Source organism: Centroberyx affinis, unplaced genomic scaffold (genome assembly GCF_046629955.1).
Source record: "Centroberyx affinis isolate AG114_WGS23_722 - 3 ecotype Tasmania unplaced genomic scaffold, CSIRO-AGI_Caff_v1 ptg006085l_1, whole genome shotgun sequence".
NCBI lineage: Eukaryota > Metazoa > Chordata > Actinopteri > Beryciformes > Berycidae > Centroberyx > Centroberyx affinis.
In genome coordinates, this window is record NW_027283096.1 from 1 (window position 1) to 131,080 (window position 131,080).

A 131,080-nucleotide genomic window follows, 5' to 3' on the forward strand; every position below is an offset into this window, starting at 1 on the left:
TTCATGTTAAATTTAATAGTTTATAAAGATGACTATTAAATAATGTGTAAATAAATACCTTGGTTAACATGAACACCATTAGTAAATGATTACCAGACACATTAGTTAACTGTTAATTAAGGGTTAGTTAATGCTTCTTGTAAAGTGTTACCTGTGAGTGTGTGTGTGTGTGTGTGTGTGTGTGTGTGTGTTAGTGTTAGGGGTTGCACTGTAAACCAACCAGTAAGACCAGTAGGCAGTGTCTTGGGATTTGCTGACTAATTGCCTACACAGTAACAAAGAAAATATGTGGAAATCTAATATTTTGCATTAGATTTTATACAAAAAAAATAACTGCATTTCTCAAAATTAACACATTTCCCATAAACCCCAATGCTTCCTGTCACAAAGGGAATGTTGCTGCTTGTCTCCCTCCCTCCCTGGCGTCGTTCAGTTTGTTATGAAGAGCAAGGAGAAGGATGAGAGGCGATAACAGCCTTGATAACAGACAATATGCATTCTGACCAGGTAAGTTAACATCAAGCTGAAGCTATGCAGTTCAACTTAAATGAAGAACAGCACCCTCTTCCTCTTTGTGCTGCAAGGAGTCTCCCCTTGTGCCATAAAGCAGTGGAGCAGATTTCTTGCTAAATCTGACCCGTTGGCACAAGATGGAAAATACAGTATACAAGCTTCTCAGAGATGGTCTTGTTTGTTTATGGTAATTATACCAGTGTCTCAAAATGATACACGTAGCACCTTTAAGTGGACTGAACAGTCAGTTAAGAACAGAGAAGACAAGAGAAGCAGACGTTCCTATGACCTAAAGCGTTAATATTGATCTCAACAACCAAAATGCCAATGTATTGAATGGCTGCTGTAGGAGCAGTTGTGGGTTTTGAGATATTTCTCCAAATCTCAAAGAAGGCAACGGTGAAGAAATCAATCATGTGTTTTAAATCTATACTACAGTCTTCTGGTGCAACAAATCATACTTCCAACCATGTTGCAAATGAAAGATTGGTCAACTTTTATTCAGATACGTGAGTGGTGAAAATCAGCGGTCATGCAAGCCCTAGTGTGTGTACGCATGTGTGTTACAACTTCATATGCTGTAGTGCGGCTATCCAGACAGTGATGTGTCTGTCATTGGTCCTGGCCTCCAACAGGTTCATACTGTGATGAATGTCTATACAGACAGTAGTGCTGAACCATGAAGAGGACGTCAAACACTACGGAGAACAAACCCAGGCCAAACTTAGTAGTCACCAAATATCAACTTCCATTCATCTGTATAGAAAGAGAGAGAGAGAGTGTGAGAGTGAGAGTGAGAGAGAGAGAGAGAGAGAGAGAGAGAGAGAGAGAGAGAGAGAGAGAGAGAGAGAGAGAGAGAGAGAGAGAGAGAGAGAGAGAGAGAGAGAGAGATATGTGGTCAGCAGGGGACTTAAGGACTATGAGAGAGCCTTGCACTTTTCTTACTTGCGTTTTCCAGTCACATTAACCAGGAAATGCGCAAATATACCACATTTTCCTTGGGAAATGTATACATGAATATACTGTATACATTTTGTTATGTGCTACACCAGTGGTTCTCAACGTGAGGTCCGGGGACCACCAGGGGTCCTTGAGGGGGTTCCAGGGGGTCCCCAGCAAACTAATGAATTGTTCAAATTCACCATTATTTCATTTACAAGAAGTTAACACAATTATAGCATGTAGAAGAATGACTTTGATCATAGTTTCTCTGTTATCTATCTGCAACACAGACAGTCATGGAATTCTGAACAAAATCATATCCAACAAAAAAAAAAATGTTCTCAGATTTGGGTTCAAGAGACAAAATAAAATCTCATCAAATTGGGGTCCGTGGCTGTAATGTGGACTGAATTAGGGTCCTTGATATGAAAAAGGTTGAGAATCACTGTGCTACACCGCCAAAATTCTCTCTCAAAGGTCTCTCAGACCCAAATCTGAGAATATTTTTATTGTTAGATATGATTTTGTCCAGAATTCCACAACTATCTGTATAGCAGGTAGAGATAACAGTGAAACTATGACTCAAATAGTCATTCCTCTAATTCAGACATTCTCTAATTGTGTTAACTTGTTGTAAATGAAATAATGGAGAAGTTTAACAATTCATCAAGATGCTGGGGACCCCCTGGAACTCCCTCAAGGACCCCTGGTGGTCCTCGGACCCCGCGTTGAGAACCACTGTAGTAGATGTTTAATTGAAACTGAAATTGGAACTGATCATTTCATCATTGATACATCTGATTGATTTTGTATTTAGGATAATGTCAGCTTGTTAGCTAGCTAACCATAGTATCTGGTCAGCTAACCATCACCATGTTACCACATCTGATTTACACAGTAGCTAAAGTATCTAGTAGAAGCTAGCGTTAGTAGTGGCTAGTAGTTGCATGTTAACATTAACTTTGGTTGCTTCGGTAAATTAGCTAGTTAAGTTTGTTCAGGTTAACTGAGCTGACTCTTAAGCTACAACTCAGAGTGTTTTGGAGTAGAGAGTAGGGTAACCTACAGTTGGACATAGTAACCTACATTTGGAAACAAATCTAACTTGTCGGACTATTCACTTTTACTAATGTTACTGAATGGACCTACAGCCACACCACAACAATCTTTTTCAGGCACCTCTCTTTTTCTACCCTGGTTGTTATGTATTTAGACATTATTAACTCAAAGCCAAGTCTCCAATGGACCTCTATGATTGAGCCAGATCTGCTTGATGAGAGATTTGTGACACAAAACCTCTATTGACATTTTATCACATGAAAAATGCCCTTCAAATTCTGAAAAATCTTGAATTACACAGAGATTCATGGCTTTTTCCCCATGAGTGAATCGAGTAAAATACAGTATTAGTCAATGTGTTGTTACCGTTGTTGTAAGACTGTAGGAGCATCTGCAGAATGCTGAGGATTCCCCCAGTGAAGTCCAGCAACACGTTGCCAATACTCCAACCTTCAGTGCTCTGTCTTCTGTAGTTCATATAGACCTAGACAACACATACACACCATTCAATTACTGATACTGTAAGCTTCTGATGTTGGTAATTCATATGGTCAAGAACACACAAATGCACAATATAATAAAATACAACATTTAACTCTGAAGTGAACTAGCTGCTAGTGTTAAACCCATATGATACTAATAACAACAACAACAACAACAACTACTAATAATGATAATAATGCATATTGATACTTGTGTAATCAGATCAAAATGTCTCATTAGATTTGGGTTAAAGGCTTCCCATAGACAACCAGTGTAGTCTTGATCATTTCTACAGTGAATATGGAATCAATCTAATTGCATTATTTCTGATTAACTATATAATTATGATTTATATTTAATCTGTGTGACAGTGTATTCTGTATGTGTGTGTATTGCCTACCTGTGGTACATATTTGACCAGAGTGACTGCTAGTTTAATGTAGGAGAAATAGTAGAGGTAATCCAACCAGGTGATCTTATTGGCTACCGCTACAAATAGGCTGACCAACGCAAATGTCCAGCCAATCAGCAACAAGACCATGGCCATCCGGGAAACCTTCTGACCTCCCCTCTGGACAAGAAAGGAGAGAGAGCATTACACACACACACACACACACACACACACACACACACACACACACACACACACACACACACACACATTCACGGATACCGTCTCACATGCACTGGGCATGTGCATTCACATACAAAAACACACAATAGGATTACATACTCACACGTGTACAACTTTAAATGTATGCAACACAAAAGAGTTGGTTGAAAATATGCTGATGATATTTATGCCCTATTGGCAAAGATGGAAGTAACAAATTACATTTACTCTCATTACTGTAATCGAGTAGCTTTTTGAATAGGGACAGATCCATAGATCCATCCATCCACATTTAAAAAAAAAAAAAAAAAATAGTATGATGTCACATAACATTTATAGCCTCAGCTAATTTGCAATTTTTGTCCCTAGATGGGTATGACAAAAAATCTTCAAAAAAGCCATTTGTAGGCTCCACAGGGGTGTCGAGAGTTAAATGGAAAAGTTGAAAAGTACATAAATTAAAATTAGCTCTGATATCATGACACAGTTCCACCATTGCGCACACTTCCACTAATCAGGAAATCACAGAAGTATTTTTTTCTGCCGCAGCATGGACTGCTGTGGGGTAAGAGGCGGTGTGATCTAGTTTTTTGCGGATGGTCAGGTCAGATTGCAAACAACTGCACATGGAGCCAGGTACAGTTTGGTAGAAGACCACTCCACTGAGTGAAAATGGTGCGGTGCTGCTGCTTTCTGGGCCGTGGATATAAATACATTGGTTGTCACCATACTGTTTTCACAGACTGTTTTTTTTTTAATATATATATATTTTGACATACCCCATTAGCAACAGGAGCTCGCTGTTTTAACCGTTAGCTGACTCAGGAAACAATCTTGTCTGTGGGTCCAAGTATTACAGGTATGTAAGAGGCAAATTATATATAGGTCCAAAATCACCAAACTAGATGCTGTGTAAACATTCACCCTCTCAAAACCTTTCCTACTTCACACTTGCACACATTTACCACTTACGGCTTAGCTACACCGGTTGCGTTTCTGTTCCGTCCGTTTGGGTCGCAAGGGTCAGATCAGATACGCAGCCAGTGACTTCAATGCAACCTGCTGCACTGGCTGTGTATGCAGCACCTTGACGGATCTGCTGACGGAGCCGGATCGGAGCCACAACTCTGGAGATACGCACAAATTCTATTTTTGACAGACTACGCATCCGTCTGTTCCCTATTTTAGCCATATAAATGTATACAAATGCTAGGGCTGGGCGATATGGACCAAAAATCATATCTCAGTATTTTTAGGCTGAATGGCGATACACAATATATATCTCGGTATTTTCTACGAAGTGGGCTAAATGTTCAGTTGGAAGTAGGGCTGGGCGATATGGACAAAATCAAATATCACAATATTTTTGACCAAATACCTCGATATCGATATTGCGACAATATTGTAGGGATGACTATTGATGCTTTCACAAAATATTTACACAATGAGATTTTTGATAAATAATCATAAGTAATGTGGATATAATGACTAAGTGGGTAAAGGCAAATAATAGAACAGCTAGAACAGTCTGGTTCAGAAGTTCAGAAAATGACATCACTTTATTGTAATGCAGCCTTTAAAACCAGGAGAAGACAACACTTATGCCATATCACGATATTACGATATCCAAAATCTAAGATGATATCTAGTCTCATATCACGATATCGATATAATATCGATATATTGCCCAGCCCTAACAAATACCAATATTTTGTTTATTGTAGTCATTTATCACCATGCCAGTTAACAAAATAGAGGATACATGAATCAATGTTGCTTAAATAAATGTTGGTTATCCACGGATAGCCGCTGAGAAGCTTCCTACACTCTACACTCTATTCAACAGTGATTTCTCGATCAGAAAAATGATTGGGCCAATCAGCGCCTTTATGGGTGGGACTAAAGTCTGAACCGTTCGTGCAACGGTTTTTCATTGGCGTTTCGGCAGAATAATATTTGTTATAATATTATTATTATTACATTTTTTGTCAAAAACGACCAATATTCTTGGTAAAGTTAGTAAATACGCCCAGCATCAGTGTACCTGAAAAATAACATCAGTAACGTCAGTCAGTAGTGATTGGTTCCGGGAAAATCAACAACCCCCCACACAGAAAACGGCTAACATGGAGGCAATGTCAGCCTGAATAATGGAATGGAAACGAAATGGCCATTCAGTCTGAATATCAGGCTATCACTCTCAAAAAAAGTGACATAAGTATTCCAATATGGTACATTAATGTTCCTCAGGGTACAACTTGAGTTGTTTATGGAACAATAAGCAAGACTAGATAACTGTGTTCACTCACCCGTAGGTAAAACCCTAGATACGTGGAACACAACGGGCAGACCACGGACGGAACAATAACGAAGCTGGTGTAGCAGCTTAACAACTTCTGCAACAAGTTCAGATAAGCAAACGGAAAGCATGCTGTGTAGTTCTGGGGTTACACACACACACACACACACACACACACGCACCTCGTATATAGCAGCCTGACAAATGTAGACCAAACAGAGTAGAACAGCATGGAGACTGAAGAAGACATCATTGGCGTTGACAGGGTTAACTCCATTAGGGTTTCTCTTCAGAAACTCCTCCTACAGGACAAACACAGAACACAACACCTTAATAGAGAACCACATTAGAGCTGCAACGATTAATCGATTAGTTGTTAACTATTAAATTAATCGCCAACTATTTTGATAATCGATTAATCGATTTTAAGAAAAAGAAGTCAAAATTCTCTGATTCCAGCTTCTTAAATGTGAATATTTTCTGGTTTCTTTACTCCTCTATGACAGTAAACTGAATATCTTTGGGTTGTGGACAAAACAAGACATTTGAGGACGTCATCTTGGGCTTTGGGAAACACTGATCCACATTTTTCACCATTTTCTGACATTTTATAGACCAAACAACTAATCGATTAATCGAGAAAATAATCGACAGATTAATCGACAATGAAAATAATCGTTAGTTGCAGCCCTAAACCACATAGAGAACAGAACCAATTTCCTGTCTTCTGGAGGCTGCTGCTGTTTTACTAAAAACCTGACTATAGTGAGGCAATGTAAAATGAGCTATTCTGCCATTTGGTGTTTAGCCCAAAATCCCTTTTAAAATATGAATGGGATTTACAAGAAAAATGCCAAAAATGTTCTACAGAGAGCCTTACTAGCTATACTGTGTTTTGTTCCATTAAATAAAATACAACAACTAACATCACCTTTGTGAATTGGTTGTCATTCAATTACCTGTTACAGCAAATGTTGCTAGCAAAATGCTAATCGTTTGGGAAAGGGGACTACAACAGTCAATATTAAGAGAAACTAAAAACATCAAAATGCACAAAGTCAATGCTAGTGGATGTGTTTTAACCCCTGGAATAAAATCTAGTATATCTTGCGGGTATCCGTTCACAAGTGTTTGGCATTTTTCAAAAACCCCTCTCACATTTTCCATAGGCATTGAACTACACACCAAATGGTTGATAGGCTAAATCTATGGCATACAAAATGACGCAAAATGACTTCTTCCACTTACGACCTATTAATAATAACAATAACAGTTATCTTATCTGTTCTCAATGTTCCCCTCTTTTAAAATTGCAATTTCCATTTACGTTTTTTGCAATGGCTCAAATTAAAATGTTGAGGGCATCCAACTCTGCATACAGTATATAACAATTTGGTGCTTTTATGCAAATCTAAATGATTCATGTCAATTTTGTCTGGACCGTAATATAACGACCTAGAAGAGCCCTTTTGTGTAGCCATCAACTAATATGGTTATGTGTGACTGAGTTGATTATGGCATCAAGTTACCTTTATATAAGGCACCCAGAACAGCCCTATATTGAAGACACTGTAGGCGATGAAGCCAGTTAAATTCAGAGCCAGGAAGTCAAAGTTCAGACCTACAACACTGCAAAAAACACAACATGTTAGTAAGTAAAGTAATTTGTGTGAGTCCAAATCTGATTTTGTCATTTTCATCATTATAATGGAGAGCAAAAATCAAGCAGAAATCACCAGAAACTTATTTCAAAGTCATTATCTAAAAAGATAAATCCCACTAGGGAGCAATTAGGACCACTGTTCCCTCTTAACTGATTGTTTGACCTACAAGAGTTTACAGCCATTATGAACCTTAAGACTGTAATTCTACATAACTGTGTATCTAAGTCCAATATTCTTTGATGAGTTCAGTTATGAATTTGCCCTTTCCCGTGATGCAGTGATCATGTGTTGGTCTGATGACTGGCATGACAGAAGAACTGAGCTCAGCAGTCATTAGTACCTTCCATCTTTACAGCAGTCTTAAATGGAGCTAGTAAATGTTGCTCCAGATCCAGTACAGGTTGTTAATGTGCAGTGGCCCCCTCAAGAGGATCAGGGCCCAGCAAACTGCGAGAGCTACCTGTCATAGATATCTATAGCAGTGGTTCTCAAAGGTTTCCATGTCACAGACCCACATATAGACCCACATTAGACTACAGACCCCTATTTGATCAGATTTACTCCCAGGGACTCCTAAGGGAAGATTTTAGTTTAGTTGATTAGGTACCAAGGTCAGAAATTAACGAGGGCTCAGGAAAAAATGCCCTTGAAAGTTCATAAAATGCCCATGATATATGACATATAGCATAAGTCAATCCATCGATCAGTCCCAAATATTTGATTATGTGATTTTTCGCTGGGTTTTTAGGCTGTGCCTTTTTTTTTCCACTGGGTTCAATTGCTTTGTAGCTTAGTTTTATCTGTCTTGCCAGCTGTGTGCCTATAAATGAATATATATCCTAAAGTAACATTTTTATTGCGATTATTGCCATGAGTTCAGGATCCTCATTGAAGCCACAGACTGAAACGAAAACATGTGATGTGACCACCGCACCTTCTCAAAGCGCCAAGCTGGTCGCAGCCTATTAAAAAATAAGTGCTTGTTGATCAAAAAACAACAGAGTATGCAGCCTGAAGCAATTGAAAATGTTGGCACCATGCAGCCAGCAGCAGAGGAAAATGCCAACCAAAACACAAACCATTGCATCAATAAAAATTAAAACTCAGTGGAGGGTGGAAGATGGACTGGTTGGGGACCAGTCCAAGGGGAGGAAAAAACAGCACCATCCTCTTCTGTAAGGACTGCCGGCAGTTCCCAGCAGTGGGAAAGAAGTTAAAACAAATCTTAGTTGTACCAATTTGAGTGTTTATTTGCCAATGACTTAAAAAAAGGTGATTTTCTTAGCCAGTTTATTATTGAATTGGTGTGTTCCTATAAACAGTATAGAACTATCTACACTTTATCAGGTGAGAGATAAACCTGTTATTAGAATAGTCATTCTTATGCATTCTCTAACTGGGATTATTTCTAGTGAATTATAGTGAAATTAAACTAGTTCCCATTTTGCTACAGAACCCCTAGAACCCTCCAAGGACCCCTGGAACCCCCTCAAGGACCCATGGAAACCCACTTTGAGAACCACTGATCTAGAATGTGATAAATGACCATCATGAACCTTAAAAAGCTCTGAGATCCAAAATCATTGGATGGAAATGTCAGAGTTACGACTTCCCATCAAGGCAGGGTGTCTTTTGCTGAAGTTTGATGTCAAAACTCCCATCTGCAGCCATTTTGCATTTGTCTTAGTTAACAGTTCTATTTAGTTCAATTGGACATGCAAAAATGCAAACGAAAAAACAACTTAGAGTGAAAGCATTGACGGACAGACAGACAGACAGGTCAACTACCTTTTCCTTCTCCAGTTTTCCCAGGCTTGTGGATAGAAGGAGATCGACCAGGCCACAAAGTAAATCCATCCAATCACTTGATTGATTACTGACAGAGCGTTGCTATGGATAACCATGAAGCGGATCCTGGTGGTCAGACTGGAGGAGAGAGAGGTTAAGTACCATGGACAGAAAGAGTTTATCCTGCTTGTACTATAGGCACTATATTGCTGCCCCAGGTAGCTGCAACATCATATGTAAGGGCGGGCCATATGATGATGGTAACTAGTGAAAATTTCTCCACCATCTGCAATTACAAAGAGATCATAAGAATCATGCTCTATTCTAACGCAATCCAAGTATATCTTGCAATGCATTCATTAATTATTGTTGTGCTGATACTCACACATCACTAGGGCTGTGCCAAAAAATCGATACAGCTGAGTATTGCAATATTTTTTTCCATTATACTGTATCGATTTTCCAGCCCCTCGTATCGATACATTAAAAAAATTATTCATGTTTTAAACAGATTTAAAATGTCCTTAAATTTCCCTCAAATCCCTTCGAATTAAATAGTTTTGACTCAATTTATCCACTGAGTTATCAATATAATGTGATGTACATATTAGACTACCCAGGTGGTACACAGCAAGTTGTACTTTCAGCTCTATTTTTAAATTTTCAGTAAATTATGTAGAGTATTGCAATGTATCGCAATATGTATCGTATCGCAATGTATCATGATACAATTGTATCGTGACCCATGTATTGTGATACGTATGGTATCGTGAGGTCCTTGCCACTACCCAGCCATACACATCACTGGGAGAGAGTAGGGCTGGGCGATAATTCAATATGATAGTTTATCGTCTTGCAATGGAATCATATTGTGACAATATGGTGATTCTGGGATACCATGACAAAACACGCTGTCTAAACTGATAAGCAAATTTTATTTAAAAACTCGAGGTATGATAGGAATATTATTTGAAAATTTCAGTTTTGTTTGACATCACACGTAACATTACCATTCAGTTCAATGGGATGAACGTTGATTTGACTAATTAACGTGATTTTGTATAAGTGAGCCATATCATGATATATATCAATATTGTAAAAAATCCTTATGATTATCGTGATATTGATTTCAATCATATCGCCCAGCCCTAGGAGAGAATGACGACATCCCGCCTCCTCAGCCGGTTTCTGATCCCCCCTCTAGAACCTTGTTTCCTCGCAGCGAGAGTTGATTGGGTGCCATGTAGGGCTGGGCGATATATCAATATTATATCGATATCGTGATATGAGACTAGATATCGTCTTAGATTTTGGATATCGTAATATCGTGATATGGCATAAGTGTTGTCTTTTCCTGGTTCAACTGAACATTTAGCCCACGTCGTAGAAAATACCGAGATATATATCGTGTATCGCCATTCAGCCTAAAAATACCGAGATATGATTTTTGGTCCATATCGCCCAGCCCTAGTGCCATGTAGCCGATACCCATCAGTCAAAATACGTCTTGGTCGGGTCAGATTCCGATCTTTGATATTGACTTGGGACATCCCAAGTATATGTAGACTGATAGGTATAGTACTTTTTCTGCTTGCCAGAAGACCCAGCATGTCCATGTGCTGATGTGTGTAAGAGCCTCTAGTATTTCCATTAGGTCCTTATTGAACTACCATGTCTGAAATGGCTGTGGTAGTAACCTTTATAGGCCAGCTGATGGACTGTAAGTTACTGCTCCTGCTGACGCTAGTTTTTACTGCAGTTGTATTGGCAGATTCCTTTTTCCATTTCACATTTCTCTACAATTCAAAAGGGGTCGTGGATTCATTTCGAGTTCCTTGGTTTCCTGATAAGCTAGGTTGTGTTATTTTACAACATTAGACAGTTTACTTAATGATTCATAAAGTAATTCTTATTCGGAAGCTGGATGGATGGAAGGAGGGAGGGGTGGATGGACAGAGGAATGGATGAATGAATGAATGGGAAAAAGTGCTGAAAAGATAAATGGAGAATGGAGCTACAGGTGACCAGACATACCAACCGACAAAAGGCATCAGTGCCGTTTCTATACTGACAACCTACCTGTCGATGTCTGTGTTGTTGCTAGACAGGTAAGTGGTCACCTGACCGACATGGTGGGCCGCCACCTCGAAACTGACAGAGTTCGCCTCTGCTGGCAACAACACCTGAAGAACACACACCCAAGATTTGCAGTCACATTTTAGTCATTAAAAAGGAACACAACAAGTTTTTGTTAAACTTTCCCATTTCTGACTTAATCATCCAACTTTGGAAGACGTAAAATTTAAAAGGTAGGAAATAGATTTTTCCGATTTGTCCGAGCAAATGAATGCACGAATACATACTAAAATCATCCATGTGTCCCCAGTATATCATTGGCTCTGGTGCTCCATGCTAACACTTAAGCATACACAATGACTGATAGTAGGCTTCATGCTAATTCTAGCATACAGTATGTTGAGAGATGATAGGAGACTCCTTGCCAACACTTTAGCATACTCCATGTTGATTGATAGCAGACATGTTTTGAACTTGCAGGAATACTTTCTTGGAGCTTGACTTGTTTTGTTTAAACAGGAAGTTCAGATGGTGGGTGATGGGAGACTGTGTACAGCTAAAACTCACTGCACAGCAGATGAACACATGGTTGCTCACCTGAAATAGTTCCAAAAATAAACCTGGCAACATCAGCTATATTAATATTTACCGACAGACCGACAATACCATCCATAGAGCCCCTGCTGTTGCAGGACTAAAAACCAATTGCAACTTTAAAACAATTTCTTATTGAGGATAATGCTAGTGACCTAGTGATCACTCAACATAGTGTATGCTAAAGTGTTATCATGGAGCCAACTATCACTCAACATAGTGTATGCTTAAAGGAATAGTTCACCCAAAAATGAAAATTCTGTCATCATCTACTCACCCTCATGCCAAATGAAACAGGTGAAATTTGTTAGTCCATATAACACACAGGGAGGTTGCCAGCACAACTTGGTAGCAGCCTTCTCCAAAACAACTGAAGTAAATGGGGACCAGTTCTTTAGAGTTCCAAAACAAAAACAGCCAAACAATCACACTGTGAATAGAAAGACCTATACACCATTATTTGTTGCAAATCAATCAGCTGTAGTTAAGATTTGCACTAAATGATGGTGTAAATATACTGTAGGTCTTTTTGGAACTCTGAAGAACTGGTCCCCACTGACTTCAGTTGTTTTGGAGAAGGCTGCTATGGAGTTGTGCTGGCAACCTCCCTGTGTGTTATATGGACAAACTTCACCTGTGTTTCAACTGGCATGAGGGTGAGGAGATGATGACAGAATTTTCATTTTTGGGTGAACTATTCCTTTAAAGTGGAGATGAAGCACTCAATAGCCCCTTTCCACTGAGAGCCAAACCTGGTGCTTGAACTTAGTTCCAGAGTTCCTGACCCCTTTCCACTGGGTTGGCCTAGGCCAAAACAGGGCTAGTCCAGGAACTCAAGCCCCATTATTTGGCCCTTCCAAATCCTCAGGGCCAAAGCTGTTAGCCCTGGTGCTTATACATCATCACATTCTATATTTTTTCAAATAGGGGTGTTGCTTAGTGACGTCTGCAGCTGAGTGCAGCCATTCCTAATGAGCATCTACCTGTTAGAAACTAGGTATGTTAATTCTTAAATCTGCATTACTTTCAGCTGCTATCTTAGAAAAAATAAATAAATAAAAAGTAAAAAGTAAAAAACATCTTGCTACACATAGAAAAATAAGATGTTACGAGTTGGAAACTTTTTAGCCTGATACCGTATATTAAAACCAACACTGGCCTTATTTAGCCGTCTAGAAAATACCCCAGTTACTATCACTCGCTTTCCAAGTTTGACACACAGTAGTAAAGGACTAATGTTAAATGGAACAAACAATAAAGTAAAAAAAAATTCAGAAAAACTTCAGAAAAAAATATGGTTTTTTTTTATCTTTAACGTCAGACTATGATAAAGAATATAACTCGTGAATGCGTTTCCTAGCTTTTATTGGATATTATTCAACTGTCCCACAATGTCCTGCAAAATCAACATGCCTGTCCTGCAATTTGGTCATTTGGATTTGGTCACCCTATACTTTCCACATGGGTTGGCATCGGGAAAGCCCTACTACCTATTATTTCTAATGCACGGACTATAATGTTAAAGTTCAGTCATCCCTTACTAGTGCATGTCTTCTAACAGCATTTGGCATTGGATTTCTGACTTGGTCTGTGGGTCTTTCAATCTCATCAGAAGTTTCAAAATCCAACACTCAATTAGTCTGAATTCCAGTACTGCACTCACACTTCCTAGTAATCAATTATTCACGTAAGTGCTGACAAAACAAAACAAAACAAAGATGGTGGCACGCTGGTTTGCAAATGTAGCGTAAAAGGCAATAACATGGCCAATAACGTGAGCCAAAATCAATTTCTCCTACCTCAATTAATGGTAGCCTAAGTCAACATTAGCTATCTTACATGATAGCGAAAGCAAAGAGGATAAACGTTGCCAATTTAACATTAAACGTTAACAAATGGGTAGGTTATCTAGTACAAAGTATTAGAATTAATTCGTAGTTTCTCTCATAGCCACTTCAGCCACAGACATAAATCTATATACTGTATAGAACTAGCTGTAACTAATACAGACAATACAATAGTGACATCAAATAGTGTAACCCTTAATTTCAACAGGGTAAAAGCTACTGTAGTAGTTTGTGTAGTTGGGCTATTCCACCACTAATAGGGTGGAAGAACCTTATTTATTTTATATCTAGCTAAAATTGTAGTTTGGTTCTTTATGAGTTCAGTGATCTAATTTCAGGTTTCCAATGTAAACCACACTGTACTTGTTCATCTGGGTCGTCCAGCAAATTCTCCTATCTATCAGATTGATGCCATGCAAACAGCTATTTCACCGAGACTTTACACCTAGTCGGAGGTAGGAGTAGGTTTTAAGTTGTAACATGGCTATGTTGGAACCATTTCAGTTGGTGCAACCTTTTACATTTTAATAAGGCAACTCTGCCTTTGTGAATGACTGCAACTAGCCTATATCTGAAATCAAGTTTAACTGGTGCAACAGGCTTCAGGGGTTTTGTTCTTATCGGACCTGATGGAGCAGTGTGTTACCTGCTGAGGCACTGTGATGATAGACGTGTAGTTTGACTTGGAGCTGTAGGTCACATTGAACTGGATTACAGATGATTGGTTGACAGGGGAACTGGAGAAAAACAGAAATTATCCATTCAGAATAAACAGACATCCTGACAGCCCAATTAGCCGCAAGCTATAGGAATGTATACAGCCACCAGGATCTATTTTTACTTCAAATCCTTGATTTATGGAGGGAAGACTTGCTGAGCATATTTACTCTTTATCAGTCCTGCCCTACTTCACATTCATACACACATATACACAGGGAGCTGCCTAGTGCAACCACAGTCTTCTACTGTTGTCCATTGGTTGATCAACCAGTGCTTGATGACCTGTCCAATCACCTTCTACAACAAAGTTTTTTTTTTTTTCTTATTTAAACACACAAATAAAAGTTAAATAAAGTTTCATCTTATCACCATCACCAATTATCACTCAGCCTGAGAGGAAAATCTGGACGTTATGGCCTGTCCATTAAGCTCCTCTGCATTAGCAGGCAGTGCTCAGTAGATGCATGGGGGAACATACTGACACATAAGTAGAAGTGTATGAATGAAAATATGAAGGTGTGAAAAGGTAACAGCAGTAGAACATATGCTAAAAACATAAGCTAAAAATGAATGAAAATACACCAAAAATTAAAGTGGAAATCAACAAATGACAAAGAAAAGACAAGATTTTAAGTCTTGCAAACTGATTTTCATTATGTAAAGCTTGTGTTTAAATGTTTAAATGTTTAAATGGACTTGCTCCTCAGCCTTTCCGTAAATATATCAAGAGACTACAGAGCTGCAGCAGATCCACCAGAGCAGCTTCAAGTGGCAATTGTAAAGTTTCATTCTGCAAAACATCTTTTGCTCAGACAGCTTTTTCTGTGAAAGGAGCAAAGTCCTGGAACTCGCTACCTGATCTGAAATCTGCTGCAAACTTCACCACTTTTAAGAGAGTTACCAAATCCTGGTTAATTCAGCAACAAAGTACAGTTTTCTGTAGTTATGTTACTACTAAATGTGTGTTTTATGGTATCTTGTTGTACTCAGTTCACCTTTTTTTTTTCCTCCTTCCTTTCCTTTTTTTTTTTTTTTACCTTGTGCTCTATTGTATCTTGCTGTACTCGGTTTACCTTCTTTTTACCTCACTGTTTTAATCTCTTATTTTCACAAAAGCCCTTCTAGGGACGGCTGTTGCAAATTAGCATCCGCTATAAACACTATGATACTTGCATCGGATAGCTGTTCTCAGTTTGTCTATGTATATTGTATCTGTCCCTATCAAATAAACCATAAATAAATAAATAAATAAATGAATAAATAAATAAATAAGAGAATATAAAGAAGAGAATTTGGTGGTTACCTGGAAGTGATGGTGAGGCTGGTTTTAGAGTTTTCCTCCAGGGTGACTGCAGCAGGAGCGAGCAGAGACACTCTGGACCCTGGTGGATAGAGACAGAAAGAGAAAATCACATCACACATCACACAACGCTCAGACCAAACACATAGGAAGTATCTCATAATGTTAGCTATTCAGGCAACTATTAGTAACTAATAGTTGACACCCGCTACCTCACCAATAACTAACTTTTAACAGTGTTCTGTGTGTTTTAGGGTGGATTTTTCCTTCTAGAAGTGATTCAAGATGCTACAGATTTGGCAACCTCAGGCCAGTTTTGTAGTACTCAAATCCTGATCCTGAAAATTTTCATCTGCTTGGACTTGTATATTGATGACTCAGACTTGGACTCACACTTGCACACCGAGGACTTGAACTCAAACTTGGGACTTGATTACTTTAGACAGAGGCTACAAATCGTTTCAGCGTTATCCTGAAGTTGTACCTGATCATCTGGTTGGTTAACAATATCAGCCTACATGTAGACTTATTTATTTACATGTAGACTATTTAATATGCATCTTACAACAGAACAACTGATGGGGAGGACGTAACATATTGGTGAGTGCATGCTGCCTGGGAGTGGGAACGTTACTAGTCAAGTGTTAGATGAAGATGCCTCCACCACATATTATCACACAGATTTTACATCAATTGGCATAAAAAGTAGTGCCAAGTGTAAAATATGCAAAAGGACAATTGAGGAAAAGACTGGGACAACTTCAAATGCCAACCAGACTCGGGCAGGTCAATCTAAAGTCTAGGAGCTCTGATGGTAAAGACTCGGTCAGAGAGGCATCAGAAGGCCTGCTAGTAGCCGGCTCTCTACAGTCAGGTATTTATTTCAAGTGAAATGTCCGGTGTAAGAGTCAGTCAGTCACCAGAGGTGTTGCTCAGCATCCAGAGAAGCAGCAGCAGCCTGGCCAGTATCCGTTTCTCCACCATGCCCAGTCCTGCCAGCTCCAAAGAGGACAACAGAATGATGGATACTGCTGACTTGGAGGACATAGAAACACATAGCATCTGAACATATAGACAGAGCAATTCCATTCAAATTAACATTGTGTAATTACCATATTGATGGCACAGCTGCTTCTGGAGAGAGGAGAGCTGAACAGAGAACTACAATAAGAGAACTGCTATAAAGAGCCTGTCCATCCATAGGTAATAATAATAACAACAATAATACCGTTATTTGTATAGCACTTATCAAAACATAGTTACAAAGTGCTTCACAGAAATAAAAGACAGAGGTATAACAAAAAGATAAATACAAAATAATGAGGCACATTAGGCATAAAATAAGATAATCAACATATACAAATAAATAATGAACATAGTATGGGAGTAACATTACAGAGGAAGTTAAAAAGTCAGAAAATCAAAGTAAAAGCAAGTCTAAAAAGAGAGTTTTTAAGAGAGACTTAAGAGGACACAGCTGGCTAGCCTGATCTCTTCAGGCTCATAAGGGTTTAAAAGCTCTGTTATATAGCTGGGTACAAACAGATTCTAATTAAGGAAGTCTTAAACTATGTGTGTTATAAACCTGAAGTGATTTCACAGCAACATTTTGGAGAATTTCACTAAAAAGCAACTGCATTGCTCTGAATTATTTGGTAAAATTTTAAAACGGTTCATATAAAAAAATATTTACAATAATTAGTTGACAAATCCAATGGAATCCTTTTCTTTACCTCCATTTCTGTGCTCCCTTGTCATATGAAGACATTTTACTGTTCCACTCTAGACAAGAAAAATGTTGAGGAAACTCAAACAAATAGGACTGCAAGCAGTCATTGACGGGGCCGGCCAGATGTAGCGTAAGATGAAAAAGAAAGTAACAACAAAGAAAGCATGTTTATTCTGCAGCACCCAGGACTCAAACTCATAACATTTGACACCAACAGCAAGTCATGAACTTGTTGGGCAATCTGAGAAGTGGTTTGAAGAGAGGAGGCGTCACACTATGACTCAGGCAAACACCAGAGTGCATGATAAGATCTGTCCATCCATACAAAGGCAGATTTCAAAGTGTCAAATTGTCAACCTTTGTGTACTTTATCTAGACAAAGAGATGTCTGTAATTTATTTTTACAAGGGTTGAATACTCCATGAGTGACAAACTGATGTTTAGAGATGCTCCATTTCCATTGACTGAAATAGTTTAGATGACAAAATTCAAATAATTAAAAAAAAAAGTTACATTTTTGAGATACAAATTTTACACACTTCTACCATGACTGCACAATTTTGTGATTTATTTTCATGAACATTGGAGATTTATTTAGTGAGAATTTGCAGTAGCTGTTTACAGTACAATTTACAGTAAAACATTTTGATGCACTATGGGCTCAATTTTTGATATTTCAACAATCTGTGTGGATCATTTGTCAGGGACAGTCTGAAGATGCCGTGTAGCAAGTTTGGTGTTAATAGATTACAAAATGTGGGAGGAGATTTAACTGGTTTTACAGTTTTGAGAAAAACAGTGTTGGACTTCATAATTTCTGCCAGCTTGAAGTGTGTGACTGTTTCTTCTCACACCAACAGCAAGTCATGAACTTGTTGAGCAATCTGAGAAGTGGTTTGAAGAGAGGAGGCGTCACACTAGGGTTGGGCAGTATCCAATTTTTGACACCGTTAAACCTTCCCCAAATTTTCCCGCGGTATACGGTATTACCGTCTGATTAAAAATCACATTGTAGGGCTTGGAGGGAGCTGCCAATTCCAAATGATGAATTTATGTAGTCGCTGCTATACCGTTTCCCGCCACAAGGTGGCTGCAGTGCACTTCAACTGTGATTATCACACAACGACAAACGTGATGCATGTTCCAGTTTTATTCTCTGAACATCAGAAACGGAACAGCAAACGTTACATATTTACAACATATTTGTAGTGGATGGTCCTGCTTGGGCAGCAGCAGCAGCAGGGGGCTTTGAACTGGACGAGATGTTCATCCTCGCAGCTGTTAGCGGGTGATTGATTCTGAGATGGGCACGTAAAACAAGAGAAGGACCGGTTCGGGGCTATTTAGCCAGACTAGGTAGCTGGCTTAGCTTGCTAGCTCTATGCTAACGTCCGCCTAGCTTGCTAGTTAGCCTGGCTAGCTAATGTCAATATGGCTAGCCTAGTTCGCACCGTCTGTGCAGGTGGGGGGGGGGGGGGGGGGGGGTTGATCTTCGAAGAATTGTCGAATAGTTCCCAGTGAATATCGAATAGTATTTTTGCTTGAAATGCCCGTCCCTAGTCGGAACCTGAAATGCTGCCAAATTGCAGCAGTTGCATTCTTTTTAGGGACCAACTCGCTTGCGCTCGCCATCTTTTTTTCTAATTCTCCCTTTTGAGGAGAAGCTGTCACATGACGCGCGATTATGAACGCTTCTAACTAGTTAGTCTTTTTTGACAGGTTATTTATTTGACAAATTACATTGTTTACAAAAAGTTCTGTCATCACTTTCATAGCATCTTCAACCACACAGACAGTGGTGCTGGATAAACACTCTTAAGGCATTTATTATATATATGCACACATTGGGCAGCAGAATTTTTTTTATGACGGTAATGAAACGGACACCGTTGCTATTTTCAAATACCCCGGGATACCGTATTACCGTATTACCGCCCAACCCTACGTCACACTCAGGCAACCACCAGAGTGCATGATAAGATCTGTCCATCCATACAAAGGCAGATTTCAAAGTAGTGTCAAATATTCAGTTTTCAAGATACAATTCTGAGACTTTGTGTACTTTATCTAGACAACAAAGACATGTCTGTAATGTATTTTTACAAGGGTTGAATACTCCATGAGTGACAAACTGATGTTTAGAGATGCTCCATTTTTTTTAGCTTAAAGTGTGTGACTGTTTCTTCTCACTTGGGCCTACATTTTGATGGAAGTTGCAAAGCCATAGCATGTACGGCTAATTTTTTATGAAGATGGATGGATGGATGGATGGATGGATAGATGGATAGATAGATGGATAGCTTTATTTATCCCCAAAGGGAAATTACAGTGTTGAAGCAGCAATTCACATAAATGACACAATGAAGTAGGTAAAAAGTCAGAACACGGAATTACAATATATATATATATATATATATATATATATATACATACATATACATACATATACATACATATACACACACACAAAAACTACACTACAACTACTATAAACTATACAACTACAACTACTATACTACACTACACTACTATACTAGATAAAAATAAATAGAATAAAAAGTTAGTAATAGATAAAATAGCGCCACTATCAGGACTATTGACTCCAAATGTTGAGGAAGTTGGCGTGCAAAGTTTTGTGCATTTTCATGCAATTTCATGGGAAGGCAGTTTTCCTCTGAGGAAGAAGAAGAAGAAATTGGCAAATACAAGAGGGACCGGCGTCTTGCAGGTTTTCCTCTTCGAAAGGGGCGTGGAGTAACATAACCTTTGAAACAGTGAAGCTAAATATCAAAACAAATGCTAAAAGTTTTAATTTCAACTAGGGCTGAACAATTAATCGAAATTTTATCAAAATCGCAATATGGCCTACTGCAATTTTCAAATCGCAGGAGGCGCAATATTTGTTAAAAGGTGAAATGTGTGTCAAAATACCATTTTAAATTAAATATTGTGGTGCTGCAGAGATGTCCTGGCCTACACATCATATTCTACAGATTTAAGAAAACATCTTTGTTTGGTACAGATCCCCGCAAAAATCACACCATAATCATTTGAATACGTTTTTCAATGAAAATGAGAATAATGATGTAAAAATGATCATTCCCTCTAATATCGCAACTCATATCGCAATTGCAATATCAGTCAAAATAATCGCAATTAGATATTTCTTCAAAATCGTTCAGCCCTAATTTCAGCAACAATTGGCGCATTGTGCTTTGTGAAATTACACGTAGCCTACCTCTCATGTGTACCACAGAGATAGAAGCAAGCAACTTCCCTTGAGTGTATTTATTTAATGCAATCATTTTTCATAATGTTAGCTGGGGGACATTGTAAATCAATAAGGATGACGTAGGTAAGTGAAATGTTAGCATGTGGCAACAGGGGAAAATTAGCTAACGCTTGCAGTGAAGAGGTGGAGGATACTGCTGCCCAACAGCAACACCCTGAAGGAGAAAAAACGAATATAGTCTTTGTAGGTGGCATATTACTTTCAGCTATGTACACCATAAACATGAAGTTTCATCTTTATACGAAAGAGTTCTGCCAGCTCAATCTAGTTGTAAATAAAACATTCACCGGAAAAAATCATTTTTGTCAGCATAGATTAGTCTGTACGGTTAGAAACACCTAGGACGAGCTAGATTCACTCTGTATTAGAGAGAGAGCGCTACATCTGGGCAAACTTGATAAATTCCAAACCTTTTACACAAACCACAGGCCTGCTAGCTCAGTCTAGTTATTACTGAAATATTCGCCGGCAAAATAACTATTTTTTTACACATAGGTTAGCTACTATACTGTATCTGTATAACCAACAAAATTATCTGTATCTGTATTCGGATAGAAGACCGGAAGTGGGCGTGGTTTATACTGGAAGTCACGTTAAATCGGGCAAATGTTGTATTTTCTAACCTAATATTCATTGGCAATGCAATTTTTGTGCCTTCAAAGCTCTCTCTCTCTCTCTCTCTCTCTCTCTAATGATAAAGTCCTTTATTTACATGTCAATCATGGCTTTTTTTCCCCCCAAATAATAACGAGCAACTTCGGGTAGAAGAAATATCTGTTTCCATCACATTATTTGTGCTTTCCCGAATAACGTATTCGGATACATCCCTATTAGTTACCACAGTGTCAAAGCCATAGCTACAGTAGCTACCAGTTGACTGACCTGAATGTGGCTCCTTCCTGATGAACAGGTCTTGTGCAGTGGGAAAAACGCTGCAGTTTGGAGGACAGACATGCCTAGACTTTGCTTTGATTGACAGGCAGGGCTTCCTTGTGGAAGAGTGGTCCTGATTGGTTGTTAATGCCTGAGATTTTTTTGGGCTGATTACAGGACCTGGGACGGCCACACAGACTGGATGTTTTCTTTTTTTTTCTCAGAGAATTTGATTTATTGATAGCTGTCAGGATGTAAAGAGAATTGCAACAAATATAACCAAAATGCCTCTAAAATAAATTGCCTACCCTAGCTTTAAAAGCCATGCAAGGGGTTCAGTAGTGCAATGCTTGAAAATACCGAAATGAAGTCACTTCAGGTTTAACATGCACATAGTTAGTGTAAGACTTCCTGAAGAAAACTTGTTAGATTTCCTAACCGCCATCTAATTTACAACAAACCGACTGGGCTGCTTGAGCTTGTATCTCCTATGGGGAGCTTGAAGAGACTGAAAGCTAAAAGTGTTTTTGTCCCGCCTGTTCTGAATCATTCTGTTGCAACATTTTGTAGGCTGGTTGAGCAAGAGGTTGCTTCTCTCGTTCATACTAACAGTAAAAAAAAAGACTCCATTCCAATATCGACTTGCAAGAAAGGACACAGCAATATTGATACGTAATGCAGATAAGGGGGACGCAGTGGTTGTGCAAAAAAAGAAGCATATAGAACAGAAATATTAAGACAACTGAGTAACAGCAAGTTCTATACACCTTGAAGTTGTGACCCTCCAGTGAGGTTTCTCCAAGAGGTTAAGTCTTTTTTGAGTACAGCTGTGAATGATCTATTGATCTGCCAAGATTACAATTTCACATTTGGCAGACGCTTTTATCCAAAGCGACTTACACATGAGATTGTTTTGTAGGCGAGCATCAAGGACTTGAACTTGATGCGGGCAGCAACTGGGAGCCAGTGGAGGGATATGAATAGCTGAGTGACATGTGCTCTTTTGGGCCGGTTGAAGACCAGACGCACCGCCGCGTTCTGGATCACCTGCAGAGGTTTGAAAGTACAGGCCGGGAGCCCTGCCAGTAAGGAGTTGCAGTAGTCAAGGCGTGATATTACAAGAGCCTGTACCAGGAGTTGTGCTGCATGCTCAGACAGGTAGGGTCTGATCTTCCTGATATTGTACAGAGCAAATCGGCATGACCGAGCAACAGAAGCCACATGCTCCTTGAAGGTTAGTTGGTCATCAATCATGACACCCAAGTTTCTGGCAGACTTTGTGGGCATGAGCTGAGTTGATTCGAGCTGGATACTGAACTGTTGTTGTACAGAGGGACTGGCTGGGATGACAAGGAGCTCAGTCTTCGACAAGTTAAGCTGAAGGTGGTGTTCCTTCATCCAAGCCGAGATGTCGGCGAGGCATGCCGATATCCATGCCGAGACTGTGGGGTCGTCTGGCGGGAACGATAGGAGGAGCTGGGTGTCGTCAGCATATGAATGGTATGAGAAGCCATGTGAGCGGATCACTGCACCCAGTGAGGTGGTGTATATTGAAAAGAGAAGGGGTCCAAGCACTGACCCTTGAGGTATCCCTGTGGACAAGCAGTGGGATTTAGACACTTCCCCTCTCCAAGACACTCTGAAGGATCTCCCTGAGAGGTAGGACTCAAACCAGCAGAGAGCAGATCCTGAGAAGCCAAGCTCAGCGAGTGTGGAGAGGAGGATTTGGTGGTTAACCGTGTCAAAGGCGGCCGATAGGTCAAGTAGCAGTAGGACAGAGGACTGACCGGCAGCTCTAGCTGATTGCAGTGTTTCCACTACAGACAAGAGCGCAGTCTCGGTAGAGTGTCCGCGTTTGAAGCCAGACTGGTTAGGATCATACAGGCGGTTCTCAGAAAGGAATTTAGAGACTTGATTAAAGACCGCACGCTCAAGTGTTTTGGAAAGGAAGGTGTGTAGTGAAACCGGCCTGTAATTATCAACCTGAGATGGGCTGAGTGTAGGTTTCTTTAGCAGCGGGCTAACCCGCGCTTGCTGATGAATATGCTTTTATGATTCAAGAACACCCGGTACGCCCTATTTTTTTTTTACACACTTTTGAAGATTCACAAGAGCTGTGTGGAGCCTGTGCCTGGGCGCCCTATAGTGGCAGGAACACAGTCTCTGACTGAACCTATCTCAGTATATTGACTTACACATCAAAACATGAGTGTCTCAGCTCCCATCATACTTGAAAGATACTACTGACTTCTTGAATTAAATAGATTCTTCCAGAACATTCAGGATAGTGACTCTGTTTGTACTCTGGACGTCACACTAGTTTATACACCAATGTACCCCATACAGAGGGTCTAGAGACTATGACCTACTAGTTGAATAAGAGACAAAACCCTACTCCCTCTACCAAATTTTTGATGGATATGGCTAAATTGATTCTCAACAGGAACCATTTTCAGTTTGAAGACTCGTATTATTTACAGAGCCAGAGTGTAAGTATGGGAAGTCCATGTTCTCCTAACTATTAAGGCTGGGTATTGGCAAGGACCTCACGATACGATACGTATCACGATACATGAGTCACGATACGATTGTATCACAATACATTGTGATACGATACATATTGCGATACATTGCAATACTCTACATAATTTACTGAAAATTTAAAAATAGAGCTGAAATTACAACTTGCTGTGTACCACCTGGGTAGTCTAATATGTACATCACATTATATTGATAACTCAGCGGACAAATTGAGTCAAAACTATTTAATTCAAAGGGATTTGAGGGAAATTTAAGGACATTTTAAATCCGTTTAAAACATCAATAATTTTTTTTAATGTATCGATACGAGGTGCTGGAAAATCGATACAGTATCATGGAAAGAAATACTGCATTACGCAGCTATATCAATTTTTTTGCACAGCCCTACTAACTATGCCAAGTTATTTATGGGCAAATTTGAAGAAGAGTTTGTGTACCACAATAATCCTTTCTTCTCTTTGTTGAAATGCTGGTTCCGCTTTATTGATGATGTCTTCTTTATTTTTACGGGTACATTTAACTCTAGAATGCCTTCTATAAAATTTTCATTAGAGTATATAGTCAGGAATCTGTGGCTTTTCTAGATGTACTTGTAAACAAAACAGAACAGTTAAAGACCAGGATATACAGAAAGAAAACTGATGGCAACAGTTTTTTTTTATTAAGATAGTTATCACCCCCCTGGTCTTAAGAACGGATTGCCCTATAGTCAGTTGCTGAGAATTAAGAGAATTTGTAGTACTGACAATGCATTTGAGGAACAAGCTGCTGAGTTATGTACACCCTTTGGGTCTAAGGGTTATGACAACAGAGATTGTCTACAGAGAGTAAAAATGTAAAAATGAAATACTGACAGAAGGAACCTTTTAACTCATAAACCCTCCCCCTCAGGGGACTACAATATTGTGTGTGCTGCTACTAGGGCTGAACAATTCATAGAAATTTTATCGAGATCGCAGGGATGAGAAGTCCTCAGTAGCTAGACACTTTAATTCAGCAGGCCATGACGTGTGTTAACTGACATTGGCATTTGTGTGGACTGCATTCAATTTCGTAATTCTTACATTATATTCTAATTGTACTGTGGTGTTTAGCCTTTTTTTCTTTCTTTCCTCCTCCTATATGTATATGTTGGTCTCTGTATGTTTCCTTTGTCATTTGGTGGTCTGTAATTATTAGAAATTGTGGGGGAAAAAAAATAAAAATAAAAAAAGACTAAAGGAAACAGGCACAGCCTCCCACTTACACTATGTTGATCAAAGATGTTATGCAACACCTTAAACTGGAAAAACTCAGATTCACTTTACAAGGTTCCATTGAGAAATTCCATAAGACTTGGCAACCCTTCATTGATTATGTAGAGGCTAGGCAATAAACATCCTCTAACTCTTTGCTACAATAACTAGGTTATACCTGATGTGAGATGTCAATAATCACCATGTAAAGCAGCTTGGTACCTTGATTGATATTTATACTGTATACTTACTGTATATGTTCTGCACGTGTCTTATTGTTTTTTATGTGTGTCTGTGTATGCAAATTCTGTACTGTTTTTGTAATATTTTATATAATTTGTATACACTGCTTACTGTTTGTTTGTTCATTAAAATAGCAATAAACAGATGTTAAAAAAGAAAGAAAAAGGTCTTCATTTGTCATGTAGCAGCACGCAGAAATGTATGTAGCCTATTCAAAAGTATTCCATTGGATTTCTGAACTATTATTGAAAATATTTTTCTCATCAACCGGGCAAAATTGGGAAATTGAACCAAGTATTATACAGCCATGCTGGGACTATTAATGAAACTTTCTAAAATGCTGAAGTGAAACTATTTGAAGGCTATTGTAGACATAATTACGCATAGTTTGAGACTTCGTGGAAAGTCGGGAAGTTCAAAAGGAAACGGTGCCGTTAGTGAGTTCTCGAGGAGGTTTTACGGTTTTATGTGCAAACATTTTGCACCGTAGCAAAACGGTACAAACTTTGAACCATATGTGCCCCATATGCTTCACAACAGGCGGCTCACTCGACAGCATCATGATAACCAAACTTATACTGACTAGCTGGCAAACCATCCGAAATTCGCGCTCAGAAGCATTAACATCACTATGTAAACATACAATACAGTGTCGACAAATGCCTTGATATGAAACGGTAACAAAATAAAAAAAAATTAACCTGTCTCCTTACCGCAGCTGGGTTTGTTTTCACTGCTTCCGCATGACAAACTGCATCAAATCAGCTGCAGATCAGCTGTCTTCTTGTTCCTGTTCCTCCTCTTCTTCGTCTTCTTCTTCTCGTCTTTTAACGGCCGCTGGCAACCAGCGTCATAAGTGCACTACCGCCACCTTCTGCTTGGGAGTGTGGACCAGAGACTAAATTCTACCTTTTAATCCTGTTTGACTAATAAAATCAAAGAAAATTCTGCAACATGTGCCAGTTGATAAATTCATTATTGTCTTCAGTGCGGCTTTCTGGATCCTTCTTTCATTTGTTCTCTTTTCTCTCTATTCTCCACACTGCATAATCACATGGACTGACTCTTCAGCCTCACATAGACCAGTTGGATGGTTTCCTCTTATCTTGAGTGTTTTATTCAAGTTACAATGACCCAGCCTTATTTGATTGATTATGACTTCCTCTCTTCTGCGCCTACCTGCATTTCTAAATGTTTCATTGTTTTGAAAATTATGCAAAAACCTTCCTCTTAACTAACTGCCCCACTGGTCTTGCCATCTATCCACTGCACTCAAGATCATTCCTTTGAATTCAGGGTTATATCAAACTCAATTGCTTCTCTTTGCAGTGCTTGTTTTTCTAATACATTCATGTCTTAATTTCCCTTTGCCTGATGTTCTGGATCCTTGGATCTATCTGGATAAACCTGTATAGGAACTGAGAGTAGTTCTTTAACATGATTTGCAAAAGCTAATACCAAGTCTACTTGACCTCTCTCAGTCCTCTTATGTTCTACCAAGTACATGTCGGTCAGTGGAGATGCTAGCAGCCATGGCTCAACATCTGGGATGATTACTCTGGGGGTCAATCTCAAATTCAATACACCCATCTCCTCAGCATATCAGTTTCCAACCCACACAAAACCTGATTCCTTTACTTTGAGTAACCAAATTCCCCTCCTTCCCGTCTTTCTCGGAGAACACACACATTTCATTTACCACACTCTTAACAGAAAATGTATTTGTATACCCACATAGCCTTACCCATCTTTTTAAACCTGCAATAAGTGATATCAGACTTTATAACAAATCCTGAAACTAATGTGTGCTATGTGGAGATTTCATTGAGACATATAATAGTGATATAAACCAATATCCACGGTGCTTTGCTAGGTTTGTCATGAGGGCCCCCCAGTAGTGCAGTAGCTTTACTGCGCTTTATTTACCAATGTGTTGCGGTTTCTGTCACCCTCTAGTGGCCGGACAATCGCTTATTGCAACTTTAAAACCGTTAAAAATGTTCTGACCATTAGAGGGCGACATAAACTGCAACACATTTGTAACCAAGCTCAGAACAAAGCCACTCACCCACCGCACTACGGGGGCCTATCAAGGACAAACCGTGGAAAGCACTGTGCATAAAGGCTAATAGCTAAGCTAAGTGTACTTACCAGTCTCTCATTGCCAGGCCTTTCTCCCGCTGAAGTTTACGTGTGCCACAAACAACGAGAAGTGAAGAGGTAGGTAACAAGTTTCCTACTTTACCAAGTTTACTCACTCGCTTCATCGAGGCCGCTATTACGAAACAAATTCTGGAATGGGAAGGTCCGCTTGTTTTAAATAGGAAGGGACAACATGATATCACAGAAATACATGAAATGAACATGAACTCTGAAACACCAATGGACACGTATTATGTGGAAATTACGTTTCTCCACCACAAACTGAATTCCATTTGCCCGCCACAAATTGAAATATGTTCCTCCGCCACAACTATAAACACGTTCCTCTGCTACAAACTGAATTATGTTCCAAAGGTTGGCTAACGGTTAACTTTAGGCAAGTAAGACGACTTTGGTTAAGGTTAGGATTAAGGTTATTGTTAAGTTTAGGCAACTAAAAGAACTCGGTTATGGTTAGGGAAAGGGTTTGGTCATGGTTAAATAAGAAAAACGGTCGCTAAAAATGAAAATGTGACTTACAGAAGAAATGTCCTTTGTAAACACTGGGAATTGAACCATGGTCACCGGCATCAAAGGTAAACACATACGTCTCATCACCCTGACCACAATACCCTTACTTTCCACCGTGCCACTTCAATGTGACACTACTTCCTGTTTATAGCTGTGTGTCCTTCACGGAACCGTTTCGTGCTGGCAATACATAACACTTTACGTGCCACCAACATGTAATTTGGTGTTAACAAGTCGTGTTCATTTCACATTTTTCTGTAAGGTCAGGTTGGCGAGGGAGGTGCCAAGGTAATTTAAAAAAAACATGTATAGCTCCTGGATGCCCCGGGAGGAGCTTTATTCCGGACCAGAATTTGACAACAAGCTTTAGAAAAGAGGTGAAAACAGCAACACAGCTGGCCCATTTGTGTGGATATTGATTTATATCATCATCCGAACTTTGTTTGTCTTATTATTGAATTTATAAAGCAATTCTAAACTCAAACCAGACATCAGAAGTCAGGAAATAATTTTTCATTGGCCGCAAATTCTGGCGAAAATCAACTGGCTAGCCTTCTATTTCCATTCTTAAATGAGCAGATAGAAAATAGATGAAGAGGTAGGGGTGTGTGTGTGTGTGTGTGTGCGCGTGTGCGTGTGCATGTCCATGCACATCAGTGCCCAAAAAGTTCTAATGATTTAATGGGAAAAAGTATCATTGAACTGGCAGATTCACTGCACAAAATGTATTCAGTATTCAGAGAAATAGTGAATTTTCAGAAACTGAGGTCAAATAGGGTGAGCTTCATCTTATCTGTCTACTTGTGAAATTCATAGTGATGTGGCATAAAAAGTAAAAAAGGGAAATATTCATAATGAAAGAAGTAGGATAGGTCTGTGAAATGTTTTCTTTTTGATACAGAATAAGGCAGATCACCAAGCAGTAGATTTAAGAATAGATCAGATATCTCACTCAGAGATTCTCTATGAAACAGGCCCAGTGTTCTAAACACAATATTCAACAAGCAGAACTCATATGATTTATTTTAAATTGTATCACCTTGGCAGAATTAGAGTGAGAAAAAAGCAGTTGACTAATCTAGTAGGCTATACATCACAGGTGCACACATTACATTGCTCATATTGATTGTCTGGATGATGATACTGTGGACCTCGGAGTCGGGTCCCCCAGTAAAATCTGGCCATTTCCAGCACTGGATATCGCTTATTGCAGGTTTAACTGAATCTTGTCTAGTTTCTCTAAGGTAGATGTAGCTGCTCACCCATATGCATCCATAATCCATAAGCCATCGAATAATGGCTTGATACATCATTATCATGGTCTCCCTTTCAGCTTCCCATTCACTTCCAGCTAAGCAGTGAAGAATCTTAATTTTGTTTTTTGCATTTCTGAACCATTTTCTATGTGCACCCTCCAAGTGAGTCTTTCATCTAGCCAAATTCCCCTGTTTAACTCTCTATAAGAATCCCTACATCATGTATCTTTTTCTTGAACCCAAAAATCATACACTGATTGTAACACTGACAGTTAGGACTCAAGTGCAGATAAGACGAGCAGGCAGGCTAAATAGCAGTTGACTGGTCATTTATTGATTAAAGCTACACTAAGTGATTTTTTCTGACCACTAGAGAGTGACAGAAAGTGCAACACATTTTGTAAACACACACAGCAAAGCTACTGGACGGAAGCCCCAAAGGACATTATTGCAGGTTTAAGCAAAAATAAACAGAGGGAAAAAGCCAACAAGGCTCTACAACTAATGCTGACCTTACACTAGACGATATTGGAAGCGATTTCACACTTTGACAAATTTCGGAATAAAGTCGGAATAAAATCACGGCAGTTGCTGCGCGCTCCCTTCACCACAATCTTGACCGTTACGACAAAATCAAACATGTTTAATATTATCTTAAGTCTTTAGTCTTGGCTCAAAAGGTGTGCGATGGTCAATGGCCCATGATGTATAATGCTACACCATTAACAGCCAATAGGCTCCACAAACAGATCGGAGTAGTAAACTCGCAAGTCCTGGTTCCGTTGGACCATCAAACTGGAGGAGAAACTGGTGGAGCTGTGGAGAGAACGACAGTAGCGACCTAGCTACATTTGTCTCTTTATCTCTCTCTCTGGAAAATCCTGCTGGAGTCTTTTAATGTGTGATGCTGCATGATTCTCAGTCTTCCCAGGTGGAGGCAATACCCATTAACGCCTTCTTCCCAAACTGCATTGAACAATGATAGCATCTCATCTAACACCTGGCCATTTAAATGCTTAAAAAAACTCAAGTCCATCTCTTCCTGGTGCAGTACTAGCTCCAACCCGAATTGCATCTTTTTATATTCTTTCAAAGTAAAAAACAAATTCAATGGATTACTATTCAACATTCTTTTACTCAATTTCCATTGAGTAAGAAGAGATTCCATTCTTCTCTTAAAAATGGATTCCTCTTTATTATTCCCTCCTCTCCTATATTTCCTGATGCATGAATTGCTTGAAATACCTTCACACACATATTGGATTTTTCCTCTTTAATGGCTTCCTTTTGATCATCATATACAACTTGCATACTAACTCTCTTCTGAGGCTTTGAGAAGTGTTGAAGATGTTGGAGTGGTTGATCCGAGTGCATGGAAAATATCAAAGGAGTAAAAGTGGTCAAGGCTTTATGGTTCCAAACTATGAGGACTTGAGAGAAAACTGAAACCACAACAGTGTTACTGACTTTTGAGGAAGAGATTTTGCCTCAGATTTTGCCCCATTTGGGATGTTTGGCATTTCCTGTAAAGGAATATGAGTGTCCTCCCTTACATTGTTTTAAATGTCAGCGATTCGGGCATGTGGGAGCTTCTTGCAGAGGAACACATATTTGTGGGAAGTGTGGAGGCGATCATGGATTTGATGAATGCAAAAAAAACAGCTTGAAATAAATTGTGGGGGCGATCATACGGCAGCCTTTAAAGGATGTGAATACTTTGTTCATGCTCAACAGATTAAAAAAATAAGAGATTAAAATAAAATGTCTTATGCTGAGGCAATGAGAAGACTACGAGATACAAATAGGCCTACACATTCTACAAGTAACAGTCAGGGGGCGGTGGTTCAAATACCTAAATCAGACAATTCAGTGTGTCCTCAGGAGTCATTTTAGATCAAAAAAGAAAAGTTTCTGGCTTTCATGTCTGGTGTATTGTTGGCAACAAAGGCAGTGGTCAGACGATCTAATATGCATCACACATTAAAAGACTCCAGCAGGATTTTTCAGAGATTTGGTAGTAGTTTCTCTCAGTGCATGTGAAAGTTTATACAGGCTCAAAAAAAAGAAGTACACCAAACTGCTGTAAATAAAAAAAAAATAAAGTTTACTGTAGAAAATGACAGGTTTTTATTGCATTTTTTACAGTAATTGTCAAAGGACAAATACTGTAAAATAGTGTTATTATGCATTACAATAAACTCTTGTAATTAAATTACAGGATTTACCTGCCAACTCAAGTTGCCAATGAAATACTGTTAAAAAAAAGTGCTGTGCAATTATGTGCTGTAAAATTACAGTTAATTACGTTTTTTGGGGGGGTTTTTTACATATGAAGATAAAAACTAAATGTTTTGTGTAGTATTGCTAACATGCTGGAGTGTAATTCAAAAATCAAGAAAGAGTCTCTTGTGTCTGCAGGATCCTTTCAGTGGCATTGAGCCACAGACAAAACCCTAGGTTGTTCAGTTGGCATGTGTTTAGTTTCCATGAAGCAGATGGAGATCACCTCCATGTCACCTGGTAAATTCAGTCCTTCAGGTAAAAATCAAACCCCAGCCAAGCTGAGCCAGCGATCCTAAGGTGAGAAAGGTTGGAGAGCAGATCAGGTGGTTCCCAGTATCAAAGGCTGCCAAAGTGATAGTATGAGCTTGATCAGGACGGATGACAGGACAGCTACAGTCTCTGTGGAACGTGCCATGTTGACTGGTCTGCTCCGGGTCTAGAGGTTGTCCTGGATAGGAAAAGAGATAATCAGATGTACATGTGACACTCAAGGCTTTTGGATAGGCTTGTCACTGTGTTCTATTTCCAGTTGGCATAGGGTCCTAAGATCAACACCAGTGTTATTTCCTCCACACGGTCAATACCATTAGTTTGAAATACAATAAAACAGTAAATTGAATGCCAACATAAATGACTGAAATGTAAAATGCTTACCACTGATCAATAACAGCGTAAAAGGGTTTGTGTCAGAAGTGGTATCCAATTACAGGGCAGGCCCTACCTATATCCAGTTTGGCTTCATATCAAATGCTGGCTGCCCACCCAAGCCCATCTGTGTCATCTGCCAGGTTTGTCTGAGTAACAAAGCAATGAAAGCATTGAAAATGCGCAGACATCTGGAGACAAAGCACGCACATCTCAGGGATATGCCTGAGGATTTTTTCAAAAGAAAGAGAGACGAAATGGCCAACCAAACAAAAGTTATGCAAAGTAACCTGACTGACAACAAAAGTTTAGTGAAATGATCTTACCTTCTATCTCATCACATTTCCAAGTTCAAGGCTCCCTTCACTATGGGTGAAAAGCTAGTTATGCCTTCAGTTGTGGATGCATGCCGTGAGGTTTTGGGTCCAGCTGCTGCTGCTAAGGTTAGTGAAAGCCCCCTGTCTAATGACACAGTCTCACGGAGAATCCAGGAAATGGCAGCTGATATCAAGTGTTGGACAGGGTCGGTGCATCAAAGTTTTTTGCCCTTCAATTAGATGAGAGCACTGACATATGCAACGCAGCAATGCTACTTGTCTATATCTGCTATGTGCATGATAGATGTTTTAATGATGATTTCTTGTTTTGTAAATCACTGCCCCAGAACACTTACCTTGCGAGGCAGCTGGATTCGTGAGATCACGATCATGCGAGAATCCATCTTGCCAGGCTTTAAGTTATGCGTTTGTGGCCGAACCACAGGGGTGCGGACCAATCAGCGTCCTATGAGGACAGCTACGGGCGTGGTTTAGGTGTGACGACAGCGAGAAGTGACTGTTCGTTCACAACAATGGCGGCTCCTAAAGAGGCTAGCGTAGATGCTGCTATAATGTCAGTTATTTCTGAACTGGAGAGTAAGAGTGCCCTTTATGCGCAAATTTTCCTTACAAAGATGGCAAGAATCGTCTATCGACATGCTAACTACATAGGTTGTTGTTGTCTTTCCTTTTCGGCACTGTCCTACTACGTCATATGGTTCGTTGATCTGATTGGTTGAAGTTAGCCTGTGATAGTCGGTGATAGACAGATGGTTCATCCAATCACCTGTCAAGTATTTTTTGAAAGTGCCTGCCCTTTTCCAAACAGTTTCCAAGGACGACTTCCCACATGGTTCTGTGTAACAAACCATCTGGCACGTCAGGTTACCAGAACACCACCTCTGCAGATATTTTGTGTAATGAATGATTACATGACTGTTCACGGGCTAATTTGGGAAAAGTGCACTGGGATCTGCCCAGTGTCGTAGCTAAAGTGCGAGAAGTGTCTCCCTCCATTCAGGCCATACACTGTGTCATTCACCGCAGGGTCCTTGCATAAAAACGTCTGTCCCCTGACTTGAATGAGGTCCTGACCACTGTGGTTAAAATGGTCAACTTCATAAAGGCCAACACTACCAACTCCCGCATACTTGAGGTCCTGTGCGAAGAAATGGGGGCTGACCACTGCCACCTGCTTCTGCATGCTGATGTCTGCTGGCTGTCAAAGTGGAAGGTTATTAACAGGGTTTATGAGCTCAGGCACAAGATTGGTGCTTTTTTGATCCAAAAGAAATCCAAACTGGCTGTGTACCTGCATGACAAGGTTTGGATTGGTATAGGTGGCATACCTTGCAGATGTACTGGATTGCTTCAACCAACTTGTCATTACAGGGAAAATCATGTGATATTTTCCTGGCTACAGATAAGATCACTGCCTTCAAAAAGAAGCTCTCTGTCTGGAAAGAACGTGTTAAGACAGGTGTTTTTGACATGTTCCCACTGTTTTCAACTTTGGCAAATGAGAGCGAGGCGGACTTCGGTCATTATGGGGGCACACTTGAGCCAAAGGTTGGGTTGGTTTGAGGATTTTTTTCCATTTCAATCTGATTTACGCGCTGGAAAACAATGGATTCGCAATCCGTTCATCACCGACACCAACTGCGCTCTGCCACCAAACCTGGAAGACACCCTGGAGTTGTCGTGCGATGGGGGCTTGCACTCAGGTTTCAATAAGATGCCACTGTCTGAGTTCTGGCTGGCCTGCAGTGACAACTTTGCTCCCCTTCTATTCCACCTATCTATGTGAGACAGGCTTTTCTCCTCTGACTGCAACTAAGGACAAATACAGAAACCTACTGGCTGCTGAAAACACAATGCGTGTTTCCCTCTCCTCCTTCCCTCCAAGAATTGACTGACCGGTTGCATCCAAGCAGGCGCATCCCTCTCATTAGGTAATTCATTTCCCTCTCTCTCTCAAACGCACACACACACCATTAGATTTGATCACATGATAGTAATGGTATGCCATAATATTATTTGAATGAATGTAACTCATGCATTAACATTAAGATGGAGACAATAATTCAGTCAATAAAGGTAATCCATCACTGTGAACGAGAGGCTGCCAATCGCGTTTTGCTAAATTGCTTCAGAACGATAATATCAGGCTATAAACTTTTACATTTTTAAAGAAGTTCCGTTCACGGTTTCATATTAGTGTCCAGGAACTCTGCAAGAGCTAAGACGAGACAGTTTTCTGTTTGTAAACAAATATACTGCTTCCGGGTCATTACATGTCCGATTTCTGCATTTTCCACTCCAAAATAAAACTTTTAACCACTAGAACACAACAACTGTGCTCAGTGGTATTTTACTATCTGTCTCCTCTGAGTTGAAAGCTCTTTGATTTTCCACAGAGTGATGGATGACATACGGATTTTACATGTGTGCAACCTCATATTTTGACCCCAGTGAAACAGGAAATGATGAAAGCAATACAGCTTCTGGATTCTGAGATCGATAAAAAAAAATAGAATTTTATTTATTTTATACAATACATTTTGCTCATTTTCATGAAGGGTGACAATAATTCTGGAGTTGACTGTATATGTATCATGCAATTCCTGTATGATAATTTCTATATTTTACAATCAATCATCATCATCAATTAACAGTAAATGAAAAAAAAAATTGACTGACATGGACTGATTGCAATGCAACACTGAATTTATTTTTTGCAGTGGGAATTCAGTCCCTCTCTGTTTCCTTGGCAGTTTTCCTCGGTGTTTGGAACAGCCGACGGAAGAAGCACCAGACTCTATTCTTCTTCTTCTTGGTCTTTTTGATCTCTGAAAAATAAAAGAGGACAATCAATGCCTCAGTTCATCTTGATGGAAGTAGACATGAGCTACAGTGTGAGCGGACCTGATGAAGAACTCCTACCTGATGTGGTGTCAGAGGATTGTTGCACCTCCTCCTTCTCCTCAGTGCCAACCAGGCTGCTGGTCAAGCCTTCCTGGACTGGAGTAATGGCAGGAGCTTCAGTAGGGCTGGTCAGAGGAACCAGAGGAGCTTCAGTAGGGAGGCTCACAGGAACCAGAGGAGCTTCAGTAGGGAGGCTCAGAGGAACCAGAGGAGCTTCAGTAGGGAGGCTCAGAGGAACCAGAGGAGCTTCAGTAGTGAGGCTCAAAGGAACCAGAGGAGCTTCAGTTGCGAGGGTCAGAGGAATCAGAGGAGCTTCAGTTGCGAGGGTCAGAGGAACCACAGGAGCTTCAGTAGGGAGGCTCAGAGGAACCACAGGAAATTCAGTAGTGAGGCTCACAGGAACCACAGGAGCTTCAGTAGGGAGGCTCAGAGGAACCACAGGAAATTCAGTAGCGAGGCTCAGAGGAACCAGAGGAGCTTCAGTTGGGAAGCTCACAGGAACCAGAGGAGCTTCAGTAGGGAGGCTCAGAGGAACCAGAGGAGCTTCAGTAGCGAGGCTCAGAGGAACCAGAGGAGCTTCAGTTGGGAAGCTCACAGGAACCAGAGGAGCTTCAGTTGTGAGGGTCAGAGGAACCAGAGGAGCTTCAGTAGGGAGGCTCAGAGGAACCAGAGGAGCTTCAGTTGCGAGGGTCAGAGGAACCAGAGGAGCTTCAGTAGGGAGGCTCAGAGGAACCACAGGAAATTCAGTAGCGAGGCTCACAGGAACCAGAGGAGCTTCAGTAGCGAGGCTCAGAGGAACCAGAGGAGCTTCAGTTGCGAGGGTCAGAGGAAACAGAGGAGCTTCAGTAGGGAGGCTCAGAGGAACCAGAGGAGCTTCAGTTGGGAAGCTCACAGGAACCAGAGGAGCTTCAGTAGGGAGGATCAGAGGAACCAGAGGAGCTTCAGTTTGGAGGCTCAGAGGAACCACAGGAGCTTCGGTAGGGAGGCTCACGGGAACCAGAGGAGCTTCAGTAGCGAGGGTCAGAGGAACCAGAGGAGCTTCAGTAGGGAGGCTCACAGGAACGAGAGGAGCTTCAGTAGGGAGGCTCACAGGAACCACAGGAGCTTCAGTAGGGAGGCTCAGAGGAACCACAGGAAATTCAGTAGCGAGGCTCACAGGAACCAGGGGAGCTTCAGTAGCGAGGCTCAGAGGAACCAGAGGAGCTTCGGTAGGGAGGCTCACAGGAACCAGAGGAGCTTCAGTTGCGAGGGTCAGAGGAACCAGAGGAGCTTCAGTAGGGAGGCTCACAGGAACGAGAGGAGCTTCAGTAGGGAGGCTCACAGGAACCACAGGAGCTTCAGTAGGGAGGCTCAGAGGAACCACAGGAAATTCAGTAGCGAGGCTCACAGGAACCAGGGGAGCTTCAGTAGCGAGGCTCAGAGGAACCAGAGGAGCTTCAGTTGCGAGGGTCAGAGGAAACAGAGGAGCTTCAGTAGGGAGGCTCACAGGAACCAGAGGAGCTTCAGTTGGGAAGCTCACAGGAACCAGAGGAGCTTCAGTAGGGAGGATCAGAGGAACCAGAGGAGCTTCCGTTTGGAGGCTCAGAGGAACCACAGGAGCTTCGGTAGGGAGGCTCACAGGAACCAGAGGAGCTTCAGTAGGGAGAGTCAGAGGAACCAGAGCAGCTGAACCAACAGAAGAGTCCATTTCTGGGCTTGGTGTTGTGTCCTCTTCCAGGCTGGGCTCTTCGCTCAAATCTCCATCAAGGGGGGTGGAGTTCACAGCTCCATCCACTACAGCTAGCTGGGTGGAATCATCTAATTCCACCTAAAGAGGGAGAGAAGCCATTTGAATTTTAGAAAAAAAAAAATCTTTTTTACTATACAGTATCTTCAGTATCCAGCTACTCGATCATACATCTGCGCAGGTCTTCTTACCTCTTTGGTGGTCAGCACTTCAGACATTTCCATGTGTTTCTGTGGCTCGAACATCACACAGATTTCCCCTACTGTGACGTCAACAATCCTGGTCAGCAGCTCTGGCCCAAAGCGCTTCAGCTCCTCCATTAGGACGTCTGGAGTGTATTTCTCTCTGACCTTGTTCTGGATAGAAAGGACCTTCTCATCCCGGATGGAGCGGGAGAAGGAGGCCTGGCGGTCCGTGAAGGTCAGAGAGGCGGAGAGCTTATCCTCAACGGCCTTCGTGAGTCCGAAGGCCAAGTCGCTGAGCTGCAGCGGGGGTACGGACAAGAGGGTCGCCGGATTAATCCAGAAGCCCTGCAGGACCTTGGGCACAATCCGCATCACCACCTCCTGGGGGCCGAGGAGGCTGGAGCTGGGCTGCTGCCTCTCCATCAGGCTCCTGATGGCTTTGTCAGCCAGACGGATGATCTGAGGGTCTCTGTCGATGAGAGTCGCTCAAAATGACTTGAAATACAAATTTTCGGAAAAGACACAATTTCCCCACAGAAATCATTCAAGTTTCATCTTATCTCATAAATGTGACTTACTGAAAACAAGGACTGTTGGCTTCAGATGAGTTGAGCACAATTCGGGCTAAAAACTCAATAACCATCAGTTTCATGCTGATGTTCACCTCCCACATCTGAAACAAGAAATGGGATGCACCATCAAGATTTGACATATTTACAGGATCAATCTAGTGTTATGTGATAATTTACTCTAAACTGAGTTTTCATGATCTTGGTCTTACCAGCGTGAGGAGAGGCTGGACACTCTCATCAAAACTCTGGAGATCAAACCTCCACAATCTTCAAATGGAAAGAAAACAGAAGGTTCATCTTAACTGTTGCTCTATTTTCTTCTCACAGACTAGCTTAAAGGACTAGTTCACCCAAAAATGAAAATTCAGTCATTATCTACTCACCCCCATATCAGTAGAAAATCGATAGGTAAGACTAGCTCGAATTACCAGAAACAAGACTTCCGGTTTGGCTGTTTAGCCTTCCAAATAAAAGCGTGAGATTTTAAAATAGAAATACTGTTTTAAAGCAATTACTTTGTATTTAACTGTCAAATTAAACTATAAGCGCTGCATGTATTACACTGTGCAAAGTGGACATCAAACATTAAACCAATTTTCTACTAGCATGGGGGTGAGTAGATAATGACTGAATTTTCATTTTGGGGTGAAATATTTCTTTAACATTAGCAGAGTTGATGATAGATTGAGTGGTGGACTGGCTGTATGTGTCTCAGTAAGTCTCACCGCTCCCTGAGAGATTTCCTGCCCTGCTCCACCAGCCAGTCAGTCATGTCCTCAGCTGTCAGCTCAGATGGGACCTGCTTTTGTTGCTGACGCCTCAAAAACTGCACCATCATTTTTTTCTACAAGACAATAGAAAACATCAGATGTTCTCATGTGTAATCATAGGAGATACTTAACCAGAATTTGTCAGGTGTTTTATTTTGTGCGGGCCTGAAACAAAAGTGGTTCTTACTTGTACTTCATAGTACTTCCACTCCCAGCAGAGCTGTACAGTGTCTCTGTACACTGGTACATTGAACAGTACCTTTGAAGGAAATGAGATAATGTCACTCAAAAGCCTCTTATGCTACATACATACATACATCAGCTCAAAATCTTTACAATTAATTGCAATAAACAATGCTCACATACCTTGATGGGTCTATAGATGACCCTTTCTCCTTCAATCCAGTCCATGGATGTTTTGCTACTGGATGACAAATCAACAGTGCAGAAACAATGACACAATAAAACCAACTACCAAACTCACAACTACGGAACAGATGTAAAAGCACTCAAACACAGTTGATACTGGTGGCTGAAATGAACTGAGGGTGTTCAGGGAGAAAGTTTCTGTGGGAGACGGAATGGACTTATTGTTGAGTCACTGGGAGTAGAATTCTGCTCTTAACAACAGACAGATTCTGTTTTGGTTCAACTGTTCAGGCAGAGATGACCAGGGAAAATACATGTCTGGGCAAATATGATGATCAAGATCGATCAATAAGTTGCCTTTACATTTTTTATTTAATCACACAGGGATGTCTTTTTGCACACACTTGAACACTTGAATAGATGTTAATCCTGTGTTTTGACTTGGTTAGTTGGTTGGTAGTGGGAGTGTAGCCTACATTGCCCTAAAAAACTGCCAGGTGTATCAGCACTTTTAAATCCTTGATACATACACTGTGTAACATTTTGGTCAACATTGCATAGCCCAAGCAGATGGATAAACACTCTCACATTGTCTACATGGCAACTTCAAATGCTTTGGTATTATGTTGCAAGTCTGACTTCAATTCCTGTTGACCGACACGTTGTCTTGTCATCTTCTCCAAGATTTACATGTGTGCCATTAAAATTATTGTTAATTAATTGTTAATTAATTGTGAATTAGCCAGCGTTAGAGCTGACACAGGTTCTCATTTACTCACTTTTAGGATAACGCTAGTCGCCTATAGTTACTTAACATACTGTATGATAAAGCATTAGCATGTGCACCAGACAGAGCTATCTACCGGAGGCACATAGATGACTTTGGTGCTAATAGGCTACTCTCGTCATTTGCATATTGCAAGGGCACCAACTCACCTGAGAACTGCTGGTCAGGGATTATGGCTGAAACTGGTGCTTCTAGATATACATAGACACTCAAATCATGCATGAGTTCCTGGTAGTTTGCCACTTTAGCATGCACTAGTGATAGAGTGATAGTAGGCTCCTATTAACGCTACCAAGGCCAAGCCACCGTCAATGAACTTAGAAGTTTTAAAACTGAAATCTCTCAGCTTTCTAAATGTGTTGCTAGACTTTCAAAATCATGTAAGGATTTTTTTTTTATTGGCTGATGTGTTTATTTGAGTGTCCTGCACCATTTATGGTGCCCAGCCCATATGGGCTTACAAGACACTAGACAAAAACAACAGCCAGGATGGCCATGACAAATCATAATATACAGTTCCACAAATTCAAAAGGAAAACATTTCAAAAACATTCAATTTCCATGACAGAAATGTCCTATTTGGATACAGTGCTCTCTGTCCTAGTTGCCATGCATTTTCTATAAATCTTTCTAAGACAAAAATCTCCTCATTAAATAGCCAACTCTTCATATCACCTTCAGACAACCAAAACAAATCAGGGTTCTTCAACTGATTTTTTTCAAATAAATGATTCCTCAAATCACTGTACATGGGGCAGTGAAACACAAAATGAAATTCATCCTCAACAAGACCAAGATCACAAAAAACACATGAAGGAAATAGTGGTTATGCTTTCAGTTGACAGGTAGTTTTACATCGAAAACATGGCAAACATGGCAAAAACATTTAGAAATTGTACATATGTAATAATCATTATGGCACTGTGTAAAACTATTCTAAATTGTAAGGCTGATATACAGTATTTTCACAGGAACACCATTTCTATATTACGTGAGACTGTAGAATAAAATCTAGGGGTTGTGTGAAATGAATGTGACTCATGTTGCAGCTAGCCAGCTGTCCATCTCCTCCAGCCCAGATCATGTTCTTGGTGACCAGGCTGCCCCAGGAGTCAGGCCTGGTGCAGTGGGAGTGGCTGACCAGAGGCAGGAGGGCCTGCTGCAGGATGTCAGCGATGGGACCTCCAGCTGTGGAAAAGAACAAGGCATTCAAATTTAGCACTGTAGTCAAGACTACCTTAATCGAGTCCAAGTCAATTCTAAGACCAGGTCCAGTTGAGTTCAAGTCAAGACCAGGTCCAAAGGGCGTTAAGACCAAGTCAAAGCCAATACCAAAATAGACAATAAACAGTGTACATGTCTTTCCAAATGTAAAAATAAAGCTTAAGGAGTTTCTTATGGATCAACAGAGATGATAGCTCTGGACTATTCCCTTCAACAGCCAACTAATTCAAGTATTTTTAACGGCATTTGGCCCATGGGGCAAGACCAGCCTCAGAGCCAGGAAAAATAATCGATTGCAAAGGATTACCCAATCAGCAAATAGATCCCGCCCCATTCACTTCGATTGACAGACGGCTGAGACATTATGAAATGAAAAGGGTTATGAAATAAAAAGAGGAGCAATGAAAAAAGAAAAAGGGAAATAAAAGAACCACTTTGAAAAATGTAATTCTGAATAATATCATGTAATTGAAATTAAAAGCCATTTGAAAAATAAAAAAAGTTTTTTATGAAATAATATACAACTAAATATAGTCATGTTATTATGAAAACAATTATTATGAAATAATATTATTTATTTATTTTAAATTAAAGAATAAAACCAATCAATTATTAATTTAGTATTATTATATGATATTATATATTTCTGTATTTATTTATGTAATTATTTATTTTACTGACATATTTATTTATTTAATTATGACTAATATGGTCCTCCATACTCATAAAGTATCAAAAATATTTATATTCAGATTGCTGATGAAAGACTTTTGCTAGGACATTTGCAATACAAAGTGAATGCTGAGTGTCAATGTCTGTTGATTATTATCTTTGTGTACAGGTAAAACGTGGGTCTTCCATATATACTGTATCTGTTTTATGTACTTAACTGTTTCAGTTTGTTTTATCATTGTTCCCATTTTTGCCCTTGTGTTTGAAACAAGTAGACCTTCAGAATTTTCCATGACAGAAAGTGTTTAGAGAATGTCAAAAGGAAGATGTACTTCACATGTTTCATCTCCAGGTTTTCATCTCCATTTGTTGTTCTGATAATAATCAAAGAGCAAAAACCTGCATGGTGATTTGCCACAGATTTTGAACACAAGTCTTTTTTTCCACTTTTTTGAAACAGGAATCCTAAACACCTAATGAAATGTATTTGGCCTTAGAATGGGTATCTAGGTGAATGTGACGTTGACCCTTGCACTCCCATATTGTGTAAATTCCGAAGAAAGAAAAACAAGTGCCAATTGCGGGGTCCAAGCACAATTTGAAAAGACAGACAGGCAAAATATTACAAACAGTAGACGGACACACACACACACACACACAACAGACAAGTTGTGAAGTTCGGACACGCAGTCTATTAGTTATGAATAATTTTGTGTTGGCCTGTGATTTCTGTCATGTTTATCGTTTCATTGCAACCACATTGTTGAAGTTATTCACAATGGCCAAACTTACTATTGGAAAAATATGCCCCTTATTGACGGTTTAAGACTTCTGCAAGGACAAACCTGTATTTGAACCCACAATTTTCCACATGAGAGGCTGATGCTTTACCTACTGACCCAAACTGGTGTTACAGTTTTATAGAGGAGAAACTAAAGGCTTGGATATGCTTTGAACATTATGATATGTAGGAGGTGCTGCAGGCTGTCCGTCAAACAAGGGGGCGGGGTAGTAAACAGGAACTAGTCATAGGTCAGAGGTGAATGTGTTTGTTTCCTGTTGTCTCTTCAAACAAAATGGCGGGACGCTTGTTTCCCATGTCATAGGTTTATTTGTGGCACACCGCCACAATATCCTCACGAGCCACCAAAAAATCAAGCTGGTAGTATATAGAAATTGATCTAAAGTGATCTGTAATGCTGCATGTCAGGTTATGTTCTCTGTCACACCAGAGACTGATGTCACTGGCGCTTACACAGCTGCTGCATGTAAACTCACCACACACACACACACACACACACACGCCTTTCTTCCCCATCCGCTTGTGTGAGAAACACCAGCAGACCTGTAGCTTTGCACTCAATCTGACAGTGAAAACTACAGTGAACTTAATCTGCTCCAAATGCGCCTGAGATTTGTAGACTGTAACACGTCTTCTGCTGCCCTACAAACTTTAACGGTAGGTAACGTTATTATCTTGTGGTATTTAAGTAACGTTGTGGGCCTGTACAGGATCTGTACTTGTTTAGCTTTGTTGAGCTTGTCACATAAACCCAGTGTTTCCCCTATATTTATATATATTCTACTATGGCCGGCCGCCACGGTAAGATCATGACATGCCATGCTAAAAGTATTTTTTAAATAATTTTATTTCTGGCTGAAATGGTCTTGCTTGGTAGGCTAAGTTGCTGCACATTGAGGACTGTTAGAACCAGTGTTTCTAGTCGCCACTGCTGAAAATGCGGCAGATTTTAAAAAAAAAATCAAATGTAGCCTATTTCTGCCGAGAGAACCTTCATGATCAAAGTGACAAATAGCAACTTGTGGTCGTGGACAGAGACACACTGCTGCCTACAGTGTTTTTATAATCATTCAGTCATTTCCTATAGTAACTGCTATAGTGTTTGCTATGTGCTATTAGCGGATCCAGCTGATTCCCAGCCCCCTTCACACTTCATTACATCTGGCCAGTCGTTGTGGAGGGGGGCGGTGTGTTCGGACGTTTCTGTTTCGGAGAGTCACATTTTCAAATTGCATTGCCCCCCCCCCCCCCCCAAACAGAAGCTCCCTCTGACCTTCAGAACATGAAACCCCGTCTGAAACCCTCTCAGAACGGAGTATAAAACAAGCTTTAAATCAATTAGACCTCAACTTGATACAAATGTGGAGTACCACCTCTGGAAATTTGCTTCTTCACTACCAGAATGCATTGCACAGAACATAGAAACATAGAATATAGAAAATGAATGGGAAGCGCAGAAATTACGGAATTGGTGAAAATGTACCTTGACATAGGTTCAGTGGAGGTGCTTCTCCAGCATATTGTGCTATAAAAAAAACATTACTAAAAAGAGAAAATGCAGAAAACAGACGAATGTGACAACACAATACTTCAAAGTTACATTCAGTAAAAAACGGTATTTGTAAAAATGAAGGAGAGATTCAATAAATTACAGATGGTGTCGCCATCTGTAATATGGATAGCTGCTGAGTTCAGTATCAAAATAGCAGTTGAGTATTAGCTTGATAAAGTTTGGTTTAGGTTTACACTCTCACTATTTTATGTTATGTATATGAAATATAAGTAAACTGATCTATGATTTGGCTGGATCTAGCCTACATTACCTCCCTTAAAGTAGCCTACAAAAGCACATAATGTCCTTCCAGATACAAGATACAGGGTAATATTACATACAATCATTAAAATGTTCCACAATATGGGCATTGACAAAATAGCTATTTCTATTATACTCTGAGTTTCTAATGTCTATTACATCAAATAGAAGGGAAGAAGTGAGGAGGAAAGTAGTAATGTCTAGTTGACTCCTCGGTGGAACCAATGCGTCGTGTGTAGTTTCAGTGGGACATTTAATATGTGAACGCCAGTGTTTGACCTTCTACGTTCCGCCAGGATCGTGTTCGATTCAATGAGACCATAACGGTTAACTTACAGGATTTATTTTTTTTATTTTTCCTTCCTCATCGCGAACATGTCCTTAATGAAGTGTTGGGCTCCGCAGAGTCTATTTTCACGGTAATGTTCACAGAATGATGTTTGGAGAAGCATGCTAGTTAAGCCAAGAATTAGCAATTAAAGTTAGCTTGCCGCTACCCCTGACATGTCCCGTGTTATGGAGAGAACGCCACGCCAAATGCATTACAAAAATCTGTCAGTTTAACGCGGCTTTACATATCGGGAAACATACATACCTGGTAAATATGCTTTAAGAGCATTTACGAGTCTATAGCACTTTTAAATTCGCCAAACATCAATGACACCAAGCAGCGTTTTGAATGGAGTTTGGTGGGGCGTTCTGTCAGTGCTGTACTGTATATTCGGTGTATGACCCACAGTGATAACAAACGGAGTGTAACGTTACATGTGATAGCCAGCTCTTGTAAAGATTTGCGTTTTAGTTTCAAACTAAATGGAATGAATAAGTGCAACTGAGTTTTTAAAGGAATAGTTCGGTATTTTGAACCCTGAGCCCAAATAACATGTTTTCCGTCATGAGCCCTATTAGTAGAAACCATAACTTCGCTAGGGAAATACGCTACAGTCTTTGAAAACTATGATAAACGTTGTTTTGCAGAACACCACGCTCACATTAAAATCATACCGGTGTCAGTATGTTATCTTGAAAAAAACCGAGCTTTCTGTCAGCAGTTATTTTTGGATTCTTCTGGCTCTCGTGGACGCTTACACCGGTTTAGAGGGTAGTGCGTCTTTGAGAAAAAATAGTTCCTATCCAAATAGAACACAACTAGGGCTGGGCGATATGGTTGAAATCAATATCATGATAATCATAAGGATTTTTCTCGATATCAATATATATCACCATATGGTTCATGTATGCAAAATCACGTTAAATATTAAAATTAATGTTCATCTCATTGAACCGAATGGTAATAGCGAATGGAGTCAAGCAAAACTGAAATTTTCAAATAATATTCCTACCATACCTCATTTTCTGAGTTTTTTTAAGTAAAATTTGCTTGTCATCATCAATTTAGACAGCAGAAATGTGTGTCACGATATCAAAATATCTTCATATCATCACGATATGATTCCACTGAAAGCCGATAAACGATAATATTGAATTATCGCCCAGCCCTAAACACAACTATTGACAGAAAGCTTGGTTATTTGGGCCCAGGGTTCAAAATACCGAACTATTCCTTTAATTCTGCTGAGAAGGTAACACATGGCCCGAACTCAATATTCTCACATAATGTAATTAATTCTCTCATTCTACACACAGTAAAGGAAAACACACAGTAAAACCAATGTGAAACGAACCTGCCACATTCCCTTCAGTATCTTGTCTTGACATAGACTTATTTTTGGCTGGTTTTGCGAGTGATAGATTACAATATTCTCTCTTTTTTTTGGTGTAAATGTTTACTGTGTGTACAGATGTGTTCGCCATGCGGTCGGCCGGGCTGCTTGCCTCCCGGTGTTGTCTGTCCTCACACACGCTCCATGGCCGGTCCGGGGGCCACAGCTCCACACACACGCTCCTCAGCTGAACTCCAACAGGGTGTCGGTGGTCCGCTGTGGCCGGCAGAAATACGCGCGACTCTACCCTGTCCTGCTGGTCCGGCCCGACGGATCCACCATTAACATCAGATACAAAGAACCAAGACGCATCCTGATGGTTAGTATGTCTTCTGCTTCACTCTGTTCTGTTCTGTCTCATATCAAGGACCCCTAATTTAGTCCACATTAGGGCCACGGACCCCCCATTTGATGAGGTTTTGTCTTTCTAACCCATTTCTGAGAATATTAGTGTTGCTAGATATGATTTTGTCCAGAATTCCATGACTGTCTGTGTTGTAGGTAGAGGGATAACAGTGGAACTATGATCAAAACAGTAATTCAGTAAGAACCCAATTAGAGAATGTAGAAGAATGACTGTTTTGATCATAGTTTCACTGTTATCTCTCTACCTACAATACAGATAGTCATGGAATTCTGGACGAAAGCATATCTGACTATAAAAATATTCTCAGATTCGGGTTCAAGAGACAAAATCTCATCAAATGGGGATCCATGGCCCAAATGTGTACTAAATTAGAGGTCCTTGATATGAAAAAGGTTGAGAATCACTGATATAGAATACATGCTTTTCTTTGCAGGACCAAAAGAAACATGAAAATTACGATGAATTTTCTTTTAGAAAATGCTTTCCCTGTTCTTTGTGTTGTAACAATTAATTACTGCATAATAATCATGAAACCGTGATTTTTTTTTTTTCTTTACACTCTAATCGTACCATCAAAATCTCAAACCATTGCATCCCTACGCTGGTCCTATATGTGTCTAATGTTTTTTTTAAGTTTGCCATTTGTGTGTGTGTGTTGCCAGATGCCAGTGGATCTGTCCACTCTGTCTGAGGAGGAGCGTCAAGCTCGACAGAAGAGGAGAGCAGTGAGGAAGACGGCGAGAGAGACAGCGGTCCACTACGAAGACGACTTTAAAACTGATGACTACAGTCAGTTCTGGAAGAAGAAATAAGCCGTTTCATATCTGTGTGGAACGCAAAGCAAGGCTCTGGAAGAAGAAATAAAAACCATGGACAGTCTGGTTTATATTATCTAGACCAGAGACCTGTTTTATATCTGTATCTAACAACCACAGCCAGGTTCTGGAAGAGGAAAAAAGACTCCATCTGTATTGTCTGTTTCTACTACGGTTCAACCAATTTGGGTTTTTGACGGCTGATATTTTTGGTTTGAAGCTGCCAATCGGCGATATTCAAGTGTTAAGTGTTTCCCCCAGAATTGCATTTGTGTGAGGGTGGAAAAGCCTCTGAAACAGCATTTAGGCTATGGGACACTAAAACTCTCCATTGAAACCAAGACTAATGAAATTCTTTAAGGCAGGGTGATCCACCCTACCTATTCAATAGTAAGAGAAACTTGCAACAGATTGTTTTTCTGTAGCTGTGGTCAGGAAGAACCTCACCCGCCATCATATCAGAGGTGGTCTACCCCTGTTTCTTTATCTGTATGTAACAAATACAGCCAGTTTGTTGGAAGAAGAAATAATTAGCATGGATTTTGTGAATTCTAGTATTTGGACCCAGTCTAAAACATTTATTTCTTCATCTTTATCAATCATTGTACAAACTCATGCGTTTTGACCTGGAAGTGGAACAATCTGTCTAGTATCTGGAAGGAAGTCTGATACAAGCTGCAGCGAGCAGCTTGTCTTGTACTGTTAGATTACATGTGAATAAAAGGTGTGGTTAGCCAGCAAGGAGCTGATTCTCATTTCTCTCTGCCATAGCATAATGCAGTGGTTCTCAACGTGGGGTCCGGGGACCACCAGGTCTTGAGGGGATTCCAGGGGGTCCCCAGCAAATTGATGAATCGTTAAACTTCACCATTATTTCATTTACAAGAAGTTAACACAATTAGAGAATGTAGAAGAATGACTGTTTTGATCATATTTCTCTAGCTACAATACAGATAGTCATGGAATTCTAGTCAAAATCATATCTGACAATAAAATGATCTCAGATTTCTCATCAGTCTCATCAAATGGGGGTCCATGGCCCTAATGTGGACTGAATTAGGGGTCCTTGATATGCAAAAGGTTGAGAATCACCGGCATAATGAATAATTATGAAGAGAATGGATTTTTTTGTTGAAATGAGCACTCTGTGTAGGAAGTATGTGAGACTAAATATTGGATCCAAATAATTTGAGCTTTGAATTTTGAGTGTATGTACAGGATCAAAAGATCTGAGACGGTTTTAAATCCAAAATTTAGAGACAGTTTTCTGTTCATTTTACTATGGAATAGAACCTTGTACTGTATCTGATATCGGACTGGGAGGCACTGTAAGTACTGGAGGTGGAGGTTGCTATGTCTTCTTATAGTTTGAATGATTCAGACAAGCTTTTATCCAGTTTTAACAAATTTTATTTAGTCAGGGTAGGCAACTTTCATTTTGTATTTGGCAAAAATTTCATAACAGCTTTTCAGCTATCAGTAATTCAAATGGTCTGAGAGAAGATCAGGCCCCTGCCTCTGTTTTCAGGCTCTCCAAAATCTCACCACTCCCAGCAGGCCTCAATCAATGAGGCACGCTCTCTGCAAGGAGGCGTCCCTAGTGCCTGTCAATCACGGGTGCACATAGCTTAGTCTTGTCCAGATCGCCCTGCAAACTGCAAAGAGAAAACAAATATATCCACAGAAGAGATGGCGTGAAGCAGCCATGTAGCACCCAATAATGTAATAAATTCCTGAATGTAATAGTAATAGTTGTAGTAAGTAATGGTACTCAAAGTCTGCACTTTAACCTAATAGTCATTCTTTCATTTCAAATCCAATGTATATAACTTTCTTAAATTCTTAAAACACAAAATGTAGAACTCTGGACTCAAAATGAACATCATGAGTTTAAAAAAAAAAATGACCCACCTGAAAGGTATTATATGCTATCAGTCAGGACATTTTATTACATTATTGGTCAAGTTATTACATTATTGGGTTTTATTATATTGAAAGGTATTACATTATTGGTAAAATGTTATTACAATATCAGTTAGGACATTTTATTACATTATTGGTCAAGTTATTACATTATTGGGTTTTATTATATTGAAAGGTATTACATTATCAGTAAAATGTTATTACAATATCAGTCAGGACATTTTATTACATTATTGGTCAAGTTATTACATTATTGGGTTTTATTACATTTTCAATCAAGTTAAGTGCAAATTTTATTACATTTTCAGGTGTTATTACATTTTCAGGAAATTATTACATTATTGGGTGCTACAAGCCATAATTCAGACTGAATACTGGGACTGGAATACTGCACAAGACGTGTTCATCAGGAAGGAGCCACATTCAGGTCAGTCAATATTTGCTGGCAAATATTTCAGTAACAACTAGAAATAGTTGCCATTTGTCTCACTTTCCAATGAGACAAATGCCATGAATTGTAATTTTGTAATTTCACTAAAAGATGTGAATGGGTCTGGAAGTAGTGTTGATTTTATTTTCTTATTTAACTGTATTTCCAGTGTATGTCCACTCCAATACAGAACAGTATTAATGAAATATGTTGGACTTCATGTCCCTAAACATTTAATTTCCTATTTGTTTTTTTTTTATATCGCACATTTATCCTTTTGAGAACTTTCATTAGCTATGGTCAATCAGAAATAGGCCGGTTTTACCAGCTTCTTCTCTTTATTTTGGTTGTTAAATTGGCATTAAATTCAATTACAGATAATATTAAAAAGGTATTAAAGTCTTACATTTGCACTCTTATGTGTGGGCAGTACAAAATTGGACAGAACTTGAACTTTTATTTCTGAATTAGGCATCACTGTTGCTGCTCAACCAAGAGGCCTTTGACATCATTAGACATTTTAGCCATCTTGGCTGTGCTGGTTGATTTAAATGGGAATGTGCTCTCTAAACACTGGTTACAGGGAGCAGTTAGTCCTATATCATAACTAAACAAGATGCACATACAATATCTTTAGAGAATATCCTCCTCATCTTCCTCCCCCTCCTCCCTAACCTTCTCCTCCTCCTCCTCGCGCTGAAACATGTTTTTGTCTCTTAGTTTCCGTGTCATTTCCTGGTGATAATTACTGTTTGACTAATATGGGTTTTTGAAGGTTGATACTGATATTTTTGAACTGTTGATATTTGATATTTTGTGCCGATATTCAATGTCTTCAGATTTGTACTACTACTCGTACTACCAGAGGTGTGACCAAGTCAACTTTGCTCGAGTCCCAAGTCAGTCTCAAGTCTTGAGGCACAAGTCTCAAGTTAAGGCCCAAGTCTAAATGTAGATTACCAGTCAAGTGCATGTCATTAATGTCAAGTCTCAAGTCAAGTCTAAATGTCAAATCAGAAAAAGTCCAGTATTAATTTAATATCTTATAGAAAAGTCAATATAGGTCTTTTCAATGCAATATGGTTTTAATAGGGTAAAAACTTGTTAAGAGCATCATGAGTTTGATTTCTATAATCAGTTTCAACTTCAATAAATTCAATCATTCCATACAAATTCAGAAAACAGAATTTAAATTCAGCTGACTTGTCTTGGACTGGAGTTCATCAATAATAATAGTAGTAATAATGAGGCGGCAGAGTGGCTAACACTGTCACCTCACAGCAAGGTCCTGGGTTGGAACCTCAGCACTGGTCCTTTCTGCGTGGAGTTTGCATGTTCTCCTGTGTCCACGTGGGTTCCTACGGGTGCTCCACTTTCCTCCCACAGTTCAAAGACATGCAGGTCAGGTGAATTGGAGATTCTAAAATTGCCCATAGGTGTGAATGTGAGCATGAGTGGGTTTGTCTGTCTATAAGAGTTTGTCAGTCCATTTGTTAGGTCTGTGATAGACTGACGACCTGTCCAGGGTGTTTCCCTTCCACCCCTTAAAGGTCCCATATCATATAAAACGCCTTGCCTCTTTGATTATAAAGGAGTTGGATGGTCTATCTAAACATGGTGAAAGTATCAAAACGCACAGTCGCCAACTAAATCCACACAATCCATATTAGAAAAGCAAGCCTCTAAACGAGCCGTTTGGACTTCTGTAACTTTGTGGCGTCACAAAGCTAACATTACTGCTAACATACACTTAGCAAGGTCTGCTACGGTGAAGTTACAAGGGATTAACAAGGGATTAATCCCATGTAAGCAACCCTATGTATGCAAAATCTACATCTAACAATCTAGTGTTGTAAAAATGACAGGACTTACCCGACAAACAACAACAAACTTACCCAACAAACTAGCGAACCTTACATTAATCTTCTGCTAGCTAACCAAACACTTCCACAAGCAAATTTGAAGAAGTAATAACATACAGTCCATCAGTTGGCCTGTAAAGGTTTCTACCACAGGCATTTAAAGGTCCCATATGGTGTAAAACAGGACTCCCCTTGCCTCTGTGATGATAAAGGAGTTGGATGGTCTATCTAAACATGGTGAAAGTATCAGAACGCACGGTCGGCAACTAAATCCACACAATCCATATTAGAAAAGCGAGCCTCTAAACGAGCCGTTTGGACTTCCGTAACTTTGTGGCGTCACAAAGGTTTGCTCATTATCATTTTTGTAAGAAATAATAGACTAACAAAGTGTTTTTTTCAAAGCGGTTGAGCGGTTGTCATTGTTTATTAACCAGAGAGTTTTCCCTACCTGTAGCCGCCGGGCCGCGACGTCTCACGTTTCACTCTTGAAACGGTTAGCCAATCAGAACGGAGGGGTTGTTAATATTAATGAGCCTTAAAGGCACAGCAACAGAAACAGCCTGTTCTTGGTAAGGCTCAGAGAGATGCTGGAAAATTATTAAAATGGATTGAGAGTGTTTTTGGTACATGACACCACACAAACAGCTTTGAATGGACCTCAATACAGAAAATAAAACATTGGAAAGTGTAGAATATGGGACCTTTAATATCCATTATATCAGACTGGACCAGAATTCCATATTTAATGAAAGGACAATATCAACCTCATATATCGGTCTAACCCTGGTGATAATAGCTTACCAGTAAAATGGGTTAACTGACTGTCACGATAACAAAGTGATTAATAATTGACAGCTAAAGGTTTATTGCACAGATTCACATACTGCAGTTAAGTTCACCAGCAGAATAGACAAGCCCCTTCACACAGGGAGCCTCAAAGCTAATGCTGTCTGGAGAAATAATACTGAAGAGAAACATTGGAGGATTTAGTGTTTGTAAGGAGTCAACATGTCTGCCAGTCTCACCACAGGTCTGGATCCTCTTCTTCTTCAGTTTCCTGTTTTTAGGTTCTGTGCAGGGCTGGGCTTGCTTCCATTCTTAATTAATTATAAACTGGCTCAATATGATAACCATCTTATGAAAAGTTTTTACGGAGAACCTGCCTCAGAGTGCCAAAGACATTAGATTGGGGTAAAGATTTCTGTTCCAATGGGACAGTGACCCTAAGCATACAGCCAAATAAACACTAGAATGGCTTCAGAACAAGCGTGTGAATGTCCTTGAGTGGCCCAGCCCAATTCCACACTTCAATCTGTGGAATGAATTGAAGATAAAAATCTCAAAAGCCGGATATGCCAAGCTGATCCAGAGGTAACCAAGAAAACTGGAAGCTGTAATCGCTGCCAGAAGTGCTTCTACTGGGGTTGAACATTTTAAATGAGATAGTTCTGTATTTCCTTTTAAATAAGTTTGCAAAAAGTTTTTTAAAAATGTCTTCCCTTTGTAAATTCAGCCCTGTCGCTGTCACTGCTGAGTTTCAGGCTTTCCCAGCTCTCAACATTAATAGTTGCAGACAGACAGAATTACTTATTGAATAATAATGTGAACACAGAATGAAGCAGTATTACTTGGGTGTACTTTGCTGTGTTTTAAGGCTGGGCAATATATCGATATTATATCGATATTGTGATATGAGACTAGATATCGTCTTAGATTTGTTGTCTTTTCCTGGTTTTAAAGGCTGCATTACAGTAAAGTGATGTAATTTTCTGAACTTACCAGACTGTTCTAGCTGTTCTATTATTTGCCTTTACCACTTAGTCATTATATCCACATTACTGATGATTATTTATCAAAAATCTCATTGTGTAAATATTTTGTGAAAGCACCAATAGTCATCCCTACAATATTGTCGCAATATCGATATCGAGGTATTTGGTCAAAAAAATAATATATTGTGATTTTTGATTTTGTCCATATTGCCCAGCCCTACTATATACAAGGCTTACAAGATGATGTTGCAAGGAGTCCCCAGTTAACCATTCATGAACTTGTAAGGCAGTATTTCCAATAAAGAGAGAATATGTCCTACCATAATGAAATATATTGTACTGTATATTTTGCATGCAGCCAGCAGCACCACTGGGTTGTCCACTACCATGACTCCCAGCACCGCTTTCAGCCTGGAAGCTGCTGACATCGCTGTGGTCGTCGTCTACTTTGTCTTTGTCATGGTGGTTGGGATCTGGGTAAGCTCTGGAAGTGACTCGATACATTTTACACATTTACGATTTCAAGATTATGTTTGAATCATTATAATATATTTTACATATCAATAAATGACCTGACTCCTTGCGCACACAAGCTTAGTCTTAGATCTACAGATAAAGCTCTTTTGACTGATCCAATGTCTAGATTAAAGTGATGTTGAACTTTGGTTGTAGTGCAATTGTATGGTGAAACATCTCAAAATCACACTTCTAGCACATAAATGAACGTGAACAAAGCAGATTCTGCCAGTACAGTCTCTCACCTATTTATTGGTAAACATATTATTTTCTTTGTTCCATTGGCATACGTTTCCATGCATTAGGGAGGAGCCTGCTGCTCTATAAGCATCAATAATAGCTTACCTAAGCGTAATAATTCACCATTCCTAAGCAGCCTGACAATCAAAGTTCTTGAGGAGTTTTCCCATTTTTTTAACAGTAGCTTGCGTTGAAATATGGTGATACAGAGTTGGTTCTTTGCTCCAGATTCTTAACGCTGACTAACGGGACAATCAACCAAAAACTATATCGAAAAGTCCTGAATAAAAGCCAAGTTCTCAATTACCACCAATAGGGTGTATGTGAGGTGGGAGTTTTTCAGTATTTGGATTTTGAAGAAAGTCCACATCCTAAATCAATAGAATTGGAAGTGAACCCAGCACTGATTCATACAGTATATTTGTATTAGACCTATATTTGACCTACTTTCCCCTCAGGATCAACAAGGTTAATCCTGTTCATTAGGGATGGGACATTCGGCTTATCTCACACAAATCTTTCGAGCGATGGCATTAGCTTGCTAGAATGTAAACAATTTAAAAATGTCATTACAAAGTGATCTAAATGATCTAAATAATATCATTTAGATCAGTGATTCTCAACCTTTTTCATATGAAGGACCCGTAATTTAGTCCACGTTAGGGCCACGCACCCCCATTCGATGAGTTTTTGCCTCTCTGACCCAAATCTGAGAATATTTTTTATTGTTAGATATGATTTTGTCCAGAATTCCATGACTATCTGTATTGTAGGTAGAGAGACAACAGAGAAACTATGATCAAAACAGTCATTCTTCTACATTCTCTAACTGTGTTAACTTCTTGTAAATGGTGAAGTTTAACGATTCATCAATTTGCTGGGGACCCTCTGGAACCCCCTCAAGGATCCCTGGTGGTCCCTGGACCCCAGGTTGAGAACCACTGATTTAGATCATGGAAAGCTTGTGAAATTGTGATCGGCAAGCCGTCTGATTTGTGATTACTACAGCCGAATAAAATGGAGCAAATATCACAATTCATTTTTCTGTCCGACGATACGTACTGTCACATCTTTGTATCGTGGTATATTGAATTTCAAAATATCTTGGCTAGGTGGTAATCTTTACTTCTGTCTCCTCGCCAGTCGTCGGTGCGAGCCAATCGCAGCACTGTGGGCGGCTACTTCCTGGCGGGCCGTTCAATGAGCTGGTGGCCTGTGAGTATCCTAAACTCTGATTGGTGGGCAGAATGAGGTGTTGTAATTGGCAATTCTATTCTGTTCTGTTCCCATCTGTTCTATTCAATCCCGTTCCTTTCTGTCCTATTGTATTCTGTTCTCCTCTGTTCTTTAGTTAATTATTATCATGAGTATTTTGTATTATTTGTGTACAGATCGGAGCGTCTCTGATGTCCAGTAATGTTGGCAGCGGTCTGTTCATCGGTCTGGCTGGAACAGGAGCAGCAGGAGGCATCGCTGTCGGCGGGTTCGAATGGAACGTATGTAACACCGCCACTGACTGTGTGTGTACAGTACTGTGGAAAAGTCAGAGAACACCCTTTCGTTTATTTCATTTCCAGTCAATCGGCCGTTCAGTACAGATTCAGTATGGATTATTTAGTTTTTATTATGTTTTCGGGCTGTCCGTCCGTCCGTCCCATTCTCGTGAACACGATATCTCAAGAACACCTTGAGGGAATTTCTTCAAATCTGGCACAAACATCCACTTGGGCTCAAGGATGAACTGATTAGAATTTGGTGGTCAAAGGTCAAAGGTCAAGGTCACTGTGACCTCACAAAACACGTTTTTGGCCATAACTCAAGAATTCATACGCTAATTATGACAAAATTTCACACAAATGTCTAATAGGATAAAATGATGAAGTGATGACATTTTATATCCAAAAGTTCAAAGGTCAACTTTACTGTGACATCATAATGTTTTGCTTACCACTGTAGCTGAGAAAACCATCTTGGGTCATTCTACAAAAAACGGTGGAAGTGCTGTCACTTACTTTTGCAGACACCAAAATCCTTTAAGTTGACCTAATAATCACATTAATTATATATGTTCAATAAGACTGTCCTTGCAATGATAAAACAAAGTTTATTGGCGGAGGCATATAACTGCGAGGCGGTTATTTCTAGTTTAACAATAATGCAGGAAACATAGGTATATTTAACAGAAAATTACACAAAAGCCTCCAACACTAAGTATAATATCCAGAGGTGGGGACTCGAGTCAGATGATTTGGACTCAAGTCAGACACGAGTCACAATGTTAATTGCCTGAGACTTGACTTGACTTGGGACTTGACTTTGACTCGTACTTTGATGACTTGAAAAGGTTTCTAAAATCTTGACAAAAGATCTTGTGTTTGCGTAAATGACTTAGATTGAAATGGATGAGATTTGTTCCCCTCATTATTGAACAACTACAGACCAATCTCCATTTTGTCCCCTCTGGCAAAGATTCTTGAATCTTTGACCAGTAATCAACTTAAGGACTTTTTGTGAACAAGGAGGATAGGTAGGAACTTTCATAGCACTATAACAGCTGCTATGAAAGTTGTAAATGATTTGTATGCATCCTTGGACAACAAGCTAAGTTGTGCTGCCTTATTTATTGATTATCCAAGGCTTTTGATACTGTTGATTTTGATGTTTTAAGACAGAGGCTGATTAACATTGGTCCATCCAACATGCTGTTGGATGGTTTTCCAACTACCTTACTGACAGGGTGCAATGTGTAAAATCTGAGGGTCTCACTTCAGCCTTTTTAAATGTATACAAGGGCGTACCTCAGGGGTCAGTCCTGGGCCCACTGTTATTTACCATTTACATAAATTGCTTGGGTCAGAATGTACCTGATGCTAATTTGCATTTTTATGCTGACGACACCATTATTTACTGCTGTGCTTCCACTCTCAATGCTGCTCTTGGGTTCTTACAGTCAGCTTTAATATTGTACAGTCTCAACTTTTTCAGCTGAAACTGGTTTTGAACGCAGACAAAACTAAACTAATGATCGTTACACACTCCAGGGAGAAATCTGCTTACTCCCCAGCTATTGCAACTACTCAAGGAAAGCAAACTGAGAAATTGTCTCTTGTTGTAAATATTTGGGGATTTTGATTGATGACAATCTGTCGTTCAAACCACATATTGAACAGCTTTTGCAGAAACTGAAGTTGAAACTTAGGTTTTACTTTAGAAACAAACACTTTTGTGGCCAAGAATAATTTAGTTGCTGCGACATTTTTATCCTTACTTGATTATGGAGATCTGCATAAATGCGCCGGCCTATTGTTGCCATTCTCTTGATTCTGTGTATCATTATAGTCTACGATCCAATGACTTTTTGCAATTGTCAATCCCCAAGTCCCGCACTGAAATGGCCAAAAAATCCTTTATGGTGTCTGCACCTACTACTCGGAACATGCTACAAAATGATCTAAAAATTAAGATTTTCATCCCAATGAACGAGTATAAGGCCTTTGTGAGTGATTTGGTATCCAAGTCAATCGGACTCTGCTCTTGTTTTTTATAGGTTGTTTCCTCACTGCCTGTCTCTGTGACTGCCTCTCTGCTGGGTCAGAAGTGTTATGTGTTTTAACTCACTGTTTTATAGTTTTATAATGTATCTACTTGTTTTGTCTCGTTGTGTTTATAATGTTTAATTGCTCCTCCTAATTTGCTGCTGTCTTGGCCAGGTCTCCCTCGTAAAAGAGATTCTGAATCTCAAGTGGACTTCCTGGTTAAATAAAGGTTGAATAAAAAAATAAATAAAGAGAAGGCTTGAGACTTGACTTGGGTTCTGGTGGCTTGGGACTTGACTTTGACTTGGACTCTGATGACTTGAAAAGGTTTCTAAAGTCTTGACTTGAGATCTTGTGTTTGTGTAAATGACTTAGATTCAAAGTGATGAGATTTGTTCCATTCAGACAACTGAATTTAAATTCTGTTTTCTGAATTTGTATGGAATGATTGAATTTATTGAAGTTGAAACTGATCATAGAAATCAAAGTCATGATGCTCTTACCAAGTTTTTATCCTATTAAAACCATATTGCATTGAAAAGTCCCAGATATTTCGTTTTCTTTAAGATATTAAATTGATACTGGACTGATTTGTTCTGACTTGACTCGCTGTTCTACATTTAGACTTGAGACTTGATATTAATGACATGGACTTGACTTGGACTTGACTTGGTGTTCTACATTTAGACTTGAGACTTGACTTGAGACTTGGGACTCGAGCAAAGTTGACTTGGCCACACCTCTGATAATATCAAATCTATCAATATTTAATTTGTCCACTCTTTACTGACACTTTAACTCTTTCATCCTTCCAATCTTAAAACCAACAAAAGTTGTTCCCAAAAGTGTCTAACATTATGTTGGCACACTTTCCCTTCAAAAGTGACACTAACATTCACACAAACGTCTCAAGCAGACCCCAGCTGCCTTTTTAGATGCACATTTCTTTCTCATGTGCATCTGAAATGGCTAAAGGCGATATTTTTGATGTGATTTGCTAGAAGATAATACACTTGCATAAGGAAGGTGAACATCAAAGGAACCTTTGAGTTTCCAAAACTAGAGTTAAAAAAATGATTGCAAGATATAGGGAAAATGGGAACAACCGTGCAAGACCTGGTAGAGCAGCGAAACTCTCAGCATCAGATAGACGGCACTTAAAGCTTTCATCTTTGAGAGATAGGAAAAAAATCAAGCTCCACTCTTGCTTCAGATCTGAAAAAGTCTCCCAAAAAGAATGGAAGCTGTAATAAAGGCAAAGGGTGGACACACTAAATACTGATTTTTTTATTTTTATTTCTATTTAGTTGTGGAGGCTTTCGTGTCATTTTGTGTTAAATATGTGTTGCCTGCATTTCAACAAAGAAATAACGTGAACTTAACGGCTGTTTTGACTGGAAATTAAACAAACCAACGGGTGGTCTCTGACTGCACGGTACTGTGTGTGTGTGTGTGTGTGAGAGAGAGAGAGAGAGAGACAGAGAGAGAGAGAGAGAGAAAGAGAAAGAGAGAGAGACTGGGTGTTGGTGTATTGTTGTCAGGGTGGAAAAAAGCCTCTGAATCAGCATTTTAACCATGGGACCCAAACTGTCCATTGAAACGCAGACAAATAAATATAGCTGCTGCCCACACAATAGGTAAGCCTTGATTGGATCGGGTGTGCAAGAGGAGGGCTGGAGCAAAAACCTGGAGGAGAAAAACACTGGGATCCACCACACCTCTTTTCACCAATCATGAGCAAACTTTATATTTTGACTAGTACATGGTTCTACAGCATGTATACCAAATTTCATGCAATTTCAGTGACCGGGTTAAGGAGTGACATCCCTCTACGAACCAGTAATCCCTTAAAATAACATTACATTTTCATTTATTTACATGAATTCACCCCTTGATTCTTGGAAAATCCCCTTAAAATTAATTAAGGGAGTAATTAATGGAGGAGATCCCATCCAAACCTCCTTAAACACCCCCTTAATCTTGACTCCTTACTTTCTAATTTAATGAAAAATTCAGGGACACAGGAACTTTCCCATTAATTTCCACTTAATAGCCCTGTAAACCATGCGCAGAAGGCATGTCTCTGTGAATCAACCCGTGAATAAATCCCATATAAACCCTGAAATGCTATGTTATTTTGAATGGATAATATTTTTTTATGTAATGGAGAAATTAAGGAGATTTCAGGGATAAAATTAAGGGGTTTGGTTTCATAGTGAACGTGCCTCAGGCTGGACAGAAATTAAAACCGACTGCTTTTTTTTTTTTTTTTTTTTTCTTAAAGGAGAAAAAACTATTGAACAATTTCACTTCATGTTATTGAAACAATGCTGTTACAGATGTTTCAATCGATATTTGCTGTTTGCAGAGGCGGGGATTTGAGTCGCATGACTTGGACTCAAGTCACAATTTTAATCACTTGACACTTGACTTGGGTTCTGGTGACTTGGGACTTGACTCTGACTTGTACTCTGATAACTTGAAAAGGTTTCTAAAGTCTTGACTTGAGATCTTGTGTTTGTGTAAATGACTTAGATTGAAAGTGATGAGATTTGTTCCAGCAGACGACTGAATTTAAATTCTGTTTTCTGAATTTGTATGGAATGATTGAAGTTGAAACTGATTATAGAAATCAAACTCATGATGCTCTTACCAAGTCTTTATCCTATTAAAACCATATTGCATTGAAAAGTCCTAGATATTTAGTTTTCTTTAAGATATTAAATTTACACTTAATTTGTTCTGACTTGACTTGCTGTTCTACATTTAGACTTGAGACTTGACATTAATGACATGGACTTGACTTGGACTTGACTTTGTAATCCACACTTAGACTTGAGACTTCTGCCTCAAGACTTGAGACTGACTTGGAACTCTAGCCAAGCTGATCTCCCCTTCGAAATACTCATTGACTGGACCAGATCCCATTGTTGAAAGTCTAATGTGTGTGTATGTTGCTGCAGGCGGCGTGGGTGCTGGTGGCTCTGGGCTGGCTCTTCGTACCGGTCTATATCTCTGCTGGTGTGGTGACCATGCCGGAATACTTGGCCAAACGCTTCGGAGGCCAGAGGATACGCATCTACATGTCTGTTCTGTCCCTCATTCTCTACATCTTCACCAAAATATCTGTAAGACGCAAACACGCTCACTCACACGCATGCAAACGCACAGAACGATCGAGGAACGCTTCATTTTCTGGGTCCACAGTTTTCCGAATCATTTCCTAGAAAGCAACTGTTCATTTTCTTGGGAAGTTTCCTGGAAAGAGCCATAAAATGATGTAGTAGTTATATAGAAAACGTAAGCAGTCTGGTGGAGTCGATAAGATACAATTTTCTAAAAGAATTTCCTGGAAAGAAGTGCAAAACTATAAACTATTTATTGGAAAAAATAATAGGCTGAGGTCAATTATCATAAGTCATTATTCATATAATTATATAATATAGTTATTTGTTGAATTCTTTAGTTAATTTCTATTTCTATATAACTACTGCATAATCTACATAATTCTGTCTTGGAAACAACAAAAGAAATTGGAGGTACTTACCAACTACCATGAACTCTTTCTCTATTTTCCCTATAATTAGAACATAATTTCATAGTTCTTTCCAGGAATCTTCCTAAGAAATGAACAGTTGCTTTCTAGGAACTTATTAGGAAATTGCGGACCCGGAAAATTAAGCGTTACCGGTTTAGAGCAACAATAAGTAATAATACCAATAATACCTCTTAAGCTAAATATTTATATATAGTTTGATTGAACACCCTCCTAATTGAAGTCCAGTTGAAATCAGCTGTTTTGCTGTTTTATTCAGATTTAGACTTAATTAAGAGCTTTATTTTGATATACTGTAAATAAACCTCTCTTATTTGATATTCGAATCAACTTACTGAATTGAAATGTTGGAGAAATTAACTGTCTGTGTGTGTGTGTGTGTGTGTGTGTGTGTGTGTGTGATCCAGACAGATATCTTCTCCGGGGCGTTGTTCATCCAGGTGTCTTTGGGCTGGAATCTCTACCTGTCCACCGGCATCCTGCTGCTGGTCACTGCTGCTTACACTGTGGCAGGTACACACACGCGCACACACACACACACACATACACACACACACGGTCTCAACATTAAACCACACGGCCCTACAAGGGGGAGTAACTGTGTGTGAGTACGAGTTAAACTGAGTAGAATGACTTCAATGTTTTTCTCCAGCTCTGCTAACAATGGATTCTGTATAATTGAAAGTGACATTTAAGGCCATACGTGTAGAATATTTACCTCAATATATCATTCACAAATTAGTTTTGATAGCATATAATGGCTGTAAATGAGGCCATCTGGATAAAATTGGTTCATTCTATGTGTTGCTCTCTATGTGTTTATACTATTTATGATAGTAATGAATTCCAAACCTGTTACACAGAAAAGAGCTTTGTTAGGTCAGTCTAGCTGTTACTAAAATAAGTGACTTGCAGTTTGCAACCATGACACAAAACACTACCACAAAGGGATTGAAGGGGTCGCCAAAGTAAGCAAGTTTCAAATTATAGTGGTAGTAGCTTTAATAGTATGATTTTTGCTGATTTGAAATCTACTGTAGACCCTGATCAAGACAAGTAATGATCTGACATTTTTATTAAAAAATGTTTTGCTACAGCAAATCAGCGAATAGTGATTCAACTAAGAGGCTGAACATCACCACTTGCAAGGTGTTTGCACACAAACAACTTGTGTTTTTATATAATGTGCATAATGGAGAATGACATATTGATAAGAAAGAGAAAGGGCATACCTGCCAACCTAACAGTAACGGAAACAGGAAGATGGGTGATTTAAAACCGTTGGAAACCCCATGGAACCATATATTTTGGGGGGGAAATCCCCTTAAAATTAGTAATGTAGTTACTTCTTATTTTATTCATTATTTTGCTAGCTTAGGCTAGCAAAATAGGCTTCTTTCTTTTTAGCATCCCTCTCTCTCAACAAACTGTCTGGTCTCTCTTCACTATCAACTATCACAAAAATCGTCTTTAATTGTCACAAACATTATGCCTGATAGATACAAGAAGTGATTCAAACCTCTGTGTGTGTGTGTGTGTGTGTGTGTGTGTGTGTGTATAGGTGGTCTGACAGCAGTGATCTATACTGATGCCCTCCAGACTGTTATCATGGTGGTGGGAGCCTTCACACTCATGTTCATAGGTAACACACACACACACACACACACACACACACACACACGCACACACAGCTACTATTTTGTGACAAATATGTAATCAGTCAAACTGCATCATATCCATCATACACTGACTGGATCAGATCACTTTTTTTTTTTTTATAAAAGGACATTATCAGACCCAGATTTTAGCAAACCATTATATTGGTCTAACTCTACCTGTTTACCATCCATTTTCAATGGGGAAGCTCCAGATAGTGTCACACCCTTGTTTCATGGATCAGAATTGTTCATATTCACAAATATGACCTACAGTAAGATGAACTTACTGTATATGAACTCTACTAGTTGATTTTCCTTATATGAGTTGACAACTCTGTACCACACACACAGTGAAGTTGAGGATTGTGTGTGTGTGTGTGTGTGTGTGTGTGTGTGTGTGTGTGTGTGTGTGTGCGTGTGTGTGTGTATTTTCCAGCATTCTCCAAAGTTGGCTGGTATGACGGCCTTTTGGACCGCTATCCGTTAGCGGTTCCCTCGGTAACGGTTGCTAACACCACCTGCCACCTGCCACGTAGTGACGCCTTCCGGTTGCTAAGAGACCCATTGACAGGGGATTTACCCTGGCCAGGTTTGGTGTTCGGTCTGACTGTACTGGCTACATGGGTCTGGTGTACTGACCAGGTAACAATTACTATAACTACACTGGTATATGTTGCCAATATTGTTTTTTACATACTGTATTGCATCATTTTGTTTTGTGATTGATTGTTGATCAGTTAGATCTAGGTAGGCTCATGCTCTGTAAAGTCCCGTGAGATATGTTTTGTGATGAAGTGCTATATAAATAAACTTGACTCATAGAGGTAGTAGTAGCAGAAGTAGTAGTAGTAACAATAGTAGTAGTAGTTGCTGTAATAGTAGCAGTAGTAGTAATAATAATAATAACTTTATTTGTATAGCACTTTTCTAAAAACAATGTTTACAAAGTGCTTTACATACAATAAAACCCAAAAGCAGTGATGTGAAACTACCACAATGAATGATAGAAAAAAAAAAATATATATATATATATATATAGGTAAACAGGTACAAATAAAAACAGACAAACAAACAGAGATACAATTAAAAACAGATCTAACTTTACATAAAAGTGTGTGCCCAAATTTTTTTTATAAAAAATAGGAATAAAAGGTAATACAAGAGGTACAAACAGGTACAACTAAAGAAAGAAAGAAACAAACAAACAAACAGAGATACAATTAAAAACAGATGGAACTTTAAATAAAAGTGTGTGCCAAAACACAAGAAAGCAATAAAATGGACATGCAGGCACAAGTAGGCTACACTACCGTTCAAAATCTCCATGCCCCCGAAAGAGACAGATACCCCAATCCACCAGGGCAGCACCAAACCGATCAGAAATAGTAGTAGTGATAGCAGTAGTAGCAGCTATTGGCAGCTTCAAGTGTAAAATATCATAATGTGTGTGTGCAGGTTATAGTCCAGAGGTCTTTGTCAGCCAGGTCTCTGTCTCATGCTAAAGGAGGCAGTGTGTTGGGAGGATACCTGAAACTGTTGCCCATGTTCTTCATTGTCATGCCAGGCATGATCAGCCGAGCACTTTTCCCAGGTAAGTCTCACACACACTCACACACACACACACAGTGCACGCACACACACACACACACACACACATAGCTCTCTGTACATATGCATTTCATTGGACAGGTTAGAATACAGGGTCACCTCAATGGGATTCAGTGGTTTGTTCAAGGGTATTCTGGCGGTCATTGTAGGTGAAATATCATGCTCTGTGCCTGAATGCTCCATTATGCTGTATAATTTTTCAGTAGTATGCGGTAATAATACAGCATACTGAATTTGTCACTAATATCACTGATTATTATTATTACTGAAAATGCCAGGGTGTTATATTGTTTCCCAGACTTGCTTTACGAGCCATTGGCAAAATAAGAAAATAAGAAGAATCTACCATAGCTCATTTGACCATGATTCATCGAAAATCCCTCACAGTTCTGAGCATTGTTAATTTGAGGTTTTGCAAGTGATCTGAACCTTGAAGTCACAGTGAAAATATCAGTGATAGTGAACCTGGAATCATTTGACAATCTACCCTCGGGTCAGGAGCATTACACCAAATTAATCACAGGTGGCAAACAGTTCCATGTTCACTATCGTTCAGAAACATTTGTTTTAGTTACAGTATATTATTATTATATTTCAGTGAACCTGTAACCATTTGACTACGGTATACCAAATTAGTCAAGTGGCATACATTCGACCCAACAGCTGTCCAAACGTGGGTCAACATGCAGGACAGTGTCATATGCATATACAGTGGTTTAACCAAAAAAGGACCTCCTGATTGTCCCCACCAAAGGGGGGACAATGGATCTGTCTCTGTCCATTAGTTAGTTTGTTAGTTTGTTAGTCACACTGTAATGTTGACTTTGTGACGCTATGAATGAATGGGGACTCAGTGGTAAAGCAGGCCATACAGTTAAAGTTATCATACAATGTGGGAGACAATGAATGGGGACTCAGTGGTAAAGCAATACAGTTAAAGTTATCATAGGTAACATAATAGTCTCCACAGGCTACACACTTGGAGACATCAGACTGGGTTGATGTGTTGAAGTGAGAGTCAATGGAGAACTACTAAAACTGAGGCTGAAAGAGATGACGATGATGCCATATTTAGCTGATAAAACCTGCCAAATGTAAGGGGTGAGGCCCACCCTGCTGCACTGCAGGATGTCATCCAGTTACTCTCCCCCGTAGAGTGAGCCACCACTGCAAGTGATGGATCTGACCCGAGCGCTTATAGACTAGAGAGATCAAATCCAGTATCCAGTGGGCCAAGTGCTGTTTAGACAGAGATTGTGGGCCAGAAAGTGAGTTTTGAAAGCCAGAGATCTCAGCACCTGGCCAAGTAATCGCTGACAATCCTATCAACCCTGCACAGATATAGTATGGCCATTTTGTGCTTATTGCCCCTTTAATTTGGCTAAATCACTTTAACTTGCTTTGTATGTGCATACACGTGTATGTGCACACACATACAAACACACACACACATCAAGGACTGTGACACACAGACACACACACACACACACACACACACACATCAAAGACTGTGACATACACACCTCCACCCTCAGAGACTGCTACCACAGACACAATTTATAAACACAAGGATTTAACATCTATTTATTAATATTTATAACATTCAACTTTTGTAAATTTGTAAATGTGTAAATTTAATTTAATTGAACTAGTGCCTTTTATTTTTAAGTTGTACTTGCACAAGTCTTTCGTAACATTATGCTGCTATTACTGCTTTTACTACGGCTTTTATTTATTTGTTTTATTTTAACTACACCGAGAGAAGCCAGGCGAAATTTCATTGTACCTGAGTATAATGACAATAATGATAATTCATTCATTCATTCATTCATTCATTATGGAATATATGTATGTGACTGTTTATTACCAGGCCACACATGCATGACACTTGGTTGATTCTTTGTTGATATGTCTCATAAGTCCTATTTTACTAACTAAACATTTACATGTTTTTTTTCTGTGTGTGTGTGTGTGTGTTGTGTGTGTGTGTAGATGAGGTAGGTTGTGTGGATCCAGCAGTATGTCAGAGTGTGTGTGGGGCTTCAGTTGGTTGTTCCAACATCGCATACCCTAAACTAGTGATGGAGCTAATGCCTGTGGGTAAGGCGAGCGCACGCACACACACACACACACACACACACACACACACACTAGAGTTATTGTCAGTACAATTCATACAGAGTTTGACCATTGTATTGCATTGTCTTCAGTTGCTGTAACCTAACAATCTGACTATTATGGGACCCATACCTGTACAAACAGGCAAAATTATTCACTGTTACGGTGCTATTTGCCTCTCTCTCTTTCTCTGCCTGTCTCTCTCTCTTTCTGTCTGTCTATCCAGGTCTTCGTGGTCTAATGCTAGCGGTGATGTTAGCTGCTCTGATGTCATCTCTGACCTCCATCTTTAATAGCAGCTCTACCCTGTTTACACTAGACCTCTACCATAGAGCCAGGCCTAGAGCTACCGAGATGGAACTCATGCTGGTCGGAAGGTACACATGCATATGATACATACTGTATATGTATAGATACAAATGCATGTACACACACAAGAAAAGGTTTGTGGAGTTGTTTAGGAGTAGCTAGGCTATCTGAAGCTGCATATAGGCTAGCTGCATATAGTTAGCATAGCAGTGGAAGGAGATATTGTGTCTATGGGTAATATGAATCTTTCAATCATTGAACCTTGTTTTCAAAAACAGAACGTGCATTTGGAGACATTCGGTTACATTCATTTCAAAATAAACTCTTGGTAACATAGAAAGTGAAAGCATTAACTTGAGCCATGTGGTTAGCCAATTTACCTTTCTGTATTAGTTTAGATTCGTCCTTAAAAGGTGCATGGATGTCATTGAAACCAGTGCTGGATCTGACTATCTCCAAATTGGTTCATTGCTATGGCCGTTACTATGTGATAACACTTAACAAACAATTTTTTGAATAATTTCTGATAATTTTCTCCTTTGTCATGGTCAGGTTATGAATTCTAGGCCCAAGTGTTTGTTAAGTCAGACTTAAGTAATATGTCACTGGGGCAGTGGTTACAATGGTGGTTATAAAAGGCCACTGGCCCAGTCTAGCTGTGGCACCACTTAAAGAACACCTTACTGACATGAAGGGCTCTATTTTTGTGATGGCGCATGGCATTATTGTCACACAGGTTTCTTACCTGCACCCGGATTTGCACTTGCGTCGGCCGCCTCAAAAGCACATGGCGTAACCTGCAGTCGTGTTCTGTGCTATTTTTGTCGCTTTACCAACCGATGTGTGCACGAACAGATCCCATTCAAAAGCTTCTCAACCCTTTTTGTGGATATGTTGGCCAAATTGACTTAAATAAATCTCTCAAGCAGGAAGAAATAAGACAACATTTCTCATTTCAACTATATACACATATGGCAGTGATGTGAACGATTGTCATTCAACATAGAACTGTCAGAATGCGCCATGACGCATGGAGTCTGTATTGTGGAGGCAGCTGCATCCTCTATAAATGTAAAGGTCTGGCTAGTGGATGCCCTTCTTCTGTAGCCAAACTGTACCCGTAGTTCACTGCCAGCTTCTGTTTGGCTCTTCATCTAATATCATTGAACAGTTTCCATTGGGCGATGGTTCTCCTTGGACCAGAGCAACACAGTAACCAAATGTGTTATCTCCTCCCAAGCAAAATGAATTTAAGGTGCTGTATATTTGCGCGTCGTAATTCTGCACTTCCCGCACAGAAGTCCCGCACAGAAGACAGAAATCAGTTTCCTCTTGGGGGAAGCTTTTGTGGTGGATCCACTCCGGACTAGAGATGGAACAGTATAATTTTTTTACAGTACGGTAATCATGGCCACAAATAACCCGGTATTATCATAGTATTTTAACAAAATTTGCTGAAATATTGCTATAGTGTTAAAAACACTGCATTTTATTGAACAGAATATGATCACTTATGTACATACTGAACACTAGACCTATATTGACTGGATATATCACACCATTGTCTTATTAAACCTTCACATTTAAATTTTTTACATTGAGCTCTATACTGAAATAGCATTTAGCATTTAGTATCATTGCAGTTAAACAAAAAGAAAACACCACATTTCCACATAAAATACACCATAAGACAACTATGCCTCTCGTTTTGTCTCAAAATAAGTAAAAAGACAAAAAAGGAGTTTTGGTCAAACTGTAGTGCCTATCTGTTAAGGCTCAAGCCCAAGAATGCTGTACATTCACATTGTTTATTGAAAGTTTAGCAGCATCTGCACTTATCTCTGCTAAAGACAAAAGACAAAAGTCTTTTTTCCTTTTGTCTCTAAATAAGTAGTTGTAGTTCTAGTTAGGGTTTGCAAAAGTGTTCAAGATAAAATTCACTTGCGCCTTTTGTCCTGTTTCCCTGAAATAGATCAGTAAAAAAAAAAGATTGACTTAGCTGTAGCTGCCTCGTCAAGGTTAAAGAATGTTAAATAATGTCAACACGTTGACTTTTCCTGGTGCCAGTTGTGATCTGATTTGAAAGGATGTGTCCACCAGCACTGACCGCTCTCTGATGGGACACTTGTTGCAGGGATGATAAGAAACCTCTATACCAGGGGTACTCAAATACAAATCTTAAAGGTCCACAAAGAAAATTTTCAATTAGACAAAGGTCCGTTTATTAAGGTCAGTCAAGCTTTTAACGAATTATAATTAAATTATTAAATTAATAATATAAAATTAAATATAAAATATATATAATATAAAATTAAATTATATAAAATATATAAAATAAAATTAAATAAAAGATAAAATTACATGTAAAATTAAATTAAAGCTACAAATCACCATTTCCCCATTATCCCCATCCCCCAAACCCGGTTCACACACCCAGCCACCAGAGGTGAATCAAACCATCCTAAGAATCAAAGTCCAAATAAGTCCAGAACTATTGTACATTGTGTCAAACACTGTTGCTTAATGAGAGAAGTGGCACCTTTGGTCTGCTGCCAAGACTTTGAACTTTGGCACAAAAGGTGTGATGACCAGGCAGAGACACTGATGCAAGTGTTCATTGGTGAGTCGGCTGCGGTACTTGTTCTTCACCGTGTTCATTGTTGAGAATGCAGACTCACTGCTGTAGGCTGGCCACCTTTGAACACGCCATTTTAGATTGATTCACGTTCCAAATCTAGGCTAGTAGCTAACAGCTGACGAAACGAGCTGCGCTGTCAACTTGATTACACCGGTCTTTGTTCTCTTCTCTTGTAAAAATAAAGTTTGAAAAAAAAAGTGCGGCTCTACAGTATGACGTCGCGTCCGCGACTCACCGCTGTCATGGAGATGACGGGACGCTGAATGTGATTGGACCAAACCAAAGCAGAGTAGACGTCCTCACACAGACAGTGGAGCAGTCGGGCATTCAGAGCGCTGCTTGCAGTGGAGAAAGCGGAGAATTTTGACTCGTTGCGTTGCGGCGAAGTCTCGCAGATAATACAAATAATACATATGAAAAGTATAATTTGCTCAGAGTCCGGAGACAGTTGTGGTTCGGTCCGGATCCGGACCGGAGTCTGGACTTTGAGGATGACTGCTCTATACCGATAGTTCTCCAGTATGCACACTCCACCATAACAGTAGTTACAAGTTGACTCAAGATTGCAACAAATGAGGGAGACCACAAACGGAAATCAAATTATTGGAGCATTTATATCTAATAATGAATGAACAGTGGGATGTGGAGGTCAGCAAAGTCAGAGACAGAGATAGAGACAGTCTAAGAGCACACAAGGTGTGTCTAGGCAGGAAGAGAGACGGAACTGATCAGGCCTGACCTCATTATCAAATCCAAGAATGCCAAGTCGATACTTGTGACCTTGCGGAGAAAGTTCTTCCCAAGTTGTCGTGGAGAGAACAGTGTTCTCATGAAAGTGAGCACAGAGAAGCTTCCTTGCAATTTGAGATCGGCTGTGTGCTTCACATCGTGCAGGTGATTAAGACACAGCTGTTAATTTTACCACCTGTTACAACCATAGACTGTAAAAAAAAAAGATGGACATAGTGAGTGTGACGTCACCCATAGGTTTCCAAAGGGCTGTGTTGAAGCCAAAAGTTGGGGATTATGAGTGTCACCATGTTGACATTTTTTGGAGCCAGTGCAGCCAGAGTGAGCCTGAGGGTTGTCCGCAGCTCTGCCTGCTATTGGTCCATAATCAGCTACCTGACGATCACTGGACAGGTAACCTGTCAATCATTAGGAAAACAACCCTATAACTAGAAGGGCACTCGGAGAGCGCAGACCTCCACCAAGGTTCGTGCTATTATTGCTTGTTCGTGAGTCGGATCCAGATCCGCTCCAAAATTTAATGGGTTCTTCCTTGGCCCATGCTACACCCTTCCGCGAAGTTTCATGAAAATCGGGCCAGTAGTTTTTCCGTAATCCTGCTGACAGACAAACAGACAAACAAACAAACGGCACCGAAAACATAACCTTCTTGGCGGAAGTAATAATAAGGAAGAAGAAGAAGAAGTGAAATCAGCTACTGAGACCATAATCTCTTGTTGAAAAAATTGACTTTATATTTTGAGTGAGAAGTTGGGTTGTGGTCCCATTGACTTACATGGAGTTGGGTTGGATTTGGGGTCTTTTTGGAGCCAGCATCTAGTGGACGTTAGAGGAAATGCCGCCTGCCGCCACTTCCTTATTGGCTTCAAATTCACCCATGGTTTTGGCCGCTTGGTTACAACTGGCTCTGTACTATGAACTATGGCGCTTCTCAGACTCGATGCGTCGTTCTCGCAATAAATCTTTCCATTTGTTCTTGTCGGTCAAGTCACCATCCAATGCATTCTCGGCAGGCAAGGAAATCTTTATCCGTCCACCGCCCTTTCGTTCTTTTGTTTTGGAATCATGCTTCGCCGGTTAGATATTACATGAAACACATCATGGAGGACCCAAGAATGCACAAGAACGCATATTGATAATCCGTCATGCTCTGTTTTATACACTTGGATCAATCTGCCCAAGTGCAAATCATCAAACCTGACCTTTCTTCTGGGGTGCTGCTGTTGTCTTCTTCAGCCCTCTGCTGGTGTCTTGTGGAGCTGATCTTCTTTAGCAACCCAGCCAGGCCTTTCTCTTCTGTTTCTGCAGTAGTGGAATTGGAGGTGGTGCTCTCTGCAGGCTCATCTCTTTCTCTTGCAGGTGCCAGTTTTATGGCCTCCTTGCTTCCAGATCACCTGAAAAGCTTCTCTTGAAACAGGGATCAATGACACATGCTAGGTCCATCACCCTCAGTGCTTTGTCTGAGTACCTGGTGTCAAAGTATACCTCTACATCTCCTGTCATCTCCGTTGATTGATTGTAGTTATGAGTTCAAGGATAGGCTTTAAGGCTGACAGGGTCTTAAATGTTGATCTCCGTCTGGTCACCACATCATGGATTAGTGACTTCTTAGGGATGTTTAGAGCTGCTCGTTTGCTTTTCAGCTCTGTCCTTCTCTCCCAACTTGGAAAAACCCTGGACCAGGTGGTCTGAGCCACGAGTCAGGGAACTTCAAAGGCATTGTCTGTAGTAATGCCGACAAGGTCTTTGCCAACATACTTATCATCACAACACACGGGTGGTATTAATTTGAACTCTGTATCTTAAATCTTAAAGCATTAAGGAGTTTCAAGAAAATTCAAATTCTAAACCAAAATCTAATCAGATCATCCACTCCATAGAGGTTACCTGTGGTGTAAGTATGAAGTTTCTATTGTATTGTTTTTGAGTTATTGTGTTCACAAGAATGTGTTTACACACAGACACACGCACACACACACACCACTTTGATGACATAATGTCCTGCATACCATGTACCATGGTGAAGGGTCATAAAACCATACAGTCAACCAAAACTCATGATGGCAGGTTAACAACATGAATCCTATTTTCTGTGGTGACATGTTCATTGCAGGCTAGCAACATCAATCGTGGTTTCTGTTGTGACATGCTGATGGCAGGTTAACAACATGAATCCTATTTTCATTTGAACACCACAGTGTACCTAAACATTGTTGCTAACCAGGTCCACTCTAGTACGGAAGCGTAATGCATTCACTTGAGAAAAAAAAAATTGCCCTGTTTTTCTGAATTAACGAGATAATTATCTCAGGAAAACAGAGCAGATTTTTTTTTTTTTTTTTTTTTTAAATGCTCTGTTTTTCTGAATTAACGAGATAATTATCTCATAATTATCTCTCTAATTATCTCTTGTTAATTCAGAAAAACAGAGCATTAAAAAAAACAAACTCTGCTCTGTTTTTCTGAGATAATTATCTTGTTAATTCAGTAAAACAGGGCTTTTTTTTTTTCTCAAGTGAATGCATTATGCTTCCGTAACTCTAGCCTTTCTCAAATGGAAACTTTCTAGCTGGATGAAGATGGTTCAGGAACATGACAGTGGCAGCATGTCCTTGTGTGTGGCTGTTTGGAGGCAAAGCTAGGTATACCTCCCATTCAAAATATGCTTATAGGACTTACCACATGTGTCAAACTCAAGGCTCATGAGCTGAATCCAGCCTGCCATGAATTAATCCAGCTCATGTATTCATCTGGGTTATCAATTCATTCTGGTCTGCCTGGCAAGGAATATAGTCAGCACACAGTACCAGACGCAGCCCTAATAAGACTAATATTACTGCCAGTACTAATACCAATACTAATGTGTGTATATTTTTCAGGGTGTTCATCCTGGTCTTGGTGTGTATTAGTCTGTTGTGGATTCCAGTCATCCAAACAGCAAATAGTGGACAACTGTTTGACTACATCCAGTCAGTGACCAGCTTTCTGGCACCGCCCATCACCGCTGTATTCCTAATGGCTGTCTTCTGGCCACGTGCCAACGAGCAGGTCTCACACACACACACACACACACACACACACACACACACACACACACACACACACACACACACACACATACACACACAGCAGAATGCGTCAGCACAGCAACTTTTAATATATCAGTGACAAAATTCTGCATGTTTCTATAACTTATAAATAGTATGGTGTACTAGCCATAGAATCAGACTGATATATGGGTCTGCCAATAGTGTCCTTTTATTAAAAATAGGAACAGTGTCCTTCACCTCTGATATAATGGATATAATGCAGTTTGTTTGATTACATATTTATTGTAGAATTGATCAATACAACACTGGCTATCCAAGGGAAGATCTTAACCTGAACTGATTTTATTGAGACATTTTGATCAGATACCACACACAAGTGTGCTTGAATATGCTTTATTATAATTATTTGTAGTAGTAGTAGTAGTAGTAATAGTAGTTCTAGTATCATCCTTGGTTTCAATGGAGATTGAGTGCTGTTTCAGAGGTTTTTGCACCCAGACAAGAACAAATTCTGGGGGAAACGCTCAATACTTATAAATGTATTGATGAAAACAGCCAAATTCATAGATGTTGAATATCGGCATAAAATATTGGTTAACTTATTGGCAGCTTCACATAGTATCTGCCTTCAAAAACACATATCAGTCGAACCCTAGCTAAAACACCATATGACTCTGCATGCCATATCTTTTGTGTGTGTGTGTGTGTGTGTGTGTGTGTGTGTGTCAGGGTGCGTTCTGGGGCCTGGTGACTGGTCTGGTGGTGGGATTGGTCAGGATGGCTCTTGAGTTCAGCTATACAGTTCCTTCCTGTGGACAGACTGACTACCGGCCCGCCGTATTGGCTAATGTCCACTACCTGTACTTTGCTCTCATCCTATTGGCTCTCACTTCCCTTGTCATTGCTGCTGTCAGCTTGGCCACGGCCCCAATACCTAAAGAAAATGTAAGGACACACACACACACACACATATATACTGTACACGTGCAAACACACATCACTATCACCATTATTAGCCCAGTTTATTACATGTCTACAGAGAAAGAGATTTTCAAAATAAAAGCAGGGGGTTTGGGGATTCTCCCCCAGAAAATGTTAAGATTTAGAGATCTTATTTCCTGCATTCTAGTGACTTTTGTAGGATATAAAATACAACAACTGCATCTGCATCTTTTATTTTCTTATAAAAAGTCATTTTACTGAAGATATATAAATCAATTGATGGACATCATTTCATTTTGACCCCCATGCTCTACACAGAAATCAACTTGACAAACTTTGCAGAAGGCAAACCTTTTCCCATAAGAATTTTCAGTCAGAAAGGTGAATTTGTCCCTCCACAACTGAAACTTGTATATTTCTTTTTCTTCCAATTCTCTTTTTCTTTTTCACACTATAGGCACGTTTGGCTCCAACCACCACTGAACTGATAACATAACCATAGAAGAATTTTAGAATTTCTGTTGAAATGCATTTTATTGACCATGTGGAAACTTTGCTGTTTGAACTTGAAACAGCAGTGATTGTATAGGACCTAGAATTTTTTGTGTTACTATTTTTAACAAACATAGTAAATGAACGTATAGTAGATAGATAGATAGATAGATAGATAGATAGATAGATAGATAGATAGATAGATAGATAGATAGATAGATACTTTATTGATCCTGAAGGAAATTCTGGTATACACTAGCTTCCAGTGTGTACGTTACAGGATAGAAAGGTACAATATAGTCATAAAAAATATAAAAACAAGGTAAAAGACTAAAACAAATGGGAATATTTTGATATATTTAATATATCAAATATATTTTATATTTAATATATTGAAATTATGGGAGCAACTACAGAGAAATTACACGAGGGGAACACCTGTTAAAATAAGTCTCCTTGGGAAAATGCGGGCGGTGGTCAAGTATAGTCATCGGCCCAACATATTTGGTAGCAGCTGCCCTATACCTGCAATAACAACTCCTCACACACACATCCAAGCCAAGCTTCTATGTAGGCATCCACTCTAGTTTAATAGCACAGACTTTAATATTTCTTGCTGAGTCACCATGGACTCAATGTAAAATCTAGCATGACCTAATCAGGCAATCTGTAGCAGCATAGTGACCAAACCCGGACACACACTGTCAGATGCTTATAATTTATTAGTCAATGTATTTAAAGCAATATTCCACTTAGTTTTAACATGGGGATTATTTGGCTCTTAACCACCATGAAAACCAGACTATAAACTACTCACCAAGATCGGATGCAGCTGGAATGAGTTTGTAGTGTTCAGATTTTTACTTCCCATTCGTTTGAATGAGGCCACGAAAATAGCCTGAAAATTGGCATTTAACACATTGGTGAACAGATTTTTAAGACAATAAAGCAATCTTGGGTCCCTCGCCATTTTGCACTTCTATTCTTGCTTTACACTAAAATTTGCATTTTTATTGATATAGTTAGTAGTTCCTGTTTGGGAGACCGGATTACTTTTATTTTTAAAATGGCAAAATTATGTTCTAAAATGCTGGACCCACAGTCAGTTGAAAATCACAGTAGCGGGATTTGTTGTTGAATCTGTTCACAAGCACGTTAAATGCAGTGGTGGTACTCTGATCCTTTACTTCAGTAAAAGTACCAATACAGCAATGTAAAAATACTCCATTACAAGTAAAAGTCCTGCATGAAAAATCCTACTTAAATAAAAGTACATAAGTATTAGCAGCAAAATGTAGTTAAAGTATTAAAGTAAAAGTAGTGGTTTGGTCCCTCTGACTGATAATTTATTATATATGACATCATTAGATTATTAATACCGAAGCATCAGTGTGTAAGCAGCATGTTACTGTTGTAGCTGCTGGAGGTGGAGCTAGTTTGAACTACTTTACATACAGTTAGCTAGTTTAGTCCACTGGTTCCCAACCTAGGGGTCGGGCCCCTCCAAAGGGTCACCAGATAAATCTGAGAGGTCGTGAGATGATTAATGGGAGAGGAAAGAAGAAAAAACAAAGTTCTGATACACAAATCTGTTTTCAGTTTTTGGACTTTATCTCTAATCTTTGATTTTTACTGAAATATTGGATCATTTGAACATTTATTGAAATGAAACCATGTGAGGTTTAGAGGGAAAAATCACTATTTGGTGGAGCTGTTAACAACTCATAGACATCTGAAATGTGACCCGACTACACACTGCTTTTTGTAAGACGTCAAAAGCCAAAAAGGTTGGAAACCACTGGTTTCATCTTTAACAATGTGTTGTATTTTAAAAGCTTGTTATATTATCCATTGTGTCAAATCTCTATCTGAAAAGTAACTGTCAGTAACTGTAAGCTGTCAAATAAATGTAGTGGAGTAGAAAGTACAATATTTCCCTCTGAAATGTAGTGGAGTGGAAGTATAAAGTAGCATCAAATGGAAATAATAGTTTTCAGGCTATTTTCATAGCCTCATTCAAATGAATGGGAAGTAAAAATCTGAACGCTACAAACTCATTCCCGCTGCATCTAATATTGGTGATTAGTTTATATTCTGGTTTTCATGGCGGTCAAATGCCGAATAACCCCCATGTCAAAACCAAGAATATTGCTTTAACATTCTCTGCTTCTCCCCTCTCCAGTTGTACAGGCTAACCTGGTGGTCCAGACACAACCAGGAGCCTCGTGTTGACCTCCCTGACCTCTGGACGACCTCTGACCCCGTGACTTCCGACTCCAGCCCTGACCCTGACCCTGACCCCGTCCCACAGTCCTGGTGGCGGAGGGCTGCTCTCTGGCTCTGTGGTCTGACTGGTTCCAGCTCTGGTTCTGGATCTCCAGCAGTACAGAACACTAAACTGATCTCACTACAGGAGCAGCCACTCTGGAGGAATGTCTGCAATATTAATGCCATAATATTACTGGCTGTTAATGTGTTTCTATGGGGATACTTTTCCTGACGTGCCCATGTGACTGCAGCGTCCTGGGTTTGAATCTGACTTGGGACCTTGTCGAATGTCATCCCCCTCTCTCTTCCCCCTTTCCTGTCTCTCCACTGTACTGTCCAATGAAAGCAGAAATGCCATAAAAATATAAAAAAAATGAAATATAGTCCAGTCAGTGTGGTCCACTTATGTAGTATGATGGAGGTTCCTTCCTGGCCACAGCTAGTAAATATGTTTTTATTATTATTATTTTGTTGTATCAGATGTCTGACCAGAGAAATCATTCCATTAAATTTCTGGGGAAAAAACGGAATACTTGAACTTTTTTGGATTTTTGGGGAATTTTTAGGACTTTTTGGGAATTTTTTGGCGGTTGACTTGCCTGGATAATCAATTAAAATTCCAGCAAGTCCAGTCACACACATTTCCTACATCAAAGGTCCGGTATATTGGAATATCTAACAATTGTCCGTATTTTTGATAATGATAATAATAATGACTTTATTTGTAGAGCATTTTTCTAAAAACATGTTTTTTCACAAAGTGGTTTACATACAATAAAACACAAAGAAACAGTGAGGTAATTAGAATTAGATCAAATTATGGAAAATGAAAACAATAAAAAAAAAATGATTAAAAGGCCTACATGGTTATTGTATGTCTAGTCTTGTTTATTTATATAGTGCTTTATCACAAGCATGTCTCGAAGGGCTTTACATAGCATCATATACAGTACATGTCATATACATACTACATCATACATATACACATCATATACATCCTATACTATTTCATGTAGGTCACATACTTCATATACATCATATGCATACTATACATCATATACTATGTCATATACATAATTTTACTAGATTACATACATCATACTACACAAACACACTCATGCCTATGGGCAATTTAGAGCCTTCAGTCCACCTATTCTAGATACTAAACCTGCCTGCTGTACATACTGGAGCCTTGTCACTAAGTCACTTTCCACAAGAGGGGGCAATTCACTGGGGTACAGAGGGAGTGTGTATGTGTGTTGTGTGTGTGTGTGTGTGCGCGCACAGACACACAGACACACACACACACACACACACACCACACTCCCTCTGTACCCCAGTGAATTGTGTGTGTGTGTCATGGGCGTCAGTTGGGTATGGTAAGGTGTGGTATGCGCGATACTTTAAGGAGAGTAAAGATAAAGCAAAAACCATCATAAATCTATTTGGAAGCCATTGACCAAATAATAATATAATATGTAGAACATCCCTATGTCTAATAATTTATCACATTGACCAAATAATATCTCGTCAGTCCCCACATCTAATATTTCATTACACTGACCAAATAATAATTTATTGAACGTTTTGGTGGTAAATGATATTAAATGTTAGGACTTTGCCATACCTCCATAGCGTGTGTTTGTGTGCGCGCGCGCCCGTGTGTATTTGTGTGCGTGCGCACACAATGGCCGTTGCCATTGGTGACGCGTCTCTATCCAGTTTAGTCCTGCCCCAGCCTCCCCTTTACAGCTCGTGATTGGCTGGTGGGAGTTGTCCAGTGCCTCTGACTGGCTATGCTAGCTGTCAGCTAGCTAGCTGAGTCTATTTAGTTTAGCTGGTTGTATTATCGGATCAGATTAAACCTGCAGGTCAGCAACGTAACGTGAACTACACCGTACGCGGACTTTATGATATTTTGTGGTCAACGGTAGCACATTAGTTCTCTAGATAGTTTGCTAGTTTCGCTAACATCACAAGCAGCTTCATCCTTTTTGCTGGCCATTTTTTCTCAAGGCACGAAAACGAAAGATTGCCGAAATGTCTTCAGACGAAGACAGGGCCAAGGACATTTTGAAAGGCTTCAAACTGTATCCTTTTTCTGTAGAAGAGGTTTGCTGGTGTTCCTCTCATGTTAGTCGGACAGTAATAGGGTAATTGTCTGTCTTGTTTGTTACTAGCTAGCTAGATGGTAATAACATTTATTGTGGCTGTCTTTGGTCTAACGTACTGTAATGTTGGCTGCTGTAGCTAGCCTGTCATTAGCTTCACTTGTCATTTGTCATTAGTTAGCTGATGTGATTGTGCCTGTTCTGATCTGACAGGATGAACAGCTGTTGCATCTGTTTCTATGTTATCGGAAGCTAGCTCACAAGAAAAACTGTCTACCAGCAAATATGCCAGGCCCTGCTTGGCTAGCTGCTCTCTGTGCTAGATGAGCCAGCTGTACCCATAAAAACCTTTCAGTAACAGTTAGCTACAGACTGGCAATTAATGGCGATACAGGTAAGGTTGACCTAGTTGGTTTTGACTGATGCATCATGCTGTCAGATGCCAGCTGTTCCTTGTCAAGCATCCTTGCTAGTGTAGCAAGCTGATGGCTAACAGTTATGCCAGCAGAGTAAAAAAAAAAAATGTTACTACCGATAAGTAGCTCATTATTTGGTTTTGCTGCAGGTTTACTCCATTTAAAAATGTGGCAATTCAATCCTACTGTGCTTATTTGCAAACATGCATACCTGGTAAAATTGACACTCATATAACCCACCAAGCAGCTCTTATTTCAATAAAATACTAGCCTTTAGACAATCTTCCTCCACCAAAACAAACTGTGAAGGGTGAGAGGGAACAGTGTGAACCAATTATAAAAGTTAAAGGTTGAATGTGTAATATTTCTGCTTTACTGAAGCATAATAGGACTAGTAAATGTCAGCAGAGGTTCCTGAATAGTAGTGAGTGAGACAAAGTGAACAGCCAGAGAACAGAGATTTCTGCATTAAAAAAAAACACAGGAGCGGCCGCTGTGTTGTTGTTGTTGTTTGAAGGCCCTCCTACCACAGTGCCAATAGACTTGGCTAACATGCAGCTAGCTTGACTATTTAGCCTTCTAGCTACCCAATAGCAACAATAAGTGACTTGTAAATAACAGTTCTGCCATTACTGAATATGTTAACTCACCTAGAAAAGTCTCCTACACGTTTTCTAATTCATTTTTTTGTTGTTGCGTTCAACGTTAGCCTTTGTTACGCTGGTAGAGAGAACGTCAGGCCAAGCAGAGGGCATGTGCTTGAGTAGCTAGCAGTCGCAGGGGGGGGCTAAAAACACTGGGAGCTCTCTTTATAGCGACCCTACTTCTCCATACATGTAACAATTAAACATACACAGTACTTCCCTTAAAGCCACGGTTGTTGTCCGTCACACCGCACTGGTAGTATTCCGTAGTTTTCCAATACAGAGGGGTTTTAGTCATGTCCCAGCCTTTCATTTCTCTCAAAACCAACTTAAAATGTCCGCTGGTGTTCTTCGGCTTCTTCAGCGGGTGTAATTGCGGGTTTCAACAGCTGCACAGCGCCATCTACAGGCACCTGACACAGAAGCCAAAGAGCTCATCCATTGCTATGTGACCAATGCCCTACACCCTCCGAACCGATAGATGGCGCTGTGCAGCTCTTGAAACCCGGAATTACACCCACTGAGGCTAAGATTGATAATACAATCTTAGTCTCTGTTGAGGCTAGTGCTTGAGGAGGGCAGAGGAGCCGCCAAGCCTTGAGTTGTTGTTGTAATGACATCGCTGAACAATAGAGATCAGCATTGGACCAGAAATTACACATAGACCGATTTTATTGAATTGATTTATTGAAATTATTGAATTCGCCATCAGACCCTACCGTTTTGTCGAAGGTCTTAAAGGAATAGTTCACCCAAAAATTGAAATTTTGTCATTACCTAGGCTACTCACCTTCACGTCAGTTGAAACACTGATGAAGTTTGTATGTCCACGTAACACACAGCAAGTTAGCTAGAGCAGTGATTCTGAACCTTTTTCATGTCAAGGACCCATAATGTAGTCCACATTAGAGCCACGGACCCTCATTTGATGAGTTTTGTCTCTAAAACCCAAATCTGAAAATATTTTTATTGTCAGATATGATTTTGTCCACAATTCCATGACTTTCTGTATTGTAGGTAGAGAGATAACAGTGAAACTATGATCAAAACAGTCATTCTTCTACATTCTCTAATTGTGTTAACTTCTTGTAAATGAAATAATGCTGAAGTTTAACAATTCATTAATTTGCTGGGGACCCCCTGGAACCCCCTCAAGGACCCCTGGTGGTCCTCGGACCCCACGTTGAGAACCACTGAGCTAGAGCAGCTCCATGTCAGCCTTCTCCAAAACAACTGAAGTGGCTGGGAATTGGTTCTTTAGAGCAGTTTTGTTTTCAATCCTGGTCCTCAGGACCCAGAACCCTGCGGGTTTTCATTCTAGCGTTCTAATCAGGGACATATTTACGCCTGGGATGCCAGGTGAATGCAATTAACTACCTGCTAGGATACATAGGTTGTTTTTCATTATGGCCGATTCTGTCCAGCTATCAGTTATGAGTTGTCTCTTTGCTGTAGGCAGGATGGCAATTCTTTATACATATGTGACTTATTGGCTGTAGGCAGAATGATAGCAAGGGACATTTGTATCTGAGCCCTGTTAACCATGTAATTTTTACTAAGACAGGTATTAGCTTTATGTATCTAGGTATCTATGTGTGTGTCAGTGTGTCTATTATTACTTTCGTTCGTTTTGTTATCATTTTTCTTATTAATAGTAGAGATATTATCCCCAGGGATGGTGGATCACAAAACTGTATGAGCCACTGGAGTTATTTTAGCAGCCAAACTTAGCTCCTGGAACACAATTTCCGTGGAACAGAAAGTGCAGAAAGTAGCCACAGCCAAAATTTACCAGCTCTTTGCTGTTGACTTGTGTAAGCCCTAGCCCAGGCCTTATTTAGATGAAAACAAGCTGAAGCTTTGCATCTGGGAGGTGATAGAGTGTGTGAGTGGATAAAAGTTAAGCAGCCACCAGGGCAGGTAGGTTGATGCTTCCCCTCTTATTGTCTTTGACTGTCTTTATGTAACCAGCTAGGACTGAAATAGCCCCAGTAATACCCTCTAGAAAAAGCAGCACACCAGCACTGCCTGCTACTGCTACTACAGCTATGGCCCAGGCTTGCACTGCTCTACAGCCAGTGAGAACTGGACATGTCTGTAGGTCATCTGCGGGGGGTCCGGTCCGGTGGCAAGGCACAATTGAACCACACAGTCGGTACATCTCTTGACCATAAAATTACTTCCAGCTACAGCAGCATAATCCAAGTGTTCTGAATCTTAACAATGACACTGTGGGTCATAAAGTCCAGTATTTACCTCATTATCTCCAAGATTTCCCCCTCTCACGGAGCTGCGGACGCCTTGTAGCGCTCATGTGCTCCTTGTAAGCTTGTCCTTTTGAGTTTGACAGTCGTTAATGGGCTACAACCTGTAGCCAACGTGTATTCAAGTACTTTTTTCTTCTCAAAATTACAGTATTTCCAACGGCATTTGAAGGCAGTGCAGAAAATGAGATGAATATTGGAGTGTTGGAGCCACGGTGCAACCATTTGGCTTCAGAACACATGGATTATGCTGCAGGAGCTATTTGGAGTAATTTTATGGTCTTTTTGGAACTGTAAAGAATAAACCCTGGCAGAAGGCTGGCATGGAACTGTGTTAGCTAACTAGCTGTGTGTTATGTAGATATACAAGCTTCACCAGTGTTAACACTGACATGAGGGTGTGCAGATGACCAGATGTTCATTTTTGGGAGAACTACTCCCTTAAGACAGTCCTTGATTTTTTTTTTTCCAGAAATAGGCTTACTGTGGTGCTATTCTAAATTATTATATATTATTACAAATTATTATATTCAAAATAATTGTATTGTTTTGGTTGGTTTGGGTTGGTGTCATCAATCGGTTGTCCTTATCAAAATTCTCCAATCTCATATTTAGAGTGAATAGCGGCCGATTTTGATATTGGACCAAGCGATCAGTGCAAAGGGGTTAAATTAGGATTTGGGAGATGGAGGAACCCTAAAATCTGGTGTATATCAGGTGTATAAATGTGCAGCAGGTAAAAATGTCTTAACTTAATATAGCTCTGGCGGACTGCTCTGAGCTGTAGTTCTGCTGCTCTGAGATGCATAAAACAGTCTTCTTCTTCTTCTTTGCCGTGTAAAACAGTCTCTATTATTAATCTCTATCTCTATATTAGATACCATTGATCTTAAAGGGGACATAACCCTATGTAAGGGCAATCTCTACGCAAGATGTCTTTGGAAGACGAATGCTTCCCTATGTGTATGCGTGTGTGTGTGTGTGTGTGTATCTTAGCTTTCTTGGTAAGGCCAGGCCTCTTGCTGTAGTCTTGTAATGCCTAAATCCATGATTTAGTGGGACAGGGATTTTCTACCCTCTATCCATGTAGCCATGCTAAGGCTAATAGTCTTGTATATTTTTGTAGCCTGTAAAGCCTACAGCCTTTATTTCTAATTCCCTCTGTTTGATAAGTATATTTGCTCATATTTTAGTACGAAGCTTGCTTGTTTTCTGATCTGCTTCTGTTGGGGTTCGTTAGGTAGCCGTTTTTTTGTTACTGCAGTGCATTACCGATAATTATGGTAATCGATGACGGAACGCTCCAGAGACTTCCGCCGAGTTTACCGGTATCCACCGTTGTTTTTTCCTTTGTTTTTATCCCCAGCCTGTATTTGGGGCCGGCCTTTATTTGTTTGTGTCGACCACGGCCCCGGCCATTATCGGAGATCCGGCTTTTAATTGACTACTGGCCACTATTAGAGGAAATACGGTAGAGCTATTATGGAAGTTTACTTCGGTAAAGTATGGGAAGCCCCAAGATTCAGTGTGAGAAGGACACATCACGTCTGGGCAGCGCTGTAGCCTACAGTACAGAACTGGTTGAAACAGCTGGCAAAATGAACAGCTGTGTGTCTCAGTTAATCACACGTGATGTGAAACACAGTCCATCTCAAACTGTAATTTTGCATTTAGTGCTTACTTTCATGAGAAGATTGTTCTCTCCAAGACAACTTGGGAAGAACTTTCTCCACAACGTCATAGGTATCGACTTGGCATTCTTGAATTTGATAATCACCTCAGGTTACCATGCCCTGCAAAGGGTATTAGAGTCAACATAACAGAAGTTCAAGTGTATTTTCTTCAAATCACAACATCAACATGTGGCTTGGTGATTATCTTTGAAATTTTGTTTCTGACCAACCTGTAGAATTTCAAGGTTTTTTGTCACGATGTTACAGTCTGTTGAACGTTTTGTGCAAATGTTAAAAAATTATCAGATGAATAACTTAACCATTTTAGGACCGATGCCTTATCTTTTTGCATAATAAATAGAGGCCTACGCAATTAATGTAGTTGCAAAATTTTGTGTCATTCTGACTTGCAGTTCATGAGAAGATGGCAGCCAAAATGGGCCCTAGAGGCAAAAGTGTTCAGCATGTCCAGATAGATATCTGTACCAAGTTTCACATCTCTACAACTAAAGGCATGGCAGGGCTGAGCCTTACAGGGCTTTCACACCAGAAGCGACTATGCGCATAGTTTGCGTGAGGTAGAGGGCAAGCTGGAATCTCGGTAGGCTACAGAAACATATTGTCACCTTTCCAATGTGAGCCTGAATGGATATGCACTAGTGGGGTCACCAGCAGTTACAACAGCCTATGGGTTAGTTTTCTGTAAATAGTCTGTTTTAAATGGTGTAGATAGATTTACTAATGACACGAATAATGTGCTAAGTTAATGCTTTCAGGTCCTAACATCGTACAAAGCGGCTGAAATAATACAGCAATGATACTATCTAGGCTTCTTTTGAATATGCAAATAACGCGCCTCGTAGAGGTCAGCGTATTTGGAGGTCAAAGTTCAATATAGTTGAACTCTGGGCGCAAAACCTGGTGAAATATCAAGGTGGTTCTGTGATTGCGCGTTTGGTGTGAAAGCCCGGTTACTTTGAGGGGTTATTATAGTGCACCTTATGGGCCAATCTGTGCCATTCTTGTGTCCAGGTTATGAGACACCACGACTATCTATGTGCCAAATTAGAAAAAGGTTACCAATGTATGCCTGAGTTATTGGACTTAATAATTTGAATGTACAACACAGGACGAGGTGAGGGGTAAAAGAAGTTGCTCATGACCTCTGTGTCAAACCAACCAATTAGTGCTATTTTAGTCTGCTTCCCCCGATGATTCATGTTTCATGAAACCTGATATTAAAAGTAACTAAAAGATCAAAATTCACTGGTTTTTCATGTTCACTCTTGTTAGATTTCTTAGCTATCTTTTTCTTTGTTTTTGTTTTTATATTTTTTAACTCTGTAGCACTTTGAGATTCACTGTGAATGAAAAGTGCAGTACAAATAAAATGCATAATAATTATTATTATTATTAGGATGTCCTGGTGGCTCAGTGACCTAAGGCATGTACCATTTAAAATGCAACTGGGTTGTGAACACTGGCTGGTCATGGTGCATCCTGCTAAAGGCTAATGCAAATTTTGACTAGTAAAGCTAATGTTGACAGGACAGCAGTATGCTGCTAATGCTAATGTTAACTAGTTGTTTAGGGATGGGCATTTTAAGTAATTTCAATATTCGAGTACTCGCATTAAATTATTATAGAGTACTCGAGTACTCGCAAAAAAGAAACTAATGTAAGAATATGGTCCGAAATTAACACCCAAGCGAAAATGTGGGTAGGGGTCCGTGTCCGACTGGAAACACACAAGCGGAACCAAAGTTTGGGTAACGCTAAACAGTTAATTTCGTAGGCTATAGGCCTGTAAGAATATCTATTACTATCTAATGCTTTCACATTTATGTAAATTGGCCAACAACGGAAAACAAGTGCAATTTGAAATTCATTTATTGAACAACCAGGCTTCAATTAGCCTATTAAACCATAAATTATGGAATGGCGACCAGGCACGTTACAGGCTGTAATGTTAGATCCTGTAACGATGCGTGCGCAGATCTATCATTTTTGCTAGCAGTCCCATCCAAAAAATGTAAACTTTTAATATAGAACAGGGTCAATTTACGTTTATATTTATTATATACATGTTTTTTTACAAAGCAAAAAAAAAAATGCGAGTACTCTATACGTTGAACCTTTGAACGAATACTGACGTCCAAATCGAGTACTCGAGTACTCATGCACATCCCTAGTAGTGTTGCCATGACATCAAAATTATGACTTCGATACCAGTACTAAGTTTAATATCTAAAAATGTGGTTGCCCCCCTCCACAGGGAGGTCAGAGGTCAGGGTCAGGGTTCCTTGTTAAGGACTTCTGAATGGGCTCCAACAGTACCAAACCCACCAGCTAAACCCCTCTAAAAGCCCGACTCAGCCCTGTAAAGGTGATTCTGGTGATAATGGGGATTATGATGACCATGTCGATGGCGATGATGATGATATTGTGTTAAGTGTGAGTTGATTATTGGATTTATTGTATTCCTCCCCTGCCTGTCTGTAGTGTATCAAGGTTAAGGCTTGGGTTGGTCTGTAGCTGGCCTGGCTTCTCTTTACTTTCAGTTCAATCAGTTTAGAAGGTGAAATTTACTATACATTTATATACTGAAAACCTTAGGAAATGACTTCATGCATATCATGAATAAATTGCACTGTTCACATAGGTAGATAGATAGATAGATAGATAGATAGATAGATAGATAGATAGATAGATAGATAGATAGATAGATAGATAGATAGATAGATACTTTTTCATCCCCTTGGGGAAATTCAGGTGTCCAGTAGCTCACACAATCTGTATTAACATATAACTAGAGATTAGAGACAATACACAATAAAAGAAGGTAATGCAGCATGCACAGGGTTAAAAACCAAACATGTTACACTGATGGGATTGTTAACATTTTGAATTGATTGAATTGAAAACCCTGGTCTTTAGAAGGCTAGAGATGGGGTTTATTTGTACTGGGTTAGGCTGGGAATTAGGAAGCTGCCAGCATTTTGAACCATCAGCCTCTCTTTAAAAATGAATGCAGACTAAAGATGACAGCAGCTACTCACTGGGGACTCATTAACAGGTGTGTGTGTGTGTAGGTATAGGTGTGTGTTTGTGTGTGTGTGGTCTGACAGATGGCTGCAGGCACCCTGGAGGTTAACACACACACACACAGAACCTGCATTGATCCTTGGAGAGAGTATTGTGCAACCTTATCTGTGATGTTTTTGAAGCTGAAATCGATTGCTGTGTAAGTTTTTATTAGTGGTTCAAACACGTAGTAACGAACCACTATTGTTTTGCTACTGATTTATTTTTATTAGGTTCAAGCACTTTCTTTCACTTTCTTTTTCTCCATTAAAAGTGTCTGCAGCTCAGAAACTGTAAGTCCTACAGCAACCATATTTGGCAGGTGGGCTCCTACGGCCCCCCACTACTCAGGCAAGGCAACTCACACATGTTGGCCAGATGGTGGCGCTATAACAAGCAACTTTACGTTTTGGCCAATAACTTCTGAACACAGAGAGAAAATTCTTGGGTTCCTAGGTTCTTTTGAAGGTGCGGGGTTCAACCCATATATCACTTTCAATGTCCGCCATATTGGCTTTTCTGCCATTTTAAAGTTTTTATAAAATCACTTTTTTCACAACTCCTCCTAGGCTGTTGATCTGATTCATACGAAACTTGGTGTGGACATCTTGGGAACATCACCTGTAAAAGTTACATAAACATAAATGATAGGCCAAAATGGTTTGGTTTTTTATCAACCAATGAACTTTTAACGAAACACAGTCTAACACAAATTTGGCCATTAATTAAACCAAAATTTGAAACACATGTTGAGGAGTGTTGTTGAAATTCGGTCGTGATTGATGAAAGTGGGTGTGGCTTATTACATAATAATCAAATCTCCATAGATATTAAAATCAAAAAGTTTGTAAAAAAAAATCAGCCGTATGTCCTAGAGAGTTGAAATTTTCAGGACGCCGGTACCTGCCCCCGATTATGAAGTCAACCCCTCTTTATAGCAGAAGTGAAGATCGTAATCGAAAGTAGAATGTAGATCGAAAGTAGATCGAAATGTCCAGCTGCAAATAGTTTGATAAATTGACAATGTGATATGTTCAAGATAGTTTGATCAATCTTTCCCAAGCTAAAGACAAACGATGACTGTACTCTCAAGATTGATGTCTGTAAAGCCATGTGTAAATTGATTAGTGGAGGGCACTAATGCCCTCCACTAATCCTTTGCCCTAAAGTCCCTTTGTTTTGTTTCCTCACTCTGGCACAGCAAAGCCAGTGGCCTAGAGCTTAGGGCACAGGTCTCCAGAGCACCAAATTGTGAGTTTAACTCCTAGACCTACCATCACTAAGTCATGAATAACCAAGTAACAGAAAACTGTGTATGATAATGCGTTTTGATAATGCATTTTGAATTTTCATTGAAGAGTAAATCAACACTAAATCACATAGAAAACTCTCTAAACTCTTCTGTGTGGACTTTGCATGTTCTCCCCATGTTTGCATGGGTTTCATCCCATAGTCCAAAGACATGCAGGTCAGGATTGGAGACTCTAAATTACCCTTAGGCGTGACTGTTTGTGTATTTTCTATGAGGTGTATGATGTAGTATGGTATGTGACATGTACTGTATGTAATGGTATGTTAAGCCCTTTGAGACATGCTTGTGATAAAGAGCTATATAAGTAAACATGACTTGGCAAGTGCGACATAGTTTAAAGTTTCAACTCATAGAGAGCAGTGCAGCAGCAATATTCTGCCCCATACCCAAACTTGGTATGTAGCCAGAGGGCCTTGAGATACACTTTGCAACCACTTTCCAGCAAAATCCGCTAAACAATATGGCCACCATATCCAAATGAACTTTGCAATGGGTGTGGCCTAACACAAAACTGGCTATAACTGATACACCATTGGTGCAATCAACACAAAACCTGGCGAAATTGTTCAAGAGAGGACAACAAGCATGTCTGCAATGGCATTTTCAAATCAACCAGTAGGGGCGCCACAATAGCCACAAAACAGTATCTCCTAAACCCGAAATGTGGTTCCGATACTCTAGGACCATGGGTTAGGTAGGTACAGCAGGTTGGACCTGATTGATGAAAGTGGGTGTGGCCTATGATGTAATAGGGGTGGGCGATATGAACTCAAATTAATATTACAGTATTTTCCACTGTCAGGACAGTATCGGTATTATATCACGGTATTCAAAATTTTATAATTTAACATTTGATAATAAAATGAAAACATGTGTTTTATCTTTTTAATACCAAACAGAGTGAGACGATGGACAATATTATGCATCTCAAATGCTTTTATTGTGCAAATGTTTTCTTTCTCCAACTGAGAAGCAAAGGTAGGCTATAGGCCATGGAAAATATGAAAAAAAAAAAATAACGTTTTAAATATTGCAAGTATTTATGTAAAGAATGGCCTCTAAATTGATGTGGGCATTTAAACACACACCAGTTAGCTGCATAGAAAAGTAGGAGATACGCATGGCTTCTGTTTTTGTCGGACTACGCACCCGTCTGTTCCGTATTTTAGCCATATAAATGTATATAAATGCCACGATTTTGCTTACTATGGTCATTTATCACCATGTCGGTAAACAAAATAGAGGATACATAAACCAATGTCGCTTAAATAAATGTTGGAGATGAGGTTATCTGTGGAGCCGCTGAGAAGCTTCTATGGTAACGGTACGCCTACACCACACTACACATGATACACACCCCTATGATGTAATAATCATACAATAACTTATAGATTGCAGTGCATTTTCACAATCAGTTCCAAACTTGTCAGTCTTGTCTGGAACAGCATTTCAAACATGCGTTCAGCCAGAAGGGGGGGAGCTGTAGTGACATTTCAAATTTTAAAATGCTGTATCTCACAGAAAGTGACATCAAACTTGGTAACATGATCCAGCTGTCCTAGCTTTACAAATCTGCCTTGGGACCAGTGTTGGGGAAAGTTACTTTTGAAACTAACTAGTTACTTTACTTCGTTACTTCCCCTAAATAGTAACTAGTTACGTTATTAAGTTAGTCTTTATTACTTTACTTACTTTCATGTTACCCACTTAAAGACACGCCTTTAAAATATGTCTTCTGCTGATGTCATCACTCTTGTACAGAAATCATCACTAATCATCAGGTTTGGGACACAGCCTTAATTAACAATCTACTGTTGCCTAAAGAAAACATTAAGGTGCTTTCAGTTACCTGGTTCCACAGTAAATACTCCTTGGGGGTTTGGACCGACTGAATGCTTTTCTACTGTCACTGTCAAACATTGGCTCCATGTTCCTCTCTATAAAAAAGATTAATTTGAGAAAAAATATGCTATCGACACGGCGCTATTGACGTTAAAAGGCGCATCAACCGGTGAATATCAAACTTCAAACTAACTTCACCCCGGTGATCAACGGAGCCTGAACTGATCCGGTCATTGGTCAACTAATTTCTGCCATTTTTAACATTGTGAAAAACTGTTTTTCCCTAAGGCTTTTCCAGTTTTTCACCAATCAACACCAAATTTGGTACATAGCCAAATGGTGATGAGATACACTTTGAAAGCATTTTCCAGCTAAATTAGATAAACAATATGGCCGCCAGCAACCAACGACATATAGACGTAAGACATAATAGACGTGGCCTAACACAAACCCGCCCAGAACTTTGTGACCATTTTTCCAATCAATACAAAACTTGTTACACATGTTCAGCAGAGATCATCTCATAAGGGGTGCCACAAATGGCATGAATTTGCATCTCCTGAACTGGTAGATGGAATTACAAATGTGGTTGTTGCAGGTGGGTGTTCCCTACAAGAGATAGCTGAAATGGGTCTTCAGTGCCATGAGTGCTTGAACCACGGCATATATGGCTATATTTTTATGTGTAGTTTATAAGGAAGTAATTTGATGGGGAATGAAGGGTGATGGCACTCCTCTACTCAAAGTAGAGGAGGATAATGATTGACCTGCCTATAATTTTCTGTAATGACATGTAGAACAGTGTTTAGGAAGTAATCAGACATTGTGATGTAGCACGACTGAGGCTGGTGTTCCACAGAGTGGCCTGGATTATTCAGGAAGGAGTGCAGGAGGAGGATGAGTTTGAGTGGAGTTGGGACTTAGTTAGACTTGAGAGGATTAGAGGAAGCATTCAACTCAGCACACATTTCTAGAAAGACAGAGGTAGAGGTGGGGGAGGGTGGAGATGGTAAAGCACTGCTACCATATAGGATTTGACCCATATGGGGTTTTGAAGGCCAATACCAGTCCTGATATTTTTTTTCTGCTGATAGCAGATATCGAATAAATCTTTAAATATGACTGTTTCCATCCGCCCAAAAATTCCAAATTTAGTTACAAATTACTAGGATGCAGAATTTGTTTTATTTGCAGGGTGGAAAAGCCTCAACAGCATTTAGAGCATCATTGGACACTAGATTTGTAAAATCCTTCCACACCACACTGACATTGATAGTTTCACATTTGAGGTATAAGATGCATTGTTATTGATGAGGCCTATGTTCTACAGTTTCTGTTTGGACAAAATACTTACTCTAAAATGCCATGTCAAAGTGTACTAGTAGATGGTGTAGGACTACTAGCTAATCCACACAGTCTCCTCAGAAAATGCACCTTTAATATGCCCAGGGCAAATTCTAAATATTGGCCACATACTTGTTTGGGCTATATATTAGTGGCTATATATTGCTTGGTTAGTTTTTATGTTTTTGTTGTATATTAGAGGTGATGCATGTAGAGGAAACAATTGGCCTCTCTGCGTTGGAAGCTTGTCACTCATCTAATCGTTGTGTGGTAAACTGGCAAGTCAGTGTCCTGGGGCTTGGGACTCTGCGCGCGTGTGTCTGTGTGTGTGTGTGTGTGTGTGTGTGTGTGTGTGTGTTTTAAGGCTAATTGCTGGGGGGAGGGAGAGGATCTAGGGATAAAGGGCATCACAGATGGTCTAGAGACTTGTGTGTGTGACACTAAGTAGTGACTGAGTGTGAAGGCTGCTGAGTGGAGAATCTTCTAGAACAGAGGAGCGTGCGGTGTCTGTTCATACACACTGATTGTCTCTATCAGTCTGATATCCACACTTTAAGTGTTGCCTGTCATCAGGAGCCAGACTCACTGTAATGGGTGTGATGTGTGAAGGGATTGTGATGAACAAACCTGAAAAAAGCTTGCCTGACAGTGGAGCCACAGGCTGAGGCCCTTTACTGGCGTCTGTGATTGAAGGCTGTATTGTTGTCGGTGTGGTTGTGGAGGTCAGGAACAGCTGACCAACTGCCAGCCTGATGGGACAGCTACCAGCTACCAGTGAGCATCATTTACATAAGGGCTTATCAACCTCCTCTTTCTCATATGGATTTTTTTGAAGACTGATGATAATATATATATATATATAAAAAAAAAATTCACAACTTTGTTTATTGGAATAGAAAATACAAATGTGCTGTAGGTCATACAAAAATATAAATAATATATAAGGCACAGTTAACAGGTATGCATAGACTTACAACGTCCATACACACCCACAGGCACTTGCATGCATACCTACCTGAGAATATTATATATACATACATGCTCAACATATATGTACCCAAGTTTTATGTTTATAGAACAAACATAACAACTGAAACACAACATATAGCCTGGACGCCTAGTCAATTAGAGAAACAGTTTGTATACTCAAGATAAATTAATAAACACTATTATATAAAGAATTATAAAGGATTATACAGAAAAAATACAAATGATAATATTTTTTGGATAGAAATCTCCCCCAGAATTGTTTTCTTGTCAGGGTACTACAGCAGTACAATTACTACTATTAGTGCTACTGGTACCACTGCTGCTACTATTAGCCTTCTACTACTACTAACACTACTAATAATAAAAAGGCATATCCATGCATACTTGTGTGGAATCTGATCAGATCTCCTTAGAATCAATTCAGGGCTTCCCATAGGCAACCAGTGTAGTTGATAAGTTCTACAATAAATATGTAATCAATCAAACTGCATCAGATCCATCATATCAGACTGGACCAGATCCCCTTTTTAATAAAATGACAGTATCGGCTCCATATATCACCAAACCCATACATTAGGGGAATTAATACAAAGGTAAATAAATACAGAAGCAAATTAAAACAGAAATATCAATTTATGTCACATTTTATCAATTAATTAATGCCTACATTTATTTTTAATATTATTTTTGGTGCATTTAATGGCATATTAATTTATTTATTGAGTCATTTATTTATTTATTTTTGATTTTGGCAGTTACAGTCCTCCATGGTTTATTCCTGTGTTAAGCCGAAATACAAACTGAAACCTCTCTACAGCTGAATGGCAATTTATTTTACAATAAATTGTAAATAAGAGGTACTGATCTTATTCAAAAGGCTGCTATGACTGTATAACAGTTTTGTACTTCAGCAGAAAAGCACAGTTTGGTATAGTATCTTCTTCCCTCTAGTGGTTCAACGCTGCCATGGTGTGTTGCAGTGTAATTCCCGTCTTTCTGTATATTCTTTCGTGTTGTTGTTGTTGTTGGCCGTTAACCCCTCCCTATCAGTAACTGGATGAATCTTCGGGATGCAGAGACTGGCAAAGTGCTGTGGCAGGGAACCGATGACCTGTCTCTACCAGGAGTAGAACATGAAGGTACACGCACACTGAACACGCTAAACACACAGCAAACGCAGAGAAAACATGCCGGTGTTACAAAAAAAGCATGTCAATGGATTTCAAAAGTGTGCATGTAATAAGTTAACATCTAGAGCCTTTTTCTGAGATGTGATATTGAGGATCTCTAAGTGTTTAACACTACAATGATGCATTAATTATTAAAGATGTTATTAAATAAAATAGTGAATATGATGAAAATTAACCAATCAAATGCCTTGATTAATTAACTTGTTAATTATCAGATATATATATATACATTGGGTATATGCCTAAATTCCTCTGTCAGTATATGGAAATGTCCCAGTAGAATACTCACTGGTGAACAATATGCATCATGTTCACTCCTATTAATCAAAACAAGGGAACCATATGCATCACATGCACTCCTATTAATCAAAATTAGGGAACGATATCCGTCACATTCACTCCTATTAATCAAAATGATGGAACGATATCAATCACATGCACTCCTATTAATCAAAATGATGGAACGATATCAATCACATTCACTCCTATTAATCAAAATGATGGAACGATATCAATCACATGCACTCCTATTAATCAAAATGATGGAACGATATCAATCACATGCACTCCTATTAATCAAAATGATGGAACGATATCAATCACGTGCACTCCTATAAATCAAAATGGGGGAGCAATATGCATCACCTGCATTTCTGTTCATCAAAATGAGGGAACGATATGTATCACATAGGGCTGGGCGATGCTGCAAAAAATATTGTAAAAAACCAAAGTGATTATACATTTTGTGTGTGTGTGTGTGTGTGAATGGCGTGTGGATGGTGTGTGTGTGTGTGTGTCAGGGTTTTATTTTTTTGTTTTTGTTTTGTCTTGTTTTGCATATTGCACAGTGAGATCTGCCCCTGAAGTGTATGTGTTCTACTTTTTCATTGTAAAATAAAATCCCCCCCCCCAAAAAAAAACAAAAAAAAGGAACGATATGTATCACATGCAGTCCTATTAATCAGAACAAGGCATCAGTATGAATCACGTGCACACCAATTGTCATGTATTCGTTATGTAACATTATCACTCCTGTTACCTGTACATACACAGTCCACTAATTTCACTCCGCTCTGCTCCAGTGTGTACCAGACATGCAAATTCACTCTCATTCATAAATTCGGTTGTCACTACTGAATTCTGGCAGTGTGTACGTAGCCAATATGTATCATGTGATACATCAATTAATCGAAACCGGGGAATGATTTTTATCACATGCACTTCTATTAATCGAAATGAGGGAGCGATATGCATCATGACCACTCCTAGTAATTAAAACAAGGGAACGATATGTATCAAATGCAATCATTAAATCAAAAGGAGCTCTATCCCATTCACACAGAATCATATTTTGTGTCCTCCATGATGTGGCAATTATGGCCTCTGCATGTAATAGAAATCTTCCTTTGGCCTGTCCTGTGAACTTTCCTTCCTTCCTCTCATCCTTTACCTTGGTACATCTTAACAAACTGTTACATATGGATCTTGTCAAAATGACAAATGGAGCTACAGCCAGAACTGAGGGTGGCATCACTCTTCTAATAAAGCACTATTGTATGCTTACATTCACATCTATTATGTAGTAATAGATGTGAACATCCAGTTACAATACAAACTTCAACTAGTTCTTACTCTTTTCCTCTCCTCTCCTCTCCTCTCCTCCTCTCCTCTCCTCTCTCTGACCTCTGATTGTTTCACTCATTCTCTCTAGCTCGGGTTCCCAAGAAGATCCTGAAGTGTAAAGCAGTGTCCAGAGAACTGAACTTTTCCTCCTCAGAGAAGCTGGAGAAGTTCAGGCTGGAGCAGAAAGTTTTCTTCAAAGGGCAGTGTCTAGAAGGTAAACAATCTGAACCCGGGTTACAATATGGTTACAATATGGTTTTTTGAGGGCCAATACTGACATTTTTGGTTTAAAGCTGCTGATAGCAGATATTTTATACAGATATGCAAGATCTTTACATTTGACCATTTTGATGACAAAAAATTTTTTTCCATGTGCTTGCTCCAGAATTTTATTCTTGTCAGGGTGGAAAAGCCTCAGCATTTAGAGACAGAATCGCCACTTGCAGCTATGTTTCTCATTCGATTTTAGAGCCATGATATCCATCTTTTTTACAACATGTTATGAAACATTCGGGGTCGGGGATAAATAAATAGCATAATGAAAAATAAAAACTAAATAATATCTAATACCATGTCGCTTTTAAATGGACGTGGATCCAGATTATGCTAATGAGGAAAGGTTGCATGACTTAGTTATGGCAAGAGATGAATTTCTGGACATCCAAACATAGACTTAGACTCTAAGATCACCTTTCTAAATTGACTAAAAGCAAAAATATAGCTATTTCCTGGTTTTGGCCTAATTATTACATAATTTATGCAAATTATGCTAACAAAGAAAAGTTACATGATTTAGTTATGGCAAGAGATGAATTTCTGGACATCAGAACATAGACTTAGACTAAGATCATCTTTCTAAGTTGACTAAAAGCGAAAAATATAGTCATTTCCTGATTTTTACCTAATTGTTACATAATTTATGCAAATTATGCTAATGAGGAAAGGTTGCATGACTGCGCCATGGTAATAGATGAATTTCTGGACATCACAAACATGGACTTAGACTCTTAGATCACCTTTCTAAGTTAACTAGAAGCAAAATTATAGCCATTTCCAGTTTTTGGCGATTAATTAGCTCATTATGCTAATTACTCAAATTGCCCAACATGCAACTCTTAGCAACCAAGCATAATCTCATCTGCTAAGCCTATAGATGACATTTTAATCATAAAAGTTCATAGCAAACAACACTGCTGGGTTTCATATAGACCATATAGAGGTTTCCAGTAGACTATGACCTTAAATTAAGGCTGCACGATACTGGCTTTTTTTTTTTACACAGTTCCTATTTCAGCACTTGAAAGTAAATAAACATTTATGATTAGGACTTGCTCAGTTTTGATTAATTCACTTTACCAAAATATCTAAAATATCTCATAAATATCATAGTCTTCAATCTTTTATTCAAGGCTTCTCAGTGAGTCCGAATATTTTACATTCATAGGGAATCTTTTCAACGGATTCCAAAGGTTGTGTTTGCTCCTAAATATTACTTTGTGCTCTTCAGTCCTCCATCTCAGTAGAAAAGGTATCCCACTTTTAATGTTACTACCTGATGCTAACCCCAAAAGCCATTATGGACAGCCGTTTGGAGGCAATGCATAGGGTGTGTGAGAAGTCTGGAATCATAGGGAAACCACCAACTAAACCTGTATTAAAACCGCTTGTGGGATTCAACCCCACTCCTCCATTCACAGACCAGAACCCCTATAGCCTTCAAGCTTGTTCATGCTCCACATGGAAATGGATGCAATGGAGTGCATGTGGTCAAAATGATATAATTGCGGTCAGAATGACTGGGTCCATTGTGCACAAGGTCGTACACAACCTTAATCCAAATTTTATCGGAATCGCAATATGGCCTACTGCAATTTTCAAATCGCAGGAGGCGCAATATTTGTTAAAGGTGAAATGTGTCAAAATAGCATTTTAAATGAAATATTGTGGTGCTGCAGAGATGTCCTGGCCTACACATCATATTCTACAGACTTAAGAAAACATCTTTGTTTGGTACAGATCCCCGCAAAAATCACACCATAATCATTTTAATACGTTTTTCAATGAAAATAAGAATAATGATGTAAAAATTATCATTCCCTCTAATATCGCAAATCATATCGCAATTGCAATATCAGTCAAAATAATCGCAATTAGATATTTTTTCAAAATCGTTCAGCCCTAGTCTTAACTATTCGGATGACTGCAGACTTTTCACACACACTGTAGATGAGCAATATGGCCAATTTTTTTTTCTCTTTTTGTCCGCTGAAGGCAACATTGTAAACTCAAATTATGCTTGCAGAGAGTTTACCAGCAGACTAAATGTATGTTGTGTGGCTGTGGAAGTAGCATTGAGCTCTACCTCTGTGTCTCTGTGTCCAGAATGGTTTTTCGAGTTTGGTTTTGTCATCCCTAACTCCACCAACACATGGCAGTCTCTGATAGAAGCAGCACCAGAGTCCCAGATGATGCCAGCCAATGTTTTAACGTAAGTCTCTGCCCATATGGTGTTTATCTCCTCTCTGCTTATGTTTCCATACTGCTGATACACATCTTTTTATCTCATCTATGTTCCCATACTTCTGTCGAGTGAATTTTAATCAAGCTTTTGAAAAGTCGCAAAAAATAAAACAAATTAGGTGTGTTTTCGTCAGCTGGGTTGAAGTGAAGAAATCGATTTCCTGAAGTTAAAAAAATCACATCCCCCCGAAAAATGGAAATGGTCTTTCAAGGCTTGATTATTAATATTTGGTCAAGTGTTATTGCTCTTTAGTGTCAGCTGATGTTAGTTATAGTTCATGTTTTCATGAAAACCCTAAAGGTCATTATGATCATACAGATCATACAGATCATACTAATGGTCATACAGACACGATGTGGACTTAAACATGTTAGAAGCAACGTGTGGCATGTCTGGAGGTCGCCATTACTTATTCAAATGTGTTTCCAGCACTATTTATAAAAGTTTTTTCATTGGCAAAATGTGCTTTTGTGGCGATATTGAGGAAATATTATCAAGTCTTCCCATTTCTATTTAGCCTTTCTAATTTGATTAGTCATAATTAACATAAAAAAACCCAGCTTGTGTTGTTCAGACAATTGTCATACAATTACTTGTTTTGCCATTTTTTTTTTCAAGGAGCATTGTTAAGTAGTTCTACCTAGAGCTGGGCCAGAATATCATATCACAATATTTTACAATACGATATTTGACAGCATTTGGTTTCATTTTGTACATCACTCTAGGACACCAACCAATGAATTCACCCAGGTTTCTCCATTCAGATTGTTGACCATTCATACTATGCTTAAAAAATAATGAAAACCGAACTATAATTAGGGAATCAATTAAAATGGTATTAGATTCCACTACTTTAATTATGAAAATGAATTTTCCACTCATACGATTATGTGACTTGTTGAATACTAGACTCTGCTAGCAGCTTAGAAAATGTCAGTAACATCCTAAGTTCAGTATTGGTAAAGTTTAGTGTCTGGTATGACAGAGAACATAATGTGATGCACTGCTGTTAGAGATCCATTTAGATCAATGTGCAATTTAAATATATAATGTATTTCAATGAAAAGCAATAAAATACCATTCTATGGTAAAAATAAAGTATAATAAATAAGGTATACTGCCCAGCCCTAGTTCTACCTTACTGTAGTTTAGGACCTTACCTTAGAATTATATTTGGTTTACAATTATATTGTCTCTTATTCCCAGTGGTAATGTGACCATATAGACCAAGTAGTTGTAATATATTGCGATGGTTCCCAAACTGGGGTCTGGAAACCTCCAGGGGTCCTTGAGTGGGTTCAAATGGACCCCTGGAGGTTGAATTTCACTATAAAGATATACCATGTAAGATGTAAGATTGCAGAGTGCTTATTCAGATGGCTGATCTGTTTTTATTCATAATTTATGCAAGTAAAAACACTCTGATGTAAGATTATAGGCTGGATTCAACTGAAAATCTTACATAGGTTACTTTAAATTCACTAAAACATTAGCACAGTGAAAGAATGTATCAGGATGATTACCTTATCATTAGATTTCACTGTCCCCACTCTTATCTCTCCTATCCCCTCATCTCCTCCATAATGTCATATCTAACTTCTTAAATGGCATTCCTTTGGACAGAATCTGATCAAATGGGGATGCAGTGTCTACCTAATCATAATCATAATGTACTGTATATCTCTGTTTTTCTGTGGTACTGTTGTTATAGAGACACTAAAATGACAATTCCAGATTTGATTTGAGCAATGATATTTTTAAATGATTTTTGCCATACATCTCGGGCTCATTCATCCATTCAATTCCAAATGGCATAGAAAACAACTCCCGAGACTTCTAATTTCATTGGTAAAGCTAATCCATCACTGTGAATGAGAAGCCAACAATCTAGTTTTGGAAAGATCAGAACGCTAATATCAGCCTATAAACTTTTACATTTTGAAAGAAGTTCCATTCACCCTTTCGTATTAATGTGCACATTGGGGAACACCATGAGAGCCAAGATAGATAGGTTACCATCTACAGAAATGAACTCCAATCACGCTGGAATTGTCCTTTAATACCTCCGTTCATGTCTATCTCTCTCTCTATTCCAGTGGTAATGTGATCATAGAGACCAAGTTCTACGATGATGAACTTCATGTCAGCACCTCCAGGGTACGACTCTTCTACGTCTGACCTCCGACCCCTGACCCTACCCTCCCTACCGCCGACTTCCTGCCAAGATCTATAAATTACCAAGTCGAGGCACCATTTTCAGACATAAATAGCTTGTCGCTGACCTGGGATCAGCATGCTTTGTCCAAAAAAAAACCCCAGCTCTGGTCCCACAGTGACTGAACTGAGCGTTGTTGTGTAGGAAACTCGGTTGTTTTATTGTCATTGTCTTGGCCTGAATCATTTCTAGATCTTGGGAGGAGAGGGAAGAGGTGGAGAGAGAAGAAGAGTTAATCTTTCCATTGTTTCCACTTTTCCCAGATCAGCTCTCTCTGCCTTTTCCCCCAACAGACTTTTCCATTGTAAATACATCACCACTGATCTCAAGTCAGCCAGGGAGCCGCTCTGTAAATTAACTGATTTGTACATTTTTTTTTGAACTCCCCACTCTCACTCCACGGTTGCATTTACTCAGGAACAGAAAATCAGACTTGGAACTTGCTGTGGCACAGATTGGATCTTCTCATGGCCCGGTCTAAACATGAAAAAACTGCACATGTGATTTCTCTCCGTTTAGCCAGCCGCCAGAGCTGTGTGACAAGTTCAATATAAGATGCTTTGTGTCAATGGAAATGCAGCCCAACACCTCTCCTGAGCTGCGTTCAACAAGAGGTTATGATCGCGAAACATAAGCCAACGTTCGCTCAGTGGGTTTCAACCATGTGCCGTGCGGGTCCAGGAGTCGGAGTGTTTCCGTTTCAACCTAGCAGCTGATTTCGCCGGCTAGATCCTCCTCTCTGGTTGAAGGTGTGTTAAAGGAATAGTTCCCCCCAACTACGGCCTGGTGGGTCACAATGGCACATGATTGAAAACCACTGAGTTAGAATGTACCATATTCATTCGCAAACAGCCTGGGGAGGCGGTACATGGCCAGCATGAGGTTGTTGTTTTTTTTTCCTTTAAAATATGAGATTTTGCACTATTGTGCTGATATTTGGCAAAGAGTTAAAGCAATAGTTCACCCAAAAATGAAAATTCTGTCATCATCTCCTCCCCCTCATGCCAGTTGAAACACAGGTGAAGTTTGTCCATATAACACACAGGGAGGTTGCCAGCACAACTCCATAGCAGCCTTCTCCAAAACAACTGAAGTCAGTGGGGACCAGTTCTTCAGAGTTCCAAAAAGACCTACAGTATATTTACACCATCATTTAGTGTATATCTTAACTACAGCTGCAACAAATAATGGTGTATAGGTCTTTCTATTCACAGTGTGATTGTTTGGCTGTTTTTGTTTTGGAACTCTAAAGCAGTGGTTCTCAAAGTGGGGTCCAGGGACCCCTAGGGGTCCTTGATGGGGTTCCAGGGGGTCCCCAGCAAAAAGGGGAATCATTTATTTTCACTATAATTCCATCCATAAGTAACAGTAAGTGGTCATGGGTTTCATACACTTTCTGTAATAAAACATCTAAAAGAAAAAAATCCTATCAGATGGGGGACCCTGGGACAAAATCTTATCAAATGGGGGTCCGTGGTCTAATTTGTGTCAGTTTAGGGGTCCTTGACGTGAAAAAGTTTGAGAACCACTGCTCTAAAGAACTGGTCCCCATTGACTTCAGTTGTTTTGGAGAAGGCTGCTACCAAGTTGTGCTGGCAACCTCCCTGTGTGTTATATGGACTAACAAATTTCACCTGCGTTTCATTTGGCATGAGGGGGAGTAGATGATGACAGAATTTTCATTTTAGGGTGAACTATTCCTATTTTTAAATGACATTGATTTCAAACATTGGAGTTTCAACTGAATCATTACATCATGCAGATGGGCATGCATTGTTTATTCACAATAGTTCACCTGTTTACTATTTTATTCCAAGTGGACAGAGTTGCAGAACAGCTCAGTAAGCGGCTTGTTGAACGCAGCTCTGCTCTACGCGTCCTGGCTAGATTTTGAACTTTGGCTTCCCGTCCATCTCACGGCTGTGATGTCATTGTTTTGGGGTTTTTTTTAGCTGCTAACTGAGCTCTGTAAAATAGACTTGTGTGTTTAATACGACAGGAGGTGTGGATTAAAGTTGTCAAATGTTTAATAACTTGATGTCGCGTCTGGTCTTACTGTGTTCATGTTGGAGGACTGATTCTGTTCTGGATCTACAAATTAGCTCATTTTGACTGAACTATTGAAGCATCTTGTAACTATTGAAGCATCTTGTAACTATTGAAGCATCTGGTAATGCTGTTTTGAAGTCACAAGGAAACAGCATTTCGATGTTGTTTTGCTTCTGTAATTCACCATATTTCATAAAACAGGATGTTGGCACAGGACATAACGCAGGGATGGACTGTTCAAAAGTGTTCAAAGGTTCAAACTTATGGAGCCCCTCTGGGGTCACATGGTAGAAAAAAAAACTTGATGTCTAAATCCGTGTGAACGGATTTGTAAACTGCGTACAGATTTCTAAACCGTGCCCTGGGATTCACAAGTTTTTTTTTCTACCATGTGACCCCAGAGGGGCTCCGTACAAATTCCTTTGTACATACTCTGGAAATTCACAAATTCCAGACTCTTCCAATTGAACAAATTCCAGTCACCAGGACACAACCATGAGTGTTAGGAAAAGATTTCCTAACACACAATTTTTATGTACTGCTATTGGTATGCCATGAAGTAAGCAGTAATGTGCCATTTTCAAGGAAGAAAAGTAATGGGATTTTTGGATGACAACGCTTCTTTTCCCTGTAGTCGTAATGATAACTTACCAAGAAAAGACAGAATGAAACAACATGCTAGTAGGCGTGTAATGAAAAAAAAAAACACATATCGGACGCCTTAAGTACCACAATGACACTATTTGCGTTTGACCGATATGGATTTTTTGAAGGCTGATGCTGATATTTTTGCATTGAAGCTGCCAATAGCTGATATTTTGCGGTGGTATTCAATATCTTTCAAGTTAACCACTTTTATGCCCAAAAAATATTTCCATTCCCCCCGAAATGGTGCTGTTGTCAAGGGGGAAAAGCCTTTGAAACAGCATTTGGACCATCATGGGACACTAAAACTCTCCACTGAAACCCAGACAAGTGGAATTCTTGTTGGGTTAGCAGCTCTTTCAGCTCAGGATAGAGGAAAATCTGGGATACATCACTACCTTTTAAATGAAGAATTAATTTACAAATAATAAAAAAGAGAAAATGAAATTTCACTACAGACTTTTAATGTAGCTGTGGTCATGAAGGAACCTCCATCATATCAGAGGTGGATGACACTGACTGGCCAATATCCAATATTTAATAAATGGCCAATATAATGATGATCATTTTATGAAGAATTGGCTAACAAGGTGAAAAAGTCATTTTTCATCTCGTTGTGACTTCAATCTCTGCAGGTTTCACAGGCAGCGATGTTGACTCCAAAGTCCTGTTCCATGCTGATCTATACTGTTGCTCAGCTTGGTGATGTCATCAAGGGCATCATGACATATTAATAACCAGCATGAAGGTTTGACTGATACGGGCTTTTGAAGACCGATACCGATATTTTTTGATTGAAGCTGCTGACTTCAATATCTTCAAATTTGATCATTTTCATACCAAAAAATTCCAAGTGTTTAGTTTTTCCCCCAGGAATTTCATTGTCATCATGATGGAAAAGCCTCGAAAACAGAATTTAGACCATCATTGGACACTAAAATTGATAATAATATTATTATAAAAAATAATATTGAAACCCTGGATGATATCTCACTATTGAAACCTAGGTATGCATGGATAATAAAATAATTCTAATAATTCTAATTCTCTTCTAATCCTTGAGGATGGAAAAATATGTTGTTATTCTGGACTTTACAATAAACTTTTTAACCCTCATTTGTGTTATAGGCTACTTATGTGTAATAGCCTGCTATTCATGTAAATGTTTCGCCTGTAGTCAGATTTGGAAGCGGAGTGAAATTAAAGCATGTGGGGATATAAATGAATGATGAATTCATTTCATTGTAACAACACTTTGTGACTTTTAAGGCAGCAGAGTCACTTTCAAATATGAAATGGTCAGACTCTGACCCGACTGAATATGAGTGGCCCACTTCACAGGATTTTCAACTGCACTGTTTCTCAACAGCACACAACAAGCCTATAACACTTTACTGCATTTTGAACTTCAGTTGACGCCAATCCTAAGAAACAAACCTTCAGTCATCTTTAAAAAGAAATGACTGTTGTATTCTAAACCAGTGATTCTCAGCCTTTATCATATCAATACCAACCCTTAATTTAGTCCGCATTAGACCCACGGACCCCCATTTGATGAGATTTTGTCTCTCGAACCAAAATCTCTGAATATTTTTTATTGTTAGATACAATTTTGTCCAAAATTCCATGACTATCTGTATTGTAGGTAGAGAGATAACAGTGAAACTATGATCAAAACAGTCATTCTTCTACATTCTCTAGTGGTGTTAACTTCTTGTAAATGAAATAATGGTGAAGTTTAACAATTCATCAGTTTGCTGGGGACCCCCTGGGACCCCCTCAAGGACCCCCGGTGGTCCCCGGACCCCACGTTGAGAACCACTGTTCTAAACCATGAGAGGTAGGCTACTGTCAAAACCTGTGTGTTATTGCTTTGTCAAACGTTGTACTGGCATTGATCTCTACAATTATCTGCCATTATTATCTTACCGTTCTATATCTAAAACTGACAGTGGGCTAGTAGCCTATGATAGGCCTAAGTTACATTTCTTATACTATTACTATAGCACTGCTACTATCATACTACACCTACCACTGCTACTACTACTAGCCTACTGCTGCTACTACTGCTGTAAGTACTACTATTACTGCTGCTTCCCCAGGAACAGTCTTTCTAGTTTATTTATTTATTTACAAAGATTGCGAAGGCAATAGCACATTTTAATATAATCCAGTAGACGGCGGTAATGTAACATATTGGACAGCAACCGCCAAGACGAAGAAGAAACCCGCCGAGTCAGCTGTCGAACTACATGTCCCAGTAGTCTTTGCGCTCCATGTGGACGACAGTCTGTGTGTGTCTGCCAAAGAGGTTCAGTATCCGACCTTGGAGCCCTACGGAAAGTGAAGCATGGCGAACAAGGAGCCCAATGTAAGTGTTTTAAATGCAAAAAATCACTAAAATAAACTAGTTGTTATCCGTGCCGTGTGTCTGCAATTGATTGTACACAATGGTTACTATTAATGCAATTAGCCAAGTAGTTAATGAGCTAACTTCATATATCAAGCTGTCAAACATCAGGTTATGGTAACGTTAGCCAGGTTAAGTCAGTTAGAATGTCGCATTGATAGCCTCTGTCCTGCCAGCGCTATCCCACTGGGATCTTTACAGACAATGGTCATATAACCTAACATACTTAACGTTAAATATAGGCAATTGTGGTATACATACAGCTTACTGTTAGCTAACTAGTGAGCTAGCTATAGGTTGACCAATGCCATTGGTCAATGGACTGGTTGTGTGGTTGACTTTATTTCCTCCTTGTCTTTACCTTGTTAGAAGCCGTGGATCCAGTCAAATGAAAGGCTAGTAGTTAATATAGCTTAGTGAGGTGTGAAGTGTTAAATTAAGGACAAGTTAGCCCAGATATGTTCTGTTGTCTGTATGGAGAGACGTGACCCAAACACCATGCAAATACCTGGCAGTTTAATGCTGCCTTGCCTATCGTCAAAGTTGCTTATCTTATAGAACCTGATTTAAGACGGGTTTTGTACCGTTAGGGTCCATTCTTCAAATCGGCATACATCCAATACACCAGGCAGCACATTATTTCAGTAGAATTTCATCTTTTATTATTGGTTCGCCTGTTAAATTCCTGCGATCTTCCACCAAAACACACCGCGGTGGAGGCGTAGTGAACAGGGAGAACCAATTCCAAGAGTTGAGATTTTATTGAAATAAAGTGTTGCTTGGTAGATTAATTATATGCCGAATTGACCAGAAGATCCCGCCGATTCGTATAAGGTCTTATGTCATGTTCTACCAGTTACGTACCTTTTCTAAGTCAGCAAGGAAACATTAAATTGCCTAATCTTTAAATTGAGTTTGGCGTGACGTCCTCTCCACGAGCATGTAGTTCCATTCAATATGCACCGTCAGTCATTGTGTCTAGCCTTATGCCACTGCACTTGCTAGTAGTAAGTAATGTTTCACATGTCAGTTTACAATCATTACCCTTGAGTTCTTAGGTGAGTCCAGCCAGGAGAATATTCCAGACAGGGAATGGAGGCCGTTACTGTAGCAGACCACAAGGTGGCGCAATTTAGTAGAGTCATTGAAATTCTCAATAGAGCCCAGTTCTTCCTAATAGTGTATGATAGGCCAGCCAGGGCCGTAGCCAGGGTTTAGAAATTAGTCAGGTCCAGATTTTTTTTTCTTTTAATGGAGCTTATTTACTGCATTTCTGGACGAGCAAAATTAATACCAAAATGACACCTACAAACACACCAATGTTTTCTGCTATTTTATTAGACACAAATGTCATGTGTATTTTTCAGTTCATTTGATCATCAATATTTATATCGAGAAATTTTGCATGGGAAACGCACTCCAAAGATTTATTTGCTATAGTAACAGATTGTCAGGATGCATTATGCTTTTATTTCTAGGCTTGGAAATCATATAGGAGCTTTTTTTTAATATTGAAAGTTATCTATCTGACAGAAAACAACTTGTTATATGCAATGGAGCTAACTAAGTACATGGATATACAGTGTGGTGTTCCTTACTTGGGCCACTACTGTTCTTAATCTACATTAATGATTTCTGTTTAGTGTCTGATAAGGTTTAAAACTAACAAATTATCCCTTAAACCACTGAAGTTCCTCATCATGAATACCATAATGCTGTAATATTTCAAGTAATATTGAATGATAACCCAAGCTATACACTACACACAAACTCATTATCTATAATTAAATACATACAGAGGGACCTGTTGGCAAAAAACATTTATTAAAGCTGCACAATTTGTCACAATCTATCTCACTCTTCTTCTGTGTGTGTGCGTGTGTGTGTGTGTGTGCGTGTCTATTTTCACGGACTGGTTTTATGCATGTCCAAGGCTTATTTCCCTGCAGGGACAATAAAGTTCATATCCACTCTATCTGTCTCTCTCCTCTCTCTCAAGCGCTTTGTCCAGCATCTGAGGGATCTGGCAGGTCGGATGTCTTCGTCTGGCGGCAGGGGGGCCGGATTAGGACTGAAGCTCCTGATTGGAGCCGGGGCGCTGGCATATGGCGTTAAAGAAGCCACCTTCACAGGTAAACACACGCTAACATACCACTCCTGGAATAGCATGACATTTAGAGAGGTGTATGACAGACAGGGAAAGTCAGGGAATTGGATACATCCTCTGAGGGAATCAAGGAAATTGACAAATGGGTCACTTAACAGGAATATGGCAGAATGTGTTTTCCAACTTGCCTGATGCATTCATTGCATTAGATGTTTTTCAGACTGAAAAACAACATTAAGAAACCAGGAAGGAAGAACTGTTTTAGGTCATGGAAATTAGGGCTGAACAATTATATGACCTACTGCAATTTTTCAAATCGCAGGCGCAATATTTGTTAAAGGTGAAATGTGTGTCAAAATATCATTTTAAATGAAATATTGTAGTGCTGCAGAGATGTCCTGGCCTACACATCATATTCTACAGACTTAAGAAAACATCTTTGTTTGGTACAGATCCCCGCAAAAATCACACCATAATCATTTTCATAAGTTTTTCAATGAAAATGAGAAATTATCATTCCCTCTAATATCGCAAATCATATGGCAATTGCAATATCAGTCAAAATAATCGCAATTAGATATTTTTTCAAAATCGTTCAGCCCTGATGGAAATGTTCTGATTTAGTCATGGAAAGTCTTGGAAAAGCCCACAGTTGGAACCCTGGTTATATGATTTATTAATAGTAGTTATATTATTAAAATGAATATATCATGTATGGTAATTTATTTTATTACTGATAATTCTATAAAAAGGTATGTCACATCTTCCTCATTGCTGACATTTGATGTATTTAATTTTACAATCTCACATTCAGTATTGTGTGTGTGTGTGTGTGTGTGTGTGTGTGTGTGTGTGTGTGTGTGTGTGTAGTGGACGGTGGTCAGAGAGCAATCATCTTCAACAGGATTGGAGGGATGCAGATGGACACTGTTCTGGCTGAGGGGCTGCACTTAAGGTACTAACACAGTGATCGCTATAGTGACTGGTTTCCACTATCCATACTGGTGTGACCTTACTGGCTTAGAGCTAACCCTGTGGTCTGTATTGTAGAATCCCATGGTTCCAGTACCCCATCATCTATGACATCAGAGCCAGACCCAGGAAAATCTCCTCTTTGACTGGCAGCAAAGGTAACAGTCACTGAGCAGGCACACTAGAGCTGTCACTGTTTCCCATATTGAGCTGAAAGAAACTATATCCAGTGGTTCTGAACGTAGAGTCCGGGGACCACCAGGGGTCCTTCAGGGCGTTCCCAGCAAACTGATGAATTGTTAAACTTCACCATTATTTCATTTACAAGAACACAATTAGAGAATGTAGAAGAATGACTATTTTGATCATAGTTTCATAGTTTTGTTATCTCTCTACCTAGAATACAGATAGTTCATTGTTTTATTGTTTTATTTAGGATCCCCATTAGTTATTACCGCAGTAGCAACTATTCTTCCTGGGGTCCACACAAAAGACAAGACAAGACATTCAAACATCACATAATGGACAATCCACAATATCAACAAAACAAAATGAAATAAAAAATAAGAGAAAAAAAATTGTTCTCTCACATTCATAATGTCACCTCAACAGTAAATGGTTAAAGCAAATAATAGAATAAGTAAACTAGGTATATATCAGTATATATAACTGCCCAATACTACTAGTGCACAGTGAAGCATTACCTAAGTTAGCACCACAAATATAATCAACCTTCACATACAGAATATCATATGTAGCCTAAACTGATTTCTTTCTGAATGATTGTTAAAACTGATCTTACTAGTAATCTGGGTTAAATGTAGTGCTAGCTTGTTCCAGTTTGACATAGCCCTATACATTACAGTCTTATTTAAAGCATTGGTTTTAGGTGTAGGTTTTCTTAAGGCACAAATGTTTCTTATGTACTGGACCAGGCTGCATGCCAGTTATAGATAGTCATTGGATTCTGGACAAAATCATATCTGACACTAGAAATATTCTCAGATTTGGGTCGCCCATTTCCACGCAGGGAGAATCCCCTTCTTAACCTGGTTACTCCAGTAACCTGGTTTGGGGCTGATGCATGTAAACATCATAACTGGGTTAGAATAACGTGGGTTAAGTTCATACTCTGATTATGAGAAACCTGGTGAAGATGGCTGGCTTGCTCTCATGTTAAACGGGTTACTGTGGTATGACTATAAACTCAAGTCAAACAGAGCTTCATTATGGTCTCTTTCTTTCCTTTCTCCATTAGTATACTCAGTCACAACCCTCTCCAGCAGTCCTGACTACCAACTTTCATCCAGTGTTGTTCAGCTGCTGTCAGCATCATCAGTCAATTTCTTGTGTTGAGTTCAATTTACAGCATTATTGATGTCCATCATTCATTATGGTGAAAAATATAATTGCCTGTAACATCAGGTGATTTGTCAGGAAGATCACGCAGATGATCATTTGTTTCCCCAGGGAGTGTCAATCACAGGCTATCAGAGGTTCATATAAGCAGGTTAACCTTAACCAGAGTATGACTAATAGTTGGGTTACTCTGGTATGGAAACAGCAGTTCAAATTAGCATTTTGATGACAGACTAGACTTTGTCATTTCTGGATAATATCAATTCTCCTTCTATATGTCTATAACCTCTGTGTGTGTGTGTGTGTGCGTGCAGATCTGCAGATGGTGAACATAGCAGTGCGGGTGTTGTCCAGACCCATGGCGTCCAACCTGCCGGTCATGTACCAGCAGCTGGGGAAGGACTACGACGAGAAAGTCCTGCCCTCCATCGTCAACGAGGTCCTCAAGTCCGTGGTGGCAAAGTTCAACGCCTCCCAGCTCATCACGCAGAGAGCCCAGGTACTGTGTTAGGAGTTATGAGGGTTCCACCAATATGGGTTTTTGAAGGCTGATATTGTTTTTGTTTTTTCCACGGCGAGTGATGGAGCCATTGGTGCAAAATACGTACATTTAGAAATTATGCATTTTGTCCCCCCCCCCCCCCTTTTTACTTTTAGTTTATTTTTTTGACAGACTTTTATTGCAGAGCAGAGATGTGACTTAGTGGTTGTTCAGGCTTTTACCAACCAGATTATGTTTAAAAAAAAAGTGATGTTTATTGAGGTTGTGAGATATATACTGTGGGAGAGAGAGAGAGACACACCATAGAATACCATAAAAGATTGCCAGTGTATTCTTGATTATCACTATTCAAGAGCTAAAACAAAAACTTAAAAACTCTTAGAAATGGAAGGGCCAGTGGCATTGACAATATTAAAACAGAATGGTTGGAAAAACAGTAGTCTTCAACTCCAGGTTGCTATAGCTGAACTGTTCAACCTAGTTCTAAGAAGTGGAAATGTCCATGATCTGGAACAGAGGTATTATCACACCCATATTTAAAAATGGAAAAAAAAATCACCCCAGCAATTAAAGGGGAATCGTAATCTCGGTAAAGTTTTTTGCATATTAAATATCAATTCAAATCTTTATTGTCCCCGGGGGTGGGGGGTGGGGGGCTCAGGTTTGCAGACAGGATCACACCAGTAATCGACATCCATTAAAAACACTAGACAACAAAACAAAACAATACAGAGCTTTCCAAGAGAGAGAGAGGCAGTAAGGCTAGGTGGAGTTCAACATGCTGATTGGAGCAGGGACTTTAGAAGGAGACTTTAAGTCTCTTTGTCTTAACTGCTGGCACCTTGAGACGGCGTACTGATGGCAAAAGTTCAAACTCCTTCCACACAGGATGGCCAGGGTAATCCTGGATGGCCTTGGCTTTCCTTAGGACCTGTTTATGGTACAGGTCAGTGAGCTGGGCCTGATTCATCCCACTGATCTTCCTCCACTCTGACAAGGCCTTTGAGTCTATTCTTGTTTTGAACATTTAGGTTGCCATACCAGGCACCAAAACAGAAGGTTAAGACAGTCTGGTACTTTACTTTGACCCAGTGCCTGTTAGTCCATCACTAAAACACACAAGTGTCTTTGTAGAGATCAGCGGCTTTCTTTCATCAGTTGACTTTTTCTCCGAATGCCATGTACTATGAATATTTTTGTATTGGACCTTGGATTTTTGTACGTTGATGTTTTAGCATCTAAAATCCAAGTTATTCTTAAAATTATACAAATTATACTGAATCTAAATAATTAGATTCCCCTAAAATACATGGCTAATGTCACAGACCAGTCCCTTTATGCATCAGTATAGTGAACGTAGGGCTGGGCGATATGGACAAAATCAAATATCACAATATTTTTGACCAAATACCTCAATATCCATATTGCGACAATATTGTAGGGATGACTATTGGTGCTTTCACAAAATATTTACACAATGAGATTTTTGATAAATAATCATCAGTAATGTGGATATAATGACTAAGTGGGTAAAGGCAAATAATAGAACAGCTAGAACAGTCTGGTAAGTTCAGAAAATGACATCACTTTACTGTAATGCAGCCTTTAAAACCAGGAGAAGACAACACTTATGCCATATCACGATATTACAATATCCAAAATCTAAGACGATATCTAGTCTCATATCACGATATCGATATAATATCGATATATTGCCCAGCCCTAAGTGAACGGTAGTTCACTCGTGTGTGTTTGTGTGTATGTAGCCTATTTTTCTTGGAAGGACTGACCAACTCCTGATGTTGGTATTTGTTTGGATTAACAGGATATTACATTCAAAATATTAATATCTTATCCTTGAAATTCTAAATTAATTCTAAAAAATGAGGATCAGCTTGACTTGACAGAGTTTCAGGTAGGGCTGGGCGATAATTCAACATTATCGTTTATTGTCTTTCAGTGGAATTATGGTGATTTTCAGATATCGTGACACACAATTCTGCTTTCTAATGATAACGAGCAAATTTTATTTAAAAACTGACAAAATGAGGTATGAAACATTTTAAGGAATATTATTTCATGATTTCATACATCATACATACTACATCATACATCATATACCATGCTACATCCAAACACACTCACACCCATGGGCAATTACAGGGTTCCTTCGCAGTATGGAAAAGTATGGAATTTGATTTTAGTAATTTAAAAAGTAAACGTACGGATTGAATAAAATGATGTGCATTGAACTTGTCTGGGTTTGGTGTTAATTGATTTGTTTTGATTTGGCAATTATTTGGCAACATAATAGCATACATAGTCAGAATGTAACATACATGTTAACAGTTGGATTTTAAAACCATTTATTTACATAATAAACATCTAGCTATTTGTACTCAGATGTCAAATATGGTCTGAAAAATCTACCGAGAAGTCTGGAAATTTGAGTCTGGAAAAGTATGGAATTTTGAAATGGAAAATGTGTAGGAACCCTGCAGTTAAGTAGCCTGGTATCCAGCCCCTATGAATTACAGTTTTCAGCACTCAAAAACTGCAATTCATAGGGGCTGGACACCAGGCTAGCAATTAAGAGGGTTAGGGTTCAATTCATCTGACCTGCATGACTCCACACAGAAAAGACTGGGGTGGAGATTCAAACCCATGACCTTCTTAAATAATATCTGTCTCTCTATGGTAGGTCATGGGGAGCTTCATGAAAGTGCTAAAGACATACTGGTGTGTCAGTTATGGCTGTCAGTGTGTTGGGAGGTGTTTGTAGCTGACGTCCTGGGTTGTTTTCTAGGTGTCGTTGCTCGTGCGCAGGGAGCTGTTTGAGAGAGCTAAAGACTTCAACATCATTCTGGATGACGTGTCCATCACCGAGCTCAGCTTCAGCAACCAATACACTGCTGCTGTGGAGGCCAAGCAAGTCGGTAAGACTGACCACACCACACACACACACACACCTTCTTACCTCTCTCCAATTCCGAACCACTCCTCTTTGTCAAAATACACAATAGATTTGTATATACAGCTCTGGAAAAAATGAAGAGACCACTGCAAAATTATCAGTTTCTCTGGTTTTACCATTTATAGGTATGTGTTTGAGTAAAATTAGTAAAATGAACATTTTTGTTTTATTCTATAAACTACTGACAACATTTCTCCCAAATTCCAAATAAAAATATTGTCATTTAGAGCATTTATTTGCAGAAAATGACAACTGGTCAAAATAACAAAAAAGTGAAAATTAATATGAACTTGTTTTCTTTGCATTATTCGAGGTGTGAAAATCATCAAGACATCTTTTTTGTTATTTTGACTAGTTGTCATTTTCTGCAAATAGATGCTCTAAATGACAATATTTTTTATTTGGAATTTGGGAGAAATGTTGTCAGTAGTTTATAGAATAAAACAAAAATGTTCATTTTACTCAAACACATACCTATAAATAGTAAAACCAAAGAAACTGATAATTTTGCAGTGGTCTCTTAATTTTTTCCAGAGCTGCATTAAGGCTGCAATGATTATTCGAAAAAATCGATTAATTCGATTAGAAAATATTATCGAGGACAAAATCAGGAGCGCTCTCAATGAGAAAACGTTAGCCCTGCTGACTCCAGATAGTTTTTCTTTTTTACATCTTTAGTCCTGCCGAAATGCCGTTATGCTAAGTTCAGTCAGAGACACTTGTGTCAAGGAGTTTAGACCATTTATTGCAAATGGTTATACAGTTGTATTTGGCGGAAAGGCTCTGCTCTTGAGGATGCTCCCCAATGAATCCAGGCAGCGTGCATGAGATTCTGCGGGGAGCACAATTAACCCCCAAGGCAAGTAGACATACATCATACAAACAGACAGAATTCAGAGATAGCTTACACAACATCCTATGTACAAAAACTAGAATTGCACTCAGAGAGCGCAGACCTCCACCAAGGTTCGTGCTATTATTGCTTGTTCGTGAGTCGGATCCGGATCCGCTCCAAAATTGAATGGGTTCTTCCTTGGCCCATGCTACAACCTTCCACCAAGTTTCATGAAAATCGGGCCAGTAGTTTTTCCGTAATCCTGCTGACAGACAGACAGACAGACAGACAAACAAACGGCACTGAAAACATAACCTCCTTGGCGGAGGTAATAACAGGAGGAGGATGGGGAGGTGGAGGGAGTTTTACAGCAACCAAGTCTCTAGCAGCAGTGGCATGAATGAACAGCAGAGCGAGAGTGCGAGCTGTCAGATTATAAAGACCGCCTTATTGACTTGTTTGAATGTGATTGGTGTTTGAGAGTCAGCTGGTACGATCAGCTGGGGAGTTGTTTTGGATGAAACAGCTGATAGCTGATCAGCTGGGCACAGGTACGACTACAGTGTTCTGCCTGAACTAACGCCATGCTCCATTTACGCATTTCAAAATCCAATTCTGATGCAATGCTCTTGTAGTTTACAATCCAAATAATAGTCCTAGTTGGTATGAAGCGTGCATTTGCCCAATTTCCATAAAAAAAGTAATGTTAAAAAGTGACTACAGTCTCATTGTAGTCCAATATGGGACCAGCTGCTCAAGCACATCGTCTCTGGCCAGCATCCTGCTCAGCCATCGACGGCCCTCATTCCAAGTTGCACTTGTGAGGAAATATTTAATATTTCTGTTTTTTCATGTTTTAGAGCATTCACTACAAGTCACATATACTTTACATTACTGCCGACCATTTTCCAAATCGCACCATGGGTTTTCAGATTGATGAATGCGTGTCTCCTACCCTCCAGGCAGCCACTGGTTTCAGTTCACTTCAGTATGGTATAAAAATCAACTTGGAGAGACTTGAAACTTGCATGAGATAGGTGATCCATCACACTGTCCATTTAGTCACCTTTATATGTTTTTTGGTCAAAGTTATGTTCTCATCGCGTTGAGAGCAGACACAGTTTTGACTGTTTTGAAAACTTGGTGGTGCATTCAAGTGCATGAGTGAGTCAGCTGCCAAGCGGCAACCTTTTTAATTCAAGAAAAGAAATGACCAAATTCACATTATCCTTTTATGACGTCCATGTTTGCATGTTTCTCCTCTGGGTTTGATTTTCTGACAACCTAGCACATTTTCAACTGAAAGACTGGACTTAGCTTTTCTTAAATAATAGATTATTTTCTATAATAGATTATTTGAATATTCAAAATGATATTTGATAGAATATATTTGATTATGAAAATAATCGTGACATTCAACACAAGATGCTGTTTTGCAAAGTGAGCCAGGATGGGCAGGTGCACCTCATGTTGACTCTAGCAGGTCAAGGTCCTCTGTGCTCCCTCTCCACAAAAGGTGGCCGCTCCTAAAAAAAAGAGCGCTGCGCCGGGCATTTTTTTTTTTTTTTGGCAGAGTGGAGCGCTTTCAAAAATTGAAAAATGTCCAACTTTTCAGAAAAGCGCCGGGTGACATGAACTGCTTTTTTCTTAACCAAACCAATCACAGTGAAGGAGAGGCTGGCTGTTTCCTATAACAACAAAAAATGATGGAGAAGGTGCCGGTGGAGAAATTGGTTGTTGTAATGAGTGAATTTCCGTTACCACAACACCAATCATAAGGCAGTGTGGATCATACTGGATGTGTATTGGGAATATCTAGTAAGCCTTTGCTTGTTGCACAACACTGTATTATCTGCTAGAAGTGCAAACCAGCTAGTTAGCAAGCTAGCCAACTGCTCAGCTAACATCAGATGACGTTATCGTGATCCGCTTTTTATTTCTCCTCACAAAAACAGCTCCAGGCAGCATTTCTCTCATTTCTCTTGTGGGTACAGGGGATGGTGTGGTGACTTGTTTGCTAGCTTGGGACATATGCATGATCGAAGTGTCTCCGCAGTTAGCTGACAATCTCTGACACACACTAACCGATAAGTGCTTCATTGAACTGAACTGAACTGAACGCACGTGCCGTGGGCCTGTGCAGGATCTGTGCTTGTCTGAATCCGAATCATGTCCGTATGATGGAGGTTATGCTCATATTTTTCACTAATTCCTCTTCACAGTTTGCAGTTTGCGCTTTTGGTCGCCATTTCTTCGCCTACATTTCTAAACGGAATGATGAAAGCATGGCTGTCTGAGACAACAGAACGACAAATCTTGCGATGACTATTTGGACGATGTTTCCGGTTGGAGGTCAAGTGAAATGATGAGGCTCTACTAGTAGATTCCATATAGGGAGATCCGCATGTTCAGGCGTCTTGTTGCAGTTATTTGGTGAATTGTTCTCACTTGGCCAAATGAACTGAACTAGAGGATAAACCACTCAGAACATGCTCGGTCAGAACTAGGGTTGTCGCGGTGGGCGGTGTTACCGGGGGCATACGGTCTTGGAGTCCACACCGGTGTTATCAGCCCCACACCGTGAATACCGTTATTTTGTATTTTGTAAAATAGAAGCACATATTCAGAGCATCCATGTTCAAGTTAGGCTACTAAATAATAAATGGACATACTAAAACATACTGATCACTAATATCTGAGCACTAATATGACAGATTAGGATGAACAGGATGAATTATTTGTCCTTACCTAGTGACAGTAATGTGTCCAGTACAATCCAATGGGAGCCTAAAGAAGGGCAATATGCCAGAATCTGCACTCACATTAACTCTCTGAGTGTCGAGCAGTGTTATAAATCTCTGAGTAAAAACTGTTACGTTACAAATGCCGTTAATACAGTTTGGAGAGGAATTTTAACTTCTTTCACTTTCATCGTAGTGACGCTGACTTTGCTAGCGCTTAGACCCTCTAGTGGTGACATGCGGTATAACGGGTATGGCCGGTGTTGAGGAGGGAAACGACACCAGTGTCAAAATGGCACCCCCGTGACAACTCTAGTCAGAACACACCCTGCGACTCCCAGGTTCTAAATGCCATTCCGGAGAACTGCAACAATATTGCTTTCAATTGATAACTTCTGTGTGTGTGTGTGTGTGTGTGTGTGTGTGTGTGTGTGTGTGCGTAGCCCAGCAGGAGGCCCAGAGAGCCCAGTTCTACGTAGAGAAAGCCAAACAGGACCAGAGACAGAAGATCATCCAGGCTGAGGGAGAGGCTGAGGCTGCAAAGATGGTAACTAGCTATCTAACTAACTAACAAGCTGACTAATTAGGCACTAGCTGCTAGGGCTGAACGATTTTGAAAAAATATCTAATTGCGATTATTTTGACTGATATTGCAATTGCGATATGATTTGCGATATTAGAGGGAATTATCATTTTTACATCATTATTCTCATTTTCATTGAAAAATGTATTAAAATGATAATGGTGTGATTTTTGCAGGGATCTGTACCAAACAAAGATGTTTTCTTAAGTCTGTAGAATATGATGTGTAGGCCAGGACAGCACCACAATATTTCATTTAAAATGGTATTTTGACACACATTTCGCCTTTAACAAATACTGCGCCTCCTGTGATTTGAAAATTGCAGTAGGCCATATTGCGATTTCGATAAGATTTCGATTAATTGTTCAGCCCTACTAGCTGCTAGAATGGAAGTAATACTCTCTGTTTCTGTGTCGATGGAAACAGTCAATAGTTAATTAGTTAATAGAAATCTTAAACCGTTAAACAGCTGCTGTTGATCTTCATTGAGTGTGGGGGATTTAAAAAACTGAAGGAGACTGTGTGCATCTCATTGTACAATTATGGGTGTGTTTGACACCCCATAATGAGTTTGTCCAGCACCTGTCTGCAATTAGAGTAATGAGTCTTTCTCTTATATAAGTCGGTGCCTTCTTGGGAAGGCTTAATGGCACTGATGAAGGTCTAGGGCCGAAATGTCTGTCTAGTCTCTTCCCCTGAAAGATTCATTAAAATGTACATGCAGGGATGTCATCACTACTCAACTGAAGATCACACAGGCAACAGTATTACTGTTAATACCAGGAACTAACTAGCTGATTAGCTGACTGACTGTTTTACTGACTTGCTTGTAGGGCTGAACAATTAATCGAAATTTTATCGAAATCGCAATATGGCCTACTGCAATTTTCAAAATCGCAGGAGGCGCAATATTTGTTAAAGGCGAAATGCGTGACTACAGACTTAAGAAAACATCTTTGTTTGGTACAGATCCCTGCAAAAATCACACCATAATCATTTTAATACGTTTTTCAATGAAAACGAGAATAATGATGTAAAAAATGATCATTCCCTCTAATATCGCAATTGCAATATCAGTCAAAATAATCGCAATTAGATATTTTTTCAAAATCGTTCAGCCCTACTTGCTTGTCATCTACAGGCAAAGTATCAGTATCACTAGACCTACTGTCTACCAAGCATTTCATTTCTGGTCATAATACATCATTGGAAATAAGTTGACTAAAATCTAACTGTACCCTCTGACACTAAACTGTGTGTGTGTGTGTGTGTGTGTGTGTCAGTTGGGTCAAGCCGTGACTAAGAACCCAGGCTATCTGAAGCTGAGGCGGATCAGAGCAGCGCAGAACATTGCTAAGACGGTCAGTACTCATGTTTTTTGTCTACATCTACACCTATGTCTACAGTTATTTCTCAGAAGATTTTTCTAGAACTATTTGAAGAACTATTTGGGTCCTGATGCAAAACCAGTGGCGAGCCATTGGCCCATGGAAGAACTGTTATATGCTAGAATGACCTGCATCCTCTAAAATTCAGCAGGAAGGTTAGAGGAACTGTGACATTTTGCAGTAACAGCCATTTATTCCGTGATGATGATGATGATGGTATGATGATGATGATGATGGCTTGTATTGTGGTTGTGTACAGGTGGCGTCATCTCAGAACAAGGTGTACCTCAGCGCTGACAGTTTGGTCCTCAACCTGCAAGACGAGTCATTTAACAAGTAGGTTTACACACACACACACACACACACTTAGAAGAACTGTAGAAGTACCTAAATTTTTATCTCTAATATTATTAATATTGCATGTTCTATAGACTATGATGAGCTTCTGAAAACAAGATTTTGAAATTTATGTCATTGTTCAATCTGTCATTAACAATGCCTTTTTGGCTGATGTTAACTAAGCTATTAATTAGCCTTCTGGCAAATTTTAACTAACCTATGAAAAAACTTTTGGCTAATTTTAACTAAGCTGTGAAATAGCTTTTCAACTAATGTTAACTAAATTATGAAATGGCTTTTTGGCCAGCATAACAGTGTAACAGTAAATCTTGACACAAATTTAATATTTAGCTTCTCAAGGATGTATGATTTTAGGTCACTTCTTCAAACATTTGCGCTTAAAGAGTGGAAACCACATCATAGAGTGTGTGATCACAATTGGCCACTGGTCTGTTAATGGTAAATATGCTACTATCATGGTTAAATTAAAGCATTAAATCTTCTAGTTATTAGGGCTGCACAATTAATCGAAATTTTATCAAAATCGCAATATGGCCTACTGCAATTTGTTAAAGGTGAAATGTGTGTCAAAATACCATTTTAAATGAAATATTGTGGTGCTGCAGAGATGTCCTGGCCTACACATCATATTCTACAGACTTAAGAAAACATCTTTGTTTGGTACAGATCCCCGCAAAAATCACACCATAATCATTGGAATACGTTTTTCAATGAAAATGAGAATAATGATGTAAAAATTATCATTCCCTCTAATATCGCAAATGATATCGCAATTGCAATATCAGTCAAAATAATCGCAATTAGATATTTTTTTCAAAATCGTTCAGCCCTAATAGTTATTTAACTTAATGTTTCCTCCGCATGATTGTACAGGTTTGATGCCAGATGGTATTTACATTTACGCCAGTTTCTGATGCAGTGCTTATGGAGTCTACAAAATTTGTAATCTGTAATGGATAAGATTTTAAAATGTAGCGAAGTACATTTTAAATCTTAAGTCAAAATGTACTGTACTCAGGTAAATGCTCAATAAAGTACAACTACACAAAAAAGCTATTACAGTAACAAGAGTAAAAAAAAATTGGTTACTTCTACCCTTGGCAATAGTGTAGTAATGACATAATAAATTTTGACTGCAGTTTTAATGAACTGTGTTGTTCTTTTTCAGCTTGATGCTGGGCCCAAAGAAGTGATGAGGAGGATGAGGAGGAAGCGATAGGATTGCATCAACAACTCAGTCTGAATAAGACTCATGTCTGAATTTTGTTTGTGGCATATAGAATGATTGTATGCGACCCATGGATGTGTGTGTGTGTGTGTGTGGGGGACAACAAATAGGAAGTGAATCTGAATACATTTCTTTTCTGGGCCTGTATCCCAGCAAACTGAACATGAAGTAACTTGGTGGAACCAAACTTGTTGATCCTATTCAAGGTTTAAGATTAACAAATGAATCTGAAGTATACCGTCTTATCAGCCAATCAGAAAGTAGGTAATCAAACAGCCAGTAAGGATGGACACGCATTACAAGATTTCCAGTTGTCATAATAATTTGGGAGATAAATTATTAATTTCTGGAAAATGTAATGGGAAGAGCTGATTTTTTTTTTTATGTACAAAATTTCATGATGGCTCAAACAAGGCATCACTACAGGTATTACTACAGCACTCCCTGTTAAATCCCAGTCAGTGTCATTTGGTAAATGCCCTATTTCAATGGTGCATCAATCACTCGTGTTTGTTTTTATTTCTGAGACATTGCATGTGACTTATGCCACATTCAGCTCACATCTGATTCAAGTAAAAATGAGCTGCCAACTGGGAAAATGCTTCTAATGGTAATTACAAGTCGGATGTGGGAACTGTGTGTAGGCTCCGATATCTCCCACTTTGCGTCACAAATTGCGGAAGTGTGTCCACACAAGCAGCGAATCCACCAATGTCTGCAATCTAAGGTAATAAAAATCTAAATTATAACACAATCAACTCTTCTTTGGTGTTCATACCAGTTAAGAACACTTGAAGAAATAGCTGAATATGAGCATCAGTCCAGACTTGATTTTGTTACGCTAGGCTTTCCAAGCCTGAGGAACTGCTGACTATCAGATGTCAACATCTGTCTCCTTATACCCATAAACCCTTGCGTTTTGGGGTCGTTTCCTGTCGTTGGTTCGGATTACGTTCTCACCCCTAACAGACCGCACCACAGATCTCTTGGAAGAGGACTGAGACCTGCAGTTTCATGCTGCAGAGTTGAGATATACCACTAAGAACGTGCTTGGTGTGAATGCACCCTCAGTGGTACTGGTGTTGTGTTTGCCTAAATGTTAGCATGGTGCCTCATGTCTTCCCCCAGTGAAGTACTCATACAGAGCAGACAATAGTAATTCAGTTTTCCCCACTGAGGAGATTTCCCTGCGAAACACAGGAGTGTTCCCCATTCTCTACCATAACTGTCTGTGGCTCCCTCTTGTGGACAGACGGCACAATCCCAGTTTAATTCAACTTGATCAACATGTTTCCCAACAAAGAGCAGAGAGAGACATGGGGTTTCTACGGAAGCCGAGAACGGCTGTGCTTGCAATTATTTTTTTTAATGCCGTTATCTCGAGCTTTGTTATCTTGAGATAACGAGATAATCGACCCGTTGTCATTTCCTCTTATTACTTATAATGTTTATCAGAGATCAGGAGTGCCATGCCAGGATGCATAGATGGCGTCTTGACAACTGACAACAACGTAACTGCAGCAAACAAAACTACACATTTATGCCTTGACTTCCTGTTCAGTTATGAATCCTCCCCGACAGTCATGACAGTGATCTTGAAGGCTGAAATCAGGTGTGATCAAATGAACCAGACGCTCGTTTTCGAGTTCTCCATAATTATCCCGTGATCTCGAGAAAACAAAAGTCGTTTTCTCGTGATAAATTATCTCGTTATCTCGAGAAATCGGCCTTTTGTTTTCTCGAGGTAACAAGATAAATGAACCCGTTATCTCGAAAAAACGAGCTTTGTTATCTCGAGATAACGAAATAATTAACTCGTGATCTCGAGATAACGGCATAAAAAAAATTATTTTAAGCACGGCCGTTCTCGGCTTCCGTAGGTTCCCATGTGAGTTTAGGGTAAAGAATACTCAGGCTGATTACATTGTAAGCCACTGCAACAGGGGAGGAAACGTATGCTGCTGTGTCTTGGTTGTGCGATGCAGGCAGCCCATCTAGAATGAGATGATGGGAGCATCAATGTCTCAGAATGACACTTCAAACTAGGGACCAACAAAACTTGTGATGTGACTCTGCTGAAAACCTGGTTTAGAGTCATTGAGCATCTTTACACTGTGCTGATTAGTGATAACAAGAGCCATCTGACAGTTGTCAAAATGTTCCGTTTGTCTTGTCTGGGTACAGCTTTGAAATCGCTTCATTGATTCCTTTTATTATTTATTTTTATTCCTTTTTATTTAATCAAGTAGTCTCTATTTCAAGTAGTCTCTATTTTTTGTGGTCAGGTCTTTTCCAAGACATGACTACATAAAATAGTTCTAAAATTGACAAAGATAATACAATAGAAAGAAAATACAAAAGAAACTACTATTCAGTTATACAGTCTTTAACATCCAGGGAAATGCATTATAAAAAGAAATGATGAGCAGAATGTGAGAATGTTTTGCATGTAGTATTTAAAACTCTGTGATCTGCAACTGCAATTACTGGATCGAATGCATTTTTTTATGTACACAAAACAATGTCTTTTCATGGTATGTCAACAGATAAGAGTTTGGATGGGATGCTGCTATGGTGATATTAGAACTAGTGTATGCCACTGCACTTATATTTTAATTCAATTCATTTAATTTGAATGAATGTGTGAAAGAAGGTTCTCTGCTGTTTTAATTTTCTATGCAGCTGATTGGCTCAGAGGCTGCGCCGTCGGAGCTGCTATTGGTCAGCAGGGAGACTCCAGCCTTCTGTCTAACAAACAATGAAGAGTTTTTTATGCCAACATCTGATCCTTCGTCTTCCTTTAAGTGTTGTGTGTGTGTGTGTGTGTGTTTGTGTTAGCATGTTGGTGCAAATAAATGTCAAATGAAACAATTTTCTCTCTAAATTGCCTACAGGTTCTTTCACAGGGTATCTGTGGATCCTTAAAAAGACTGGAAAATTTAAGGCCTTAGAAAGTATTAAAATGTCTTAAATCTAGGTATTTTTTAATATATTTTACCAGGTTTCTTTGCGCTGCATGTCCACTCTTAGATGAATCCAGAACCAGGTTAGTACTAGATGCATCTTATCTGCTTTACTAAACACAGTTGGACTTCTCATGTGCCTTAATTTATTTCCTATTGTCCCTTTTTTTTTATTCTGCCCATTTATAGTTTTACAACTTGGTCTGGAATTCTATTCCAGGTAGCATACAATTGTTTTTTTTTAATTTGGCTTTCTGAAACCTGCAGATACCTTTCACTCTTACTATAGATACAGCTATGGAAGTACTGGACCAGCTGAAGGAGACTGACTAGTTTTCAGAAAGGTTCAGGCTTATAAAAATGTTGTTTTCAGTGCTTGATAAATCCTAATTTTTACAGCCATCCCTTCCAAACTCAAGTATCACTATGTAAGGTTTGATTGATATGGGTTTTTGAACGCTGATAATATTTTTGGACTGAAGCTGCTGATAGCTGATTTTTTTTTGCCAATATTCAGTATCTTTAAATCTGTCTGTTTTCATTCCAAGAAATTACCAGTATTCAGTGTTTCCCCCAGAATTGTATTATTGTCAAGGTGCGAAAGCCTCTGAAACAGCATTTAGACCAGTGGTTCTCAACGTGGGGTCCGGGGACCACCAGGGGTCCTTGCGGGCATTCCAGGGGGTCCCCAGCAAATTGATGAATTGTTAAACTTCATTATTTTGTCATTTTAGAATGACTATTTTGATCATAGTTTCACTGTTATCTCTCTACCTACACTACATATCGTCATGGAATTCTATACAAAATAATATCTGACAATAAAAAATGTTCTCAGATTTGGGTCCGAGAGACAAAATCTCATCAAATGGGGGTCTGTGGCCCTAATGTGCACTAAATTAGGGGTCCTTGATATGAAAAAGATTGAGAACCACTGATTTAGACCATTGAAACCCAGGATTATGCTACTATTACTGCTTCTGCTGCTACAAATAATAAAACATGGTAATAAACATTCATTCATACTTGTGTGCAATCTGATCAATATGTCACATTACAATCAATTCAGGTTAAGGGCTTCCCATAGACAACCAGCATAGTATTGATCAATTCTATAATAAATATATAACCAATCAAACTGCATTATGTCCATCATATCTGATCTCATTTTAATAATAAGCACAATATTAGACCCAGATATGAAGAGTCAGCTCCAGTTGTTTCCACCAGATGGAGATAAAACTCAACTCAAAGGCAACAGTCTGACTAGTACAGCTCTGTGTGTGAGTGTGTGTGTGTGTGTGTGTGTGTGTGTGTGTGTGTTTTATCTGGATCGCTTATAGTGCTGTACTTGTGTGAAGACTGTTACCGTAAATGAAAATCTCTCTCTTTCCCAAATGTCTCTTCCTCTCTCTCTCTCTCTCTCTCGGTGGGCGGGCATTTGCCGTTCCAGCTGCCGGGTCGCCATGGCAACAGTGACATCACGCCTGGAGGTTGAGCGGGCGCCATGGCGACGAGCCTTGACATCAGAGCAGGTGGTTGGGTCTCTATGGTAACGGAGGCACCGGCTCAGCGGGTGTGTTTGTGTGTGAGAGGGAAACAGAGACTGAGAGTGAGTGTTCTTTTTTTTTTTTTTTTTTTTTTTTAACTGTAAAATCATTTCCTGTTTCAGAGGAGGAAGTGTGGTTCAGCTACAACAGAACAGAGGGCGTGAGTGAGAGCCAGTGGGTGTTCGAACAGCTGGCAGCATTAGAATGATGCTAACAGAAATCTATAATGCCAGATATATACAGTATAATGTGTGACACATCGGTTTAACACTGAGAGAGAGGAGGTTTCAGGGAGAACAATGTCAGCAAAAGGACCAGGCTGGAAACCTACCATCATGAAATTTAAAGTAGTAATTCTGCCATTTTCAGGTTACACTTTACAATAAGGGTCACTAAGTTAAGGGTTAGTTAATGCTTAATAAGGGTTAGTTAATGCTATATAAGCATTACCTAACCCTTAATTAACAGTTAACTAATGTGTAATTTACTAATGGTGTTCATGTTAACTAAGGTATTCATTTATACATTATTTAATAGTTTATAAAGATGACTATTAAATAACCATTACACCATTAGTAGATGATTACCAGACACATTCGTTAACTGTTAATTAACTAATGTGAAAAGCAAACCTGCGATCATTGATCATTGATCATGCACTTGTGCACGCACACATGCACATGTACACACAGATAGAGGAACAGACACACAGACAAACATACATACATACATACATACATACATACTTATAAAGACCACGTGCATGCATGCTCACAGACACACACGCCTACAAACATTATGCATATACAGTACTGTGCAAAAGTCTTAGGCACCCTAGATTTTTTATATACATTTCGTAGAAGTCTTAGATGTTTATTTGTTTTCTGCATTAGTGTGTCAGTAGACTGCTGTTTATTGTAAATTTTTCATATTCAGAAACTTTTTATTTCATTAGTTTTGAAAGCATCTTCGCTTTATGGATTTCTTTGACATATGCAAAGCACTGTATATTGCCATGAATTAGGGAACATACACACGTGCACACATACACTTAAGCAACACATGTAAAATGATTTGTAACGTGATGTAAATATTGTAATTTTTTGTATGATCATGTCACACGTATGAGTCACTATTTATTATGTGCTCAATTAACTAATGTACTTTTGGTAATGATGATATGTTCTGACCATTTTTAAGTAGAAAAGCCTAACCAGGGACAGGGGTCGCAAATTAGCCTTGGCTAGAAATCCCATATGCAACACATCTGAATCATGTTATATTAACTGTTACAATGTTTGTTATGCATTGTCCCTGACAAATAAACTAATAAATAAATAAATAAAATAATTAAGGGTTAGTTAATGCTTATTAAGCATTAACTAACCCTTAACTTAGTGACCCTTATTGTAAAGTGTTACCCATTTTCATATAAATGTCCATTTGCTACTTTCTATCGCAATGGATATAACACAGTAGAGACTCAAAGTATAGCCAGTTCAAAGCTTTTACATGAACTACTAAACACCCAGTGTCGAGATTTCTGGGTTGAGAATGTAGTGAGAGGACGTTGAAAGTGTCTCCCAAAAAACATTTTAATTTCTTTCATTATTTCCTCTTAAAACGTTTAAATTTTCCTTTTAGGAGTAATAGCAAGTGGGAATGTGATGGAACTGGGAATGTCTGACCGATGACGACAGAATATGTCGTATGCTGTATATTTGGAAAACCGAGAATGAAAAGTTGAGAGAAAAAGTGGATGACTTGGAACATCGCCCATGTCGGTCTAATCTGAGGGTTTTTGAAATACGGAGGGTCTCAACCCCAATAACATTGATGACAGATTTCTTTATGGAGACCTTCAGAAAAGACTCACAACAGGTGTGTTCCATTTGGCCAATGGTCTTCCCTTTTCAGGTCTTTTTGTACTTTTCTCTTTTTTATCTGAAAAATTTTATCATGGACTAAATTGAAAATGGGGGGTTACCCAAATATATATTGTGGTAGACCAACATTTTTTTTTTTGGTGATATATCCAAGCTAACTTAGCTGGTTCCAGACTCCTGAATTGCGTCCTGCCCACACAGATTTCGTCTAGCGGTTCAGAGAGTCTGGTGTTGCCCGACTCAACAACTTGTTCAAGATCGGAGAAACAATCGAGCCAATCAGAGCCTTCGCAGGCCTGACTACAGTTTGAACTGTTTGTGTAGCGGGTTTTCATTGGCATTTAGGCAGAATAGATTTCTTGAGTTTGAAATCTGGAAATAACATCAGAGCGTCATTAACTATGAGAACTTATCATTTATACAACTCGATTATCAGAGGTGGAAAGTAACTAAGTACATTTACTTGAATACTGTACTTAAGTACAATTTTGAGGTACTTTTATTTTACTTGATTATTACCATTTTATGCTACTTTATACTTCTACTCCACTACATTTCAGAGGGAAATATTGTACTTTTTACTCCACTACATTTATTTGATTACTTAAGTTATTAGTTACTTTGCAGATTCAGATTATTAATACAAAATACTGTATAATCAACTAATAAATTGTGATGTATTATTATAGATTACTGTAAGCTACCCAGCAAAGTAGTGGAAATCAGCCCCATCTTTTCCAGCTGCAACATTAAAGTGATGCTTACACATTAATGCATCAATAATTATAATTCAATATATAATATATACTGTATTATTCTGAAATGGGCCATTCTGCATAATGAGTACTTTTACTTTTGTTGCTTTAAGTTCATTTGATGCTAATACTTTTGTACTTTTACTTAAGTAATATTTTGAATGCAGGGTTAATTTGGTTAATTTATTTGACAGTTTTTCTGGATACAAGATCAATTGGAACAAGAGTGAGGCAATGCCACTTAACTCCCACTCATTTAAATCTGATCTAATGGGCACCCCTTTTATTTGGAAAACAAATGGAATGAAGTATTTGGGAATCAACATCATATCTCCTATTACTAAAATCTTCAGCCTTAATGGCCCTGGCATCCTCCAGTCCATCAAGGATGATATTAACAGATGGATAGCCTTACCACTGTCTCTATGGGGTAGAGCAGAAATATTGAAATGAATGTTCTACCGAGACTTACTCATATCATTGCATCTATTCCACTTAAATTTCCTCAAAAACTGGTTCAGACATCAAATCCCTTTTTATTCGATTCCTTGGAACAACAAAAAGCCCAGAATCGCTTACAAGAAATTAATTATACCCAGATCCAGCGGTGGTCTAGGAGTCCCAGATGTATTTCAGTATTATCTTTCATACAATGTAAAGTATCCATTGACCTGGGCCTACAAGCCCGACTCTCTGGTAGGTAGCTGGGAAGGCTGGAGAAGAGCATCATATCTGGAAATAATAAAATATCCTCGGCATCATTGTGGTACTGTCCAAGACCACCACCTCTATTGGATAACACTATTAGGTTTTCATGCTCTATTGTGAAGCAGCTGCACAGGAGATTTAGCATTGAGGGGCTTTCTCTCCATCCTGTCCCATCTGGTGTAACCCCATCCTTTCAGCTGGAGGATGCAATTTAAGTAACAAAACTTGGCAGAGGCTTGGCATTACAACAGTCGGACAGATCTTTAGTGATAAAATCTTACCATTTCAACAACTTCAAAATCAGTTCGGCCTTTCGGATTCTTCGTTTTTAACATATGCACACTATTGTCTGTTATAAATAGGAAATGCAAAGAGGGAGCTGTGCCTGCCTCATGCTCGGAGTGGGATCAACTTTTTAAGAAAGCAACCTTGTCAAGAGGTGTGGTCCCAAATATTTATAGCTTAATGTTTAGGGCTGCCCCTAATGCATATTCTTCTGTCCAGCTGGCTTGGGAACATGACCTTAATATATCCTTGACCGCCTCTCAGTGGAACACAATTTGGAGGTCGGCTCTGAGTTCTTCTAATGTGTGAGATTTAGGATTATACAATACAAGATTCTGAGTAGAGCATATATTACCCCTGTTAGATATCCAAGATGGATGACAAACACCAAGATTTATGCTGGCACAATTGTGGCAATCGAGGTTCATTACTCCACCTGCTTTGGGACTGTCCAGTTATTTAAAACACTCTGGTTAGAAGTAATATCCCTAATGTCAGAGTTTTTTAATGTTAATTTCCCTGTATGTCCCATAGCATGCCTGCTGGGTCTAAAACCAGACAATAGTGTTGGTGTTACTGTTGACCGGCTCTGGACATTGGGTTGCTTGTCTACTAAAAGACTAATTCTTTTAAACTGGAAGGAACGTAAGCCAGCCTGCTTCTCTAGGGATTCGTGGCTGGAGGAATACCTGGACTTGCTGAATATGGAACGGGCATCCTGCCTGTTAAAAGACTTTGATAAGGGCCTGGAGGACCACTGGGACATTGTCCACAAGTTCTTGTTTCGCCCTAGCAATTAAGTCAATTAAGTGTGGCCTGTAGGAAAATCCTTGCTTATTCTCTGACCACTTTCTTGTAGGCTTGTATAAGAATGTATAAGAAAGTAAAACCTGTCGAATGTTGTTGCGGGCTCTGGGTGTCACCCTTGCATCCCCCCCCCCCCCCCCCTCCCCTGTGTTATTTCTGTTTTTGTTGCTTTGTTTTTTTTGTTTTTTTTTTATGTACTGTTGTCTTTTGAATTTTCCTTGCTTATTGTTTGTTTTGTATAATGGTAAAAAATGATCAATAAACTCTCATATAAAAAAAAAAAGTAGTATTTTTATACTGTGGTATTTCTACTTTTACTTAGGTAAAACATCTGAGTACTTCTTCCACCACTGTCGATTATATTGTTAGATTAAAGTATACATTTATAGGCTTGGGGAGAGCCACTCTCAGACAAGCAAAGGTAGATGGTAGCTAATTTGGAAGCTTTATGTTGCATATTACCTGTGGGGTGAGGGGGTGGGGTGGGGGCGTCTCCCGGTGAGGTTTATTTCATGGAGCATTAAAGGGCTGAATGGCCCTGTGAAATGATCAAGGCTCTTCTCCTCTCTCAAACATTTGAAAGCAGATGTGCTATTCCTGCAAGAAACAAAGTTGCAGATGGGAGACCACATTTCGCTCCGTAAAATATGGGTTCATCTGATATTCCACTCAGAATTCAACAGTAGATCAGGATGTGTTGCTATATTCATTAACAAAAGGAAACAATTTACACTTAGTGATGTTATTTCTGACCCTAACGGCCGTTTCGTTATTGTTTCAAGTTGCCTATTTCAAACACCAGGTGCATAAATATTTCCTTTTGGTAAATAACGTGGACAATGCCGAATTCGCTGATAAACTGTTATCTTCCATCCCCAGTCTAGATACACATAAGCTGAACTGCTTGATGAATCCAAATCTCGACAGATCCGGATCTATTTCATACGCCTCACATGTATGTACACAAAAACCATCAAATACAAATTCAAAACCTAATCAATGATATTTCCAGTATAGACAACCAATATTCTAAAGATTCATTCATTGTCCACAAATCAAGCTGAACAACTGTCTGAACACTCTCGGATGCCCCCAACATTGGTTTACAGCCTTGTCCATTAATATCTATATTTGGCATCCCTGGTGAAAACTTGGCTCTAAACAGCCACCAATCTGATATGATTGCCTTTGCCTCACTGCCAGCCTGTCAGAGAACCTTGTTAGCTTGGCGATCACCTACTCCTCCATGGGCTGGAGCTTGGATACAAGATGTCATGTTATTCCTGAAGCTGGAGAAGATCAGATATACAATCAGAGGGTCGGGCAAAAATTCTTTA

At 39.4% G+C, this 131,080-nt stretch overlaps 5 protein-coding genes across 7 annotated transcripts; 4 read left to right on the top strand and 1 right to left on the bottom strand.

Annotated features, from left to right (window-relative positions):
* Nucleotides 1-6: 6 nt before the first annotated feature.
* ctns (cystinosin, lysosomal cystine transporter) lies at nt 7-26,534 on the bottom strand. The gene is given in 12 exon segments (XM_071512094.1): nt 7-1,243; nt 1,245-1,269; nt 2,881-2,998; nt 3,398-3,568; nt 6,092-6,211; nt 7,439-7,538; nt 9,362-9,499; nt 11,441-11,544; nt 14,525-14,615; nt 15,902-15,980; nt 16,819-16,933; nt 26,525-26,534. Coding segments are annotated over 11 exon segments (1,128 nt in total). The 5' UTR covers nt 16,883-16,933; nt 26,525-26,534; the 3' UTR covers nt 7-1,125.
* Nucleotides 26,535-45,105: 18,571 nt separating this feature from the next.
* mrpl55 (mitochondrial ribosomal protein L55) lies at nt 45,106-48,477 on the top strand. Its single transcript, XM_071512096.1, has 3 exons — nt 45,106-45,249; nt 46,633-46,873; nt 47,584-48,477. The coding sequence occupies exons 1-3, from the start codon at nt 45,206-45,208 to the stop codon at nt 47,731-47,733; spliced, it is 435 nt and encodes a 144-aa protein (XP_071368197.1). The 5' UTR covers nt 45,106-45,205; the 3' UTR covers nt 47,734-48,477.
* Nucleotides 48,478-51,918: 3,441 nt separating this feature from the next.
* On the top strand, nt 51,919-77,639 carry slc5a9 (solute carrier family 5 member 9). Of its 3 annotated transcripts, XM_071512091.1 has the most exons (14): nt 51,919-51,941; nt 54,137-54,203; nt 55,626-55,697; nt 55,874-55,978; nt 60,982-61,146; nt 61,982-62,087; nt 63,136-63,216; nt 63,669-63,874; nt 64,688-64,823; nt 66,833-66,940; nt 67,185-67,335; nt 73,535-73,703; nt 74,435-74,650; nt 77,322-77,639. In XM_071512091.1, exons 2-14 carry the CDS (start codon nt 54,186-54,188, stop codon nt 77,637-77,639), a joined length of 1,851 nt encoding a protein of 616 aa, XP_071368192.1. In that variant the 5' UTR covers nt 51,919-51,941; nt 54,137-54,185. The 3 variants fall into 3 exon arrangements, with proteins under 3 accessions (XP_071368192.1, XP_071368191.1, XP_071368193.1); XM_071512090.1 differs by lacking the exon at nt 51,919-51,941 and having other exon boundaries at nt 54,114-54,203; XM_071512092.1 differs by lacking the exon at nt 51,919-51,941 and having other exon boundaries at nt 54,144-54,216; nt 55,639-55,697.
* Nucleotides 77,640-79,270: 1,631 nt separating this feature from the next.
* On the top strand, nt 79,271-102,637 carry pde6d (phosphodiesterase 6D, cGMP-specific, rod, delta). The gene is made up of 5 exons (XM_071512095.1): nt 79,271-79,497; nt 94,138-94,226; nt 95,989-96,114; nt 98,283-98,388; nt 100,518-102,637. Exons 1-5 carry the CDS (start codon nt 79,448-79,450, stop codon nt 100,597-100,599), a joined length of 453 nt encoding a protein of 150 aa, XP_071368196.1. The 5' UTR covers nt 79,271-79,447; the 3' UTR covers nt 100,600-102,637.
* Nucleotides 102,638-105,628: 2,991 nt separating this feature from the next.
* Nucleotides 105,629-124,750, top strand: LOC139638068 (prohibitin-2-like). Its single transcript, XM_071512093.1, has 10 exons — nt 105,629-105,701; nt 107,740-107,872; nt 108,718-108,802; nt 108,898-108,977; nt 110,493-110,677; nt 113,487-113,616; nt 117,674-117,777; nt 119,097-119,174; nt 119,461-119,537; nt 120,730-124,750. Exons 1-10 carry the CDS (start codon nt 105,681-105,683, stop codon nt 120,752-120,754), a joined length of 918 nt encoding a protein of 305 aa, XP_071368194.1. The 5' UTR covers nt 105,629-105,680; the 3' UTR covers nt 120,755-124,750.
* Nucleotides 124,751-131,080: the final 6,330 nt, after the last annotated feature.

Coding starts and splice junctions, on each gene's coding strand:
- mrpl55 (XM_071512096.1), top strand. CDS start 45,206: ATGTCCTTAATGAAGTGTTGGGCTCCGCAGAGTCTATTTTCACG. Junction 45,250..46,632: donor CCGCAGAGTCTATTTTCACG/GTAATGTTCACA, acceptor CTGTGTGTACAG/ATGTGTTCGCCATGCGGTCG. Junction 46,874..47,583: donor AACCAAGACGCATCCTGATG/GTTAGTATGTCT, acceptor GTGTGTTGCCAG/ATGCCAGTGGATCTGTCCAC.
- slc5a9 (XM_071512090.1), top strand. CDS start 54,114: ATGACTCCCAGCACCGCTTTCAGCCTGGAAGCTGCTGACATCGCTGTG. Junction 55,979..60,981: donor TCGGCGGGTTCGAATGGAAC/GTATGTAACACC, acceptor ATGTTGCTGCAG/GCGGCGTGGGTGCTGGTGGC. Junction 62,088..63,135: donor TGCTGCTTACACTGTGGCAG/GTACACACACGC, acceptor GTGTGTGTATAG/GTGGTCTGACAGCAGTGATC.
- pde6d (XM_071512095.1), top strand. CDS start 79,448: ATGTCTTCAGACGAAGACAGGGCCAAGGACATTTTGAAAGGCTTCAAA. Junction 79,498..94,137: donor ATTTTGAAAGGCTTCAAACT/GTATCCTTTTTC, acceptor CCTCCCTATCAG/TAACTGGATGAATCTTCGGG. Junction 98,389..100,517: donor ATGCCAGCCAATGTTTTAAC/GTAAGTCTCTGC, acceptor TCTCTATTCCAG/TGGTAATGTGATCATAGAGA.
- LOC139638068 (XM_071512093.1), top strand. CDS start 105,681: ATGGCGAACAAGGAGCCCAAT. Junction 108,978..110,492: donor CTCTTTGACTGGCAGCAAAG/GTAACAGTCACT, acceptor GTGTGCGTGCAG/ATCTGCAGATGGTGAACATA. Junction 119,175..119,460: donor CGCAGAACATTGCTAAGACG/GTCAGTACTCAT, acceptor GGTTGTGTACAG/GTGGCGTCATCTCAGAACAA.